General features: G+C 39.1%; 3 protein-coding genes and 1 pseudogene across 6 annotated transcripts; 3 read left to right on the top strand and 1 right to left on the bottom strand.

The window, feature by feature from the left end:
* Positions 1-24,608: 24,608 nt before the first annotated feature.
* stac3 (SH3 and cysteine rich domain 3) lies at positions 24,609-54,280 on the bottom strand. Of its 2 annotated transcripts, none has more exons than XM_017467388.3 (13): positions 54,048-54,280; positions 53,498-53,564; positions 51,884-51,974; positions 50,973-51,129; positions 49,601-49,698; positions 49,423-49,483; positions 32,552-32,649; positions 31,772-31,838; positions 30,442-30,488; positions 30,264-30,355; positions 28,602-28,653; positions 28,329-28,466; positions 24,609-25,770 (listed from the first exon to the last, which is right to left on the bottom strand). In XM_017467388.3, the coding sequence occupies exons 2-13, from the start codon at positions 53,512-53,514 to the stop codon at positions 25,672-25,674; spliced, it is 1,017 nt and encodes a 338-aa protein (XP_017322877.1). In that variant the 5' UTR covers positions 53,515-53,564; positions 54,048-54,280; the 3' UTR covers positions 24,609-25,671. The 2 variants fall into 2 exon arrangements, with proteins under 2 accessions (XP_017322877.1, XP_017322878.1); XM_017467389.3 differs by having other exon boundaries at positions 51,896-51,974; positions 54,048-54,278.
* On the top strand, positions 26,280-28,321 carry LOC108265247 (CD63 antigen-like; annotated as a pseudogene).
* Positions 54,281-58,732: 4,452 nt separating the features above from the next.
* On the top strand, positions 58,733-87,291 carry kif5aa (kinesin family member 5A, a). 2 transcript variants are annotated; one of them, XM_017467353.3, is made up of 29 exons: positions 58,733-59,183; positions 60,420-60,507; positions 61,610-61,683; positions 63,328-63,432; positions 63,893-63,941; positions 64,030-64,085; positions 64,170-64,257; positions 69,524-69,648; positions 72,978-73,082; positions 73,219-73,367; positions 73,632-73,780; positions 74,067-74,284; positions 74,439-74,507; positions 74,698-74,904; positions 76,015-76,161; positions 76,281-76,469; positions 76,585-76,702; positions 77,138-77,187; positions 79,194-79,300; positions 80,086-80,187; positions 80,617-80,677; positions 82,754-82,825; positions 82,976-83,080; positions 83,337-83,553; positions 84,033-84,174; positions 84,263-84,327; positions 84,436-84,463; positions 84,984-85,072; positions 85,803-87,291. In XM_017467353.3, the coding sequence occupies exons 1-28, from the start codon at positions 59,055-59,057 to the stop codon at positions 85,057-85,059; spliced, it is 3,090 nt and encodes a 1,029-aa protein (XP_017322842.1). In that variant the 5' UTR covers positions 58,733-59,054; the 3' UTR covers positions 85,060-85,072; positions 85,803-87,291. The 2 variants fall into 2 exon arrangements, with proteins under 2 accessions (XP_017322842.1, XP_017322843.1); XM_017467354.3 differs by having other exon boundaries at positions 79,197-79,300.
* A 16,915-nt stretch (positions 87,292-104,206) lies between these two features.
* Positions 104,207-125,765, top strand: pcbp2 (poly(rC) binding protein 2). Of its 2 annotated transcripts, XM_017466836.3 has the most exons (12): positions 104,207-104,366; positions 114,720-114,872; positions 115,817-115,849; positions 116,054-116,170; positions 117,167-117,298; positions 117,477-117,605; positions 119,012-119,086; positions 119,182-119,223; positions 119,349-119,421; positions 123,694-123,749; positions 123,834-124,003; positions 124,625-125,765. In XM_017466836.3, the coding sequence occupies exons 2-12, from the start codon at positions 114,780-114,782 to the stop codon at positions 124,659-124,661; spliced, it is 957 nt and encodes a 318-aa protein (XP_017322325.1). In that variant the 5' UTR covers positions 104,207-104,366; positions 114,720-114,779; the 3' UTR covers positions 124,662-125,765.
* Positions 125,766-129,596: the final 3,831 nt, after the last annotated feature.

Consider the following 129,596-nt stretch of genomic DNA (forward strand, 5'->3'; position numbering starts at 1 on the left):
GGGGGGGGGAGAGAACCAAAATTACATGCAATCTGGTTTATATAATATGACATAATATGAAACAGAGCATGATTCATTTGAAGATATGCATTAACAGATAACTAGATCAACTAGTTGAGTGTCAGTGGTTGTAGAAAAGATTCAGTATGGCTAGACAAACCATTTGTTTATTGCAAAACAACATTCACTTACTAAGATCTAAGATTTGGTGAGCATGGCTATCAAGTGTGCTTCATTTTGTATTTAACACTCCCCAAGGGGACGAGCTATATATATTACACAGTGTGCATGTCCACTAGTGATGTTGTAGGCATAGCTGCTCAACAGTGAGGTTAGGATAGCCAGGGTAAACCATAACAATTATCCAATATCCAATTAATATTCATACATTTACTAAAACATCTGATGAGAGGTAGTCCAAAATACTAAAATTAATATTCACTTTTTAAATAATCTAAATATTAAATTTTAGTCATGATATAGTAATATAATATATGTACTATATAAATGTACAGATAAGCTAATGTGTGGATGAGATATTCTCTCAGGGGAATGAAACTGTCTTGCAGTGGGAACACTGTGACATTTAGTGGCACTAAATTCCCACTCTGCAGACAGAGGGAGACATTAAATGTCTGGACCAAGATTTCTGTCACGTGACTTTGTGACAAAAGGCTGTTTTAAATAGCTCTGTCTGATTAAATCATATTGAATTACACTGAAACATAGGAAAAGAAACAATACATGCAGGTGTAATTGAATTCTTTTTTACACTGATTTAATTTGAGATTTATGTACAACAGTACTTGATTATTACTGTGTGTAATTTAAAGTCTAAACCATGATACATTAGCCTTTTACTGAACATACATAAGATGTAGCATTACTAAATATTCAAAACAGGGTTCTTGAGCTACTGCCACACTGGAAACCCTAAAATTCAAAGCTGTCGGGTCAGATTTATTGTGAGTTTTTCAGACTCAGACATCATCATACAATAACTATAGAAACAAAGATGGTCTGTCTCCTATCAAAGTGATGTGATAGTGTCAGTGCTACATTTAACCATCAAATTAATCCACACAGGGAGGTGGTGCAGCCATCCATGTGCACAGACAGACCCAATGACATTAATGAATATTTAATTTACTTAGAACTTGATGATATTGAACTTGTCATCCAGATGTAGATTAAGATCCCTAATGAGCAAAATGCCATTCCAAGATAATGCGTTTATGAAGCATTGCAGCATTCCAGCTAGATGTGCTGAAAAATGGTACATTTGTTGAGGCTTCAATTCCTGTGTAGCATGTAAAACTGCACTGCATGTGTAAAGGCCAATAAGAAATACACTGATATAGGGCCTAAGCAATAGAATTCCTTATAGTGCAATACTGTTTTACTGTAGTCTAGACAAAAGATTAAAGTTTTATATAACATATCATTAATGTGGGCAAAGATGTGCGACAGTTTCCAGCCTTTATCTCTGTATTTATATAGATAAATATAATATTTATATAATTATAGAGCTTATAATGCTATTAGTTGCACAAAATTCATGCTTTTATAGATCTTTAATATAATCATGTTTATAAAATTAAAATGTAGGGAAGAATAGATTGTGATTCAAATGGACAGAGACAGTGTTTTTTGTTTGTTTGTTTGTTTGTTTGTTTGTTTGTTTTAAATATGAGGTGGGATTAATATGGAAGAACTCAAGTGACCTGCACAGAGCCCTGACCTCAACAACATAACAACTTTGGGATGAAGTGGAAAGCTGCGCCCTTCTCACCCTGACAACCTTCTCACTCTCATGCCTGACAATCACTAATGCTCTTGTGGCTGAAAGGGCAAATCCCCACAGCCACATTCATAGACCTAATGTAAAGCTAAAATCTATAATGAGATTATAGCCTCTGGCTTGCTCATTAGGGATAAATTTATAACTTTAAAAATTATATCCTGAATTTACATATTTCTGTAAAGCTGTTTTGTGGCTATGTCCATTGTTAAAAGCGCTATACAAATAAAATTTTAATTGAATTGAATGTTCAACAACACAAATAAGTGTGACTGGTTAGGTGTCCACATACTTTTGGAAAAATAGTGTATCTTACTGGCACATATATTTTAAAATTTTTGTGCCCTAAAAGTGCCCTGCCCTTTAAAGTTCTGATACTCAGTGTAACTCCTGTTTAAAAATCAGCTGAGACCAGCCTAAGATGGTTTGCTGGTCTTTGCTGGTTCAGGTTGGTGTAGCTCATCTCCTAGCCTGGTCTAGCTGGTGTTAGGCTAGGCTTGATAAATACAGTGGGGGAAATAAGTATTGAACACGTCAACATTTTTTTCAGTAAATATATTTCCAATGGGGCTATTCACATGAAATTTTCACCAGACATCAGTACTAACTCGAAAAATCCGGAAATATAAAGAATTCAAACTTTAAAGTCCAAATATAAAGTTATATTTAATAAAGCAGAATGACACAGGAAAAAAGTAATACTTAATACTTAGAGTATAAGCCTTTGTTTGTAATGACAGCTTCAAGACGCTTCCTGTATGAAGAAATTAATCTGCTGCAGTATTCAGGTGTGATTTTTGCCCATTCCTCTAAACATATTGTCTTTAAATCTTGTTCAGTTGGATTCAAGTCAGGTGATTGACTGGGCCATTCTAACATCTTGATTTCTTTTCTCTAAAACCAATTGAGAGTTTCCTTTTCTGTATGCTTTGGATTGTTGTCCAAACATGTCTCATCATCATCCTGGTGTATAGTAGCAGATTCTTCTCAAGAATCTCCTGGTAAAGGGCTCCATTCATCGTTCCTTCAATTATATGAAGTCTGACAGTAATATGTAATGAAAAACAGTCCCACACTATGTGGGACATGCCTTCGACATGCCTTTTCTTTAGTAATGGAGTCTTGCAGAGTGAGCGTGAGCAGTACAGTGCATTGCCTATTGTTGTCTCTGTGACAATAGTACCTGCTGCCTCCAAGTGTTTCTGGAGCTCTTTCCGAGTGGTCCTTAGCTCTTGGGCTACTCTTCTGACTATTCTTGTGACTCGCTGGTCAGTAATTTTGTGAGGAGCTCCGGTGCATGGCCAATTGATGACGGAGTGATGTTGCTTCCACTTGTGAATAATGGCCCCAATAGTGCTTATTGAAAGATTCAGAAGTTTTGAAATACGTCTCTATCCGATTCCATTGCAAAGGTCTTGGGAGAACCCTTTGCGTTTACCCATCGTGAGATGTTTCTTGTGTGACACCTTGGTAACTAAAAGCCTTTTTATAGATCATTACTAACCTAGCTGATATTAATTTATATATATATATATATATATATATATATATATATATATATATATATATATATATATATATCCATCCATCCATCTTCTACCACTTACTCCTTTTCAGGGTCACGGGGAACCTGGAGCCTATCCCAGGAAGCATTGGGCACAAGGCAGGGTACACCCTGGACAGGGTTTATATATATATATATATATATATATATATATATATATATATATATATATATATATATATATATATATATAATGGAGAGACGTTATTTCTTTCCATAATTTAATTCAATACATTCTAGATTCATTATCAAATCCAGTATCTCAAAATATTAGATGATAATATATGATTATGATTATTATTATTATTACATACAACAATAATAATCATCATCATCAGCATTATATAATATCATTTTATTTATATAATAATTAGTTAATTTTGACTACTATGGCATTCATAAAAAAGGTTATTATGAGCACTATGTGGCAGTAAAAGGCAATGTGTTGTCAAATCAGTCACGTAGCCATAGGAAGAACAGGGAAAAAGCATGTGCATCTGAATCTGTTAGAAAAATTTGAGAAATTAACTGACTTATTTTATGCTGCATTCGACTTACCTCGGAAGTGGGAAGTCAGGCAACCCACTGTATCACAGCTTCCCCATGTCAGTCCCCTATGAGGCTTTATGACAGGTGTACATCTGTTTCCTTTGATGCCAGCTTTTTGGCCTCATAAAGACATGTTTTCTGCACTCTGTGCTTGCAGTGACCTGTTTCTGCAGCTTCCATAAGAAGGCCAGGTTGCTAGTGTTTTCCTCAGGGAGGTGCACGGCCATTACGGCTTTATTGTGGAGATCAGCAGGTCATGCAGTACTCTGTACACACACAAAGGCATCATTTCTGCTCTCATATTCTTTTCCAATCATCAACACCAAAATGAAAGTGCAATCATGAAGTGCATTGCCTACAGCATACAGCCAACCTACAAATACAGTACAGGACTAATTTTCAGTTTGGGTTTCAGCATGTCTCAAAATTTACAGTGACCAAACAAAAAAATGTGAAGCTCTCAGAAAAGAGAGTGAAGGAAACACAATGGAGTGACCCCAAAAAATCTGTGTTGTCTAATGCTTTCCCTCCTCCTAATGCCACACCATTTACCACATGCTTTGTTTATTAGTATTTGATCCACAATATTCCAGGTTAAGTTACACCCATGCACTACAAGGTGAAACTATCAGCTTTGTTCCCAATAGGAACCCAATACATGTGCAGCCTTCCCGCTCTGTGCACAAAACAACCTCACCTCTTTTAGTAAGATGCTTTAAGCAAATATGCTGAACAAAATGTCACAAGAAGACACAATTTTATGCTCCTTTAATGAGTCAAATTTGCTCTGCCTTTTAGACGTCACCTCAGTGTTCACTTTAAGATACATATCAGATAACTGATTATGCCAAAGGTAATCCATGAGAATTCAGGTAACTAATTACAGGATGATGGATTATGTATAACTATCTGAACATTATGTCACATGGTATAACAGCTGAATGTCACATATTGTGCATTTTAATCTTTAAAGGCTTTTGACCTCATTCTAAATATTTCATTGTTTAACAATATGGTGTAATCATGTTTACAATCAGAAATGTTTATTATATGTGTCTTGATAATAAGGAAATGCACCTGCATGTAAATGGATGATTAAAATGATCGTCTAGAGATTGTACTTTGCAGGAATTTAAGGAATAAAGGAAAGTAAAGGAAAGTAAGTGGGGAAAAGACCAAAGATTTCCCAAACAGAAATTCTGAGTTTAAGGGATGTTTTGCTTGGTTTTTCATAGTCATAGGTCAGAGTAATACAAGTTATGAGGTAATTACAGGTTACAACATTTATTCAATGCAGCTTATATCAGAAAACTTGGGCTAGGTGGATGTTGCCCAAGTTCCTGACTGGGAATCTCAAATTCACTGCAATTTTCCATGTCGGAGATCATGTTAGCCTATCCTCATTCCCCACAAACTCCTCTTAAACCATGCCCTCACCTGCTATTCTCACTTCATGTTTGAAAAAATGCAAATGTTTTCATCTTTCTAACACATTCTCACATCCAAAATGACGGTGTTTGTTTTGAAGTGCCACAAAATGTATGGTGATGTTGTTAAATTACACACTTGCACCATACTGATCTGGTAGCGTTATAAAGAATAATCAAAATGTTGTGCATGAGCATTGCAGATTGGGCGAGAGTCGCATATTGGGGAATCACAGGCATGCTTTACTATATACCTATATACCTTTACTATATACTGCTTACCTTCCTTGCATTTATTCTGAAATTAAAGGATATTTTGAATTTGTGTTTCAAAAGAACCTTTTTACATAGCTTACACAAGTATTCACCCAAAATGTGAGATAGCCCTATCAGAGGTAGAACAAAGTTTTCTTTAGTGTTTTTCATTAAGGCAACAATGTTTTTCTCTAAGCTCTCATATATTTGAAATGGATTCTTGTATAAAAATATGTTGCTGCAAAAGTGGTAAAACTGACAGATAATGTGACACCCCACAAATAAAAAAAGTGCTAAATAAAGCACCTACACCTGAACTCATGTAATTTTACAGTTTTTCTCATAACTGTATATTCCCCTTGAAGAATCTGCAAAATGTTAATAATAAAAAGAGGGATCATTAAAATTCTTAAAATTAAAATTTTAAGAATTTTAATGATCCCTCTAAGAATTGAAGAAAATTGCATAAAATTTAAATTCTGCACAACATTGGTCCCACTGCACTTCAGATGTTTTCTGTAGTTAGGAGCATTTGCATTTCCTGTATAACATGTGTAGGTCTCTTAACTTGAACCGTGCCTCTTTGTTTCCTTTCAATGTCTTTTATTGAAAGGGAATGAAAGGGAATTGAAAGAGTCACACACCAACATTGAAAGACCAACACACATTTGAAACCCTGCTTTCCTATTAAGGCTACAATCTTCCTCCAGACACTCTCACCTAGGTCACTGAATATCTGAAACCTGAGTCATGGAGACATTTTAGAAGAGCCATGCCATCAGTGATGTATTCAGATGGTTCTTCTGAATTTGGCAGTTGATGAATATCTTAAACTATAGGCTCAATTTTCTTTGCAAAGACAGTTTTTGCTGTTTTCCTCATGTTTCCATCATTACAATAAAAGAAGGGGGAAAGCAAGTTCATAAGACATCACATTTTCCATGGACACCTACCTTTGGAAATAGCAAGAAGCCTTCGGAAGAGCACAACTGAGTCCATGTGAACTTGTCGTGTAATGGTCCCAACTGACTTTTTTCATCTCGATCAGATGGTACAATGTTTTCTTTTTTCAGGCTCCCAAAAGCAGTCATAGGACTTTGTGTGTTTTTTAAGCCATGATTGCATCACTTTCAAGTAGAGCCTAAACAAAGCCTCAGATGCTTGTTTAATGCTCCTATCTCCTCATCTCCTCTTGCCAGTTGTTCCATTTCAAAGGGAACTCCACGTTGTGTTTAGCATAACACTATGGGAGCGCCCCTCGCGTGCGACCGACATCTGAATCTTGTCGCGTGATATATATTCAATTCAATTCAATTCAATTTTATTTGTATAGCGCTTTTTACAATAGACATTGTCTCAAAGCAGCTTTACAGAAATATCAACACGGTATACAGATATTAAAGGTGTGAATTTATCCCAACTGAGCAAGCCACTGAGTGGCGACGGTGGCAAGGAAAAACTCCCTAAGATGTTTTAAGAGGAAGAAACCTTGAGAGGAACCCGACTCAGAAGGGAACCCATCCTCATCTGGGTAACAACAGATATTGTGAAAAAGTTCATTATGGATTTATATGAAGTCTGTATGGTGTTAAGAGCAGCCGTAGTCCCAGCAGTCTGGAATTAAAGAAGATTTGAGCTCCATCCAGAGGCTGAAAGGATCAGGATCTCTAGTATCTCCATAAATTCGTGTGGGGCTCGGCGAAAGGAGAGAGGGAGAAAGTAGAACAGAATCTAGTCAGGGTAGGCTTGAGTAAGCAAATACGTTTTTAAGCTTAGACTTAAACACTGAGACTGTGTCTGAGTCCCGAACACTAATAGGAAGACTGTTCCATAACTGTGGGGCCCTATAAGAGAAAGCTCTTCCCCCTGCTGTAGCCTTCACTATTCGAGGTACCGTCAGATAGCCTGCATCTTTTGATCTAAGTAGGCGTGGCGGATCATATAAAACCAAAAGGTCGCTTAGATATTGTGGCGCGAGACCGTTTAGTGCTTTATAGGTTAATAAGAGTATTTTATAATTAATGCGAGATTTTACTGGGAGCCAATGCAGTGTGGATAATATCGGTGTGATATGGTCTTATCTTCTAGTTCTAGTTAGGACTCTAGCAGCTGCATTCTGGACTAATTGGAGCTTATTTATATTCCTACTGGAACATCCAGACAGTATGGCATTACAGTAATCTAATCTAGAGGTGACGAATGCATGAACTAGTATTTCCGCATCATGTAGTGACAATATGTTTCTTATTTTAGAAATATTTCTGAGATGAAAGAAGGCTATCCTAGTAATATTATCTACATGAGCATCAAATGATAGGCTGGAGTCAATAATCACTCCAAGGTCTTTAACTGCTGCACATGATGAAACAGAAAGACCATCCAGAGTAACCATGTGATCAGAAAGGATACTTCTAGCTACACGTGGGCCTAATAAAAGTATTTCTGTTTTATCAGAATTAAGCAGAAGGAAGTTAATTAACATCCAATGTCTAATGTCCTTTACACAATCCTCAACTTTACTAAGCTTATGTCTGTCCTCTGGCTTCGCTGAAACATACAACTGTGTATCATCAGCATAACAGTGGAAGCTAATTCCATGTTTACGAATAATTTGACCTAGGGGTAGCATATATAAAGTAAAGAGCAGTGGGCCTAAAACAGAACCCTGTGGAACTCCAAAAGTAACCTCAGTACGCATGGAGAATTCACCATTTACATCTACGAACTGATAACGATCGGTCAGATAAGACCTGAGCCAGGAGAGGACTGTTCCCTTAATACCAACAACATTTTCTAATCTATCAAGGAGAATAGTGTGATCTATAGTATCAAAAGCTGCAGTAAGGTCGAGTAACACAAGCAGCGAGACACAACCCTGATCGTAAGTCAGTAGAAGGTCATTTACTACTTGAACTAACGCTGTCTCTGTGCTATGATGAGGTCTAAATCCTGACTGATACATTTCATGAATGTTATTCCTATCTAAGTACGAGCATAACTGCTTTGCTACAACCTTTTCTAAAATCTTAGAGATGAAGGGGAGATTTGATATTGGTCTATAGCTGGACAATTGAGACAGGTCAAGATCAGGTTTTTTAATCAAGGGTTTAATAACTGCTAATTTAAGTGATTTAGGTACATAGCCACTGCTTAGGGAAGAATTGATTATATTTAGAAGTGGCTCAATTACTACTGGACCAATCTGTTTAAACAAACATGTAGGTACGGGATCTAGTATGCAAGTTGATGAATTTGCTGAAGAGATTAATGTAGCTAGTTCGGTCTCTCTAAGCGGAGCAAAACACTCTAAACATTGATCTGATATTGCTACACTGTCATGTAATGGGTTTGTTACAGTACTGTCCAGTTTTAATTTAATGGCCTGTATTTCACGTCTAATATTTTCAACCTTATCATTGAAAAATTTCATGAAATCTTCACTGCTATGTAATGATTGAGTGTTTCTCTCTGTAGTGGTTTTATTCCTAGTTAATTTTGCTACTGTGTTGAAAAGGAATCTAGAATTGTTTTTGTTGTCTCCTATTAAGGTGGAGAAATAGATTTTTCTAGCATCGCCAAGAGATTTCCTATATTTCAGTAGGCTCTCCTTCCATGCTATTTGAAATATCACCAGTTTGGTTTGACGCCATTTACGTTCTAATTGCCGAGTTGTCTGTTTTAAGGTTCGCGTTTGATCGTTATACCAGGGTGCTAATTTTTTTTCTCTAATTATTTTCCTTTTGAGTGGAGCCACTCTATCTAGCGTGTAGCGGAGTGTTGACTCCAAGCTTTCAGTCGCCTGATCGAGTTCTGTGTGATCTGACGGTGATCCAAATCTAATTGATGTTTCTGCGAGGTTATTTATGAAGCTTGGTGCAGTAGCTGAAGTGTAGGTACGTTTTACACGGTAGCGAGACGAGGTGGAAATATTATGATCAATACGTATTATGAACGAGATAAGATAATGGTCTGAGACAACTTCAGACTGCGGAAAAATGATAATATTTTCTATACTTAGTCCGTATGTTAGTATGAGGTCAAGAGTGTGACCACCATTATGAGTAGGCCCGATTACATTCTGATTAATCCCTACTGAATCTAAGATGGACACAACCGCTATTCTTAGAGGGTCTTCCAGGTTATCAAAATGAATATTAAAGTCTCCGACGATTAATGCTTTATCTACAGACACAACCAGGTTTGAGACAAAGTCTGCAAATTCACTAAGAAATTCAGTATATGGCCCTGGGGGTCTGTAAATAATAATTAGAGGAATTGACTTATTTTTTGTGGCTACATAACTTATACTGGTATAAAGAATTTCAAAAGAATTAAATTTATGCTTAGGTTTTTGTGTGACGACTAGATTTTGACTATGGATGAGTCCAACACCTCCTCCTCTACCAGCTGAACGAGGCTGATGTACATAACTGTATCCAGGAGGACTGGCTTCATTTAATGCTATGTACTCATTTGGTTTAATCCAAGTTTCCGTTAAACACATTAAATTACATTCCTGATCAGTAATGATGTCGTTAACAATAAGAGCCTTAGACGCAAGAGATCTAATGTTTAATAGTCCTAGCCTCAGATCAAAAGTGCTGGCTGTGCATTCAATATGATTTAATTTTATGTTAATTAGGTTACGAAGATCGACTTTCCGAGATTTTCTATATATTTGAATAGCTCGGGGAACAGACACAGTCTCTATAGTATGTATTACCTTTTCCGAATTTTTAGTTGAACATTGATTATACTGAATGTTATTATTGGAAGATGTACTTACGATAGGCAGTCACTTGGAGTGTAGCGCCTTGGAAATGTTGTCTGAAAGCAGTTCCGCTCCAAGGCTGCTGGGGTGCAGGCCATCAGGACGAAACAACCTAGGACGCTCCCAGAACAGATTCCAGTTATTGACAAACACCAGATTCTGCTCATTACACCAAGAGACTAACCAATCATTTAATGCTAGAAGTCTACTGAACTTTTCTGCTCCACGTCTGTATGTGGGAAGAGGTCCAGAGACGATGATCTTCGCGGTAGGTGATCTGCCTCGTACCGTCTCGATCAGGCTGGAGAAGTCCCTCTTCAGCACCTCCGTCTGCCGCAGCCTGGTGTCGTTCGTCCCCGCGTGCAGCACAACCGCTCCAATGCGCTCGTCTTTCTTCAGGATCCCGGATACCTGCGCAGCGACATCAAGGACACAAGCACCAGAAAAACAGTGTGTGCGCACCTTACCTTTAGATGAGGCTACACGGACGTGCCGCACAATGGAGTCCCCGACGATCACAGTGTTGGGTCTGGTCTGGTGGAGAGGGGCGAAGCGGTTCCTGGTTGGAATCTCGAACACTGGAGGTGGAGAAGGTCCAGCCCGCGCCTTTCGCCGCTGGTTTACCCAAGGCCCGAGGTGTGTTGGCGCTGGCGTTACGGAGACCACGGCTGGGAAAGTCCTAGGTGCACGGTCCCTGCACAGAGAAACACACGGCGTAGAGGGGCTGGGAGTGGAAATACCACGCTGTGTGCTTACCTTGGATATGTGAGCAGAGGCACAAGATGTTTCCAGCGCAGTTTGTCGCTCCAGCAGCTGGGCCTGCTTGTCGAGTAGGCCGCGGATCTGCTTCTCCACATCCTCCAGTTCCAGCCGCACCATGTGAAGCTCAAGCGAGTCCTCATCTGCACTCAAAACCGGAGAGACAGCAGACATATTTGTTTGTTTGTTTTTTTAAAAAACAGAACAGCGGTAAGTGATAAATGTGAAACGTAAACAAGGCTAGCGGTAGGTGATGCTAGCTGGCTACAGGCTACAAGCTAGTCGCGGATGTTTTGTAAAAAAAAACAAAAAACAAAATAGAATACAGATCAAATTTGCGACAGCGCAACGTTACGATTGTTTTATTTAACGTGGTGTCAGTTATATTTGTATAACGTAAGGTAAATAATTTTAAAGTATAGAGATTAGAAGAAATTAATGTAAATTAATGTAATAGCGTTAGCTCGAAGGGTGCTGCTTCCTCAGTGACACTTCAGGTTGCCAGATCCTTCCTCAACATTCCATATATGGCACCTGTTAACTACGCAGTCAGCCTTATTATCTTCAGTGAGACTGCATGTCAGTTGTTTGTGTAAAGTAACAAAAAGATGCTTCATTTCCTCTCTATCTTTTCTCAAAATCTCTGGACATTTCTATACCTTTAAAAAAAAAAGATAAAAAAAGAAGGAAGGAGTGAGAGAGAAAAATATGAGTGAGAGAATTCCGAAATTGTGTTACACCTTGCTCCCATTTCATCACAGGGAGTAGTGCACACTTTCTGTGTGAAGTGTCTAGGGCTGGAGCATGCGATGGCAGCCTCGAGAGGCTGCGCATTGTAACCCCTACATTAGGCAACTCCGCTCACGATTTGCTCTCTTCTTGGAAGCTGAAGCGAGTTGGGTTTCAGAGCCTCGAGGACCTGAGCCGGCCGCTGCCGAGGCAGCTAGCCATCTCAGGTCCAGGGGATCTCTTATGGATCCGGAAGAGGAGCCGGAGATGAGCGCTGCTCTATCCCTTGCTCTGTCTTCTGGCTTTTGGAGCATATGGGCCTATTGCACAGGAGACCATTCAATGGTGGCTGAGAAGTTGGGGGTTTTGTCCAAGGACGAAACCTCTGAGAGTAATCAGTGTCACGCGGCAATGCCTATGTGCTCTGAGAATTTCAGTGTCCCTGGTTTCTAGCCTTGGGTCACACTCTAGGGGTGTCTCCTTAGTGCAAGACGGTAATGACAGACACCTCCCTCACAGACTGGAGCGCGGTCTTGGACAGCTGTCCAGCTCACGGTCTCTGGAGCGGCCCTCAGCTGGAGCGGTATATAAATTGCCTAGAAATGTGGGCCATATATCTAGCACTGAAATTCCTTCTTCCTCAGTTGAGAGGTCATCATTTGTTTACAGACAACACAGCAGTGGTCCCCTATATTGACCACCAGGGAGGATTATGTCCACGCCTCCTGTTCAGGCAGGTGAAACTAATTCTTCTCTGGCCAGAGGGAAAGTTTTATCAGTGAGTGCAATGTACATTCTGGGCAACTGGAATGTGGGGGCAGACATCCTGTTGAGGCAGGGGCTGAGGCCCAGGGATTGGTGGCTCCATCCAGAGGTGGTGGAGTCCATATGGTGGAGGTTTGGCCAAGCGAGACTGCATGTGTTCGCCTCCAAGGAGACAACATACTGCCCGCTGTGGTTCGCCCTCACTCCTCCCGCACAATTTGGGCTGGACGCCATGGTACACAGGTGGCCAAGGTCACATCTGTATGCTTTTCACCAGATTGCTCTGCTCCCACAAGTTCTAGCAAGAGTTTGCCAAGACAGTCTAAGTCTGCTCCTAGTTGCACCTTATTATTCAGCTCGAATATGGTTCTCAGAGATAATATCCCTGCTAGATGGCACTCCTTGGGAGGTTCCCATCCTCAGGGGTCCACTGTAGTCCAAGTGAACTGCACAATAGCTACAGTCCTGGCATTCTTACAAGAACATTTCTCAGTGGGGTAGGCTCCTTCTACAATCAGGGTCTACATGGCCGCCATTTTGGCAACCCACGCCCCTGTTGATGGAGCCTCTGTGGGACAATATCTTCTAACTTCGAGGTTTATGCATGGTGTCAGGCGGCTGAGGCCCATCTGCAGGCCACGCATACCTTCCTGGTACCTTCTGTGGTCTTGGAAGGTCTGTCAGGGGCCCCATTTGAGCCCTTAGAGTCAGCCTCTGAGAAGCTTCTGACTCTAAAGGTAGCTCTTCTGCTGGCCCAGACATCTCTCAAGCGAGTAGTAGATCTACAAGCACTCTCAGTTGCCCCTTCCTGTCTTGTCTTTACCCCTGGATTAGCCAAGGCCTTCCTGTATCCAAGGCCGGATTATATTCCTAAAGTGCCTACATCTGTTGCCCAGCCTGTGGAGTTGCAGGCTTTCTGCCCTCCTCTGTTCCTCACACCGGGACAAGAGAGGATGCACCTGCTGTGTCCAGTAAGGGCTCTCTGTACTTATGTCCACCGCTCCGGCCAGTGGCGTAAGTCAGAGCAGCTGCTGGTCTGCTTGGCAGCGACAGTAGAGGTGATGTTGTGTCAAAGCAGCGCATCTCTAATTGGATAGTGGAAGCAATCTTTATCGCTTATGAGGCACGTGGTCTCGCTACGCCTCTGGGCATAAGGGCTCATTCCACTAGGGGGGTCGCCTCCTTGAAGGCTTTGTCCAACGGAGTATCCTTAGAGGATGTGTGTGCTTCTGCAGGGTGGTCTATGCCACACACAATCATTCGATATTACAGCCTGGATATTCATTCATGGATATTCATTCCACTCAAGGGCTTGAATGTCTTGCAGTGACCCTCGGGCTTGGGTCTTTTTGAACAGCCCATACCCTTGATATGACGGAGTGAGTATTCTCATTCCTATCGTGTTATGCTAAACGCAACGTGGAGTTCCCTTTGAAAGGGAACGTTTGGGTTACGCATGTAACACTGTTCCCTGAGAAGGGAACGAGACATTGCGTAGCTTTGTCATCCCGGGGTAGGCCTGTGAATCGTGTCTTCGCTTCAGATAATAGAGGCTGACGGCACGGTTCACAGGTGCCATATATGTATCACTTGACGTGCTTAATTGCCACGTCACCTGATCATGGCAGGCCTATAAATAGGCATGATTTTACACAAGATTCAGATGTTGGTCGTGCGTTAAGGGCGCTCCCATAGTGTTATGCTAAACGCAACGTGGAGTTCCCTTCTCAGGGAACAGGGTTATATGCGTAACCCAGACGTTTTCCATGAAGCACATGTCTTTCTGTTCCTTCAATATACACATCTGACTCAGTCAGTATGTTAAAGACCCCAGCATCACCATAGAGCCTGCTGATGCTTGCCAGGTAAGCCATCGTAATGTAAATACCTCCTAGTCTCATTGTGATCCTCCCTTGTAAAAAAAAAAAGAAAGAAAGAAAGAGAAAAAAGGAAAAAGGTTAATAAGATCTGTTGTGCTTTGCTATAAATAACAAGGTCTGCAGTTACAAGGATGTGGTCACAGTTCTTCAGCAAGCTCTACAAGCCATATCATAGCTGTACATATTGTGGACAGATTGGAAGGAGGTTCTCCTATGAAAGGCATGTAGAGAAATAGCACTGGCTATTGCACAGGTGTCTAAAGTGTCTAATGTGAAGACATTGAACACAGACCATGCTGGGACATTCTGTTGATTCTCAATTACATTCTGAGCTTCTTCTGTCTGTTCTGTTTGCTGCATTTGAGGCTGCAGTGTTTTAAGCCAGTAACTCTGCTTTCTAAAGTTCAGGTAGTTCTGGTCACTTTGGAGGTTTTATGAACCAAAATTGGAATACAAAATATGCTTTTCATATTCAGTACACATAAAACACTTTAAGTAACAGCTTAACATTCATTAACAAAAAAAAAATTGCTTACAATTACTCATTACTATTACATGTGATTGGGAAAAGATATCATTATTATAAAAAATTAAAAAAAAACACTCAATCAAATACAAACAAAAGTCATAGGTGTTTAAAGCAACTAGAAAACTCTGTGAAATCCTTCCTATTCTTTTCTCTGCTGTGGAGACATGGTTTTTTCGGTACACAACAGTTGCATAGCATGAATTGTGTGCTTTTTCATGTTGAGACACACCAGAGAGCCCACTGTGGATATAGACACTGCTTTCTGCCTTTGACATTTGGTCTGCTGTCACTGATGTGAGAAAGTGTCGAACCTCATAATAAGAGACACAGTGGCCCATTACTCTGAGCTTATTGATTAATGTCTTGCTTCCAAACTCAGAATCAGAATAGCAAGCCCCAGTATGATTGGTGTTTGAATGGGGCAGCACTGTGTAATGAGACTGGGGCAGATTGTGATTACACACAGATTTTATTTCAAAGATGGTTCCACAACACATATTTGGTGGTTTCTATGAGCTCTTGAATCAACACACGAATTGACAAAGTCATGCAAAAGGTCAGGTACATATTTGCTGCACTCAAGATGAGTGATTTTCAACATTCTCCTTACATCTTCTGTACCTGTTTTAAAGGGTGTCAGACATATTGGTTTGATGCTATCCTAGAGATGAAACAACCTCTGTGTACATTAAAGGATGATGAATCTTCCCTACTCAGTCTTCTGGATGAGATTGGTGCAGACCGGCCTTCATTTTGGGCAGATGTAACTTCCTGTTCACTCATTTTAGTTTTACTAGAGTAGCCTGCTGTGCATGATATGCAACTTTTAATTTGAAGGAAAGTACAATCCTCTCTATATGGAAACAATACTATGGTCATCATCTCCTCCCTATTCTGCAACATTAAGTATTATTTGAAGGCCTTCTACTGTGGGATTCTTGACTTAGTGATTTTGTTTCTTCCATTTTTCTAATGGTTTACAAAGATTTGGATCCAGTGCTTGTGGCTCACTCTCCAACATCCCAGCTACTGGTAAATAAGACAACTAGAAAGTTTCAGGAATTATATCTTCACATGTATTGTAGGAAAATACTATGTCATGAATATTGTCTAACCCTAACCCACCTTTCATTGTAAAGCAACAATTTGGTATTATACAATGAAATAAAATATCAATACCAAGAAATAATCATAGCTTTTGCTGACAAGCAACTCTAGCAGAAAACATTCTCTGAAACAGAGGGTGTCGTCAGGCTGACTTAACTGAAGTGTCTGCCATTAGCTGTTAATGAAATCAAATACACGGTGTCAGTTAGCAATATTTCTATTGTATTGGTGCCAATTAGCAAACAATTAACAACTAATAAGAAAATAAACGCTACAAAATGTTATTTTTCCCAACATCACATAATGTTTTCAAAGGCTTACCTTGGAAACTTTCAGAGAATATCTCTGAAGACTGTGGTAACAGGCATGAGTACAATTAGAATACAATTATTACAATTTTTCTTAGCTTCAAAAATGATCTTGAGCATCATATCAGTGGTACTTGGTTATCTTCTGCGAGGCAAGCTCAATCACATGACTGGTAAAGTGGTTCTCAAACTGGGGGCTGTGGCCCCCTGGGGGGCTGCCAGATGGCGCCAAGAGGGCCGAGTAGAAATTATAGAACATTAAAAAAAATAAATAAATAAATAAATCACCTACATGTAAGTCAGGATTGTCAAACTTTGAACTATGATGTACATGCAAATGAGAAATTTTAATTAGTTAAATCATTTATACAAAGTACACTAAGACACACACTAAACAGAGACATCCATTGATATACTGGTGTACTATTAGCCACACGCTGATAAAACCTAAAACTATTTAAAATGGATATATTTTTAGATAGAGGACAAAGTCTCTTAGCTTAGAAAGTTAATACAGAGCCTAGCATTAAAAAAAAATTAAATTGTGAAAATTTGACGACTCTAGGGGGCCACAAATGGATGCACCCTACACAAGGGGAGCCTCATGCTGAAAAAGTATGAGAACCACTGCACTAGTATGTTATACACCATAACAATACAGGCAGTGGTAGCCCACTGGTTAAAATGTTGGAGTGCTGATCGGAAGGTTGTGAGTTCAAATCCCAGGACTGCTGAGCTGTCGCTGTTGTGCCCTTGAGGAAGGGCCTTAACCCTCAACTGCTCAGTTGTAAATCGCCCTGGATAATTGTGTCTGGCAAATGCTGTAAATGCAAATATCTAGCCGATTTGAATAATATTAAATGTACATATGCTCACACACTTCAGTTTTTAAAAAATATTAATTATTCATGTTAATAGTATAAAAACTATGACATATGATATATTGACATTATTCAGCATCGTTTTTACATTTATAATTTACATTTATTCGTAGTCATTTTATTTCAGTTATCTATTTTGAGCAGAGGTTGGTAGAGTAGCCAAAAACTTACTCAAGAACAAGTAAATCTACTTATAAAAATAATTACTCAAGCAACAGTCAAAGTAATAATGTTAATAATTACTTGAGTAAGAGTAATTAAGTATCCAATGAGAAGACTACTCATGTAGCAAGTTACTAGTTACTTCAGATCTGATTAAAATGAAGGGAAAATCCTGAATCTCAGACTACATGGAGCACTGTAAATCACACCTCTTCTTGAAAGTCTGTCTGTTCTGTTTATATGATATAAAACCTGGTTTCAATTTAAAGCAGCATATTCCAGTCCTGTGATGGGTACAATAACACACAACCTGTCATTTTCAACACAAAATCTCTCTCTCTCGCTCTCTCTCTCGCTCTCTCTCTCACACACACACACACCAACATTGTCCCAACAGTTGTCTTTAGTTTCACAACATGTTAACATCTGTCCGCATCTGCATTTAAACACGACAAGAGAACAAAAGAACTATGGAACCGAACAGAAGACGAGGTGCGCGCGTGTGTGTGTGTGTGTGTGTGTCCTGCTCGCTTCTTCCCATTCTCCAAGACTGAGCCGCTAAAATAGTGAGCGGTTGTTATACCGCTCGGTTGTTATATAGACTATTGACCCATTATACGTGATATAAACTATTAAATCTACATGTAGTCATTAACATTTAACAGTAACAGTAATGGAGGAACACCACCGAATGTAGCGAAGTAAAAGTACATTTCTGTGATTAAAAATGAACTTGAGTATGAGTAAAATATGGCCAGTTAAACCTGCTCTTAAAAGTCTTTTTTTTTTCTTCTTCAAAAGGTGACTCAAGTAAATGTAACGAGGTAAATGTACCATGTTACTACCCACCTCTGCTTTTGAGTTGTATTTGCCAGTATTATTCCACCTCTAAAAAAGGTTACAGTGGTGCTTATATAGGCCTATCTGCATAAATATGACATAAAACATCATCAGATTTTCACACAAGTCCTAAAAGTAGACAAAGCAAACCCATTTAAACAAATGAGAAAAAATATCCAAAATTACATATCAGTGAGTGAATGTGAATCTCTAAGATTAGTAGATATTTTGAAGGTGAATTAGAGTCAGGTGTTTTCAATCAGTGGGATGAAACTCAGGTGTGAGTGAGTGCCTTGTTTAATTTAAAGAACAGGGATCTATCAAAGACTGATCTTCACAGCACATGTCTGTGGAAGTGTATCATGGCATGAACAAGGGAGATTTTTGAGGACCTCAGAAAAAGAGTTGTTGAAGCTCAACAGGCTGGAAAAGGTTACAAAACAATCTCTAAAGAGTTTGGACTCCACCAATCCACAATCAGACAGGCTGTGTACAAATGGAGGAAATTTAAGAACATTGTTACCCTCTTTGTTGTTCGACCAACAAAGATCACTCCAAGAGGAAGACGGGTAATAGTCTGTGAGGTCACAAAGAAGCCAGGGTAACTTCTAAACAACTAAAGGCCTCTTTCACATTGGCTAATGTTACTTTTCATGAGTCCAGAATCAGGACAACACTGAACAACAATGATTTGCATGGAAGGGTTGCAAAGAGAAAGCCACTGCTCTCCAAAAAGAACATTGCTGCCCCTCTGCAGTTCAAAGATCACATGGACAAGCCAGAAGGCTATTGGAAAAATGTTTTGTGGATGTATGAAAACAAAATAGAAAACACTGCATTCCAGCATAAGAACCTTATGCCAACTGTGAAACATGCTGGTGGTAGTATCATGGTTGGGGCTTGTTTTGCTGCATCTGGGCCAGGACGGCTTGCCATCGTTGATGGAACAATGAATTCTGAGCACCTAAGCATATGTCATTCTACCAAAGAAGAATAAAGTTAATGTTTTGGGATGGCCAAGTGAAAGTCCTGACGTTAATCCAATAGACATGTTGCTGAAGGACCTGAAGTAAGCAGTTCATGTGAGGAAACCCACCAACATCCCAGAGTTGAAGTTGTTCTGTAATGAAGAATGAGCTAAAATTCCTCCAAGCTGATGTGCAGAACTAATTAACAGTTACCAGAGACATTTAGTTGCAGTTATAACTGCACAAGGTAGCTCTGCCTGAGCCACAACCGCCCCACAGCCATTGTAGGGCTGTGTTTGTAGGTCTGTATTTCCTCAATGCATCAGGATACTCACATAAAAAAAATGTCACACATGTAGCGCAACCCCCTACTCACTAGCAAACTAATTTTTGGGTCAATTAGAGCTTGCATTATGAACATGAGTTCAGGTGTATCAACTCCCGTTCCACCTGGCTTTATTTATCACTTTTTCATTTGTTGGGTGTCACAATATCTATCAAGTTAACCACTTCTGCAGCAAAATATTTTTATACAAGAATCAATTTTATATATGGGAGATGTTCCTCCCTCTAGCCTAAAGTTCATGCTAATCTAATGGACAGTCTTGAGCCAGCAATCTTCTCTGACACTAAAATTAGGAGTAAGAAAACACATTTCAAATCATGAAAACAAATAATTACAAGTTTTAATTACGCTGCTTATTAGTTCTGGTATGTGAAAGTTTGGAATTTAGGCTTTCATTGAAATTTGCAGTCACCTGATACTACAGAATCAAGATCAATTGCCCAACAGCATCACCTAGGGGTCTAAAAACAGCAGGAAAAAAAATTAAGAGCTCTTCATATGTCTATACTGGGGGTTTTCTATTACTTTATTATTATTATTAATTAGTGCTATACATTAATACACAGGATCACAACCCTGATCCTGGAGTACCCCCTGTCCTGAATATTTGAATGTTTTCCCTGCTCTAACACAACCACTTCAACTCAGAGGGCTGTTAATTAGCTGGTCATTTGAATTAGGTGAATTATGAGGAAAACACTAATATATGTGGGACAGTGTATACTCCAGGCCAGGGTTGGGAACCTGGGGGCTAATGAATGAGTTTCTATGTTCATTTCTCTCACACTGTCCCCTTCCATGCTTCTAGCTTCCTGTTGGTCACAATGATTGCATTCGAATCTGTTGAAATAAAATTAAATCTCTTAACTTGATTTCAACAAGTTAAACAATAGTTATTCCTCTCATGTGTTGTGTCTACACTTGTTTAGAGACTCTGGCTATATTCCAGCATTTACCTGGAGGCTCACAATTTAACATATGGAAAAATAGTCTCTGACAGTCTATGGGCAAAAGTAAAGTCCAGTGGCAACAACCGCCACTATAATGAAGCATGAGATTTTGGTATATAATATTTAATACATGTCTATAGCATGTATACAATGGGAAAAAACAGCATGTGAAAGAATTTTATGTAGCCAAATTTAGTTACTTAACCTGAGGCCAGCTGCTGTGTTCACATTCCAAAGTTCTCAAATCAATTCATAGTCACAACACAGAATAAATCAAGACAATCATAAATGTTGAGCAAACTTATTCATAAACACACTATATGGCCAAAAGTATGTGGACACCTAACCATCACAAATAAATGTGCTTGTTGAAATCACATTTCCAGATTTAGTCACCCCTTTGCTGCTATAACAGTGTCCACTCTTCTGGGAAGGCTTTACACTATATTTTGGAGCGTAGCTGTGTGAATTTGTTCTCATTCAGCCACAGGAGCATTAGTGAAGTCAGGTACTGATGTCAGGTGAGGAGGTCTAGCACACAGTCAGCATTCTAGTTCATCTCAGAGGTGTTCAGTGGGGCTGAGGTCAGGGCTCTGTGCAGACCACTAGAGTTCATTTGGGCCCCTTTAGTTCCAGTGAAGAGAAACTGTAAATCACTCTTGAAATTGTAAATCATCTAAATCAACCTCGTTCAAACTATTTAGCGGTTTATGTACATCTGCAGCTAAAAAGGAATCATTATTTGAAGTGTCAGGAATGTAAGCGTGTGTCCTATGAAATTCCCAATGTGAAGGAAAAGTGCCTCTTTGGTGTTATTCTGTTTTAATATTGTGACTTTGGATAAACTCAGTTCTTGTGTCCTCTGCCCACATTTCTTAAAAAGTGATCTATTAGATTTCTCACTATGGAGATTCCGAGGAACTTTGCAGTAAATACCAGCAACGCATAACTTCATGGAAAATACCTTTTTTTTTTGGTACTATGCAGATTAAATGACTGTATATTATCCCAAAATATTGTTAAGCAATGCAATATGGCATTCTGCACTTAATAGATCTAGTTTTTACTTGCTAATATACTTTGAACATTGCCGTAATCCCAAAAGAGCAACAGTGGTGAGGAAAAACTCCATGTAAAATTTATTTAGATTAAATTGAGGAGAAACCTTAATAATTGAACCACTTCTAAATATAATCAATTCTTCCCTAAGCAGTGGCTATGTACCTAAATCACTTAAATTAGCAGTTATTAAACCCTTGATTAAAAAACCTGATCTTGACCCATCTCAATTGTCCAACTATAGACCAATATCAAATCTCCCCTTCATCTCTAAGATTTTAGAAAAGGTTGTAGCAAAGCAGTTATGTTCGTACTTAGATAGGAATAACATTCATGAAATGTATCAGTCAGGATTTAGACCTCATCATAGCACAGAGACAGCATTAGTTAAAGTAGTAAATGACCTTCTACTGACTTACAATCAGGGTTGTGTCTCGCTGCTTGTGTTACTTGACCTTAGTGCAGCTTTTGATACTATAGATCACACTATTCTACTTGATAGATTAGAAAATGTTGTTGGTATTAAGGGAATAGTCCACTCCTGGCTCGGGTCTTATCTGACCGATCGTTATCAGTTCGTAGATGTAAATGGTCATTTCTCCATGCGTACTGAGGTTACTTTTGGAGTTCCACAGGGTTCTGTTTTAGGCCCACTGCTCTTTACTTTATATATGCTACCCCTAGGTCAAATTATTCGTAAACATGGAATTAGCTTCCACTGTTATGCTGATGATACACAGTTGTATGTTTCAGCGAAGCCAGAGGACAGAAAGAAGCTTAGTAAAGTTGAGGATTGTGTAAAGGACATTAGACATTGGATGTTAATTAACTTCCTTCTACTTAATTCTGATAAAACAGAAATACTTTTATTAGGCCCACGTGTGGCTAGAAGTAATCTTTCTGATCACATGGTTACTCTGGATGGTCTTTCTGTTTCATCATGTACAGCAGTTAAAGACCTTGGAGTGATTATTGACTCCAGCCTATCATTTGATGCTCATGTAGATAATATTACTAGGATAGCCTTCTTTCATCTCAGAAATATTTCTAAAATAAGAAACATATTGTCACTACATGATGCGGAAATACTAGTTCATGCATTCGTCACCTCTAGATTAGATTACTGTAATGCCATACAGTCTGGATGTTCCAGTAGGAATATAAATAAGCTCCAGTTAGTCCAGAATGCAGCTGCTAGAGTCCTAACTAGAACTAGAAGATACGACCATATCACACCGATATTATCAATACTGCATTGGCTCCCAGTAAAATCTCGCATTAATTATAAAATACTTTTATTAACCTATAAAGCACTAAATGGTCTTGCGCCACAATATCTAAGCGACCTTTTGGTTTTATATGATCTGCCACGCCTACTTAGGTCAAAAGATGCAGGCTATTTGACGGTACCTCGAATAGTGAAGGCTACAGCAGGGGGAAGAGCTTTCTCTTATAGAGCCCCACAGTTATGGAACAGTCTTCCTATTAGTGTTCGGGACTCAGACACAGTCTCAGTGTTTAAGTCTAAGCTTAAAAACGTATTTGCTTACTCAAGCCTACCCTGACTAGATTCTGTTCTACTACTTCGCAGTCATAATTATCTTTTTTCTCCCTCTCTCCTTTCGCCGAGCCCCACACAAATTTATGGAGATACTAGAGATCCAGATCCTTTCTGCCTCTGGATGGAGCTCAAATCTTCTTTAATTCCAGACTGCTGGGACTACGGCTGCTCCTAACGCCATACAGACTTCATATAAATCCATAATGAACTTTTTCACACTAACTGTTGTTACCCAGATGAGGATGGGTTCCCTTCTGAGTCGGGTTCCTCTCAAGGTTTCTTCCTCTTAAAACATCTTAGGGAGTTTTTCCTTGCCACCGTCGCCACTCAGTGGCTTGCTCAGTTGGGATAAATTCGCACCTTTAATATCTGTATACCATGTTGATATTTCTGTAAAGCTGCTTTGAGACAATGTCTATTGTAAAAAGCGCTATACAAATAAAATTGAATTGAATTGAATTGAAACCTCAGAAGAGACCTGGTCTTTTGGGGGAGCTGTCCTCCTCAGCTGCCAGTGAGCACTATAGTTAAACAAGCACTGTAACTAGGCTTGTGTGATATAATGATACAGTATTAACATATTAATGTTGCCACGATATCCAGTGACTACTTCCAAGTTATGTCAAATGCAGCACAACAGCATAACACCACTTTCTGGAAGCCGCACCCCTTTCCTCCATTTCCTTCTCTGATCTCACCTTTAAGGAAAGAATCAGGTAAAAAAAAATCTATATCTTACAATCCTAGCTTTAATATAACTAATAATAAGACCAAATTTTTATATAAAATGGGTAAAACAGGAAAAGTATGTCACATTAACTGATCAGCATTTATGGCTATGTAAGTTTCCTGCTATCTAAGATTTGTAAGGATACCTCCAGCTCAGAGAACATGTTTGAACTTGAATGCAGCGAGACTGCAGAGTAGTTTGGACTTTTAGCTTTAAACTAGTGTAATGGACACCTAGGTTGTGGATTATCCCACTTATACCATGGTCACTTGCACTTATAATACATTTAAACTCAAACAATTTAGGTGTTTTAAGCAAGTTAGCCAGATCACTTCACCCCCTTTCTCTGGATAACTTCTTCTTGTTTAATTTGTTTATTTTAATTTAATTATTTATACTATTTTACATGTAGATATAATGGGATATATTTTTAAGACATTTTTAATATGATGCTTTGTCATTAAATGTATTGATTCTTAGGGATGAAATATATTTCTGAACACCATCCACCACCCAAGCGCGCACACACACACAGACACACACACACACACACACACACACACACACACAAACACACACACACACACACACACACACACACACACACACACACACACACACACATTCAAGTATACATCACTGCAAAGAGTTCCTCCAGAAGCAGAAATGTGATACAAAAATAGCTGCTTTATTTTGAAATTGAAAATGCATCTGAATAGTATATGAAACTAAGCAGATAAGCTGCCATGAATCATTGATTTTTGTGACTCCAAATCAGGGCTCCAATAACTCAGGACCTGAGTATGCTTAGTAGATATAACGATATAGATATAACAGAATGTCATTAGAGTGTTACAAATACTTAAAATCTAGTCAAAACTACCATTCACAACACAATATGACTATTAAGATGGATTTTTCCCCACAAATAGTGATTATGTCAATTAAGGCAATTAATTTATTTTAAATATTAAATAAATTATGCATTTAAGAATAAATTATAATTCTTCCTGGTTTCTCTGCACATACTTACTTTCTTCTCAATTTTGAATATTAAATATATTGTTTAAAGTGTAGTATCAAGATACATAAGTGTATATTTCTAAACAAACAACAGTAACATGAGCCAGTGCACAGTAATGTATATATAAATGTTTATCTTATAAGGTTGTTTATATCTTGAGCATTAATGTTCCAGTAGTGTAGGAAAAATTGTGTTCCAAACATTAATTTAAAAAATAAATGTTACAGAAAAACCTTGTAATGTGTAATGGACCATATTAAGTAACAGGACACTTTATGTTAAAATTGTAATCAAGGCAGATTTTCCCTACAGAGACAGAAGCAAGTTAGAGCCAAAGTATGTATAAGGAAGTTCTCAAAGACCCCTGGAACAACCTAATAGTGTACCTAAGAGAATTTATGCAGATTTATACAAGAGGCAAATTTTGGTTTGATTGTGTTTTTTATTAATTTATTTTAATTTAATGTGTGTGTTCCAAGGGACAAGGGTTGCTTGGATCATGTTCATGTCCACATCCATATTGTAGCAAACATGGTTTTGATTCAAAAACTTTGAGATACTCAGATTTATCATTTCATAACTTTTCATTTCTACTACATTTTTATATATTTGGGAAACGCAAACGTAATTTTGTTGGGTTGTTTATGTTATTTATGTTATTTGCTGATGTAGGCACACTGGCCTTCTTCCAGCGCCATGTTGTCTTTTAGATCTCCTGTAGCAGATCAGCAGGGAAGAAGCCGAGTTTACGGCCTGTACTGACTTTCAGATAGCCATTCACCTCCTCTCCTTTCTTCACCACTATCTGCAAGATACACACATGAGAAAACCCTTAAGACATTTGTGTCACTGTGAGCTCAGATTCGAGCTCAGGTCATGAATCTCAGTTTGAGAGCTGCAGGAAATTCACATTCACAAATCACTGATACATGCCATTCCTGCCAATTTATTTTATATTATTATTGTTGTATTTTTAAATAATATATTTGTTTTTGCTCAACAAGGCAGTAAGTTGTGGTAGCTAGTGGTGGATCAAATTTTCCCTCAATTTTATTTAATGCTAGATTACAATGCTTACAATAATACACCGTGGAACATAATCAGAAATACATTTTGGATTTTCCTGAACGTCCTACCTTCATGAAGTGCATGCTGGTGACTAAGCAAACCGTAAATGACGCCACGAACAGGATTTGGTAGGATGAGGGTGGAGTGAGTGACCATTGCCATTTTAAAGCAGTACAAGAAACTGGAAGGCTCATTAGATTTGTTTACTGCTTCTCAACCCATTTCTAAAACTTAAGAATCCAAACTTAAGAATCCAAGACTATGGAGGGTGGAATGAAGTGCGTGAAGTTCCTTTTTTTTTTTCTTCAACTTTATTTTCTGGTTGTGTGGCCTGGCTCTCATCATAGTGGGCGTTGTGGCGAAGACGGCAATCACCAAGATTCCTGCAATTCAGGAGCTGGCCAGCAGCGGATCCCCCATTGTGATTATCGTGGTAGGAGCCGTGATCTTCTTAATCACCTTCTTCGGCTGCTGTGGAGCGTGGAAAGATAACTACTGCATGGTCACTACGTTTGTCTCCCTGCTCTCAATCATCATCATCATTGAAATTGGAATAGCCATTGGTGCTTATGTCTTGAAAGGAAAGCTGGAGGATCTGCCGGAAAAGATCATGCAGGAAATGATGAAAAATTACACAACAAATCCAGGCGTTCGGAAGGACTGGACGAATTACAGGAAGAGCTGAAATGCTGTGGAGCAGTGAACTCTTCTGACTGGGTGTTCTTCAAGCCTGACAAGAACTCCGTTCCCGACTCCTGCTGCAAGAACATCTCAACCAACTGTGGAGCCGGAGCCCTGAAAGACGCCAACAAAATCTACATAGAGGGCTATGGGGCTGCTATGGAAACTGCTATCAAGAAAAACCTTCTCTGGTTTGGCGTGGCAGCTCTTGTCATTGCCTTCATAGAGGTCTTGGGTGTTGTGTTTGCCTGGATGCTGATGAGAGGGATCCGCAAAGGCTACGAGGTCATGTGATCCCATCGTTGAACTTCAGTAAAAATCACTTTCACACTCTAGTTGAACACTTCAGATTTGTAAATGCCTTCTTGCAGAGTCTAAAATTCTAGACAAAAAATGTGCCTATATGCAGGTAGAGAACACCTGAATCTTGCTTTTTAATCATAGATGCTGAAGAAAACGTGAATTACTGTGTATCACTGCCTCATTATGTCTCATAAATTTGTTCTTTAGTATTCTTTATGGACTTCTTTTAGGGAGAGATTGTACTTTTATACTCTCACATTTCATGTATTTTATTATCAACTTTTCAATGTTGAAATGCTTAACGATTTTGGAATGGCATAAACAATAAACTTTTACAGTCCCACCCCCAAAAAAAAAGAAAAGAAATACATTTTGTATTTTCATATTACCTATTATATACTGCATATTAATAACATTAAAAACATTTTATAATGTTGGTCTTAATGTGATTAAGAAAGAAATGCTGAACGGAGAGCTACGTGTGAACGCCAACTTGACATGAGGAAAACAAGTTCATTGTTATCAAATGGCCTTAAACTCTAGGACCTAGAACAGAGTTGTGCAGATCATCAGAAGAAGAGTGGAACAAACACATTAAGCCTGTCTAATAAATTTAGTTTTTACAAGACTATGTAGAGGACTGTCTAAGATGAGTAAAACTGAGATGAGGTGTGGCAAAATCAAGTATAAATTTTGCATATATTTAAAAAATATTTTATAAGTTTCCTATGGATCTTAACTAAGGGTTATTAAGCTTCCTATTATGTTATGGGTCAATTTGATCCATTTCAACTTTTGAGATGTCTGCAATACTGGTTAATCTCTCTTCTTTTGACTTTCCTCATTTAGAGCCGTATGTAACTTATGTGCAAATATTTGTTCTTATGGCTTGTCAAGGACAATAAAGGTTTACTGTTTTAAACTGCTGGTTTGTGTGTATTTAAACTGTGGAAATCATTTTGACTCATAACTTAATGGATGTAACTTTTTAAACTTTTTAACTTTTTTTAAAGGCCACAAAAGGGCATGTGTGTAATTCACAAAACATATAACATTTTAGATTTTACTTCATAATAGCAAACAGTGCAACAGGATTAAAATGTTTATTCTAAGCTTGTGAATAGATTTATGCCATTCTTCCAAAAACTATTCACAATAGTAGAGTTATATAATTAACAACACAGTAACAGGTACATATCAAGAGTAATTCACTGTAAAAGTGTTATACTGTTCAGGAGGGGTTGTAAAAATCACAACAAACAAACTTTTAAATCCTTACAGTTTACTGTTATTTGGAACACAGACAAATACCTGGTCTTTCTTTAATGTGATCTGACCCATCTCTCTGTTCCCCACAAAGGAGCGTGTCACCTTATACACTCTCTCTCCTGCACGCACCCTGATGATGTAAGTCATGGGAAGGTAACCTGTTTTCTCTCCAATCTTACCCTAAAACACGCACATGTGAACGCACACACACATTAACAGCCATACTTTACTTTCTTAAAGTACAAGAGGACATAGGAGAAAATAGGAGGTATAACAGAATGGTTAAAAAGTGATGGAGTATCTATGAAAACTCACCCTCCACCATTCTTCATTAGAATCATCAATCACTGTAATACGATCACCAGGACTAAAATGCACATAGCAACAGTAAACAGTTTTAACAACTGTTAAATTGTTAAATATGTGCAGTTTTGAGAAAGGAGCACCTTAATCAAGTACAATAATATAGCTGTGAGCAGTATACATTATGTAAGATATACAGTCATCTGAAAAAAATAAGTACACCCCATGGAAATTGTTCGCTTTTTTGATATATTTGGACAAGCAAACATTTGATCACCTTTGAAACAGTGCCTATTAATCAAGTTGATATGCTTGAACAGAACTACAAGGAAAATTAGCTTTTTCAATCATTTGTTCAACAGAAATATAAATAGATGTGATATTCTTTTGTAGTAAAAGAAAGTACACCCTTGGCCTCAGAAGCTATTGCCCCCTTTAGCAGAAATAACTTCTTGTAGGTGTTTTGCATAATTATCTACCAGGCTTGCTGGAATTTTTTGACCACTCTTCCATGCAATATTCTTTCAGCTACAAGATGTTTGAGGGTTTTCTTGCACATACTACCCATTTCAAATCCCCCACAACACTTCAATGGGATTCAAATCCAGGCTTTGACTATGCCATTCCATAACCCTCCATTTCTTCTCTTTGAGCTATTCTTTGCCGGATTTGCTTGTTGTTCTTAGGATCTTATCCTGTTGAAAGGTCCATTTCAGTTCAACATAAACTTTCAGACAGATGGCCTCACATTATCTTCAAACACTGTTTGATATGATGCAGAATTCATAGTTGAATCAATGAATGCAAGCTGTCCAATACTATACAATACTATACAATACTATACAATACTTATTATATTGTTCTCTGCTTGATATCGCTTTGCTTGTATCTTTCTCATTTGTAAGTCGCTTTGGATAAAAGCGTCTGCTAAGTGAATAAATGTAAATGTAAATGTCCAGTTCCTGAGGGAGCGAAGCAACCCCAAACCATAACATTTCCACCACCATGCTTCACAGTTGGTATGAGGTGCTTCTCCTGAAAAGTTGTCTTTGGTTAGCACAAAACATGTCTGCTGTTACTATGGCCAAACAATTCTAGCTTTGATTCGTCTGTCCAGAGCACATTATTCCAAAAGGCCTGGTCTTTGCCTCTATGCTCCTTGGCAAACTGTAGTCTTGCAAAGGCTTTTTCCTTTTTCAATCCCTTGCCAGACTCATTGGCATCCTTTTTTCTGAAGGTTTTACAGAACTCTTTAGAGCTTGACATGATGACACCACACACCTGAATAGCAAAGGGAACACCAGACACTAGATATGAGAGGAGTATAAATAAGACAGGTTCCACCTGCACTCCCTAAGCAGGTTCTAATCACTGACACCCAATCTTGAACACCTGATTGGGGGTGTACTTACTTTTTACATGTGACTGATCTGTGTTTTGTTAATTTAAATTGTTAAAATTACTGCAAAATGTAAATTTTATGTGTCATTTGATCGAGTGTATCAGCTTTATTAATAGGCACTGTTTCAAAGATCAAATGTTTGCTGTTCAAATATGTCAAAAAAGAATTTCCATGGGGTGTACTTATTTCTTCACATGACTGTACATGTATAACTCATACAAAGTCAGATACAATCAAGCTTTGAAACAAAAAGCAAAGAATTTTACACTTACTGGAAGTCCAGGTCATCCTTCTCAATCGCTTTAAAACGGTACAGTGCCAGGTAGTAATGAGTCTGACTAAAGGTCTGCTGCTGCTTTTTATTCTTTAACATTTAGCAGACAAACATACTGTTAGTAACTCTGACATTTTAACAACAAAACAAATTGATATAATTAACACATTTCTCACCTTGTCATCTGTAGCCGCCTTGTCTTTCTTGTCTGCATCCTGCTTTCCTTTAACAATAAAAGATAATAGCCAACAGTTTATAAGATACAATAACAGTTTATGTAGTAAAATAACAGTTTATAAGATACTGTTATATACAGTTTATACAATAAAGTAAGTTTATTAGATACAGAACTATTTTCAGCCAGTGCACAATAGTAATTCAGTTAAAATTCTGTTTTTTGATACATTAAGCAATATTCTTTTAAAATACTCAGTAACAAGAATATGTACAAAATATATTAATTATGTTTACAACAGCTTTCTTTTTCCTTTTTGACATACCAATAAATGAACTACATAATACTCAACTGGATATGTCTCAGTTTATAGAAGCATTGTAATGTTTAAACTGATATAACTCAGCACAGTGTAATAAATGTGTTAGACTACAGCACTGTTCAGAATTATTACTTCTGATTTGTTAAAAGGTGTTAAATAATTTCCTGTAACAGCAACTCAGACAGTGATTCTGGCTGTGAAACAGTTCACAGCTTTTTTTTTTATATATATTAATGCACACATTCTAATACTAATATCATTTGTATAATAAGAACTTTTATGGTGGACACTCCACATAAATTGATTAAAATATGTGTGTAATTATTGCTGTGAAAAGTTTCAGTGAGGAGACATTTATTTAGCATGTTTTTGGAAGGAGTTTCCAGTGTCAGTGCTTTGTGACAGTCAGAGTTACAAAGATTTCCAACCTGGGAAAGTCTTCAGATTTGGGGCTTTCTCAGTAACATGGCTAAATCCTTTTTTTGTGTGTGTTATTAATTTTAAAGAGAAAAAAGTGAAATAATGCTGTGCTATAAGTGCTATAATGTAAGAGATTATATATTGTATTATTTCTTACTTAACATATTATCTACTGATCATAAACTGAGGCCAATGATCATAAAAAAATATAGCTCAATATACAGTCAAATATTCAAATAAAAAAATAATAATAAAGTCTAAAGATGTCATAAAATATATGACAGATGTCACAGAAAACCAAGAGCCTTTTATCTTTAATACCTTATTTGAAATTAAACTAAATTGAGTGGTTGAGTGTGCCACCACAGCATAATTTTTCTTACATGTGCATTGCACCAAACACAAATTTTTATCAATTTGTTCTGGTTTCAAAACACAGCAATCTTCTTAACTACTCACTAGTAATAATGCCTAAATATCTTGCATATGTAACATGATAAAGCCTATTGCATGTATTATTACTTGATGAGATGCTAATGCTAAGTAATTTAACCAAAAATTTTGATTAAGGCAATGTTAGTGCTTTTACCTTCACCTCCCTCTTCACCCTCTTTGGGCTGCTGAGCCTCTTCTTCCTCCATCATCATCATCATAATCTTGAAAAAAAAAAAAAAAAAAAATATATATATATATATATATATATATATATATATATATATATATATATATATATATATATATATATATATATATATATAAATATATATATATATATAAAGCACTAAAAGCATATTTTAAATTTGAATTACAAACATTTTACCTTTTGAAATGGCCTACAGTCTAACTGACAAATGCCAGAAACAATACACAATGGCTATAGTAGTTAGATAATTTGTAATATATTAAAATCCATATATTCACATATATTCATATAAATTGGCATGGAATAGCCAGAATAACAAAGGCACATCGTAGGGAGATGGAAAAAATTAAAAATGTATTTAAGTGATTTAAGTTTTTTTTTTCTTGAAAATGATTGTAATTAGTGTTTATTCTTTGGATGTGAACACATCTTTATTAATGTCACTACACAGTGAGTGTCTTCTTCCTTACTACTTTGTATTGTCTAAAATCATGTTTGGAAAACATGAAAAACAAATAAAATAAATATCTGAAAACAGTTGCACATAGGAATCTGACTCAGGGATTGGTGTGGAATTATAATGTAGTCTTGTTTTCACTATTTTTGAGCATTCTGTAATACAACTGCATTGCTCTTTTCCTATTTCTGGATCAGTTTGAATGGCCAAATGATGATGGAATGACAAATACCTTTATAGCCTTAAAATGATTTCAGGAGTTCACTTACATTCTTTTTACCTTCTGAACTTTTCTTTCTTTCTTTATTTGCCATAATAACTCCAGTTCGCAGAGTGTCGAAGACTGGATCACTGCGATTTTGGTGGCCTACACACACATATACATAAACACAAAAACAAAACTGCCATTTTTGTATCTGGGGTTTAAGCTGCAGTATTTATGGAAATATTTTATTGTTATGACATGTTTTATGCCGAATCCTTCAATGCTAGGACCAATTCACTTGGTACAGTACATTGGGGGAAATAAGTATTAAACACGTCAACATTTCTTTCAGTAAATATATTTCCAATGAGGCTATTCACATGAAATTTTCACCAAACCTTGGTATTAACTCAAGAAATCCACACATGTAAAGAAATCCAAACATTAAAGTCCATAAATAAAGTTATGTGTAATAAAGTTGAATGACACAGGAAAAAAGTATTAAACACGCTAACTGAAATTTATTTCATACTTAGTGGAAAAGCCTTTGTTTGTAATGACAGCTTCAAGACGCTTCCTGTATGAAGGAATTAATCGGTCACAGTATTCAGGTGTGACTTTGGTCCATTCTTCTAAACATGTTGTCTTATGATTGACTGGGCCATTCTAACACCTTTATTTTTCTTTTCTGAAACCAATTGAGAGTTTCCTTTGTTGTATGCTTTGGATCATTGTCCTGCTGGAAGAACACCCACGTCTCATCTTCATTATCCTGGTGGATGGCAGCAGATTCTTCTCAAGAATCTCCAGGTAAAGCGGTCCATTCTTTGTTCCTTCAGTTATATGAAGTCTGCCAGTACCATGCAATGAAAAACAGCCCCACACCATGATGCTTCCACCTCCAAACTTCACTGTTGGTATAGTGATTTAAGGGTGTGCAGTGCCATTTCTTCTCCAAACTTGGTGTGTAGTATGTGTTGGCTCGAATTTAGCCTATTACCCAAAAACATTTAAAATTCTACTTAGAAGCCAATACTCACATCTACCTCTGAGACCAGTTGGAGATAGAAAAAATACACCAGCCGTGAGTGAGAAGAAGCAAGGGTCCAGCTTTATTGTTCCATTCCACCACACGAGATCCACACCGATGAGAATTCTCAAAAGTGATCCCCCTACCCTGAGCTTAAGCTCCAGTATTTATACTGTATTTACACACTAGATAACCCATAGGTTTCCAGAAAAGGCCTATTTCACTTACCCATAGAATTGAAACCAGGGGTTTTAATTTACACATAAAATCAGAACCCAGGCATTTCCAACAACCCAGGAAACAAAAACCCAGAGTTTCTAGTTACCTAGGTGGTCAGAAACCAGGATTCTCAGTTACCCAGGGGGTCAGAAACCAGGATTCTCATTTACCTAGGTGGACAGAAACCAGGATTCTCAATTCCCTAGGTAAAAAAAATGACGTAGACAAGACGACTAAACAACCGGGAGGGCCCTTGGTCTTATCGTTATATAATATTATATATTATATATATTATATATATTATATATAATATATAATATAAGATATTATTAAAGTTATTCATGTGTGTGTATGAGGAAGAGAGAGTGTGTGTGTATGTATGTTGTGTCTACTTGCCCGCTCTTGACTGTACGAGTGTGTGTGTGTGTGTGTGTGTGTGTGTTTTTAGCACTCCTCAGCTCGTACACTTCTTTTTGACTTTTTTTTGACTATTACTGCTCTTAAATTGCTCGTAATTCCAATCTGTCAATGTCCGCCTAATCCCGCTTCTATGTGTCTAGGTGCCCGTTTTTTTCCTTCTTCTCCCTTATGTTTATTTTATGACATTTTTTATCCACAACATTTCCCCCTCTGAGGCTATGAAGCCTCATACCTTAATTAAGCGGGTATCTGTGGAGGAACTGGTTCTGCCGCACCCCATGGCCGTCCCCCGCTAGCTGTCGGAGGATTACTCTAACAAGGCCATAATCCCTGCGCCCGTCGTCCCCGTAATCCAATGGGTCCCTTACATTAACCACTTCTACGCAACACTGATCCGAACAGGAGCTGAGGAGGTTTTGTAGACCTGGTGGGACACGTGCTAGTGTTGTGCGCCCCGGGGTCTCATAGTAGATTGGCAGCTGGAGAATGGGCCTTAGGACCCCCCTACATCCACTTTGCGCCGGACATGTGGAGATGTACCTAGCCATAACTCTTAACCCTTAACTTACTTCTCCTTTTAACTATGTATATATATATATCTCATTTCGAATCTAACTACCTTGATTATACGTTTGTTTGCCTACATCGATTATAAGTGTGATTAACTGAGTTCCCCTAATCATTTATTACTACTACTACTGCCGTACGTATGAGTACACTACAGTAACTAACTACTTGATCTACACGTCCCTATCTTTCTCAACTAGGCCTGTCAGCCCACAGTTTTGTATTTGTCGGGACCTGCAGATTCTTGCTTCCCCTCAAAAACCAAACCCCAGTCTTTCGCAGTCAGGGGTGGGCGAAAAAACCTCTTACGAGGAAAAATTCCCACCCTGCCAGCACTATGTGCTCAGCAGCACCATTATATTTTTCTGTGCCTGATTGCATCACACTTTTTTGCCCATCACATTACATGTCATGTCACATATCACAGCATTTTATAACACTCGGCAGAACAGTCTCTATCGGCAGTAACCCTCTGTATTCCAGTTGTCTTCGGCTCAAGCACTTTACGTACTGTAGAGAACCACCCTTTGGGGAGAGGTTAGGCTAGCACTTACACCCAGGGTATGGATCATCACATCTTCTTCTCACCCCTCAGGGTTCAGTAGATCTGCAACACAAATGAACATATAGAAAACCAATAGGTCCCGTTTGTCTCGGATAGGCCCATTACCTTGCCACTACCTTGTACAAACGGGTCCTTGCGCCCCCTTTCCCATCAGTCCTGGCTCATGTCCCGTCTCATGTTCTCGTAGACGCTGGTGTTGCTGCTGTCACTGCTCATTGACCCCTGTCTGTCGCTGCTGTCGCTGCTCATTGTCTCCCATCGCATGGTCTCAATCACCACCCCCCGTTAAGGCGGTAACGCCTCACCCTTACCAACATACTGGCCAGAAAAGGAGGCTGAGGACATCACCATCCGCCGTGCGCAGGGGATCACACAGCAGGCCACCAGAGCCATAAGGAGAAGGAGGACGAACAGGGACGCTCCCAAGCGGGTCAGGGCAGCAGTCCAATCTCCAGAAAGAAACCAGGAGAGCCACGGCGGGAGGCGGAGACTAGACCCAAAGCCGGAGTTAGCCGCTTGCTCCGTCTGGAGGGCTTGTAGTTGGCCCAGAACCTTGGAGAGGGCTCCCTCAGAACCAGTGTGCAAAGGGATTGCAGCACAGCACTCGGGACCAATCATTGTACAGACACCTTCCTCCGGGGCCCGCATCTGGTCCAGGACAAAACGGTTCTGAGCAGCCACGAGGGAAGTGGCATGGAGCTGATCACGGACCAGTCCGAGAGCACTCAGCGAGTAGTTAATGAAGCGTTGCTCGTTGTACCACATGTAATTAATCCATGCCACGTTGCGGTTGATCTGCACGGCCGGGAGCAAAATAGACGCTACACCACTGCCAACGGCCTCCATGGCTCTGTAGCGAGCAGGAACGCCAACGGGGGTACCCCCAAAGTCAAGATGGATGGTCTCATCAGCCGCCCAGTCAGAATAGTTCGCTGCATCAGCGTCACGGACATACTGAGTCCATAGGGCCACGTCGCGGCGTGAACGGGACCGGCCGGATGACGGTCGGTCAGCCACCAACAAAACACGGGTCTTGCCGTCCAACCTAACCGGGGCGCAGCATCCCTGCCACTCCGCAGGCAAGGTCTGGCGTAAACGTTGGCCCCCGCAAAACCAGAAAACATCCACAAGGGGAACAGTACCACCACTAAGATCAGGTAGGGGAATTACCACGTTGGGGGTGCATGGGGGTGAATCACAAACAGAGGGCGTTTCAATTTGCAAATCATTAGCGAACAGGGAGACATTACATCGGGCAGACACATTTCCCACAGGATATACGCCAACAGAGGAGCAGAGGCAGATGGGAAAGAACGAGGGCAGAGATGGTTGGACGCGGACAAAAGTCGACACTTGAGTGGTTACAGGGTGAAACAAGCATGAGGAGCTTGCATTGTGCATCCACGATGGGCCAAAATCAGCAGAAAGGGCCCCAAGGAGGCACACAGTAGGACACAAAAAATCAACAGAATAGGGGTTGGTGAGGCATTCTGTGAGGTTCCCCATAGGCAGCATAAAATGGGGGGTGAGGCAACGATCATGACATACGAGACACGAGCGATCCGTCACAGATCGAGCAGTGTGGACCATCCATGCCATATACATGTTACTCTGCTCCTCCGTGAGCGAGGTGTTAGCGGTAGAGATTGAATAATATTGTAATTTCATTAATTTATGTGCGATCGGAGTTGACATCGGGGCAATGAGGAGGGGGTGGAGAGCCCGGGATGCGAAGGGTGACCCTGTACTATCATGGTAAGAACATGCCGTAGCCGAGCAAAGGAACGGTAGCCACAGGGGGCCAATCGTGGGCAGCTCGAAGGAGCATCTACTCGTCCGTGCTCTACCAGTAATTCTAAGATGTCCTACATGAATCTCCACAGACCGAGCTGGGGAGAAAGTGAATGAGGCCAAATAGGGACTTCTCCCAATCAGGGACTCTTCATGGGCGAGTCTAAGGAGAGCTAACGCGCACATCGAGCTACGGGAACCTATAGTTGAGCCAGGGGCCGTCCAGGATCGAACACGCCTAATACGAGGATAGAGGGCTGTGCGGGAAGTAGCAGCCGCTAGTGGGCGTAATGTATGATAGGAATCCAGGGCATTCCTTTTAAACATTGGGTCATAGAAAAAGAAAAAGAGTGCTATTAGCCCTGCTGTAAAAATCAGTTTACCCACATACGTGCTACTATTCTGTGGAGCTTGTTCCACCGGTCCCCTCCGGAACCGGGGGTAGGGGAGTGCGCAAGGATTCATGCGGAGACTGACGTTCAGGAGTACGCTCAGGTAAGTTCAACTGTGCTGCTAGAGACTGTAGCGTATCTGAGTTGATTAGGCTCAGAGGCAAAGCGGGGTCATCAAGGTCCTGACAGAGAGTGGCAAACGTAGACAGAAAATCCTCCGTTGCTGGGGTTACAACTTCCTGTGGGCAGATAACTACACCCGTCACTTCTACTCGGGGCGTGAGAATGGTGAGGCTACTGGCATCAGACTGAGACAGTCTATCTAGTTTTTCCACAGCTCGCCGCTTATTCTGGGCTCGAGTGCCGTAGGCAGGGCTCAGGGATGCACCCGAATCACTGTCACTATCAGTGAACACCACTGCCCCAGTGGACTTCCTTGTACTGACTAGTCTTGAGGTCGATGGTTGTTCGTCGGTAGTGTCTTGCAGTAGCGGTCCCTTACCTGGTTCGGCGCTGCTACAGTGGTTCAAGTGATACCAGTAATTCCTCCCCTCTACTTTCACAGCCGTGGGGGTTGCAGCGACCACGGTGAATGGTCCTTCCCGACGTCCCGCAAGGGGGCTCTTTCTCTTGAAGACACGAATGTATACCTGGTCCCCCGGTGCCACTAGGCGCACGTCCTCCCGTACCTCGCTCTCTCCATGGACTGCCTCACGAACTTGTGAATACAAATGTCTATGGATTTTGGTGAGGGTTCGCACATAATCCTGCATTTCGTCCTCCAATTGTGCCAAAGACGGCCCTGTGTATGGACCTCGGGTGAATGCCATAGGCATTGGGCGCCCAGTAAGCATTTCATGAGGAGTCAAGTTTGTCATACGATTGGTCTGAGAACGCATCTTCATCAAGGCCTGTACTTCATCAAGTGGTAAGGCCTGTACCCAGTTCAGGCGAGAGCTCTCGCATATTTTTGCCAGTTTATTAACTAGGGTACCGTTCACTCGTTCTACCATGCCCTGGGATTGAGGATGATACACACAGCCTAGCTTATGATCTATCCCCAAGGCAGATGCCACATTGTCAGTGATGTTATTCACAAAGTGGGTACCGTTGTCCGAACTCAGAAAATCTGGAATACCGAACCGGGGAATGACTTCGCGACATAAAAATTTAGCCGCGGTCCTCGCATCTTCCTTGGAAGTTGCAGCTGCCTCCACCCACCTGCTGAAGCGGTCTACTATTACTAGAATGTAGCGCTTCCCTTCTTTCCGGTTGTCTGCTCCCATGTCTACATAATCCATCATTATATTCCGGAATGGCCCCGTCGGCGGGGGAATATGTCCTAAAGGAGCAGTGAAGTTCTTTCGCACATTGTTCTTGATACACACTTCACATCTATTCAACGCATAGTCCACCATACTGGCCAGAAATGGGGACCACCATTCCTGACGGATTTTTCGGATAGTTTCGGTTCTATGGGCATGATCCAAGCCATGGGCTTCTTTGATCAAGAGCGGGAGGTAACTGGCTGGGGCTATACACAATCCTTCTATGCTGCGCCACAATCCAGTACCCGCCTCTTTTCTCGCCCCCCGTTTTATCCACGCCGATACTTCAGCCACACCTGCGGTGTTCTGCAGCTCCACCAAGTGGGCAACATTGTCTACCTGCGGATGCCGCATCGGACTTTCCCCAGGCTGAGTTAGGGCCATCATCTGCCCGGGCCCTACGGCAGCTTTCTTAGCTGCCTCATCCGCCAGTGAGTTCCCTTTAGTGATAAAGGAGTCATCGGTCCTATGTGCCGTGCATTTCACTACAGCTAATTTTGCGGGCAATGTCATAGCATATAGTAAATCTGAAATCGCTTCCCCGTGGGTCACGGCGGTCCCATCTGCCCGCTGGAATCCCCTTTGAGCCCAGATTGGTCCAAACACATGGCAGACTCCATGAGCATAGGCTGAGTCCGTATATATATTGCAACTCTCATTACGGCCCAAATTACATGCAGCTGTCAACGCCCGTAGTTCAGCTAGCTGGGCCGAGCAGGGTTGGGGTAGCGGAACACTCATCACTACCTCAAACGTCGCCGGGTTTCGTCGTGCTTCTACTACTGCCAACCCAGCCTTATTGCCCGTATCAGTACGATAACAGGAACCGTCCACAAAATACGTATGCTTAGCATTATCAATAGGGCAGTTCTCCAAATCTGAACGCGCTTTCAAAAATATCTCTGATACCGCTACGCACTCATGGGGTACACCATCTATCGGGGTTACCAGTTTATCGGCCGGATTCACCGTGGTGCACCGTTCTATGGTGAGCTCCGGGGCTGACAGAATGGAGTCATATCCTGTTCGACGGGAGTTCGTTATCACAAAGGTCTGACTCGTTAGGAGCGCATGCAGTGCATGGGTCGTATATAATGTAACTGGGTGCCCCATGGTGATTGAGGACGCTTTCTGATATGCAAATGCGGCCGCTGCCAAAGACCGATAACAGGGGGGCATCCCTTTTTCCACGTTATCAAGAGCCGTGCTGTAATAGGAGATGGCCTGTTTTCCCATCCCTTGTTGCTGCTGAGTTAGGACGGCCGATGCGTACCCCTTTCTTTCGGATACATAGAGGTGAAACGGTTTGCTATAATCTGGGTTAGCCAATGCAGGAGCGGTCATTAAGGCCATTTTAATATCTGCGAGTGCAGCTAGAGCTTCAGGAGTCCAGACGAGGGGGGCATTTGGCTGTGATTGGTCTGCTGCCTTAATCATATCCCGTAATGGTTGGACCCTTAGCGCGAACTCACATATCCATGGGCGACTGAACCCCGCCATTCCTAGAAACGCCAACATCTGTCGCACGGTGGTTGGCTGTGGGGCCTTGCGTATGGCCTCTACATGCTTTGGCGCTATAGTACGGCTTTCTCCCTCTAACACACGACCTAGGTATTCCACCTTTTGTCTACAAAATTGCAACTTTTCTTTACTTACTTTGTGGCCATTTTCGGCCAACATTCTTAGTACCTTTAGAGAGTCGTGCTGGCATTGCTCTTTGGACGCACTACAAATCAAAAGGTCGTCGACATATTGCAAGATGGTGCTACGGCACTCCAGGGCTGAGAGGTCTTGAGCCAGTACCTGATTAAATATGGATGGGCTTTCACAGTATCCCTGCGGAAGTCTAGTGTATGTGTACTGCTGCCCTTCGTATGTGAAAGCAAACAAATGCTGTGAGTCTGGGTGCAGTGGCACGCTAAAAAATGCTGAGCATAAATCTATGACAGTATACCATTTGGTCCCTTCTGGAATGTTCGACAATAGGGTGTGTGGGTCTGGCACTACTGGTGTTTCCGGTATCACAATTTGGTTAATAGCACGCAAATCATGTACTAGCCTCCACTTCTCTGAGTCAGGTTTTCTAACTGGAAAAATGGGGGTATTGCACTGACTTCGCGTGGAGATTAGTACTCCGGCCTCTACCAATCCGCGTATTGTGGGCCGTATGCCTTCTCTAGCTTGCACTGACAACGGATACTGTTTCTGGTAGGGCAACCTTGCATTCTCTTTTACCTTAATCTGAGCTAGGTCGGCGGATTTAACCAACCCTACGTCGGTCGGATGTTTTGTCCATAGCTGTTCTGGAATAGTTTTCAGTATTTCCTCATTGTCCTGATCTTTTGCTGCCTTAACTGCCATTTGTAAACCACTCCGGTCCGTGTTCGTGCATATGCAGACACTAGTGGCCACGGCGGTATCAACTGCTGTTACTGAGATTCGCACAAACTTTCCATCAGGCGACTTGTGCAAGGATGGATTGGTAGTTGGCTTCCACTCTTTTACTTCTTTTGCCTGCCCTATCATTGGCTCTACCTCTTCCCGTTCCAGGCCTTTGGTGACCATGAGTGTGACATGGGGCGCTGTCCCTTCCAGCTGATACCAGTTAGCGATTCTATCTGGGAGCTTTATAATAGCCGCCACTCCCTGTGGGCCGCTTATTATTTCCATGGTTTTAATGTCCATTACTTGTCCCTGTTCCATGTCCTCCCAAATCTGAGCATATTCCTGGTCTCGTCCACCGTCATCATTTTTAATAGTGCAATATAAAGGGGCCTCCACTTCTGTGCAATCGGGCCGCATGTACTGTAACCATGGTTTCCATTCTGCGTATCTGTGCCAGAGTTCCGAGTTAGCTGGATCGGACATCTCTAGCCAGTATACCATCCTCACATTACGGGCGGTGCTAGGTGGCTTGTGCAACAGTAGGAATTGTGTGGATATTGATTTGGGGAACGTCACCCAAATCCCAGTCGCTTCGCACTGTATCTGAGCTCCCAACTTACACAGGGCATCACGTCCCAGTAGGTTAACAGGCGCTCCTGGCGAATATAACAGGGGTGCTTGTATTGTCACACCATCCAGAGATAGTTCTTGAGGCTCGGTGAATCGTAAGGTCTGTATTTTTCCTGAGAAGCCCATAGTTTGAATAGCCTTACAGGTGAGGGGGAGCTGTGAACCTTCTTTCCCTATACTTGAATATGTAGCTCCAGTGTCGATCATAAAAGGCGCTTGCAAGGTGTTTCCGATCGTCACTGTAACAGTTGGCTCTTGTTCTGGATGCAGTGTGGTGACGGACTGCATGAGCTCCCCCCCGGGCTTCTCTCGGCCTCCTCAACTCTGGCTGGGTCCCGGCTCCCCATAGGGGCCATACATGGGGCCACCTTGGGGTACTGGGGGTAGCGGTTGACACCGAGGTGGCATTCCATAGCTCTCCGGCGCTCTCGGTCCAAGCACCTGACCTCTTCTTTCAGCCCTATCCACGCGGTCTCCCCAAGTTGGTCGTGGGACACGTGGACAATTTCTCCTGAAGTGGCTAGGATCACCGCATCCCCAACACCCTTCAGTTGCCATATCTGGTCTTGGCAAAACTCGACCCCGTCCGTATCCTCGTCCCCTCCCCCAGGCAGGTGGCATTCCCGGGTGCATGGGGGCCCTCATATGATATATGTAATCCATCTGGGCGGGGTGCAGCATAGTAGTTATGTGTGGGACTTGCTGTTGTGGGTGGGCCTGGTATCCATTGGCCAACAGCATAGGGTCAGCCTGTACTGGGGCTGACGCTTGTGGATGGGGCACCATCACTGCTGCTTGTTTAATGTGCTCCCTCCTCCGTTCCTTCTCTTCCTGTTTAGTCCTGGTCAGTTCGCCAAGCTGTGCTTTATAGAGTTGGCTAATTAGGGTTTCAGTGGCATCTTTAGCTTCTTTTTCCAGCTTCCTGTGTTGCTCCACGTGATGGGTCACATGTGCCAGAAATGAAGCCCATTCCATTGCGTTGAGCCCCACCACTTCCTCTAACTTCTTCTGTACCTCCCCAGGGAGAGCCTTCTTCAATAGCAGTTTGAACAGTCCCACACTTGCCACTGAATCGTCCCATTTGGCACCCGTTTCATCCTTCCATTTATCTTGAAACTTTTGTATGAAGGTTATCACGTTTTCTTCGTCTTTCAGTTTTATATTTTCAAGCTTCCCAGGGTCCATCTTAGCCGGAAACATACTCCTCACAGCATCCCATATTTCTTGTCGGTATAGGCCAAACGGGATGGCATCAGCCTTGGGGTCGTCTATCAAATCCCTGTGTTCTGCCCCATCGAAAATTTCTTCAGCCCGTCCCTTGCCCACTGTTTGGCAGAGAATGGCTTTGATATCACCTATCGCCAGGTGCTGTCCTGATGTTTTTTCCTCAAACTGTGTAATCCATTTCTGCCCCCCTTCACACATGTTGGGTAATCGTTGGATCAGGCCCGTTAGGTCCATGAAACTCCAGGGTGCATAATGTAGGGCTTTTCCTTTAACCATGAGGGGCATCATCTGAGTAAGGCTGGGCTCCGACTGGGAGCGGGCATGCGCCAAGCACGCTGTGACACCAGGTTCGAATCTCACTGGGGGCCTCAGGCTTTCCCTGTTCCGTAGTGTTCTAGCTCCTCTAAGCTTCAAATCCTCCAAGTCCTCATCCTCACTGACGTCTTGTTCAACTTTTCCTTCGTTGTCTGTTTCAGTCCCCTCGCTCTCAGTCCCCACTTGTTCGTCCAGTTCCATGTCTGAACTTACTTGCTTCTTCTTCTGCTGGTGATATATTAGGACTTTTGAGGCCTTACTCAGGCTTTTCACATGTTTTCCTGCTGACTGGTTCAGTGCTCTTCTCGACCTCTGTGATTTTGACTCTCCCAAACGCGGCTTGTGCGCATACTTATTCTTCATAGCAGTCGCCATTTGGAACGCTTGACCTGCGAGATTTTTCAATTCATCCATTTTACCCACGCCGTATGATATCCCGTCCTCTAGCCGTCGAATCCTGCCCTCCAATTCCTTATCCTCCTCGACAGCATATGGGGAGAGCACCACATCCCCCTCTATACGGACCACCCGCCCCACATTGTCTCTCGGCTCACTTTTTCCTCCTCCTTTGGTATGTGGAGCCCCTCGTGCTCCATTTCCACCCTCGTGCCCTCTCTCGCTCCGACGACCTTCTTGATTGCCCCTGGTCCCATGCCCCTCCTGCTCCTGTATTTCCTCCAGTTCCTTGTCTTTTTGCTTGTGCACCATCGGCCGTGACCCTGGCCTCGGGGTGCTAGTGCTGGGGGGAATCTCCCTGTGCTCCGGCCACCCCGGAGTGCGGGTCCAGTTTTTCATATACTCCTGTAGTTCCCTGTCCCTCTCCTTGTTGCCTACCTGTGGGAGGTCCAGCCGTGGGCTTTCGCTCTCAACCGGGGTTCTATCCTCGTATTCGGCAGCTCCTTCTTCCATTTTGATAGGTTCTCCATCCTCCCGCATGCGATGCCTCATTGTTTGGTATCCGGTGAATGTTCCCTGTATGTCCACCTCAGTTTCCTTCCATTCATCTTCTCTGTCTTCCAGGTCTTGCATCATGTAGAGCCCGGCGGGTGGGGCACTTCCGACAGGTCTCACTGGAGGGCGGTACTGAGGATTATATGAGGGCGGGGCCTCGGCCAATTCCTCCTGAATGGCTTCTTTTATCTTTTTTCCTAGGCTTGCTTCCCTTTCTTCTTTCTTCCGTATCACCGCCTCTGCTCGTTCTCTCTGCCGCCTATCCTTCTCCTTCTCTTCTTTCCCTGCCTCCACAAACCAGTCCACTATCTTCTCTGTCTTCACACATTTCTCCCTCACTCTCAAGCCTTTTTTCTGTTCATTCCATACAGCTAATCTCTCTTTCATTATCTGGCATAGCTGTTCATCAAAAGTACCTTCCTCGGGCCATTTCCACTCACCACTAGTCTTCTCACTCCATTTTTTACAATAATGCCTAATGTCCTTCTCATCTGTACAGTGTTTGCTTATCACCCTCTCTATCGGGCTCATCTTTTTCTTACATTCAGCCATAACTCTGGTCGTGTCTCACACCTCTCAGCCCTTAGAGTCGGTCGTACACACCCCCTAAATCCACTAAGTTATGCCTCACAGCCAAATGTTTTCCTCCTACCTTGTCCTGTTGTTCCCGCCTGCTTAGCCTATCTCGTACCGATTTATGCCCGCTTTTCCCTTCCGTCGGTACTTGGCCCAGCCAGCCTCCCTAGGGACTCACATACACTCAGAGTACATACATTCAATTTACTTATGATGATTAATTAATTAAGTTAAATGATTCAATTACTCTTATAAGTTTTAAGTTTAACTTTAGGTAATTCACACAGCCCCACACAACAGACAATTCTTACATGTTTACAATATTCTTAGACATAATATTTACCTATTCAACATTACCCAATTTTGGGTAATTAAACAAAAATTAAATTGTATTATTATTTGTCATTTAACTGAACAACACCTTCATAATTTATGGAATATAAATGAAAAGGTCCCAATGGACTGACTCCCTGATTTCTCAACAATTTTGTTATATATTACTGGTCTGGAAGTTCTTATTCACCCAATGGGCAGTCTGACAGATGCCTAAAATATTTTTTAAAAAATGTTTTTTTTGTTTTTTTTTTGTTTACAATTCTTGCATGCTCCTCCAATTTTTAAAACAGCAGTTATTGATACCAATAAAGTTATAATACACACAGTCACACCCGACTCACAGAAAGTCCATATCAGATTCAAAACATTAAAACAAATTTAAAAACAAAAATCTCACACTGTTCTATATTAGTCAGCTCAATCTGAAGTGTGCACACACACACATTTTTCTTCTTTTCCTTTTTTCCTTTCCACACAGAAGACAGGCCTGCTTGCCCAGATAAAAACAGATAGGGACACACACATACACCCCTTTCTATCAACAACATCGGCGCGCTCACATACACATTGTGTCACACACTCTCTTACACATATTTAGTTATTACATACACACCATTGTGGTCTCAGAATATAAAGCGCCTTCACACCAGCTCCGTATGTATGAAGCTTACAGTCACATAAATTAAATACAACTTTTTCAAAAAAATTATTATTATTCTCCTTTTTTTTTTCCCCTTTTTCTTTTTCCCTAAATCTTATCCAACTTATCCAACACACATACCTCTTTATGTATGGAGCTCTTGTTCAGAGCACTAATAAATACTTTTTCCCTGTCTCCAAAACTTACACGCTCTCACACCACACTCATATTATAAGCACATATATTTTAAGCACACACATTTGTTAGTACATGTTCCATTCATACACCGGGCATGCTGTATTGCACGACCCGGACCTGGGCCCAGGATTTATTCCCCTCTCTATCCAGCCCTGGAATCTAATCTATCTATCTTTTATCTAATCCTTTTCCAGCGGTATTAGGGGTCCCCACCAATGCAGCCGCCACTAGACTGCTAGTCTAGTCTAGTAGCCGGTATCTGGGGTCTGAGGCATCATTTTCCACCTGCTTTCTATCCCAGCCCTGGAGTATTTCTCTATTTCTCTACTCTTTTTTCTACCTTTTTTCCCTTCCTCCAGCGGTATTGCAGGACTTTCACTCACACAACACATATACCATATCCTTACACAGTCTTATGAACCTTATACAATTACAATAAGTACAATCTTCTACAATCTACACTTCTCTTACCTCTTCTCACTCACTCAAGGTTCTTTTGGAGACCCACTTAGTCTTTCTTCCCACCCCGGGGCTTCTCAGTCGTAGCAACAGACCACTAAAACAGAGCTTTGAAATAACAGGCATCTGCAATGCCTTTTCCTATATGGCCTGTCTGTTGCTTAGAGAGCGAAGTCCCACGGGAGAGATTCCAGACATATAGATCTTAGCCCAGTCCCATCTGGGGTGCCAAATGTTGGCTCGAATTTAGCCTATTACCCAAAAACATTTAAAATTCTACTTAGAAGCCAATACTCACATCTACCTCTGAGACCAGTTGGAGATAGAAAAAATACACCAGCCGTGAGTGAGAAGAAGCAAGGGTCCAGCTTTATTGTTCCATTCCACCACACGAGATCCACACCGATGAGAATTCTCAAAAGTGATCCCCCTACCCTGAGCTTAAGCTCCAGTATTTATACTGTATTTACACACTAGATAACCCATAGGTTTCCAGAAAAGGCCTATTTCACTTACCCATAGAATTGAAACCAGGGGTTTTAATTTACACATAAAATCAGAACCCAGGCATTTCCAACAACCCAGGAAACAAAAACCCAGAGTTTCTAGTTACCTAGGTGGTCAGAAACCAGGATTCTCATTTACCCAGGGGGTCAGAAACCAGGATTCTCATTTACCTAGGTGGTCAGAAACCAGGAATCTCAATTCCCTAGGTAAAAAAAATGACGTAGACAAGACGACTAAACAACCGGGAAGGACCTTGGTCTTATCGTTATCTCGAGGGGGGGGGGGGGGGGGGGCAGTTTGACCCAGCCACCCTTATAACTGGCTCTCTTCATGGTTCTCTAAAAATTATGACTTTCCTTGCGAGACGACAATCTTCACCACCTGAACCATGAGTAAGTTATATTTTCCTTTTTTTCCTGTATTTCTCGTTTATAATTAATTTTCATATTTGCACTATATTTCTTAGTTTATATATATTTATACTACTTGAAAAGCGGTTTACTGTACTTCCAACTTCTTAATATCATTACAGTTCTACTGTCCTGCATATCCTACTATTCTGTTTTTTTATAGAGTTTCTCTATTACTATAAGATATTATTAAAGTTATTCATGTGTGTGTATGAGGAAGAGAGAGTGTGTGTGTGTATGTATGTTGTGTCTACTTGCCCGCCCTTGACTGTACAAGTGTGTGTGTGTGTGTGTGTGTGTGTGTGTGTGTGTGTGTGTGTGTGTGTGTGTGTGTGTGTTTAGCACTCCTCAGCTCGTACACTTCTTTTTGACTTTTTTTTGACTATTACTGCTCTTAAATTGCTCGTAATTCCAATCTGTCAATGTCCGCCTAATCCCGCTTCTATGTGTCTAGGTGCCCGTTTTTTCCTTCTTCTCCCTTATGTTTATTTTATGACATTTTTTATCCACAACATATGACAGCCAAAAAGTTTAATTTTGCTCTTGTCTGACCAGACTACACTCTCCCAGTATTTCACAGGCTTGTCCAAATTAGCTGTAGCAAATTTTAACCAAGCTTTGACATGCCTTTTCTTTAGTAAAGGAGTCTTTAGTAAAGGATGAGCGTGCATAGAGGACATGCTAAAGTGCATTGCCTATTGTTTTCTCTGTGACAATGGTACCTGATGCCTCCAAGTGTTTCTGGAGCTCTTCCCAAGTGGTCCTTGGCTTTTGGGCTACTCTTCTGACCATGCTCCTGTCCATGGCTGGTTGATGACGGAGTGATGTTGCCTACACTTACGGATAATGGCCCCAATATTGCTTACTGGAAGATTCAGAAGTTTTGAAATACATCTGTATCTGATTTTATCAATATGTTTTGCAACAATAAGGTTCTGAAGGTCTTGGGAGAGCTCTTTGCTTTTACCCATCATGAGATGTTTCTTGTCTGACACTTTGGTAACAAAAAGCCTTTTTATAGACCATCAATTTACTAACCCAGCTGATATTAATTTGCACAGATAGAAGGTATAATTACTTTCTAACTACTTACAGTTTTCAGCTGGTTCCTTGTCTTACCTTGCCCTGGAGAACTGCTTTTTCTTAGCGTGTTCAATACTTATTTTCTGTGTCATTCCCCTTTATTGCACATAGCTTTATTTATGGACTTTAATGTTGTGAATTCTTTATATTTGCAGATTTCTTCTTTATATTTGCAGATTTTCACCAGATGTCTGTCTGGTGAAAATCTCATGTGAATAACCTGACTGGAAATATATTTACTGAAAAAAATGTTGACGAGCTCTATACTTATTTCCCCCACTGTATATGGCAAAAAGTATGTGGATGTCTGAGTACTAAATATCCCATTCCAAAACCATGGACAGTAATATGGAGTTGTTCCCTCTTTGCTGCTATAATAGCCTCCTCTCTTTTGAAAAGGCTTTCCAGTAGATTTTGGAGTGTGGCTGTGGAGATTTGTGCTCCACAAGTTCAGCCACAAGAGCACAGGAAGTTGGGCACTGATGTTCAGCAAGTAGGCCTTGTGCAAGGTTGGTGTTCCCATTAATCCCAAAGGTTTTCCCAAAATCAGGGCTCTGTGCAGACCACTCTAGTTCTTCCACTCCAACCTTGATAAGCCATGTCTTCATTGACCTCACATCGTGTACGGGGGTATTGTCATACAGGAACAGGTTTGGGCCTCTTATAGTGAAGGTAAATCTTAAAGCTACAGCATACAACGAGATCATATACAATTATGTGCTTTTAAGTTTGTGTAAAAAGTTTGAGGAAGACCCTTATTTAGGTGTTATGGTTAGGTGTCCACATACATTTGGCAATATAAGTGAGGTAAAGCCTGAATGCGTTAATGAATTGAACCTGTTTAGACATCATTGCCCTAATACATTTAAACGACACCATAGATAGTTTTAATAATGTGATACTCACCAGGGTTATTTATCTCCTGATCATACAACGGGGAGCTGTATGCTCGCCTGAAACCTGGGGGCTAAAATAAATAAAGCATTCAAATGTCCAACTTTCAATGTTGTGTAATGGCCATCATGCTACAGTATCGGGCACAGAGATCTGAATGAATTTGTCATATTGATGAATGATATCTCACTATTTTGCCAAAGCATCTCTGGAACTCCACATAGGATTGACATGCATGATGAATATTGGTCTTGCAGTTCTTGCAGCGCAGGGCGAATTTGTTATTGACTGAGAAGAAAAGAGATAGAGGGATTAGAGTGGTTAAAAAAAAGCTAACCATATCCAACCATGTCCGAAGACAAATTTACAGTGTACTGTATTAAGACACTTGAAAATCCTTAATGATGGCTTCTTGGCAGACATATTTGTGGGTTTGTTTGCAGATGAATGTGAAAGCTCAGTCAAACACATGCTGAGCTACATATTGCAGAATGCTGTGAACAACTAATTTTACATTGGAAATAATGATCTTTTTAACCCTCAGAAGCAAAAAAAAAAAAAAAAAAAAAAAAAAAAGGAGACATGAGCTTACCTTTAAAATGTACATTGTAGTGAAGCAGAAATGAGGTGCTGAATCATTAGTGAACTGAATTACAGTATGTGCTAAAAGGTTAATAAGTTATTCCAATGCTACTGACCATTTGTATTACATTCCTAATCACATTTTATAAAATGTGTTGCACAGTATCATCTTTTTAGAAATTATCTCACATTATATGTGAAATTATATCACATTTCAGCCTCTGCCACTAATCATACACATACTTCGCAGTAATATAAGCTTTATACCAGAAGTGGACAACTCTGAGTCTCTGTACTCCAGATACTGATGTCATGAGATGATTTTTGTTTTTTTATTTTTTATTTATTTATTTATTTATTTATTTATTTATTTTTACAGTTATTCAGCTATTGTATGTGTGCCAGGTCTGGATGCTGATTCCTTCACTATATCAAGTTGCTTTAATCTGTTTGTTCTGAGTGCAAAATTAATAGGGTAAATTCCTGTTTTTAGTAATAAATAAAAAAAAAATAATTTAAAAAAAATTTGGGGACTTACTGTCCCTGAATTTAAGCACTGTACACCAATGACTACTCACATAAATGAAAGTAGATAATGGTTTTCAAATGTTTCATAAATAAACTAAACCCAATATTTTTTTTCTATCCATCAACTGTATTTTTTGTTGCCTTGTTGGAACACAATTTTTTGACAGTAAAAAATATTTGGTTTGTGATGTCCCAAATACTTGGCCACATTACATCAAGAGTTCTGCCAGGCTGTGAACAAGTCCAGAGAGGACATATCTGTTCAGAGTGCTCCACCCCAAAAAGACAGACAAAGCTCAAATTTCATATCTGCAAAGATAATTTATTACTTTGGAAGATGACGTGGATTTGTTGATATTGCCACTATTCTACACCACTAGGGGGCCTGAACAAAACAGGCCACTGTACCTCCTTGTATCACTACACAGGAACAATGTGTGCCAAAGACTCACGGACAATCATTCGAGCACAGACATCGCAGAACTTGGGTTTCTTGCAGTAGTGATCCTTAAACTTATGTGGCCTGTCATTCACTTGGACCACAGGCTCAGGAGTCGGGGGAGGGGGAGCCTCTTCTTCCTCTACCTCTTCATCATACACAAAATATACCTGAGAGAGTGAGAAAAGGGGGGGGGGGGGTTTTAATGGTTTAATTATAGATTCTGAGACAACACAGATGTTGGACAGCCTAAAGTTCACCATGAGATTACTCTGGATGGTGCCACATAGAAATCATAAAGATGGCTGTGGATGTTCTCCCTTGGATAAACTTAGGACTAGAATTGCTAAGAACAGTTTGCTTTACAGTCTCCATCATTGAACAGTTAATTACTTCAGTTTGATACTATAGACTTAAAGTTAAAACTATAATAAATTCAGAAATGACTCTGATGCTCATACTCAAGTTCCTGTTAACACAATTAGCACTTTTTATCTCTATAGTATACAGTTATAGAAGAAAACTGATTAAAATCGCATTGTCCAGTGTCATCCAAATGATGATGGGTTACTTTTTGAGTCTGGTTCCTCTCAAGGTTTCTTCCTCATGTTGTCTCAGGGAGTTTTTCGTTTCCACAGTCACCTCTGGTTTGATCATTAGGGATAAATGTATATATTTTAAATTTACAGCTGGATTTCTAGCTGCTTTGTGACAATGTCCATTGTTAAAAGTGCTATATATATATATATATATATATATATACATATATATATATATATATATATATATATATATATATATATATATATATATATATATATATATATATATATATATATATATATATATATATATATATATACATACACGTGTGTGTCTGTGTGTGTGTGTGTGTGTGTGTGTGTGTGTTTAAACAATACATACAATAATACATACAGTGTTGTCATCCTCTTTGACCACATTATCAGGTACTGGTGGGTTATCATGGATATCCAGAGAGTCCTTATCCTCAAGTCTGAAATAAACATAAAGACTATTACTATCGTTATTTTCTGTTAACACGTGCAATGCTATGTTCGATGTAAACCAATCCCCAGTATTGTCACAGTGAAGTCTCAAATAAACTCATTAATATCAGCATAAACAAATGACATTTGCCAAACTTTCTGGTTTGGTTATATGTTGTCTGGGAAATAATGCACTGTGACATCACTCTTGATGGCTCAGACAAATTATATTTCTTTTCACTTTTATGTAATTTCTTTCTACATGTGGCGCCAACATTCTTCCTATTTTTACATAATTTAAATTTAATGACACAAATGACCAGTTAAATACATTTTTATGATTGTGACCATGTTTCATCAAGTTTCCCAAACAAAATATATTTTATAATTGTATACTTGCTATATACACTCACCGCCCACTTTAATAGGAATACGTGTACACATGTTCATTTATGCAGTTATCTAATCAGCGAATCATGTGGCAGCAGCCCAGTTCATAAAATCATGCAGATACAGGTCAAGAGCTTCAGTTAATGTTCACATCAAACATCAGAATGGGGGAAAAGTATCATCTCTGTGACTTTAACTGTAGCATGGATGTTGGTGCCAGATTGGCTGGGTTGATTATTTCAGAAACTACTGATCTACTGGGAATTTAACACAAAACAGTCTCTATAGTTTCCACAGAATGGTGTGAAAAACAAAAAACAATGAGTGAGCGGAAGTCCTGTGGGTGGAAATGCCTTGTTGATGATAAGAGAATTCAGAGGATAATGGCCAGCTTGGTTCAAGCTGCCTGGAAGGATATAGTAACTCATATAATCACCCTTTACAAATTTGGTGAGCAGAAAAGCATCTCAGCATGCACAAAACATCGAACTTTGTAGTGGATGGGGTACAAAAGCAGAAGACCACATCAGGTTCCACTCTTGTCAGCCAAGAACAAGAATTGGAGACTATCATGAGCATAGACTCACAGAAACTGCACAGTTGAAAATCACCTGGTCTTTTTCCAGTCTTCAACTGTCCAGTTACGGTGAGTCTGTACCCATGATATTTGAATTCTTATAGACTCCCTGTCAGCTCAGACCAGTCTGGTCATTGCTATACACTGAAGCCTTCATGGTGGTTTATCATTTTTTCAATAAATTCCGTGTTCCTGGGTGACACAAAACAAGAGTAGACATTCAGAGCTATTCATTGCTTAAACAATGAACAAGGCACACCTGGGCAACAAGAAACACTTGTCACTTGAAAAATGGGTGGGTTCAAACAAAAGGTGCCATGTTCTAAGTTCAACACACCTAGATGTAAATATTAGGAAATGAAAGCTGAAATTCTGATCTATCATCTCATGTTCATCTTTTTATCTCAAACCCAAATGACTTCTGTGTGTAGCAAAAATAATAGACTTGGCCTTGCTGTTCCAATACTTTCAGAGAAGACTGTATGTACAGAAGTTGTTTGTTCAAACAGTGTTTTGGTATGTTTGGTTTATAAAAAAGTAAGAAAGAAAAAAAAGAGTACTTACTGATCATACTGAGCCATGGTGTAGTATTTAATCTTGTATGGACTTTGGTAGTAAGCAGACTCTGTGGCTGTTGTATAATTTGATAACACACACACACACACACACACACACACACACACACACACAATAAAATAATGACAAGAAAGAAATATGCTGCTGTTTTATGTCATATTATCTGTTGATTTTCTTTCTTATGACATCTAACATTCATGCAAATCAACACACACACACACACACACACACACACACACACACACACACACACACACACACACACACACACATACAGACACACACAGACAAAACTCTGCCTCAGCACGGCTAAATTTGAATCTTCTGCCATACAGAGTTGAAGCAGTCAATATAAATTACAATTTGTATTTCAAGCATACATATTCTCTACATAAATAAAAACAAACCTTTCACTAAATGCTTGTCATGGAGTATTTTCAGTGAAGGTTCTGCTATGGCTGTTATAAACAGCCTGATAAAAAAGGCACAAAAAAGGCACACACATACATAGAAACACATAGAAACACACATCACATACCTTCTGGGGAAATAACCAGCTGTCAGATTAAGGTGTTGCTTTTTGAGGGTTTTTTGTTTTTTTAAGTACCACAGCAAGATAATTAAGTCCCTAAAGTCCAGTCCAGTGGTGGTTGTAATACTAAATATCTCCTCTGACTGTATGTGAACTATAAACCAGTTGTTCTAATCGTTAAAATAGACATACAGTATGTTTGTGTGGCTGTATGTCATGTTGAGTGGTTCAGACAGGTGAATGCCTCAGATGGTGGATGACGAAGGGTAATAAGATACTAAGATACTTTCTAACTCTCTCTCTCTCTCTCTCTCTCTCTCTCTCTCACACACACACACACACACACAGAGTGAGAGAGAGAGAGAGAGAGAGAGAGAGAGAGAGAGAGAGAGAGAGAGAGAAAGCGATATTACCTAAACCAAGCTAAATCTGTCAATTCATACAGAGTTTTATAACCCCTTCTAAAATACTTACGAGATAAATTTGACATCTATTTGGCAAACACAAATCTAATCCATGCAGTCCGTACTAGTGTATTTACCCGTAGGCATAGATTTAGGTTGGGATGGTGTAAACCCTACCAGCTTTCATGAAATGTCTCTACCAACATTTTGACTTTTAGTGGAGGTTAAATCAGACAATAGGTTTGTCTCAGTGTAGGCAGTTAGCTAGCTGTCTTAATTAGAATGTGGCTCTTAGCCAGCAACCTCTCAAACTGTTGGAAGGAAGCATTTTGGTGCATTCCCTCATAGAAAATATTCATGTTTGAAGAATATTGTGTTAAAATAACAATTGAGTTTATTAATTCAAAGTTTAGCAACGTTCATACTATATTGAATGAAGTGCCAATGAAGGGTTTTAGTAAGCTTTGGTTGCATTTTAGACTTTCTAAAGCACAGTTTCCTTTTGTTTTCACTATGCTTAACCATTTACATTTTAGAAATACAGAACAGCTTTCTTGACAGCACCAATAGATAATTCAAAATCAAAATCCAAAATGGCAGAGCAGGTATGGTTTAAATTACAATCAGCATCAAACAGACAAATAAGAGGCAAACAGGACTGAACAAGACTCAGCATTTAGAATTGGCAATAGTGTTAATGAAAATTACAGTATGACGAAAAATGTTCATCGACGACCTTTTTTTCCATGACAAAGATTAGATGATGACGAGATGATACCGATGTCATTAATCACTAACTGTGACTATATGAACATGCAATATTGTTGAATAAAAAAGAGTCGATTAAAATGTAGTTTAGAAAAATAATATCTTAACCAAAATCTCTCTTTATTTTCGTCACCAAAAAACAAGGAGATAAATTTTTTTTTTTTTCTAAAGCGAGTTCCACATATATATTCTGTGTGTGGTTGTGCAATGTAGCGCTTTCCTGATTGCCCATAATACCTACAGGTTGCAGTTAATGGGAACGCTCCTCTTTCAGCATGTCCTCACAGGACCAATCAGACCACCTCAGGTAAGTTAACAGAGCCAAAATACAGAAACAGTTACTTTAACAGATGCGAAAATAGAAATTTGTATATGGATAAAGCTAGTGCACATACCTGAAATGATCCAGGTTTCATCTATTTTTAACATCCTTATTCATCTTAATTTATTTTCACTTTCATAGGCTGCTAAGTATTATATCCACAGTTATGTTAACCTGTATGTTTATTACAAATACTAAACCTTGGTCAATATTTACATAGAGAGATATGTAATGTTTGTAAAGTGTTTAGTTGTCATCAATCCACTATGGGCTTTAACCGTACCATTATCATCTTTTTTTGTATTGCACTCACACAGGTTGTCACTCATTTTTGTTGATAGTCAAAAAAGGCAAGAAAGAGAGAGAAGAGTTTGAAGGGGAGAGTGACAGTCAGTTGTGCAGGATGGAAAAAAAAAACTGTATTAAATGACTTTGGACCACCTGGTAAAAAAGCTAAGGTTTACTAATTATGATTTAAAAATATATATATATATATCAAGTACAATTTATACAGGACTAAGACTAAGACTAAATTTAAAAATTGCTGTCAAAATCAACACTAATTGGCAAGACTTTGCAGTGGGTCAGAGGTTGAGCTAGAACACGAGAGCACGACCTCTGATGGCAGGGAGGAATAATGTCCTGAGCTGGGTGTTATGTATGTCCGGTGTGTTTCATTTAAAATCTTGTTATTTTTTTAATGTACAAACATGTCCAAGCAAATGGAAAAAAAAAAAACACCTATAAATGTAGTTTTATCCTGTCTGCTTTTCTGAAGGTTTTTAATGAGGGTTTTTTAATGTGTCCATCATTTATTCACTCACTCAGTTTTTTTTCTGTTGTAAAAATATAAAGCAATTATTGGTTACACATTATGACAGTTATGCTCAGAGAAGTGTAAAAAAAAATTACATCTATAAAAAATGTTGGGTTAAGCAGTGGGATTTGGTATATTTTGTATTTTTAATTGTTATTATTATTAGTAATAGTAGTATAGTAGTAATAGTAGTAATAGCAATAGCAGTAGTAGTAGTAGTAGTAGTAGTAGTAGCAATAGTAGTAGTAGTAGTAGTAGTAGTAGTAGTAGTAGTAGTAGTAATAGCAATAGTAGTAGTAGTAGTAGTAGTAGTAGTAGTAGTAGAAGTATTGTCAACCCAACTTTTGGGTTGTTAGCACAGCATAACATCCCAATGTCTGGGTTGCCATTAGATGCTGTTCATAATTTATATATTCTGTCATTGTTGTTGGTTTATCTATTTTTGTTGTGTATAGGTGATAATTATACATTTATTTATATGCAAGTGTAGTGATAAGTATTTAACTATTTAAAAACTGTATTTTACCCTGCAGGGTTTAGCTGTTTTGTTTGATATATAAGTAAAATTATCTAGTCTTTAACTGCTTATTGAATTCAAAATAAATTACATTTCTTGAATACATTTTAAAGAAATGTCAATGAAAAATGTCAGTAAAATATAAACCCTGTAAACCTTTGGTACAAAGTTTGAAAGATGGCAAATGACGTTCACTGGACTGTAGTCTCATTAAGAGCTTCTGGTGCATATTGGACAGTGCATGCACGTTCATGAGACTAGACTGTCATTTCTAACTGTTCATCAGTCCACCCAAAACTGTCCATCTGCTTCTCAACCATTTGATTATCATCAAATGACTGCTATAAATAAAACATTTATCATGGAAAGATATTTGTGGAAATATCAAGGTCAACTAAACTTGCAAAATGACATTTTTATTTCTGAAAATAATTTGTGGAGATGCAACTTAAAATGGAGGTTTGGCTTGTTATCCTTTGACTTGCATGGGAATGGACGGGGTTAAAGATTGTACTGCAGCCAGCCACTAGATGTCCTCAGAAACATATTGCCTTCAGTAATATACGCAGTCTTTCATACTGACTCAGTCCTTGGGCTGTATACAACAGAACACATGCTGGGTTGATTTAAACACATGCTGCTGGGTTATGTGTAGAACCCCAACTCCTAGGTTGCTTTTAAAACCCAAAGACTGGTTAATTATCACCGGGTAATGCGTTCTTGTTATCCTTTTTCATGAAATGACCCCAAATGGGTTACATTTAACCCAGGATTTGCGATTGTGCGTGATAAGGGTTATTGCTATTATTATTATTATTATTCGAAGAGTGTTCATGGGAGTGTTTATTTCTTTGTTCTCACAGTGCTGTATATAAATTAGTATATTGAAAATGCATGGATTGTTTCGAGAAATTAAGAACAGCAACACTTTCCTAACATGTGTGAGCACTATTGCTTTCTTTGGTGAGGGAATGAGGTTAATAAGGTGTTCTTAGCCCCATATGCTCAGATCAATATGCTCTTAAACGTCCTCCTTGCACAGTGTTGGGTTCCGAGAAAGCATGATTCAGAAGGGTTTCATCTTTCAAAGAATCACACAATCTGATACAAATCAATGCATCACGACGCAGAGGTGAGACCCACAGGGCCATCACCCCACCCTTCTCTTCCAGGCCCTGCACCCCATAACAACCTTCACCTTAGACTGATCTCAATGCTTCCATATAGCCTAGACTAAATGAAGTATTAACGCAGTCCTTTGCGTCTGGTAGGACATATGTGGGCACTGTGGGTGATCATTCAAAACAGGGTATTTTCTTACTATGAGTTACCCAATATTTCGCTTCGCTGAACTCTTTGCTTTGTCATTGTACTGGAGCTGCACGATCACTGCCTGTGTATCAGGTTGCCAGATTGCGCTTATACGTTCACTTGTTATATTTAAAATCGCACTGGAACGGAATTAATAAATTGCTTTGTCTTGAAAGATAAAATCTCAACATTTTGATGAGCTAGTCTACAGCTCGGGTGGTTTATAAACAGGTTTCTTATCTTTACTTGCCTGCATTCTTTAGTTTCAGTCCTCGAGTATATACAATTCAAAAGATCTCAAACAAATCTAAAACAGACAATCGTTCTAAACCAAGAGCTCTTTATAACACTGAATATTAAAATAGAGGCCAACTGGAATTGAGTAAGCATGATTGGTCCTGCGGGAACGATCTTTGTTTAAAGTTCAGCATAAGACCATGGAAGATAAATAACGTTGTTTGTGATGATCTGGCAACCCTGAGTGGCGCCGTACGCGCAGCAGACCGCACCCTGGCCTCCGCATCCGCTATAAACTGAGCGCAGCATCCTTCGCAGCATCATCTGCTAATAGACCGCCATCTCGCGCAGCCTGCAGACACAAAACAACAGCAACAGCGAATATATATATATATAGATATATATATATATATCTATATATATAGATATATATATTCTGGGGGGAAATTATTTTTCATCAGTTTTTTTCGCAAGTGAAAGTCAGCAGAGAAATTTGCCAGCTTTTCCCAGCAGCAAGTGTTTGCGGCATTCGAGGACCTTCCATATAGCCCTTCGATATAGCCCTTCCACTTGTCTTCTTTGAATCGCAAAATTCCCTGTTTGTTCTCGCAGATCTGTTCCAGCGCAGTTTTCCAGGATGACCGAGCCGATCTCAGAGTGCAACATCAAGGTGCTGTGTCGTTTTCGCCCTCTGAATCAGGCCGAGATTCTGCGAGGAGACAAATTTCTCCCAACGTTTCAAGGAGACGACACCGTCATCATCGGGGTATGATTTCTTTCCCTCCAAACCCATAATTTCACAAATTATTGAGCCTGTTGAATTAGATCCTTTATTATTATTATTATTATTATTATTATTATTATTATTATTATTATTATTATTATTGAGACGCCGTATTCTAGTGCTGGAACTCAGTCAAAAACATCAGTCAAGATGACGTCCTGGATGACGTAATCATCGCTTTTTTATTCACCATTTCTATAATAATATTTTAGTTTGTGTGTGTATGTTTGTTTTGTAATATGCAGTATAACATGGGCATGTTTTTTCACCTTTGCAGTGAGGCTTTTATCACTGCACTGGACTCGGCCTTGTCCTTGCTTGTGTTAGAGGTTTTTTTTTTTGTTTAACATTAGTCTATGTGTCACTGTCTTTGCTCATCCCAGCCGGTCAGTTAAAATATCACATCGTTTAATACTAATCCTATCCACTTACTCATGTATACAGGATATATCACATTGTTTAGATGTCAAAATGCAGCGCACTTAAATAAGCTTTAGAATATAACAGGCAGTGGTGCAGCATGGATGTTTAAAGAAGGGTGACCTCAAATGTTTAGTTTAATTAAATAATGCAACTGAAATGAAAAGGAAAAAAAACAGGAAAGTGCATCCAGTTGTAGCTCAGGTTTGTTGACTCCTATTTCAATTAATTTAACGCTAACGTATTAGGATGCATGGTGGCTTAGTGGTTAGCATGTTCGCCTCACACCTCCAGGGTTGGGGTTTTGATTCCTGTGGGGGTTTCCTCTGGGTACTCTGGTTTTCTCCCCCTAGTCCAAAGATGTGCATGATAGGCTGATTGGTATGTCCAAAGTGTCCAGAGTGTGTGAATGTATGTGACTGCTCCCTGGGATAGGCTTCAGGTTCCCCACGATCCTGAAGGATAAACGGTATAGAAAATGGATGGATGGATGGTACTATATTTATGAATTAGACTGAGGAAGGGTGGGTAGAGGGATTGGGAGGGCAGCAATGAGACAGTACTGTGCAGATGCTCTGTGTTGTAGATTCTGTTTTGTTTGGGAGTAAATTATTGCATTGAATTAGTCAAAGTTTATTGGCTTCAGATGAGGCCTGCTCCCTGCATGGACAGACACTGGAATTGATTATGCAATCTAAATGCAGAAAATAGAGAGGATAATGTGGTTCTCTTGGATCAGTGACAGGTCTTAAGGCATGTGCATGATTTTTGGACTGACTGCGGCTCTTGCATTTTTAGGGAAAGTCCTATGCATTTGATCGTGTGTTTCCCACCAACACCACCCAAGAGCAGGTGTACAACACCTGTGCCAAGCAAATCGTTAAAGGTAAGTGCAAAATTGTTCATATGTTAGCATATGCTTTTATAATAAAAATTCATTCAAAAGTATTGTTACAAAGACATTAGTTCTTGCTTGCATAGTGTGAAATAAAGGTGAAAATGCTACCATGAAAAAACTTTAAAATTGAAAAAGTTCTACTTTTGTTTTATTTATTTATTTATTTATTTTTGTCAGTTTTGAGTAAGTAAGCTTAAGTGATGTGCAGTATTTTGAACCCTTAGGGGTTATTTGGTTGCTCTCTGGGTCTGCCCTCTTTAACACTAAAGATTCTCTGTAGAACCCATTAAGAGAGTGTCTCTATCAGAAAGAGTTCCCAGTACAACCCTTTTTAGGAGGCGAAAAGCTTTTAACCTTTCAAAGAACCTTTGAAGAACCCTTACAACACACTCAGTAGTTCGCCAAGGGTTCTTTGAATAGTTCTGTCTTTTTCGTTCCTAAAGAGATTTGACTAGTAGCTCTCTTTGATAGGGAAACACTCTGCTGTAGTTTGTTACAGGGTTCTATATAAAAGCTTTAGGGATGTCCTTTAAAGGCCAAACCAAGAACCATTTAGGGTCCTATATTTAATCTTTTTTTCTAAAGGTCTATATGGATTTAAGTGGAATTTTCTAATATGCTTGAATAACTTTATACATTTTACAGTATGTATGTATATAAGTATAACAGGTCAATATCTCAGTAGCATTGGATTTTTAAATGTGTGTAGTGATTATCATAACTGCAGTTCCTCTGTATGTGTATGAGGAGAGACAAGTTGTTAATATAGGTACATTAAGAACATGAATTACATGTCCACACACAGCAGATCTAGACCTCTGAGATCTATGACTCATCAGTCAATCCGATTTTAGGATGGTCTCATCACTTAGGTAATGATGACTTAACCAAGCAGGGGAGGTATATGGAGAAATTAATGACCACATGTCAGTGCAATTACATCACTGCATTGTGCTGAACTGTCAAATTAAACTCGCAGAAACGCTAACTGGAATGGGACAAAAAGGAAGTAAAATTTTTTGCATTTTGTGTGTGTGTGTGTGTGTGTGTGTGTGTGTGTGTGTGTGTGTGTGTGCACACAATTATGCAGATGTACTGGGCGGCTACAATGGCACTATCTTTGCTTATGGACAAACGTCTTCTGGAAAGACCCACACCATGGAGGTAAGAGACTATTTAGGCTGCTTCTTAAGCAAGCCCAGTGCCATTACCACCCCAGAGCTGATTATTTTCTTATAAGTGCACATCTCCAAATGGTTTATTCCTCTTATACCACAGCATTTTGCCAACAATACTTTTTTTATTTATTAACAAGGAATCATACTTTTGATCTGTATATAATGACATTTAATGTAATTATACTTGCCACATAACTGAGTAACAGCTTTACCTCAAGGTGCTGCTACTGACTGTGTCCTCTTAAATACATCTTCTTACTGAGGTCTTCACCAGGACAATGTTTATGTGTTTTACCTTGTTAAATAACAACACTGTTTATTACTTCTGTTTATTGGTATGCTTAAATTATATGGCTGTCCTCCATATACGTCCCTGTGAATGAGCTGCTACTATAGAAAAATATTAGAACATTTAATATGCGATTTAATACACCCCTGGCAAAAATTATGGGAATCACCACACTTAGAAGATGTTCACCCGGCCTTTTTACTTGGTAGCAAATTAACAAATCATGGAATTGCCTTGTAATGTGCTTTTCTAAAACAAATACAAGCACAAGTCTAAAAATGCAAATTAGTCTGCAGTTAAAAGAGAGTGCTTACAGACCTTAAAATGGGAAGGTTATAAAAGATAAACATACGGGTAGACCAAGGAAGACAGCAAAGCGTCAGAATAGAAAACTCAAAGCAATATGCCTTGAAAACAGAAAAGCACAACAAAACAAATGAAAAACAAATGAGTGGGAACAGGAGTCAATGTTTGTGACAGAACTGTAAGAAATCTGCTGAATGAAATGGGATTTACACATAAAAAAGCCAAATGGAAACCAGCAGTAACACCTAAACAGAAGAATACAAGGTTAGAGTGGGCTAAAGAGAAGCAATCAAGGAGTGTGGATTATTGGCTGAAAGTGATTGGCTAAGGAGATGATGCTGGAACTTTTTGTCTGGTGCCGTTTTAATGAAACATATAAAGATGACTGCCTGAAGAAAACAATCAAATTTACCCACTCATTTATGATATGGGGTTGCATGTCAGGTAAAGGACCAGGGGAGACCTCAACAATCAATGCACAGGTGTACACTGAAATTTTGGACACTTTTCTCATTCCATCAGAGCAACAAAGTCCTAACTGTAATTTTTTTGTTGATGTTTTTTCCTCAACATTGAGTGATTCCAAAAAATATGTTCACAAAGCCAGAATGTTGAGCTATGAAACAAAAATAGTTTTGTGCCATAGCTGTCATTTGTTTATTTGCTACGAAGTAATAAAGCCAGGTGTACATCCACTATGTGTGGTGATTCCATAATTTTTGCCACGGGTGGTATAAAACTGGGATTTGTCTTGCTACTGACATTAGGTCATAGCCTTTGCGGTTATAGAAAATTAATTAGCACCTTCTGACCAATCATAACCAAGAAATTTACAGCATTGTGATATAATTAGACTTAATGCATTGCATTGTTATAATGTATGCTTCAAGAAAATAATGCAGATTTGCATTTTGTATTTTTGTGAACACAAATGACAGAATCTAATGCCAAGGTCATATGCGAATATAAATATAATCAATATTCAATATATTATCCGATTTGCTCTAAATAACACATTCTGTCTCTGCTCTCCAGGGCAGCCTGCATGACCCTCAGCAGATGGGAATCATACCCCGCATCGCTGAGGATATTTTCAACCATATTTTTTCCATGGACGAAAACCTGGAGTTCCACATCAAGGTAAACACACACACACACACACACACTTGTCTTGCCATCCATCTAAAGATGCCTTCCATTGACATAATTATTGAATCTAATGAATTATATGCTACATCTTAACCTAACCCTAACCTTACAGTAATATAAGTCACCAGAAGGAAACTATATTTTTAAAAGACAAAGCTGCACAATGTCTGGTACCAACCAACGTCCCCACAAGGTCAAAACACTTAGTTCCTACCAAGATATAAATAAAACCCCACACTATTATATATTCTGGCATATGAGTAGAGTGTAAATTTCATATAAATTGACCAGTAGCAACCATTAATATTTATCTCATTATTGTAGTACAAAAATGATTACTCTGACTCATATCAGGATACCATTACAATTTCTTTTTATAAATACCACTCTGCTCTACAAACCTCAAAAGTCTGTTGTATCTGTGAGTCATAAATATTTATGTCTTTATTAGGTGTCCTACTTTGAGATCTACATGGAAAAGATCCGGGATCTTCTGGATGGTTTGTTGTCTTCATGTTATATTACGTTATTTATATTCTGCTTAAACCATACACTATAGTTTTTGACATTTTCACTTTCTGTGTGTAGTCACCAAAACTAACCTGTCTGTCCATGAGGACAAGAACCGTGTCCCCTATGTTAAGGTAAACAGTCTCATCCGTTACATCTTATGATTTTGTTTCTGTGACGAAGTTCTTATCTGACCCTTGCATGTTAATCCGTTTCAGGGCTGCACTGAGCGTTTTGTCTCGAGCCCAGAGGAAGTCATGGATGTGATTGATGAAGGAAAGTCTAACCGCCATGTTGCTGTCACCAGTGAGTCTTTTAACACACTAATTGCTAATTTGTCACAGTGTGTGGATTGAACTGGCATTGATAGAGTAAGATATTTGTAACATAATTTCTTGTTTATTATATTTGTATAAATGGAGGTAATAGATTTGTCAACAGTGTACTTGAACCATCTGACATGACATGTGAGAGATTGCATAATATTTATACATTTCTGCCAATTAATCAAAATTCATGGTTTCTATTGGTTTCATCATGATGTTCATCATCAGGTTCTATACTAAAATATTTTTTATGGTACTTTAATGAGTCCATTAACCTTCACAAGAGTTTCTGGAATACCAACCACAAAACAGCCTCAAAGCATCAATAATCCATCACTGTATTTTACAGTGGATACCAGGTGCTCTTCTGTCTAGGCATTTGACTTTTTTAGCTTAACATGTTTTGCACAGTCAATAATTATGTTGTTCATAGATTTTACTGGGTGCACAAATGTACAAATGTGTAGGTGAGACATGGGGCATGGAACAGTCAACATTTCTACAGTATCCATGACTGTTATAAATATATGATCAAATAAACCATTTCAGCAGATTACATATGAAAGGAAACCACTGATTGAGTGGTTTTACCTTGAAATGCGATGTGCTGTAGGGTTGCACGATGCATCAAACCTTCAGTGCTTTTTCAATTTTAAAACATGAAAACAGTTTGATTCCAGAACATTCAATATTTCTGGTTCTTTCTTTCAACACGGTGATGTTGTTTTTCCTGAACTAATCATATTACATATGCTGATCATCAAGAGTGTGTAGTGACGCAAACTGTACACCGAGTATAACATGATAAAAGCATGGCTGAGGTGAATCAACCTGATTTCCATTCACGGCCGCAGCTTGTCATAAAGACAGGGTCAAGGAGTGAGATGTCATTCTTATTGCTATCACCAAAATTGTTAGTTAACGTCATCCTGATATTGTTTTCATCACTTTTTAACATATTACAAATGCAAATATTATTGGTTGCAGGTAAATGTCTTTAATTTTCTACATAAATATTTAAATATTTTTCTGAAAGACATCCTTAGGCTATAGAGAATCATAGGAGAACATGTTATACTCTGTAATTATGTAATCTAGTATGGACGACATGTTTAATTAATCATTACATAATTAAACTAACTAAATTAATAGTAATTAAATTAATAATTTATGTAAAGTTGTATTTTTACCAGAAGTGTTAAGTTGTATTTTTTTTTATCAGTGCAGTAAACAGATAATGAATTAATAACTAGTAAAACATAATTTTTTGCCACAGTCTTGTATTAGTATCGAATATCATGATACTAAAGTTAATGTTGGTATCAAAGTTCTGTATTGTGAAAAACATAATGTGCTGTTCTTGGTTTAGTCTGATAAATTAACTGAATTTCTACTAATATGCAGCTCTAGAGCAGCTTTGTGTTTCCTCCATGTAACAAATAACTCATTTTTTCACAAATCACCGAGTGGTTAATTGAATCGAGCTGCATGACCCATGCGTCCAGTGTCCACTGGAAGCTAAAGACAAGGACTCACTATGTGCTCACTGTTTCAGTACTGACCAGCTTCAGGACACAGTGCCTGGCTTGGACATCCCCAGTGCTGACTGCACAGAGATCCTGATGCAGACACAAAGCTGATGATGCTGAAATGCTCGGCTGGCAGATTTAGGCCTTAATGCAGGGTCACATTTGTGCCAAATACCTGAAGCCTAAACAGCTCACTATTCACATACCCAACAACCGATAAGTATAATAACGAACTCCGGAAAGTTACTTTATAGGTGAATTACCAACCTAATGACAGACATGGCATAGCTGAAATCAGTGATTCAGAAACTGAGTCTGTGCAAAGGCCAGGTCACATGAGCCTCTGAGTGGGATTGGATAGTTCTAAACAGTTCATAACCATGAATGCGCTCTTTCTCACAGTGCTGGTCATTACAGAATTCACTATACCACAATGTAAGTATTTTATTAGAAGCTTTAAAGGAAGATTTAGACAGAAAGCTGAGTCACACCCAAGCGCTGTGGCACATGTTTCAGCTAATATTACAGCTCATAAGCAGGTCGGGCTGGGCCACAGATCTGCCATTGATGCCTCTATTGCAGCGCTGGTGGTCCCATCAGACAAAGCACAACATTCGTATTCATACTTCCCAAGTACTGAATGCAGACACTCTGATTACATTCTAGTTCGAATTTATGATATTGCCTTATGTGTGGGGAAAATATTTTACTGCTAGCATTGGTGCAATTGGTCCCTCTGTGAACCTACCCTACGCAAGGGTGTGGGTCAGTTCTCAACCTTCCTTACACATGGCTCCCAAGTGTTAGCACAATCCACACTTCTCGATGTATGCAAACCAATCCTGCAAAATCTGTGGAATTCTTTGGGTCTGCCACCAAATAAGTCCTGGATCAGCGAGAAGACCATACATGTGGCACTTTTTATGTCAATGTAACCTAGTTTGAATTGCCACAACCATCTAGGCAGACCCTAAACAGCGCCCTAGGGACCCTAAACAGCTTTATGTCCAATTTTACATTTGAGGTGGTCGAACTGGTCCCTAAAGACCCTGAATTTCTGTATGCTTAGGTTATCGTATGTAATCTATGCTATGCAACTATGCTGTGGTTTGCATCAGTGGAACTGATGATGCCTATTTTCATGTCCCCATTGAGAATGTTAGCTACTTTGTCCCCCCAGTGTGTAGCAGACATTATTATGCTTGCCTCTTAGATTCAGCTAGGTTGCTATGTGTTTTACTGGCTCTTGTTGAGGATGCTAGGTTTAATAATGGCAGCTGTAGAGACATTCCAAATAGGCTCGCGAGTGCAGCCCCATTTCCAAAAAAGTTGGGACAGTATGGAAAATGCTAATAAAAACAAAGAGGAGTGATTTGTAAATGTACTTTGACTTGTATTTAAACAAAAAACATAAAAACAAGGTATTTGATGTTTTACCTACAGCATACCAACTGCATAGTTTTTTGAAGGTAAAAGTTTATTTTGAAATCAATGCATGCAACATATTCCAAATAAGTTGGGATGGGGCAATTTAGGACTAATAGCGATGTGGCAAGTTGAAATAAGAAGGTGATCTGAAACAGCTGAGGCACTCATCTAATCATAGCATATAATAAGCCTCCAAAAAAGGCCTAGTCCTTCAAGAGTAAGGATGGGTCAACGCTCGCCAATATGCCAAATGATGCCTCAGTGAATAATCCAACACTTTGAGAACAACATTCCCCAAAGACAAATAGGTAGGATTTTGCAATTCACCTTCTACAGTGCACAATATAATTAAAAGATTCAAGGAATCCAGTCAAATCTCGGTGCATAAAGGGCAAGGCTGAAAACCACTTCTAAATGTGCATGATCTCCGATCCCTCAGACATCACTGTCTTAAAAACCGTCATGAGTCTGTAATGGATATCCTGACATGGGCTCAGGAATCCTTTGGTAAACCTTTTTCAGTCAACACCATTCGCTGCTGCATCCACAGATGCAAGATAAGGCTTTACTGTGCAAAGCAGAAGCCATACATCAACACTGTCCAGAAGCTCCGCCAACTCCTCTGTGCTTGGTCTCACCTGAGATGGACAGTAGCACAGTGAAATCGTGTTTTGTGGTCCGATGAGTCAACATTTCACATAGTTTTTGGACAAAACAGCTATTGTGTTCTCCCGGCCAAAGAGGAAAAGCACCATCCCAGCTGTTATCAGCGTCATGCTTCCAAAAGCCAGCATCTGTCATGGTATAGGGGTGTGGCAGCGCCCATGGCATTGGTAACTTGCACATCTCTGAGGGCACCATTAATGCAGAAACATATATCCATATTTTCGAGCAACATATGCTGTCATCCAGAGCAGGACAATGCCAAACCACATTCTGCCCGAATTAAAAGCGCATGGTTGCGTAAGCAGAGAGTGGGGGTGCTAGCATGGCCTGAAATCACATCAAATAATGTGTTAATAATGTGTTTTCATTATAGTACAGGGTGAACTGAATCTTCAGATGACACTTTTTGTTGTTTTTTTGCATTTTCCCTACTGTCCCAACTTTTTCGGAATTGGGGTTGCACTACAACTGTTTCAGCAGTGGGATATCAGCCTTTAGCCAGGCCCCAAACACTTCAAACAGAGGCTCATCCTTATCTCATCGAGAGAGACACAGACTGTAGCTTGCAGGAGGTGCAGAGTTTTTGTCATGACTTTAGAGCAGTGCCCCATCAGAGAGTGTTAGTCATCACAGACGCTTACCTAACAAACTGGGGAGCAGTGTGGTGCCACAGTGATGCAGGACGTGTATGGCCTCTGGTCTGTGTAAGATCAGAACACATGAACCACCTAGAATTGAGGGTGGACCATCTGGCCTGCAAGTTCTTTTTACTGGTTCTGAGACATTGCTGTGTGTTGGTTTGTTCAGACAGTGCTGTGATGGTAAGCTACACCAACCAGCAGGCCAACATAAGGATATGCAGTTCTCTCTACTTTTGTTTTTTTTTTGTTAAATTCACTCCCCTATTATTGTTATTCATTATTGTTATTGTTCATAACCCACACAAACAGTAAAAACAGTATTAAATATGCAATATTTTATTTTCAGTATTGAACTTGGCCAAGTATATATAAATAATACATAGCTGTTTGAATGAAAATTCAGTTAATTTAGCTAACTTTCTCATCAGTATTGTTTGCCAATAAATAATTAACAATGCTGAATGGCCATTGGAGTTAAAAACAAAAAGGGTTGTCGCCTTGTGGTTGAACCTGGGATTTTTGCCTATGGTTATTTAACCATCTATCATCATCAATAATCAATTCAAACCCCAAATCTCCAGACAACTTTCTAGTTAGTCAGTTCCTCATGACATTGTGGCATATTTGATTATCATGTGATGGATAGGTGGGGTGAAATTATTGCATTTGCTTTTTGTAATGTTTAAAGGAACATATTGTAAAATGTGTGGTGGAAAAAGGCTACAAATCTTTAGTGTGTATTCTGGTGAAGATAATGTTATCCTTATATGAATAGAGTGATAGAGTTGATATTCAAATGAGTGTTTACACAATCCACTATAAGATGTTAAGGGGCTCTTGTAGTGGAGAAGTGCACTACTCTTTATATTGGCTACTGAATATATAAAACCAATATGCTTCCTTCTTCCTCATTTCTTTCTAACAGATTTTGTCTAATGTGTCTGTTTTTCTCCACTTCCTCTCTCTTCTTTTTTTTTTTTAGACATGAATGAACATAGTTCTCGCAGCCACAGCATATTCCTGATCAACATCAAGCAGGAGCATGTTGAAACAGAGCAGAAACTTTGTGGAAAACTCTATCTTGTGGACCTGGCTGGCAGTGAGAAGGTGTGTTTGTGTTGTGTGAATGCACATACAGTATTGAATGTATGTGTCAAACCTTTAGTAACTCAGGTATTCTTTTTGTAAGGTAACTCATAAAAACATATAATCCTGTGACGGGTGGAGTTTCCCAACAGGGAGCGTTTTCAGGGTTTAGCTAGCACACAGCTTGCAGAACAAATATCACAGGACAGGCAGAAATGAAAGGAGGAAACAAAATGGTTAACATCCTTGGCTATACTGTCCCATCAATAAATATTTGCTAAGAGTTGGTAGGTCCTGGTGTCTCCTAGCTGGTTAAAAGTAAAGAGTGGGCCCAAGTAATGAGTTTGACCATTTGACATGGTGGCACATAGGTTTTATTTAGTGGGGCAGTTCTCAGCTATAGGTCAGTTCTGAGACGTTCATAATGCAGGATAGGGGAAGTATAGGTTTCAGTTTTGAGGAGTTCTTAGTGGAACTAGGTAGAATATAAAAAGGAAAATGTCTTCTAGATTTATATGTGATGGTATAATCACATACTGAGAGTTTAGTTTTTAGCATTTGCTGAATATTCTCCATGTCATTGGAATAATGTAGCACATACTTATCTTAGCACATCTACTTCTATGATAAAGAGAAGTTTTGGATCTAGGTATTTTAAGAATATGGTGGTGAAGGCCCTTTTGAGAGTGCAATAATCCATTCCACCTTAGGACATGAGCACCTCCTTTCCATGAGGAAGGTAATGGAGCTGTAATGCTACTAAATCATCTAATGAGGCACCTATATAAATTTTCCAACCCCAGCACACAAATTACACCTTAATACTAGTGTGAGTAGGATGATTTTAAACAGTTTTGAATTTACTGTAATCCATAGTGACCGCTTCCATACTGATGATAAGAATAAAACTAAATACTTTGTTTGTGAAATTCACTCTTCCCAGGCTTAAGAAATAGTGTTTTCTAAAAATGTTTTATGCACTGTCCTGATGAGTGTTAAAAGTTTGGATTAGGACTACAAAATGTTCCAACATGTTTCTCAAATGACAGTACGGTTGCACAGCAGAGAGTTTTGAAGCCTCATAGCTCCAGGGTCCCCAGTTCAATTCTCAGCTCAAGTTACTGTCTGTGTGGGGTTTCTACGCATGTTCTCCGTGTGTCCACCTGGGTTTTCCGCAGGATAGAATGGACATTTACCAAGCCATAACACATCAACAAATATTCATAAATATTCATATCTACACAAATACTGGACAGGCAGGTGAGATTAATCAGTATGATGGTGAGCTAAAGCGATCACAGTGTGGAACTATAGTATAGTATGGAAAAGTGGTCATGGTCGTATACTAGGGATTCTGGGAGCAGAAAGTGGGGCAATTGTAACAGTGTATTGTAAAAAGTGTAAATACCTTTAAATTCATGAAGAATCTGATTTATCATAGTTAGAGGCTGCTACTTTATTTCCCTTTAATGTAATTATACTTAGGGTTGGATGATTTTTAAAAAAATATATCACAATTGTATTCATGCCGGTGTTTAAGACCATTTTGAAAGTTGCTGAAAAGATCAGCCAAAGTAATTTGCCTATTGATTAAAATATATAGCTGTACAAGGAAACATAACCTTAAAGAAAAAGAATAGCAGAGACCATGTAGGCCGAAGTAAATTTTCAAACAAAGGACACTTCCCAACAAAATGTAAACAATTATTTCTAAAATGAAAGAAATAAATCATAGATAGCACATTTAAAAATGTTCAGTAAAAATGTACATCACAACTACCAATGTCTTCAATATTTAAAAGTGCAATAAATGGAAAGGTGATTGACAGGCAAGTGAGCATTTAAATATGTTTAAATGCTGGATGCATTAGCTGATCTTTTAAAATAAGCAAAACAATGTTTCACTGTTGTTTTTTTATTGCACTTTGCTCGGCATTCTGTGCACAGCTAATTAATAACATTGTTAGAAAAATATTTGCGTCTTGATAAGTCGTAATGAGCATCAACTATATCAAGTCACTTAAAACCCTCATTTTTTTTATGGTTTTGATGCGTGTTATATCCTTGGACAGGTAAAATGTCATGAAAGCGATGTCATTCCAGCTCACACTTTTTTCTCATATGGAGCGCCTTTTTGAAGTATGTTTGTTTATATAAGAAACTGCCTACTCTTGACTTGTTTGTGAAGGATAAGCTGGACTAGCAAATAAAGTACAGTCTGGTTCATAAATCAATTTGGGATGCCATGTTTGTGTGTTTGTGTGAGAGGCGCTGCTTTGACACAGTATCACCTCTACTGTCGCCGCCAAAGCAGACCAGCAGCTGCTCCGACTTACGCCACTGGCCGGAGCAGTGGACGTAAGTACAGAGAGCCCTTACTGGACACAGCAGGTGCATCCTCTCTTGTTCCGGTGTAAGGAACGGAGCAGGGCAGAAAGCCTGCAACACCACAGATTGGGCAGCCGATGTAGGCCCTTCGGAATATAATCCGACCTAGGATACAGGAAGGCCTTGGCTAATCCAGGGGAAAGTCAAGGCAGGAAGGGGTAACAGAGAGAGCTTTTAGATCTCCCACTCGCTTGAGAGATGTCAGGGCCAGCAGAAGAGCTACCTTTAGAGTCAGAAGCTTCTCAGAGGCTGACTCTAAGCTCTCAAATGGGGCCCCTGACAGACCTTCCAAGACCACAGAAAGGTCCCAGGAAGGTATGCGTGTCCTGCAGATGGGCCTCAGCCGCCTGACACCGCACATGAACGTCGAAGTTAGAGGATGTTGCTCCACAGAGGCTCCATCTACAGGGGCGTGGCTGGCCGAAACGGTGGCCACATAAACCCTGACTGTAGAAGAAGCCAACCCTGCTGAGAAACATTCTTGTAAGAACTCCAGGACTGTAGCTATTGCGCAGTTCACTGGATCTAGCTGACGTTCCTCACACCACAAAACAAAAAGATTTTCCCACTTGAGCTCATACAATTTCATTGTGGATGGTGCTCTAGCGTTTAACATGGTCTCTACAACCTCAGTTGTGAGAACAGAATCTATGAGCTGGTGCTCCTCAGGGGCCAGACCTACAGTTTCCATAGTTCTGGCTGAGGATGATGAACAGCCCTCCGGCTTGAGAAAGTAGACTGTTTGCAGCGAGTTGAGTGGTGTCTGGTTTTAGTGCCTCTCTACTTCTCATTTGATTGTTTAAATAAAATCAAGTTGTTTAATAGACTGTTGACTCATGACTGTTTTACTTTATTAAAACAAGTTATGTGTGATTAATAGATTGCCCAGGTTTTCATGGCATGTATCAACTAAAAGCGGTAAAGCGTATGACTAGTTGACCTTTTTTATTCTTGCTTATTAGGTCAGTAAGACTGGTGCAGCCGGAGCTGTTTTAGATGAGGCTAAAAACATCAACAAGTCTCTGTCTGCGCTAGGCAATGTCATATCTGCTCTTGCTGAGGGAACGGTGAGTTCACACACATACACACACACATACAAATACTATACATCCGAATGCAAACATAAACACATACAAATACAAATTTACCCATTTATTTAACTTGTGTGTGTGTGTATGTGTGTGTGTGTGTGGGTCTGAGCAGAAGACCCATGTGCCATACCGTGACAGTAAGATGACGCGGATCCTGCAGGATTCTCTTGGGGGTAACTGCAGAACCACCATGTTTATCTGCTGCTCTCCCTCGGGTTTTAATGAAGCGGAGACCAAATCAACTCTCATGTTTGGACAACGGTATCACAGTTAAACAAAAACTCAGATTTTTTTAAAATACGTGAGAAATGATGTAATGTAAAATAATGAAATGTCTCTGATAAGTCTAAGTTAAGTCTCTGATTTATAACGTAATAATGTTTTAGTAGTATCAGATCTTATTAAGAATCTTGAATAGACTATGTTTTTTCCACCACTGCCTCAAAACTTCCTTTTATATTGCTGACGGGCACCAGTGAATTAAATGTTCTGTTTTTATCACATTTTTTCCATTCATCCTGTCAGTGCTAAGACAATCAAGAACACAGCCTCCATAAATCTGGAGCTGACAGCAGAACAATGGAAGAGGAAGTATGAGAAGGAAAAGGAGAAGAATAAGACTCTGAAAGATACTATTCAGAGGCTGGAAGCTGAGCTGAAACGCTGGCGCAATGGTAAGACAAATGTGCGCACGCACACACACACGCACAAACACACAGCATGTACGTATATAGAACATCTGGAGATGAAAAAACTAAACACTTTATGTTAAAGGTGGTTCATCTAAAACTCTTACTTGTAGGCTTGCTGTAATTTTATCCTCATATATAGTCTGTGTTCTACGGAATAGTGTAGCTATCACTGAGTTACATGAGTAACACTATTAATTTTGATATAACCACATGATAACACTTTGCATGACTCTGTGTCACTGCTTTCTCGCTGTTTATTCATTATTAGGAGAGGAAGTGCCGGAGGTGGAACAAGCTTCTGCTGACATGACAAAATTGGAGAACAATGATGAGTCTCTGGATAATGAGAAAGAGGTGGAGAGACAAAAGGAGAAAGAAAGAGAGAGGAACTTGGATACCTCCTCCATTGTGGTGCGTATCTCGGAGGAGGAGCGGCAGAAGTATGAGGAGGAGATCCGGAAGCTTTACCGCCAGCTGGATGACAAGGTTTTCTCTCTAACATACAAACACATCAATATCAAAGTGTATCACTGATTTTTCATTCAATCTGAAGTTTGTTTCACACCTATCAAACCGGGTTCTGTCTCTCTCTCTCTCTCTCTCTCTCTCTCTCTTTCTCTTTCTCTGTATGTGTTTATAGGATGATGAGATCAATCTGCAGTGTCAGTTGGTTGAGAAGCTTAAACAACAAATGCTGTCTCAAGATGAGGTGTTTATATTCATTAATTAAAGACACAGTACTTAAACAGTTTACATTTACATTTGACATTTTTTTGTACTTTCAATATTGTCTATCTGTGGGTATCTGTCTGTGTTCATTATGTTAACATGTTAACATACATGTTTATTTAGATATGTGCATGTTTGGTAAGATGTTTTGGGGTTTTTTTGTATTATAGCTGCTGGCATCAACACGTGGGGACAGTGATAAGGTGCAGAATGAGCTTGGCCGGCTGCAGTCAGAGAGTGACAGTGCGAAGGCCGAAGTGAGGGAGGTGCTGCAAGCGCTTGAGGAGCTTGCTGTCAACTATGACCAGAAGAGCCAGGAGGTAGAGGAAAAGAGCCTGCACAACAAGCAACTGGCTGAGCAGCTCGGCCAAAAAATGGTACAAAAGCACAGACACACACATATGCACACATGTATGCATGAACATTCAGGAAAAATTACACACACTGATAAGGAATTTAGAGAAGGAATTGCATATAAGTCACAAAGCCAAAAAGTGAACTGCTGATGGGAGGTAAGAAATCTGCATGCCAAGGCAATACACAACATCTTGTACAATTCACTGGCGTTGAAATTACTTATAATTCATAACAAAACAAAAATGGGTGAAAAAAGATGAGATATGATATCAACCTGGTTTTTAAAATAAAATTCCTGGTAGTATGCAAGTGGTAGCTCAGTGGTTGGACTACTGATCAGAAGGTCATGAATTCAAACCCCAGCATCACTAAGCTGAGGCCTTGAGCACGGCCCTTAACCCTCAACTGCTTAGATGTACAAATGAGATGAAGTTGCTCTGGATAAGGGCGTCTGCCAAATGCCATAAATGTAAATATACTTTCAGGTATGTCAGGTGACTGTATTAAAATTTTAGCCAATAAACTCTAGTCAGATTTTACAAAACATTTTTGACAAATTTCACATAGTGAAAAATTGCATTCTTCTATTTGGTGTACTATCCAAGGGTGGGTTTTTTAAAATATAAAAACAGACACAATACAAAACAAACAGAAGAAAAACTAGATACATTTTGCCAAAAGTAATCCAAAACTGCATCGAAATCTCCACCACTCATTAAAATACACACAACAAACAGATCAACACAACAAAACAGAGCAAAAACTTGTTAAAAGACATCTGTTTAATGATGATCAAGACAATCCCTCAGTGAGTACTAATCATTTATCAACAACCAGAACTATAAGACATCTGAATCCACTAAATTGTACTTCCCTTGGATTAATGTTATTATACAATATAATTATTATTTCATACACATTTTAGATTTATGATTTACAAGTGAATTTCATTATATATCACAAATAATTTCTCACACATTAGAGCTTAATAGCCAAACTTTTTCTACAAACTGAACAAGAATAAAAATGGATCATGATATGTCTGCCCTTGTTCACTTAGAAATCTTAATGTTCCTTAGTTTACTCTGTAGTGCTCAGCTTATCATCATCTCCCTCACTACTGCTCTTAGGCCAGTCTAATGGAACTGGAAGCTGAACTTGCTCAGATGCAGGAGGTGAGCTCGCAGCAGAGGAAACGGATTGCTGATGTGTTGAATGGCTTAATGCGGGACCTGAGTGAGTTCAGCACCATTGTGGGCAATGGAGAAATCAAACTGGTAAATATGTATATACAGTAGTTATTCATAGGAAATGCTACTTGAAGATGATCAATCACAAGGTGATTGTTTAATTTCTAAAACACTTTTTTCCTCAAACATTCTGTATGTCTCTTCAGCCAGTAGAAATCAGTGGGGCAATAGAGGAGGAGTTCACTGTGGCCAGGCTTTACATCAGCAAGATTAAATCGGAGGTTAAATCGATGGTGAAACGGTGCAGACAGCTGGAGTGCATGCAACTGGAGTGCCACCGCAAAATGGAGGAGACTGGCCGTGAACTCTCCTCCTGCCATCTCCTCATCTCACAGGTCTAGATTCTGAGAGAGATGATTAGCTTATTAGACTTCTTGTCTTTATGTTAAGGCCATATCGTGACTTGGTTGCAGATTAATTTTAATAACCTTCTTGTGTATATCTGTGTAGCATGAGGCAAAGATCCGATCTCTCACTGAGTACATGCAGAATGTGGAGCAGAAGAAGAGACAGCTGGAGGACAGCTATGATGCTCTGAGTGAAGAACTGTCCCAATTACAGAATTCAGGTAAGGCAACCAATTAACCAGCAAGCATATTATAGATCTGTAACATGCAGTATGTTACGGCAAATCCACAAATCATAATCATTGTTCATTATACTTAAAGTAACACATGTACAATAAGACTTTGCAATACAATGTTTGGAAACATCATTATTCAGCATACAGTATACAGTATGTTCTATTAAAATATGCAGCTTTCCCCAAAGTGTATACTGTATAATGAGTGTTCTAAGCCAATTGGCCACTTTTCATTCAGAAATAGCTGTACGTTTGAGGTTATAGTGGTTAGTCAGGTGTAATTTGATGGTGAACACTGCAATAAAAAAAGTTTTAGTTTTTAAAAAAAAAAAAAAAAACAGAAAAAAGAGACAAAAATATCTTGTTCAAGAAAAGTCATGCATACTCATGAGTTGGTCATGCTTTAAACTGGAATTGCAGAACAGCAGGATGGAGCAGAAAAGCCAGAGACAGGGGAATCTGATGGAAAGGTAAGTGATTATTATATTTGTATCTATGTATTTGTACTGTAAATGCATCAACATTTAACAACCAGGCAATTCAGTGGAAAAGATACAGTCAGAAAAAATCTGTATAGTTGTCCATTTTTTATTAAAATCACACCATTGACATAACCCAAGTAAGCGTACAACCAGTTAGTGATAATCAAGGTGAAATGAATGTTGCAATATCCAAACACATTTCTCAGGCACACCAGTACAAAGAGTAATCCAAAAGCAGAACACAGGTAAAGCAAAACCCCATATAAAACAAGGGACTGTCATCTTAAACTCACTAAGTAATTAGCAAGATCTTGTAGCAGGCCCTGAGCAAAGAAGTGTTTTTATAGGAACTGCATGAATAAACCACAGATGACAGTTATTAGTAATCCTGTTGGACTGCTTGGAAACACAGATGGCATGCAGAATGTGTTGTTAAGACCAGCTAACCTCCCTGACAGAACTACTGCAAGTTCAGATCTCATAATGCATAATCTCACAATACCTAATGCTTTTGTCAATAAATGTCTGTCTTTCAAAAAAAAAAAAAAAAATCAATTTGAGCTTCTTTTCAGGAGATTGTTGACATAGGGCTCTTCTATGTTAATCTTATTACATTGCATTATTTAACATGCATTCCACATAAATAATGTATAACCCCCTCCAAAAATTACTGAAATAGCAAGGCCAATTTTTTATTTTAATTTTTTACATTTTTGCTATACACCAAAGTCATTTGGGGTTGAGATCAAAAGATGAATATGAGACGATAGATCAGAATTTCAGCTTTCCTTTCCTTTCCTTATATTTACATCTAGACATGTTAAACACCTTAGAACATGGCACCTTTTGTTTGAACCCACCCATTTTTTGAGTGATCAAAAATATTTGAACATGTGACTGACAGGTGTTCCTTGTTGCCCAAGTGTGCCCTGTTATATTGATTGTTTAAACAATGAATAGCTCTGAATTTTGACTCTTGATTTGAGCCCTGGGATTTGCCTGCGAAGACTGCATTTGTTGTTAAAAATGATAAACCAACATGAACAGCAGAGAAAAGCAAGCCATATTGAAGCTGAGAAAAGAGGGAAAATTGATCAGCGCCATTGCACAGGCTTTGGGCATAGGCAGTACAACAATTTGAAATGTCCTGAAAAAGAAAGAATCACTGGTGTACTAACAACCAGACATCAAACAGATCAGCGAGTTGGGAATCCAACTGCCAACAGAAGTTGATTGCAAACATTGTGAAAGCTGTGAAGAAAAAAACTCAATCAACTTCATCAAGAACCTCCACGGGGCAGGGGCAAATCCACTTTTAGAGCAGAAATATAGAGGCTGTACCACAAGCTACAAACTACTAATCAGCAGTAAGAATCAGAAAGCTAGATTCATTGAAATACATAGATGAGCCACAAATGTTCTGGAACCAAGATTAACCTCTACCAAAGTGATTAAGAGACCAAAATGTGGAGAAAGAAAGGATCTGCTCAACATTCAAAACAAACAAGCTCATCAGTCAAGCATGGTGGAGGTAGTGTTATGGATTGGGCTTGCATGGCTGCTTCTTGAACAAGCTCACTAATCTTTATAGATGATGTAACTCCTGATGGTAGCAGCAGAATGAATTCAGAAGTCTACAGAAACATTATGTCTGCCAATTTACATAGAAATGCATCCAATCTAACTGGGAGGAACTTCATCATGCAGATAGACAATGACCCAAAACACACTGCCAACACAACAAAGGACTTCATCAGGGGGAAAAGTGGAAGGTCAATCAACAGATTTTAACATAATTGAGCATGCTGAAGAGGAGATTGAAGGGAAAGCCTGAAAAAGCATCAAAAAAGAAGAATTCAACCGTTTGAATCCTAGTCCAAATATCTTCAGTGTATAGCAAAATTAATTTACCTTGCTGTTCCAATACTTTTGAGGGGACTGTATATATTTGTATATATGAATAGCTTTATCTCCCCCAATTTGTGTCATTCCAGAAGGCCATTCACAGAGCTACAGGCCATCGCGAACCTCGCAACACTCAACTCAGTCAACTGCGGGATGAGATCAACGAGAAACAACGCCTTATTGATGAACTCACTGAGTCAGTGACCAATCATTATCACATACTCAATCTATTTAACTAGTGAGCTACTAAACACTAGATCTGGTCTTCAGTATTAGTCTAAATGAGTTTAGTACTAACATATTTGGTAGCAACGTAAGTATAGGGGATCTAATTAGACATATTAGACATAACTAATAAGTGTGCATATGGTAAGTAGTAAATACAGCCATTATTTGGCAAAATTACTGACTGATTAGTGCTTTATTTCAACTAATGACTGATTGTGGCACCTGTTTCTCTTTAATAAATATTGTTTCTGGAAATACAACACAAGACAAGTAATGAAATGATACCTCTTAAAAGATGGCTCTTAAAAGTATTTGCTCAGTACAAAGCTATATTTTATAATGCAGACTAGTTTGTTATGTCAGGTAAAAACTAAAGATGGTAGGTACTAAGATGGTCAAACTCAGTTACACTTGACAAATATCTAACAGGTATTGGACATTAAATGAGACCAAAAATGAATTACAATTTCACGTGAGTATTTCTCACTTCTCATGAAATATTGATAGTACTTCACATTAAGGGTCACATACATTTCCAGTAACAGCCATAATTAAGTAGAAGCAGGTAACACCTAAAATATAAAGGAAGAATATGAGAATGCTTAATAAAGCACAGAAAGACGTACTAATTTTGCCACTTATTAGCTGTGAAATATTTATTAGCAGTTAGAATGTGCCCCTAAACCAAAGTGTTACCTTACAGTTTTATACATTAGATAACTAATATAACTTTCCCATAACTTTTCACTATAGTAAGAACCAGGCTCTGGAGTTAGAGCTGGCCCATGTGCAATCTGACTTCAGCAACTTGAAGATTCAGGAGGACACAAAGAATGCACGTTTGGAACAGCTATCGTAAGTTTCAGTAGAAATCAGAAGCAGTGACCTAACTGGAGATCCCTTTAGTTTGGCATAAAAAATGTAAATGCATTCCATCAAAATGCACTTTGCATTTTTATTACCAATATGTATGTGTAGATTTAATATCTGGTTGTGGTATCAGAGTCAGTACTGTATTTAGTTAAGCTAACTAAAAACCGCTAAAATGTTTAGTTTAGAAAAATAGTAATTCTTTGTAACAGTGTGATTTTGCGAAGCTTGATTCATTTGATGTTTGGAAATCTGGTATTGCAGTAAGAATATATGAGAGATTGCAGTATGCGATTCAGAGCATGTGTAGTTTGAATGTGCGATGTCTTTGATTTCATGTATATATTGTCATATGTTTTGACATATACATTTACCCCATAATGTATGTAAAAGTAAAGTCACTTTCTCCCTCAGATTTCAGCAGGAGAGGCACGAGCAGTCTAAACAAGATCTCAAGGGCCTGGAGGAGACTGTCGTAAGTCACTCTGTTTATTTTTTAGTTCATACATTCATTCTTGTTGCTCATTCTTATGGCAGGTTTATTGTTATTTTACATGTCTTTATTGAAAGTAAAGCACAATCCATACATTGCATATTGAAAGTATGTCTGTTGGTTTGTTTTTTGAATCCAAAAGCAGATAGATCCCTCATAGCAGATGATCTCTGATGATCTCCAGATCCATTTGTTTCAGAGATTACAGTGGCAGTGTAGACCCAATTGTAGAAAACAAAAGAGCATCAGAGTATTGTAAAATAAGTGATACTAGTTACTTATGTATCTGCGGTTCTACCAAAGTCCTTCTAGTAAGGTCTCCCCACTTAGCAGCCATTTTAGCAATGCTTCTGAGCAGCAATTTTCAGTCATACAAGACCAGACTCCTATCTATACTAATGGGGAAAGAATGATACAATGGGTTCAAAATCTATTCAGACCCCTTTCACATTTTTTTGTGTTTTAGATTTTATTTAATTGGAAAAATAATATTTTTTGCTATGAATCTTCAGACAACAATGATAATGCAAAAAAAGTTGTTTTTTTGTTTGTTTGTTTTTTTGAAAATGTATTATTGTTAATTTAGATTTAATTTAAGAAGAATTTAGAGAAGCATTTTCTAGAAACACCTTTGGATTTCTAGAAAATCCAAAGACCTGGATTTGGGTAGGTTCTCCCATTCTTCCTGGTAGATCCCCTGAAGTTCATACAGATTGGATGGGGAGAGTCCATTAAGTTTCTGCTTTTTACCCAGGAGTGTTCATTTCCGTATAGTCACTCTACCATAAAGGCCTGATTGATGGAGTATTTCTGAGATGGTTCTCCTTCTGACAGGTTCTCCCATCTCTGTGGTGAATATTTAAACCTCTGTTAGAGTGGCCATTGGGTGCTTGGTAACTTCCCTGTCTAAGGCCCTTCTAGTCCGATCACTGAGTTTGGCTGGATGGCCAGCTCTGGAGTCCTGGAATGATTGAGCCCACTGTGCTCCTGGAAACATTTAAAGCTTTACAAATGCTTTTATGTCCTTGACCTGATCTAAGTATTAACATAATTTGATTGTGAAGGAGTATAAAGAGTGCCTTGGACTTCATGGCTTGGTTTTTGGTCTGACATTCACCGTGAAAAGTGAAACCTTATACACACAGGTGTGAGCCTTTCAAAATCATGACAATTAATTGAATGTGCCACAGGTGGACTCAAGTTCAAGTCACGTTCTAGAGACATCACAAGACAATCAATGCAAACAGGATGCACCTGACTTAGACAAGGGTCTGAATACTTATCCAAATGAAACATTTTAGTTTTTGATTTATAAATTTGCTAAATTTTCTAAAAACATGTTTTCACTTTGTTATTGTGGATTATTGTGTCAATAAATGGCAAACTCTATAAAATGTTATCTATAACATAATAAAATGTGCAAAAATGGAATGGGCCTGAATGTTTTCTGAACCCACTGCAAACAAAGGACTTACAAAATGATGTTTCACAGATATGAAACAGATATGACAGATATAAACAGATATAAAATTTGACAAAAATGGCATTTGCTTCCTATAACATAGAAAAACTGTAGGTTGTGTATATAACCATGGTTCTATGAATATGTGAAGGAATATCAGGGTGGTTTCTTTTCCAGAAATAGTCACTTAAGTATGATACTGCTCCTTATTGAAATCCAGTCAAGTGAGATACTGTTCTTATTTGAGAATAAGAATCACTTGAGAGCTCCTGCTGTTTCTCTTGAGGATACGAGTCACTCAAATACTGATATTTCTCTTTATTCATGAGAATCACTCAAACTATTAATAATATGCTATGTTTATGATGAGAATCATTCAGTCTATTAATACTGTACCCTACTGAGCATGAAAATCAGTCTACTGTCTTGTACTCACAGTGAGAATCACTCGAATGCATACACTGACCTGCTCTGCTTTATAGTTATGGTGTTTGTCCTGTGTATATATTTTATGGTATCTCCAGGGTGAGTAATAAATAATTTTCTTCATCACCCCAACCCACTACATTTGGTCTGTATGTCGTTCTATCTGATAGGCCCGTGAGCTCCAGACCCTCCATAACCTGCGCAAACTGTTCGTTCAAGACCTCACGACTCGGGTTAAAAAAGTGAGCACCAGATCAGACTGTAACAAGTGCATGCTAATGGATTGTCACAGCTGAATGATACTTTATAGACACATATTATACTATGTAATAATAATACTAGATAAAGTATTTTGCTCCTCTCTTTATTATCTCTATCCAATTTTTGGCCAGAGTTCAGAAATTGGACCTGATGATAGTGGGGGGTCTAACACCCAGAAGCAGAAGATTTCCTTTCTTGAAAACAACCTGGACCAGCTTACAAAGGTTCACAAACAGGTAACAGAAGCATGTACCAATGAACTCATGTTTTGATTTCATACATACAGTACAATGAATGTTTAAATTAAACATTGAATAATTGAATCTTTTTTTTTTGGATTTGAGGATAATCATAGGTGTCTAATAATATGTTTGTGTGTAATGTACAACAACTCATAAGTATAAATGTATACCATGGATGTTGGATACTCTTCTCTTCTACTGCTAATCGCCTTTTCTGAAATTCCTCTTCACATCTCCCTGTACTCTCCAGCTGGTACGTGATAATGCAGATCTGCGCTGTGAGCTTCCGAAACTGGAGAAGCGTCTTCGCTCTACGGCTGAGCGCGTTAGGGCACTTGAGACGGCACTAAAGGATGCCAAACAGGGTGCCATGAATGATCGGCGCCGATACCAGCAGGAGGTGGAGCGTATTCGGGATGCCATGCGCCTGCGCAACGCACTGCGCCGCCCACACACTGCTCAGATTGGTACTGCAGCCTGAGTGTGCCTCAGCTAATCAGTTTAAGGGAAATGGCAGATAGGCTCTTGTAGTTTCTCACATTTCCAGTTTCAAATTGATACAGGAATAAAAGATGGGGTTACTAGGTTTCTTTAAGCTTCTACATTCATTAATGTACATTATAAACCATAGAAGTCCCAAGATTCATAGTATAATGTTTATAATTATAATTGAGGTTGGGCTTTATTAGCTCTAAAAGAATACATACATGAGAGGCTTTTATTCAATGCCAGTAAAATAAATTGTACACAGATACATTTGAGGTTTCTATGAAGTATTTTTTTTGTAGCTAGGCAAAGGTTATAATACATCGTAGACGGTTATTTAATTTATTTATAGAAGATTAAAAATTTGTGTGTAGATATGCAGGTTGAAAATCATTGGGATATCAGATTTTCAACTGTTTGCTAAACTTTAATGAGTGATGTTTGCTTTGTTTTCACTTAGCAAAGCCAGTAAGGCCTGGGAACTATGGCACCGCCACATCTCCCACCACCTCTCTCTCAATGCGAGCCAGTGAGCCTGTGACATCATTCAGTAATGTCCTGTTCCAGAGAGAGGAGAAGCCTGTTCCACAGAAAACCAACGTGTGAGTCCTTTTATCTTGCTTCTTTTTCTCTTGTCTTCTTTTAGCTTCTCTTCCTTTCTCTTCATGTATATGTTGTTGTGTTTTGCAGAGTTGGCTACAGCACTGTGAGATCTATAGACATACTAAGCTCCTACCCACTGGATGTGGAAAATGGTTAGTGTATCTACTAAAAACATGGTGTTGTGAATGTGCATCATCAATATGTATACCTTTACTTGGGTGTACATCCATGACTGTTAACATCTTTTCTTATTATTTCAGGAAACAGCCCAGACATTAATGACAACAGGTTGGTTATTATAGTATATTATATAAATTACTCATTTGTGGTTGTTGAGTCATGTTCTGTATTGCTAAATTGCTTGGTGGAAAAAGGCAATATTTTTGTTATGTTGTGTTTATTTTTGTGGTCAAATGCGAATGTGCCTGTGTTGACATGGGTGGTGCAGTGCAACAGGGTGTATAACATTTTCTTAGCAGTAATGAAATGCTTAAACTTGTATTTTTCTAATTTGATTGATTTCTTTTTTACTAACACAAAGCATAAAGGGCTCATACACTGTATATGTCTCACCACTTAAACATAAACACGTTACATATCTCAAATGCTAACTAAATACTGATTGAATGATCTGATATGTAATAAACAAGAACAGCTCAATGGTGAAATGTGACTCACAGACACACTGCTATGCACTGATTATCATTTTTAAAAAATGGGGGAGGGAATTGTGCTAGCACTGTGATCATGAAAATAGTGGCATATATGTGTTATGCTTAGTAATCACAGTAAACGCGATATGTTGTAGGAGTGACGCACACTGTGGCAGTATGGTGGAACCATCCAGACATTATATCATGCAGCCAGAGGCTGCAGCCAGTTAATAACCTTATACAGGTAAGCACATATACAATACACACTTACACCCACATACACATCCATGTGCGCAAATTACACATGCATGTCATACTGTATGTACTGAACAGTCATTAAATAATGACAAAAGAAACTCAAAACTACACCTTAAGGACAACTATTTATCATATATTTTGCAAGCAATGTTATAATGCTTAAGGGCCAATCACATAGTCAAATAGCCTTGTGATCAGTTGTACAACACACACACACACACACACACACACACACACACACACACACACACACACACACACACACAATACATATAATTTACAGTGTAATTTTAGAGAAACAGAAGTTTTGTTTTTTTATTTGTGTTCACATACAAAAGGGTAAGCAGGTATCAGTAACTATAATTTTGACATCAGCATACTGTTTTTAAAATTATTTTTTGAATCTGTATTCACTTAGAACGTAGCTCCTGAATTCTGAATGTTTAACCCTGCTTCAATATTAGATGTTTCTTTTTGGGCCTTATTTATTCTGAAAGTGTAAGAAAAATAATGGTTCCAAACATCAAAAAACTGATCGATTGGACATTGAGGCAACATTGCAGATAAATTGCACATACATGCAATGATGCTTTCGGTATAATTAAACTCTATTTTATTCCCAGGCTAATATTATTATTATTCTTTATTTATTATATTACTTCCAACTATTCCCTGATGGGGTTTTTTCTTCCTCTTTGTCTTTTCTTGTCTTTCAGACTCCAGTTTCCTGCATGCTGTCAGCTTTCTTCATCTACTCAGAACTTGCTGTATTCCAATTCCCAGACTTTCTTGTTCTGTCCTGTCTTATACTGTATATCACTGCGTAGTTCCTCACTATGTCACAGTCATTATTTCCATTCTGCTCTCATATAGTCCTACCTTGTATATTTCATAGCAATGCTGCATGTTTGTCCTATATAGTTTAAAATCAGAGCATAATTTATATCTTGAGCCACATGAAGAATTTCCTGAAGCATTACTACATCCAAAAGAATATAAGAAAATGTGACTGTTGTAAATTTCTAAAGCCTTTTTTAGAGTAAGTATACGAAAGCCTTTGGTAAATCTGGACCATAGTCACATATATACATTGCAGCCTCTGGAGAATCTACTAGTCTTTTGCTGAGCCTTAAATTAGACAGCTTTCCACACCTCCCACTTTTCATGCCAGTCTGTATGTGTGCTCAGAGTACAAGTGTATATTATTGATAGAAAGCTGCAGGTGTGATTGTGTTGGTGTGTACATTTGAATGCACATGCTATATCCATGTACTGACTACCTCCAGATATTTTAACATCATGTAAATGCTGTCATCCAGTTGAGTTTTAGTCGTATCAGGATAATGGGAAAATCTACAAAACATTCTATCGAACATAGAGTCAGCCGCAAGCTTTATTAACTTTTCTAAATGGATCGGGCTGGGATTGGCCACAGAATAACAGGCCACTGGATTCTCCAGTGTTGTTGGAAGTGAACAGTCACTTTTCTGAATGATAATAATGAGGGGTTCTCTTTCTCTTTGGACAACCTGATCAGACAGTCAGGATAGGAGAAAGCATGAACTATGTTGAGCTAGTTTTTGGCCATCATATATAAGGGCTTAATGATGTGTGTTTATAAAGCGTGTGCTAACCTGGTGTGTGTGTGTGTGTGTGTGTGTGTGTGTGTGTGTGTGTGTGTGTGTGTCTGCGCTATCTAATCCACTGTTGCTTCAGTCTGCCTTGAGGTTCTGATTCATACACATATGTCTTTTATCCCTGTCGTCTTCCAGCCCATCACTCTCTCCCTCTTTTCCTTCTCTTGTGCACCATTTCACCTTTTTCCACTATATAAATTAGATCTGCGTGTACTTCAGAATCCATCTCACTAATATCTATATTTTATCAGAAGAATATTTGTAAATGAGGAGTGTTAATCTTATGGTTCTTACATGATGGAAACAGAATGTTACACTATAAATAAGATTAGTATTAGTAATATGAATCACAATCTTTTCCTAAGTGCTAATCGAGGAATTGTTCTTACCCAAATTCTTACTGGAACCATACACTACAGTTCTACTCCTTATTAGTGAAGGACTGAAACTTGAGATAGGCTATACATTACTCATGTCTTATGTTCAGCTCAAAGAGTGTACATTGATGTAGTTTATGTAGTTTGTTGGTTACCAGTTGCAAGAAATAAATGTTCATTAAAGACAATTACACATACTGTGTGTGTGTGTGTGTGTGTGTGTGTGTGTGTGTGTGTGTGTGTGTGTGTGTGTGTGTGTGTGTGTTTGTTTGTTTGTTTAACTGGGGTAAATGATGTATTACATATTATTCATACACATCTACAAATAATTTATGTATTGATCAACAAAGAATGTAAACTAGTGTAGTTTCATTTAGATTGATTATAACATTGTCACCTCCAGAATTATTGCCACTGTTCATAAAAATTATTATATAAAATTCTTATATAAAATAACACATGGAGCTTATGAGGACACTGCACTGTAAAACATTTCAGGTGGTTGATCTTAGAAATGAAAGGTCACCTGCTGCCTTAAAAATGTGAGTAAACTCATCTGGAAAATAACCTTTGTTTCAACTCAAAAAGTTATATTTTGCAAGTCGAGACGAGTTACATTTTTTAAAACTTGAGTTCAATATACAAAACTTGTCATGACAACTGGAGTGGAAGAGAAGAAATAAGTTCACATAACTTAATGGGGCTATCAGGTTTTACAGTGTGAGTACTTTACATTTTTTAAGCATAAAACTTTTGTTAAGTAGTGCAATTATTTGTACAAAAACACTGTTTTGATAATTATTGGCATCCCCACAATGAATATTTGGGGGGAATATCTTCCTTCGTCTTACTATGTCTTAATAAGTAAGTAAGAGAAGTAATGTTTAAGAAGTTTGGAGACCTCAGGTTTGTGCATATGGACTTGTTGTTTTTTGTTTATTCAAGCCACAGTTTTTCAATAGGATTCAAATCCAGAATTCAAATCCATTTTGTGTTGATTTGGATGTCGCTCTGGTTAAGGGCATCTTCCAAGTGCCAAAAATATAAATGTCATTATCTTATTCAAAGATTTATGGCCAATCCATAAACTCTTAAGATCCTGGCAAAGTCATGCAAGGGCTAAAATATGCTGGTGCTTAAAAGAATTCATGATACTATCAATTCCATTTGAGAGGTCCTGGATCACTGGCTACAGGACAGTTCCAAAGCATCAATGATCCACTATCATAATTTATTGGGCATATGGTTTGTTTTTTGTGAAAGTAGTCCAATTTTCCCCCAAACATGCTGATTGTATTCTGGGCTCATCTGGTCACACAGCTGTAGTTCTAGTGATGCTTGGTATAGTTCAGGCAGTGCATTTTGCAGGTTGCTCTCAGGAAGGGCTTCTTCTGTGAAACCCTTCCAAACAGCTTGTTATTATGCTGGTAGCATATTTTAATGTTTGAAACATGACAATCTCAATTATATACTGTATATGATGGCGTTCTGAAGCTGTGATCTTTGGTCTCTTCTTTTTTTCTCCTTCACCATCCTACTCACTTTGCTATGGGGCAGTATACGCATGCATCCAATTCCTCGCAATTTTTTTTTAACTGTTCCAGACATTTGAAACATTTTTATATACAGTCTCTTTAAACCATAAAAGAAAACAGTGAGACACTGAACAAAGGCAAATTTGTGTATATACTGGTTCCCCATGTTGGAGTAATAAGTATCCTATCACTGCCATACACACTTTGCTCTGCCATTAAAAGGCATACAATTCTAAAATGTGTATGGTCAAATCTGATCACAAAATGAGCATCAGTTATCAATCAATTTAATCTTTGCTTTATTTGTCTGAAATGTCTTTTTGGAGTGTACATTATTTATTTATTTATTTTACATTATTTTATTTTTTAATCCCAATTTTCTCCCTAATTTATCCTTGGTCAATTCCCACCTACCAGATAGGTCGCACCTATCATAAAGCAGCTACCAAAATGAGGGTGAAGGCTATCACCTGTGAGACTCATGAACCCAGCCAGTCACATACAATATTATTAACAATTATAGCAAGTATACAATTATAGTAAGTATAGCCATACATTTGACCTTGTTGTGAACTTGACCCTGCTTGTATCAATTTCAGAATCTAATCTGTTCATCAGCTGGTTACAATTATAATTCCATATAAATCCTACAAACATTCAGCCACATGTTCTTGAGATATCACACTAAAAATAATCTCGAAACCCCAGACAGATGCACTGGATGCATGGATGGATATACTGAGAGATGGATAACCAAAACTTGTATATATATATATTTTTTAAAAAATGGGCCTTGAGTAACATCTCTGTATGACAAACAGGAAGGAAGCTACTGAGCAGAACTTATTGCAGACATTTAACCTTGCTGTGACCTTGACCATCTTTCAGTCAATCTTCAAGAAAGGGTTTAGCCATTAGGTCATTGTTTATAGTTTTTCTTTATAGTTTAATACCTAATTATGTAATATAGTCAGTGTTTAGAGGTAGAGTCTGGTCTGCAGTGTCTGATAACTTTTTGTTGATTGGGAGGATAGTGGATTTGGTCCAGTTTATATTTTTCGATGATCTTTATAGTCTCTTGTATTGAAGATGTAGCATTTTGTAAGAATGCTAAAATATCATCTGCAGAGAGGCTGATATTATTTTGCATGTCTGATGTCTGGATACTGTTGATACTTACAGTACATCTTGTTGTATAGCTGTAACAAATTTTTCAATGATGGAAAAGAGGGACAGGGAGAGCAGATCTCTGTCTGGTACCTCGGTGTAGTGTGAAACTTGTGATATTAGTCTGTTAGTAATAACTGTGGTAATAAGTAAAGTGTAGAGAAACTTAATCAATTTAATAAATGATTCTCCAAAGCTTAAATTTATCTAATGTGGGAAATAAGAACTTCCAGTTAATTATTTCAAAGGCCTTCTCTGCATCGAGTTTTAAAATGTAAATATATCAGGTTTTCACGTTCTGTCGCAACGGAGAGTCAGAAATGGATGCAAATACAGTTTAAGCAGTTTTAATATATAAACCACATCAAACAAATCCAATACATTAGGCAAGTTCAGTCCAGGCAGGTAAAAGAGTCAGGCGATCAGCAAACAGCATATCATGGAGAAACCAAAAAAAAAAAAAAAACAGGGAACAAAAAGCCCCCCAAAAAAGAGTAGCAATACAGGTGGGGGGGGGGGGGGGGGGAGGCGTGGTGATGACAGAACACAAAGGAAACTGAGCAATTACTTCACAAAGAGTAAGTGAATGTAAAGTCCTTAAATACTGTGGCTGTGAATTGTGGTCCATGTCGGCAATATTTGTAGGCTGCAGTGCAGGATGGGAAATGTAGTCTATAGTTGTTTTCTTTCTGGTATTTCCCTGACAGAACCGCCCCCTTTACGCATGGCTTGCAAAGCACATAAGTTTAGGAGGGGGTTCTGGACACCCAGACCAGATGTTCCTAAGGATTTCTAAGTTCATATGAGTGTCATCGCTCGCAGGGCCAGAAATTAGATGCTTGACGTGTTCTCTGGGGTACAGATGCAGGGCTGTCTTTCCCATACTACAGAGAGATGACACAATATCCCCAGTCTGGCTTGGGTGTTGAACAACAAGCCAGCAGGGGGAAAAGAAGCTCAAGGCAGAGCCCAAGGGGAGAGTGATGTTAACCACAGGCCTAGAGGGGGAAGCGACGCTCTCTGCGAGGTCAGACCTTATGCATGGCTTGGGATGCTGTCTCGTTGGCCTCAGGCTGGAGCTCTGTAGTTGAGGTCGCCATGTTGACCTCCGGCTAGAGCTCGGCAGGGGAGACCACCTCATGGGTCTCTGGCTGGAGCTCTGGAGATGGGACCTCGTGGGTCTCAGGTTAGAGCCCAGCCTTTGCTTTCTTGTGGATCAGTTTGTGGGTACCCCAGCTGCCTTTGAAACATTCCTGAGAGTAGAAATAGGATCCTTGTATCTGAAGTTTAATACAGGTGGGACACTGCACTTTGGCTTCTTTAGTGCAGCCCTCAACTTTCCTGAGTCATCCCCACCACTCCCCTGTCAGCCTGGGACTGAGCAGTGGAGGCCGCCCTGTTGGCATCTGGCTCCCTCTCGTAGTATGTGGTGAATGTTGAGACAGGTTTGTTTGACAGGCTGGCCCTCCCCCCAAAAATTTTAACTTCTCCCAAACACTTATTAATAATCCCACTTACTGTGACACTACCTATTCCACTGGATCCCGAGGCGATAAGAGGCGATAAGAGGCGATAAGAGGCGATAAGAGGCGATAAGAGGCGATAAGAGGCGCCGCCATCGGTAAGGCTTGGTAATGACAGAACACAAAGGATACTGAGCAATTACTTCACTAAGAGTGAGTGAATGGAAAGTCCTTAAATACTGTGGCTGTGATTGGGCTGTAGATTGGATGCAGGTGTACTTGATTAGAATAAAGGTGAGAGTGTTCTGGGAATTGCGGTCTATGGCGACCATGTTTGTAGGCCGCAGTGCAGGATGGGAAATGTAGTCCCTAGTCCTCTTCTCTCCAGTATTTCCCCGACAAGGTTAAAGCTGCAGTACTGAACTTTTGCCTCTCTATCGCTGTCTCTGTTTGAAACATAAACCTGCAAGTTACTTGGAGAGTTCTTTTTTTATATGGGTTGTGCTTCTGCACTGCTCCTCTGTGCGAATGAATCTGATGGTTTGAGGTATACATTTGAGTTGTATATTAGCTCCAATACTGACAACGGAGGTGGTGGTAGATACAGTTTTCTTGGAGTAGAGGTGAGTTGCTCTCTTATAGCTAGCAGAAAATAAGTGCAATTTAGCACATTGACCATAGCAACAACAAAAAAAGAAACACATACGTAACTCAATACCAGTGCCCTCCACTAATATTGGCACCCTTGCTAAACATGAACAAAGAAGGCTGTGAAAAATTAATTAACATTTTGATCTTTTGTTTAAAAAAAATCACAAAAATACTCTGCTTTCATGGATATCAAACAATTACACAGAAACAAACACAGGTTTATCAAAAAATATCTTTGTTAAATATATGTGTGCCACAATTATTGGCACCCCTATGTATTCACATGAGAAAAATATATTTGAAGTATATTCCCATTAATATTTTACCTTTTTTTAGTACTAGTCACTGAGTGACTAGAAACAGGAAATTGTTCAACCATGACTTCCTGTGTCACAGGGGTATAATTATAAGATAACAGATAGCCCAAATTCCCTTAGTCATTCATAACAATGGGTAAGACCAAGGAATATAGCTGTGATGTGCGGCAAAAGGTTGTTGAACTTCACAAAATGGGAAGTGGCTATAAGAAAATAGCACAAGCATCGAAAATGGCCATTTTCACCACCAGGGCAATAATTAAGAAGTTCCAGTCAACTGGAAATGTTTTGAATCAACTTGGAAGAGGATGTGCGTCTGTATTGTCTCAACGCACTGTGAAGAGGATGGTTCAAGTGGCTGAAAAATCTTCACGGATCAAAGGTGGAGAATTTCAGAAGTTAGTTGTGTCTTGGGGTCAGAAAGTCTCCAAAACTACAATCCGAAATCACCTACATCCACACAGGTTGTTTGGAAGGGTTTCAAGAAGAAAGCCTCTACTCTAATCCAAAAGCTCAAGCCTCTTCGGTTTGCCAGAAACTACTGGAACTTCAAATGGGATCAGGTTGGATCATTGTGAGATGAAACCGAAATAGAGCTTTTTTGGCAATAAACATCAGAGGTGGTTTTGGTGCACATAGAGAGAGCCATATGGAGAAGAACCTCATGCCCCACATTAAATATGGTGGTGGCTTCTTAATGTTTTGGGGCTGTTTTTCTGCCACAGGTCCTGATCATTTTGTTAGGATACATGGCATCATGGACTCCTCCATGGAAACCTGACTGCCTCTGCCAGAAAGCTTAAAATGGGCCGTGGTTGGATCTTCCAGCAGGACAACAAAACACATCAAAATCAACACAAAACTGGTTTACAGACACAAAATCAAAGTCCTGCCATGGCTATCCCAGTCCCCTGACTTGAACCTCATAGAAAACCTGTGGGGTGAACTGCAGAGGAGAGTCCACCAGCGTTGACCTCAGATTTTGAAGGATCTGGAGAGATTCTGTATGGCTGAATAGCCTCAGATCCCTTGCCATGTATTCTCCAATCTCATCAGGCATTATAAGAGAAGACTCAGAGCTGTTATCTTGGCAAAGGGAGGTAGCACAAAGTATTGACGAAAATGGTGCCAATTGTTTTGGCACACACATATTTAACAAAGATATATTTGTTTTGATAAACCTTGTTTTCAATTGTTTGATATCTATGAGAGCAGAGTATTTTTGTGAATTATTTTAACAAAAGATCAAAAGGTTAAACAATAAAGACAATTTTTCACAGCCTTCTTTGCTCATATTTACCAAGGGTGCCAATATTAGTGGAGGGAACTATAAATTGTGAATTGAGTTATTTTTTATTCTTATTTAAAACCAACTAGGACTGATTTAAAGCTTTCATGTCCTTGCAGAGTAGACAGAGTCAATCACTACTTAAAACCTGGCCAGTTGACCACAAATGATCTCAAACTGATGCCAAATTTAAATTAAACAATACGTCAGCACCATGTTCATTGTCTTTAGTTTATTTGGATAATCCCCCGCTACTTGTGAGACATGATCTGGCAACCCCAATAAAACATTTTTTTTTTTTTTTGTCAAACATTGGTAAAAATAAATAAATAATGCAAATAGATGTACCTACAACAAGATCTGTGGAATTTTTTATAGAGAAAAAAGCAGGTATCATAACCAGCACTACACAATGAAAGATGTCCAGAGAAATTTAATATAATTTTTCCTATTGTATTTCATGCACTTGATTTTTCAAATCAAGCAAAGCAAGGGCAAGCTATGCCATAAGCCACTCTCATACAATTTGGTTTTTAAAGTGGTTGCCATACTATGTGATTTTACTATGTGAAGTTTTATTTTTAAGTTAGCTGCATGTAGCTAACTCAAATACTGGGGCTGGAGTCAGGTTTTCCCGGACCATGGTATGCTCATCGGGCTGTGAGGGGACAGCACCGGGTTAGGCTGGACCCATTTCTTTAGCAGGTTGACATGGTATAATTGAGTGTCTGTGTGCTTACCGGGCTGCTGCAGGCAGTAATTCACTGGACCTACCCTCTAGAAAACGGTGTAGGACCCCTGCCAGCGGGCCAGGAATTTGCAGCAGGCATTCGGGAACAGGACAAGCACCTGGTCACTGGGTTTGAATTCCTGGGGCTGGGCTGGTCGATTGTAGGCCCTCCATTGCTCTCTTTGGGCAGCCTCCATGTGCTCCAGGATGATGGGGGTGACCTGATCAAGCCGCTTCTGCATTTCCTGTATGTAGTCAACCAGGGACCGGAACGGAGAGGGCTGCTCCTCCCATGCTTCGTGGGTGACATCCAGTGGTTCTCGTGGTCGCTGCCTGAAGATACGTTCAAAAGGGATGAACCCTGTAGAGGCTTGGGCCGTCACCCGGATGGCGATGCAGATGTAGGGGAGGAGGAGGTTCCAGTTTTGCCTGTCTTCATCTACCACCCATCTGAGAATTTGCTTGAGTGTTTGGTTGAACAGTTCCACTAGGCTGTCAGTCTGTGGGTGGTAGACGAAGGTCCGTAGGTGTTTCAATTGCAACAGCCGACACAGACCACCCCATTAACTTAGACATAAAAGGTGTACCTTGGTCCATTAAGATGTCTTTGGGGATCCCCACAAGGCTGAACAGGAGCACCAGCTCTCTGGCGATGTTCCAGGAGGTGGCCTTTCGAAGGGGGACTGCCTCTGTGTACCTGCTGGCGTAGTCGGGGATCACGAGGATGTATTTGTGCCCCCGGGCAAACTTTGGGAGCGGCCCTACCAGATCCATACCCACCCTGTGAGGGGGCATGGGCGAGTGGGGCGTGGGCGGTGGGCATCAGGGCACTCTTTGTTGACACTGAGAGAACTGTTGGCAGAAGGCCCGAACATCGGCATCCATGCTGGGCCAGAGGAACCGATCCCGCAGGCTTGGCCAGGGTGTTGTGGGCCCCGAGGTGGCCGCTGAGCAGGTGGCTGTGGGCCACCTGGGGTACCACCAGGAGGTCGCAAGCCTGGCCCCGGCATGCCGTCCAATGGTACAGGAGGCCATTGGACACCAGAAAGTAGTTGGCGGGGAGGCGCTGCTCTGGCTCCTGGTCCACGCCATTGATCAGATCAGACAGGGTCTGGTCAGTGGCCGTCTTTGGGCAGTTGTGCCAGGAGCACATTTTGTGTTGTGTGTGCGGGCTGCAAGCCTGCCATCACACATGTTAAAAGGCTAATTCATCATTAGAAAACCCTCATGAAATAATGATAGCAACCACAAAATATATCAGTGACTGGCCAATAAAAGGTTAAAATGGGCAAAAGTACACAGGCATTGGATAGAGGATCATCGGGGGGGAAAGTGTTATGGACAGACTTTTGAGGGCCTCGGATCACAGAGATGAACATTTGTAAGGTGGAGAAGAAATTAAAAGATGCTGGTGGGGGGGGGGGGTGCATAATGCCATCTGTCAAGCATGTGATGTCAAAATGTCGTGGTCTGGGGTACTGTGGTGGTGGTAAAGTAGGAAAGTTGTACAGGGTAAAAGGAATATTGGACATGGCAGGTTATCCATTCAAGAACCCAGAACATGCAACTTAGTTACTTATGTCCTTTTATGTCCAATTACTGGTCATCCAGGAAATTATTCTAGCTGAGTAATCACATGCCAGTTGTAGATACCTTTGACATAGTCATTTTACTGCTAGCATTAGAACAATCACTACTGTTAATCTACAGAAGTTGTTCCCTCTGTGGGGGAGCTGGTTGACACCTAGCACTTAGTGCTGTTCCAATACTCATAAGGTTCTGCCTGCCTCACACAACCTTTAGGTAGATGGCGATACAACCTCAGGTCACTAGCAGGGGTCTGAGTGCTTTGTCCATCTTGTGGGCCAGGTTCTAAACAGCACCCCACCACTAAAATGTCCCATGGAGGAGACCCCAAAGAATTTGTTGCAGGGATCAAACAAGGGTTTTACTAACAAATGTATGTATTCAGAAGAAGTTCAGCTGTTTTCATCAAATTCTAGAATTGAGGGGACTGAACAGGTTCCTAAAGACCTTCCCTCTAAACATGCAAAGGGTATCAGGTCAAATCTATGCCATACAACCACAGAACTGGTTCATACTGGTGGACCTTAATGATGGCTATTTTCAAGTCTCCATCACCCCAAAACACAGACGGATTTTAAACTTTCATGGTTGATGGTTATCTAGGGCTCAAATTACCAGAATTACATATGCAACTAGCAGTTTGTGGCCTGTTGTATTGATTGGTTCATTTATCAATGGATCCATAAAGCTAAATCACATGGGAACATACATTTTGGCATGACATATTGTGGTTACATCAGACTGTTAGATGGCAGCACTGGAATTACATGTAACTGAGACATCCCTCTGATTTCAGTAAACTCTGCCTCACATACACAAATTCTGCTCAGTTGTAGTGTTTAAGTCTGTACACACACATACCTCCACTGTTGGTTAATAATCACACCTTGGTCTTCCACTGCAGCACATAACTATACGGCCACTCAGACTTACCACATAATCGGAATGCGTACATATAGCTACCTATGGCCATAGCAGAAGAATGTCTGTCTTGTCAGAATTAAGTAGGGAGAAGGTATCCAGTGTCTAATGTCCTTTACACATTCCTCAAAATTATTAGGCTGTGGTCTATCACCTGGCTTTGCTAAAATATACAGCTGTGTGTCATCAGCACAGCAGTGGGAACTAGTACCATGTTTAGAGATAATTGTACAGAGATGTAGCATATGGGGGAACAAAATATTCTAGTCTGTTTAAAAAAATATTGCCATCTATGGTATCAAAAGCTGGAGCAACACAAACAAGGAGACACAACTCTTATCCAACTGTTTCAGTACTGTGATAAGGCCTAAACCCTTACTGAAAGATGTGTGTGATATCAATGCAAGTATAAGCTTAGCTGCTGATCTAGAACCGTTTCTAGGATCTTGGTGATGAATAGGAGGTTTGATATTGGTGTATAGTTTGACAGCTGATGCAGGTCAGACTGGTTTAAAAGATTTAGGTTCATAACCAATGGTAAAGGAGGAATTTATTATTTTTAACAGTGGAGAGAAAGGTGTCAAAGAACCCACTAGTCAAATAATTGTATATAAACACAGAAGCCAAAACTATACAGCACCAGGAAGAAATCCCCAAAAAATGTCCACAATTGAGAGACCTAGAGAAGTAGCACTCATAAAGTCTTTGTAGACCATGGTTTCAGCAGTCAAATGAAACTGTTGACAGAGGCAGGACACACACTCTCTCCTCTGTTCTGGTTCATAGTCTGTTCTTTTGTTCTCTCTTGTCTTGTTTAAATGCAGATGCTGACAAGTTTGCAGGGCTCTACAGTGCGACCATTTCACTCGCATTTGTGACTGAAAGTACTTTGTGCGACTGTGAAAAAATATATAGTCACACATGTGCGAGTGACCTGTTCAGAGTTGTATAATACACTCGGAATAAAAACTACAACTCCAAAATGCATCTACACCATGCAACTCAAGTTACTAATAAACTGCTTTTCATCACCTCAGTCAAATGAACAGGTGTGTAAATATGAAGCCTTTATGATGACAAGAGTAACACTGTACATCATCTGCTTCTCTCAACTTGCCAATCTCATAAGTCTTTTATTGATCACGCAGAATGACCTGAACCTGCAACTGTGACATGCTTGTGTAGACACAGTGGCGTCGGGTGCCAGTAAATTAATAATAATGATAACGCTACAAGGTGGGTTTTAATTCAAACTTCTTTATTAAATAATTCCTCACCAATCATAATCAAGAGTAGCAACTGTTCAGTCTGCAAACATACAGTATGTTGCCGCTCTCCCTTCACCAACTCTAATAGACAGCGCATTCACGTCATTTAAGCTCACGGTTGCCAGATATCATTAGGAAAGTCAACTCCAGTTTCCATATTTTGATTTAAACCTCCCCAAAACACAACATTATCAGCAGACATGGCAACACTGTACTGGGGGAACCCATCTAAAAGGAACAACTGATAAACAAACAAAAAAAAGCTTATAAAATGTTAAGACAGAAAGTGTGCTTTATCATTTTATATATATATAAAAGTAGATATTATAATAACTTTGTTTACAAGGTCGAACAGGTTAATGGTTGTTGTTTTTTTGCATACAGTCTGTAAAATTAACTGAAAATATTACATTTAGTTTATCAGAAGGTAAATTAATTTGTCATAGCTCACACTATGTTCCCAAATTCAGTCATAATTGACAAGCTCAAGTTTTCTCACACCTACTTGTGTGTTATATTGCGGCACATTAATGTTACCATCTCTAAAAATAAATAAATATCCCTGGGATAGGCTCCAGGTCCCCGTGACCCTGAAAAGGATAAGCGGTATAGAGGATAGATGGATGGATAAATAAATAAATAAATAAACTTCAATTGTGCTCCTAAATTTTTGTAATTAGAAAGAAATTGTTACTGTAGAGCCCTGGTTTGTGTTGTTAACCTGTTGTGAAAATAAAGACAGTCAACTGTTGGAAAAATGTTTGATTTTTGCAGGATGTGTGCGTATGCGTGTAATTTTGTGTTGAAAGTAACAGGTTCTTTGTTATTGTACCCATCACAGGACTGGGATTTGCTGCTTTATCTTGAACCCAGGTTTTATATCATATAAACAGAACAGACAGACTTTCAAGGAAAGGTGTGATTTACAGTTCTCTCTGTAGTCTGAGATTCAGGATTTTCCATTATTTTAATCAGAACTGAAGTAACAAGTAACTTGCTACTTGAGTAGTCTTCTTATTGGCTATTTTATTACTCTTACTGAAGTAATTATTATCATTAGTACTTTTACTGTTACTTGAGTAATTATTTTTATAAGCAGTTTTATAAGCAGCTACTCTACCCACCTCTGGACAGCTGTATGATAATTACTTTTGAATTTTTTTTGTATTGTTGTATATTTCCTGTTCTTTCTTTAATTTTTTTAAAGCAACTGTATCTTATTGGTAGTTATTTCCAGCATGTACTGTGTAATAGGTACAAGAGTAGGCATGACAGGCTGCCATCTGGCCAGCAGCCGATCACTGATACCTAGATTGCATTTTCACAAAGTTGGCACTTCTTTCACCACCTTCCTATGAGAGTGATCGGGCATCAAGGATTTTGAAAAAAAAGAACTCTCCAAGTAACTTGTACTTCGGTTTGATCTTAAATCAGCCTGTCCAGACATGCCAAGGCTCTTAGGCTACTTCCACATATGTAGTATTTGTGTGGCAATCTGAGAAAACCCATTGGAAATCTCTATGATTTAATTCTAATAATAATAATAATAAGGGAAATTAGCCAAAATAATAATAATAAGAAGAAGAAGAAGAAGCAGAAGAATTGAGGTTTGAATAAAATGTAATTGCCTTGGCTTTCTGGCTATAAAGATCATATTGGGTAAAATGGACATGAGCATAATCGATTCAGTTTATCTGTGATGCCCCTGGGATGCCACATAATCATCAAAACAGAGAAGAATGTTTACACACTCTGGAACATATTCAGAGTAAGAAGAAAACAGTACTTAAAAGATAGCCTACTGAATTTCCTCAGCAAATCAGTTCTGAAATGGCAGACAAACCCCAAATATGACAGGCTTACGCTAATGTGAATAATCAGATTTTTACTGTGACTACTGAACTGAAATCAGATTAGATTAACAACAATAGCACTACAATTGCATTATTTTAAGCATTGTCACTCATATAATTGAACATGAAAATCATTCTGGCCAATTTGGTGCTCTATTCTTGTTCTAGTGCTGCTTGTCTAGTCTGAATACTTGAATACACACTGAATACATGTTTATCCAGCTTATCTTACAGGAATCTAGTATGTATTTGCAGTGACCATCTGGCTTGCTGTAATGCTCTGAAGACCATGTATTTGCACAGTATTGAGGGTTCAAATGAAGGAAGATTTTAAAACCAATTTCATAATAAAAATCTAGATTAGTAAAGAAGAAGAAAAAGGGGGAAAAGATGATGAAGAAGAAAAATTGTATCTCTTATCTTAACTCATAAAATGGCCCATATTCTCTGAGTTTGTAAGAAGCAGAATTTCTATAGGTATTTTCTCTTTGCTAGCGTTTATCTCTTGTTTGTGAGTGGAGGCCACTCCTTGTCACTCCCCTCTTGAATTTTTGGCTTTTAATTGACTTCTGGCATATGTCTTCCTCTTCTTCCATAGTGTCAGAAGAACTGATTGAAGTATAATTCAGCTAATCTTGCAGTGAGTCTATCTGTTCTGTCTGCATTTGTGAGGGATTCTCCTTGAGGGTCTTAGGGGATAGATGCATCTTATGCTTGCTAAAGTTATTTATGTTAATGACTTGTTCCAAGTCATGTCACTCTCATTGGACACTTGTGAGGTGCTACTTTTCTTCTTCATTTCAAAAATGTCAATGAAGCAACAGACCAATGAACACCTTGTTATCAGATGAGTTTCTAGGAGTAGATGATGACACTGGATTATATGTCCCATAATCAAGGCTCCATTGGCTTGATCTGAAGCTGTGAGATGGCTGCATTTTCAAAGTAGTTCTGCATTATTTGTGAAGCTTTGATGACCTTATTGGTCATATGAGATGGAGGAAGGAATTGGATGATTTTGGGATGGGGAAGGGGGGGGGGGGGGGCTATTCTGAGAAACAGAATAGTGGACAGCCTCTTTACTAAGTAGAGGTGCTAGGACAAGTTGCTGCTTCCTTGTTGCATTGCATTTGTTGGATCTTCAGCAAACAAGCAACATTTTTCTTCTTTAGCTAATAATTCTCTGCTTCTGACTTGCCAACCTTACTTTTGCAGCCTTGAGGCTCACATTTGTAATTCTCAGCTTTTGATTGCTCACACAGTTTATGTAGTTTCCGAACCAGGCATGACTGCTTCTAAAATGCATAGTTTTGGTTGTGCAACCCAGACTGGGCAAATTTAAAGGCCGTGACTTTGGCTTTGCTACAAGACAACAATTTAGTCAGTCTGCTAGCATGAAGGAGTGTCAGACAGGATACAGGGAGCTGAAGGGGGTTGGCACTTCTGGGTCCTTAGGATGGTGTGTACATTAATCTTTGATTCTCTCCAACATCATGCACCACACACCACCGTGATTTATCTCTGAAAAATTATCAACCTTATAAAATTGAATCCTGCACTACAATGGCATCATAAAAAGCAAAATGACATATATTTACATCAACACACTTTGTAGGCTCCCGGCTACCTTAGTTCTCTTTCTTGGTCTTCTTGGACATAAAATGTGGATTTCAACCTCCAGCTCCCTCAATCTATTCCTCTGTAATGCTACATACAGTAAGGACGCTTTATTATTCTGCACCTCCTTTAGCTCTTGGGTTGAGGAAAGGGGAAATGGTGGTGGGATAGTGGTGGTAACAGACAGTTACACAGACAAATATAAGTCACAATGTGCTTATAATTTTCTAGGTAGTTCGAAGTAACTGCCACTGCTTTAACATTAAGAAAATCAAATCCAATTTCAAATTAGACAAATTCATGTTTGGACTTTTCTCTCTAAGGGTTCAGTTACTGTTCATGCTCTCAATCATGTTGTTCATGAAATCAAAGTTACTCACTGATGCCCCTTAGCCACTCCAATATGATACCAAGGTCATTTTCCTTGGAAGGCTTGACTGGAATATTGTGCTGAGCATTTCACTGTGTTTCTTCCCCTCCACTCTGTCATATGAAAACGTTGCTTCATCTTCATTGATCTTTTTCTCTGTCTCAGTGGCAGGATTTGAGTGAAGGACAGACTAATTTACACTGTAATTGACAGACTGAATCACTAGCTCCTTACAGAAAGGTATTATAGAGGAAATGTTTTTCATTTAAAAGGGTTCTGAGGTTTCGATATCACAAATAGAATAATCAAAGACTAAGTCCATCCATCCATTTGTTGTACCACTTATACTACCCAGGGTCACAGGGAGCCTGAAGCCTATCCCAAGGGACTCCCTGGATGAGGTGCCAACCCATCGCAGGGCACAATCGTTCGCACACATCCACACACCCATTCACACCCTATAGACAATTTGGAAATACCAATCGTCTACAATGTATGGGGGAGAACTTGGAGTACTGAGAGTAAACCCCTGACGCATGTGCTACAAGCAAGCTATATCCACACAGGGTGGAGGCGGGAATCCAACCCCTAACCCCGGAGGTGCGAGGCAAACATGCTAACCACTAAGCCACTGTGCCCCCCAAAGACTAAATCAGCTTGTTATATTTATTTTTTGTGGGAAAAGGGTATTAGAGTTGTCTAAATCAAATTAATTCAGGTTCTTATGTCAGCACTTGTTTTAGATTAAATAGTAAATATCACCATTACCCTTTTTCTACGATTCAGTAGTGTAGAGTGGGCCATTTCTTTTTTTGAGTACTATATGATATCCACAACTCCAATTCCGAAGTTGGGACAGTATGGAAAATGCTAACAAAAACAAAGAGGAATGATTTGTAAATGTTCTTTAACTTGTATTTAAACAAAAAATGTATAAAGACAAGGTATTTGATGTTTTACCTAATCAACTGCATAGATTTTTTGAAGATAAACTAATAGAACTAATTATGAAGTGCAAAATAAGGCGACGAAGGCAGCTGAAGAAATGCATAATGGATGAATGTGGGCAAATTCCACTTAACCTATTGGTGTTTTCAGTGCCCAAACGCTTAATAAGTGTTAAAAGAAAAGGTGATGTTACACAGTGGTAAACAGTCAACTGTCTCAAATATTTTGGAGTGTGTTGGAGTCATCAGATTTGAAATAAGTGTATATTTTCAAAAATAAACTAAATTCACAAAGTAAAACATCAAATAATGTGTTTTCAGTATAGTATACTGTGACCTGAATTTTCAAATGACTTTTTGTTTATTTGTTTTTTTCCATTTTGGAAATTGGGAATTGGGGTTGTATCTTATAGCAATATCATAATGATAGTAATATCATTACTATTAATATAAATTAATAGTAATATCTATGAATGAATGTTTTTCAGGTTAAATAGGGTTTTTTTTTGTTGTTGTAAAAACCATCTCAAATGAAAACAACCAGGTATCTCTGACTACTGGTACTGAGAAACCAGAATCTTAAGGTTAATTATGTTCTGACATTGACCAACACAGAAAATTAATTTTTAGGCTATTTAACCAGTTTTATCCCAAATTTAATCAGAACAGAAGGCCATATCATGTTGTACAGAGCAGTAGTACAAATATTCATTTATTTATTTATTTATTTTTAATCCTGATTGGTCCATTGCAGGGCAGAAGCACAAATCATAAAATAAATTTTTTTAAAAAAAATTAAAGGAAACGGCTTTTTAAACATTTATTTTTAAAATTATTATTATTATTTTACTTCTAGCTCTTTAAATGCGTCCCTCTGCAATGGAATAGGTTTATGATTGGCTGGATACTGAAGATGAATGAAATGAATAAGCACTCTTTGTACTGTTGTTTTTATGGTTAAAACCATTCCTTGAATTGAATGTCTAAAAAAAAAAAAAAAAAAACCATTTAATTGGAATGTTGGTTAAAAATTATTCAGAATGAAAGTATGAAGTAATAAACAAGAGACTAAATGACATAGAGATGCAAGATGATTATGTTACAAATTAGTTTCATAGCTCAGAATTACATTCGCTGTAAAATCTGATTTATAGTTAAATAGAGAAATACTTCAGTGCTGTGTTTAACTTTTACGCTTTTCATAAACTTCCTAAGTCGTTTTAATTGTAACCCTGAAACGAGAGAGGTCATGTGTTTGCTGGTGTCCTGCTGGCGGCGACATGCTCAGCTGCTCTGCTCTCCAGCGCCGTAGCACAACACGAGAAAGGACAAAGAAGAGAAAGGGGCGGGACGCGTGACGAAATACGTGGTCAGGGGTGAAAGTTGATTGGAGCGCGTTTCGTTGTCTTTGTACCAGGAGAGTGGAGTCTGATCACGCAATTGTGTGTCTTCCCTCTTCCCCGAATCCTCTCTAAATTCCCTCCCGAACCTTTCCCCTTTTTACCCTATAAACCCTACCCCTCCCCTGAACTCATCGCCAGGGTTGGAACAGGTATGACAACATCCATTTGTGTTTCATTTGTTTATTATAAATCGTTGTGTGTGTGTGTTTTTTTTTTTATAGAACTACGGAAAGACCAATGAAGATCATCGGGCAGAGTGCGTATGCTCACTAGGCCTCTGCGGATGCGAGCTAACCTTGCTAGCAGGCTAAAACTCGTGGTGTTCAAATATACATCCCACCCGAGGTTTTCGTAGGTTTTTTTTCGAGATTTATAATGTATTTTGGTTTTAACTTGTGTTTTACTTGACTTTTTGTAATGTGGTTAGTCTAGTTTGAGACAACTAGTTGTGTGTGTTAGCTAGCGGTGTGGTTGCTAAGCTAAAGATGCGCTTATGACAGCTAAAGGTTCGCTAGCTGAGCGCACTGCTCAAATTGCTATCGCGATATAGAGAAGTCGGATTTAACCAAATTCGTGTGTGTGTGAATTACTTCAGTAACGTTTCGATTTCCGCACATTCCCAACAGATGGTTAGCGGACAGCTAGCAGTGTTTGAGTCGGGGTATTATTGCTGCTCGTGTACGTCTTTACGTTATGACGTATTGTTGCCATTTTGAGCCATGCGAGATGGCCGCGCTAATGAGGGACTCCACACGTTTCTTTCGGCCTTTTCCTTTCGCTTCATATTCTACATGGATACCTAGCTATCTGTTTTCAGCTTATTCGTTTTGTTGGGGTTCCCCCCTCCATACAGGTAACTAGACACCCGAGAATCTGTGAGCCTAGTTTATCACAAGTAAGTGCGTTTGTGAGGACGCAACGTCCATCTCGCCTCAGCTAGCTAGCCACATGCGCGTGGTTGTTTATATAACATTAAGCACAAACAAAAAGGTCTGCGTCTCATGCCTTTTTTACTCCAAGTTAAAGGAAATTCTCACCTCAGTTAACGCATTAGTGCACCCTTCGTTTCAATAATCATTTACCATACCCTTGCCGACTTCCCCTCACAACTCAGACGGTAGTAACTCATACGACACAAGTGGCTACTAAAGCCTCTTTTCCACGGCACGGTTCAGCTGGCTTTACTTTTGAGCTTGCTTTTCCACGGCAGTTTAGTGCCGCCTTCATGCAGTAATGTATTATCGAAGCCCTGTACAAATAAACGGTCAGGCCGTTTTCCAAACGCCTTATTCACTGAACAAGGACCCTATTAAGGGTGTAAAATAACGGCGTTCTAGACCCTACATAGTGCTCCATATGACTGTTAGATTCAGCCGCGACAGGAGTGACTTTGATAAACGCCTGTTTGGAAATCGGAAACAAGCGAGATGTAAAAATTAAGACGGAAGCCATTGTTGTAATTTGATCTGTAAGAAATAATACATAATTTTCAATTAATTAGAGATTACCATATGCAAAGTATGTATTAAATGACACATTTATTCAAGCTCAATACAGAACCACTCGGTAAGAATTCCCTACTCCGTCTGTGCTTGGCTAACATTTAGTCTCGGCTCGCTCAGAACCTCGACTGAGGTGGTATTAATAAAGGACCAGGTACTGTCCACAGTGGAAAGACCCCCAAAAGCAAGTCGAGCCGTACCGTGCAGTGGAAATGTGCCATTACTGAACAAGGGAATGGGGATAATAAAAAAATTTTTTTAAGAGGTGGCAGTGCAGTAAGGAGAGCAGATTTTATGATTGGAACTCACTTGCCCTATGTAGTAAACGTAGACATAGACAAAGTGATTTGTGCAGTAAATTGACTTGAAGCAGTATAGAATTGATCACCAGGCTGTGAGAATCCCGGTAGCAAGTCCTTGAGCAAGATCTTTAAAGATGCGAATGTACTTCACTACGTGGATGTGTGTTGGTGCGTTGTTGACATTCGCTTGTGTGTTTTAGGTACATCTGGAGGATTCAAAGCAGCGTCCTCTAGGTGGCGGTTCAGAGCCAAAATCAGTCCATCTGGTTTCTAAGTCAAACTGTAATGTTTTTCAATTTCATGTGTATCAGCGTTAAGCAGACTGACAAGCTCCGTTTCTCTTGAAAACTTTCAGCCGTCTGCGTGATTGTCGTCATGAACTGCACCTTGAATCTAAAACCCTCACTATAGCTTGAACACTAATCTAGAAAATCCGTCAAATCCTGACAGAAAGATCTTATTTGAGTCGAATGCCACCACTAAAGCCTCTTAGTTTTTTTTTATGTGTATACTAGTGTATGTGCACAGTCGTACGCATAGTCTTTCAAAGTGTACTCCATTTGACATGTACGTGTTCACAGGCGGTCGACGCTTGCGTGTTATGACCATTTCCACTACCCCTCCTGGCCTACAAGAGTCAGTACAGAGCAGTAAAGCAGGTCTTTTGGTGTGAAAGACAACAATGAAGAATCACACCACCACAACATAATGCTTGGGCAATTCTTGCCACGATTAGCACCCATATACAAATCCTTATACACTTTAAGGCTAGAATTATACAAACCCGGGTACTTTTTAACCTGCACTGATTTCTGTTTATTCATTTTTTTTTTCTTCAACTACTTTGCCAATCAGCGGTGCTTGGTCACTGTTGCCGTCTTGTGGAACAACTAAATAGTGCAAAAGAATTAAATGCACGATTATAATAGTGTGGCGTGCGTTCTCTGCTGATGATAAAATTTGCATCATGCGTACTGTACGCTGTTCCTAGCATGTGCATAAAAAGTGAAGCATGCTTCCTACTTAAGCTGTAATTACGAGTGGGGAAACTCTGGGGTTTTCTTTGAGTTCCGAGTTGGTGCCATGTCAAAAACATGGTGAACTCAATGGGTACAGCATCTGTAGTTGATGATAAATTTGTTGAAACATAATTGCCTGCACAAAATCATAGCAGTGCACAATTACGATATGATATATGTAATGATGGTTTACGGTAGCTTTATAAGTTGATTAAAAATATTTATTAAAAAAAGCAAATCACACCTGACGTGCATTCTTTGTGCTTAATTTTCTAGAAGTAGTGTTAAAAAAAACAAAAACAAACTTGATGCATTTTTTGTAGTTAATTAAGAGAAGGTAAACCGCCATCTTGCTCTGACCAGAGTGACTCAAATGCACCTGACGTCGTAATTACGACTTCCCAACTCGTGAATGCAAACTCCCCAGATGGACTTGAACTCTCAGTAATACTCAGACTTTTTGGTAAGTTTGAGGTTTTTCATATTCAAACTTTTACTTGTAATATGAAAACTGTTATTGTTAGTATTCAATAACGGTCTAGAGTAGTACACAAGTATGCCATTTGAGACGTAGCATTAGTTTGTTTATGCAGTTGGGGACACAAGTGTTTGCATTGGTGTTGCACTATATGGAAGCATCACGTTAATTTCTGAGGACCTGCATAAGTGTAGTGCCAAATGACCACAGGATACTTGGGGCAGCCATCTTGTGTATGTGAAGTTAACAGTAAATATATCAGCCTCAACCCTCCACCGGTGGGCTCAACTTTAAGTCGCTTCGGAAGGAAATGTCTACCAAATTAATGAACATACTTCAGCATCATGTAAGATTAGTTTTCTTGTTAAACTGAAAAAAACTAGGCTTGTTTGACTGACCTAATCATCTACGTAAACATACCTTCTAATGCCCTGCGTTGTTAAAGAATGAGCATAATGTACATTCAGGTTTTATTACATTTTTTAACAAAACTGTTTTATATTCATAAACAATTTTGTCCACTCTTGTTTCACTTTTGGTTTGTTTTCAGGTTTCAGGGCGGCACGGTGGTGCAGCAGATAGCATTGTTACTTCATAGCTCCGGGGTCTGGGGTTTGATCCCGAGCTCAGTTTACTGTCTGTGGAGAGTTTAACGTGTTCTTCCTGTCTTCACATAGGTTTCTTCTGGTCCTCCAATTTCTTCCCACTTTCCAAAAACAAGCATATAGGCAGATTGCCTATTCTAAATTGCCCCTAGGTGTGAATGTGGTGCTCTGCAATAGACTGGAATCCCATCAGGGGTGAATGCACCCACCTCGCACCCAGTGATCCTGGGGTTAGCTCCAGACTCACATGACCCCGAACAAGATAAAGTGGTTACTGGAAATGAATGAATGATTAATGGCCAGTCTGTGTTTCTAAGTTTCATGATCTGCATTCAGTCTATGTTTCTGTTGACTAATTCTCTCATCTAGCAAAATTCATGTTACTTTATAAAGTAATGGATTGGCCCTTATGGCGTGTCAGTGATTCCCTCAAGGGAAAATGACTCAAGCAAGTCAACAAGTAGCCTACAATGCAGCTGCATAAACAAATCTAGCACTTATGAGGCACTTGGGCTGTAGCAGTCATTTAAATTTAATCTGCCTTTGGGTGGGCTGTTTTTTCTCCCTTTTTTTTTTTTTAATCAAGACCTCCAGATTAATTTAAAAAAGATTTCCAAATTGTCCGTCATTCTGTTAGTTTCAGGTGCCGGTTAAGATCTTTTTTTCATGGGATGTACTTGATGCAGCGAATAAACACTTTAGATACTCCTTTGGTCAATACATCATGCAGGTATGGTTTTTTTATTATTTGTTTGGTTTTTTGGGACCTGTCAGACTTTGTCCCTAACTTTACGACCAAGGAAACCAGCAATACTAATGGCTGCTTAATTCATTAATTGTGGCAATGTTAATATTCTTAGCAACTCTAAGGCACTTGTTTTGAGTGTGTTGGTGCTTGCAGAAATGACTCACTGCACTCATTCATTTAATACATTTAATTATTGTTTAGTAATTTGGAGTTTATCATTCAGTACATCACATTAAACATTTGATTGACTTACTTTTTTTCCCTCAGAAGTCGACATTTGAATTTTATAACTTGTTTCTCCACTCTTTTCTTCTGTAGACTTAAACTGTACTGGTCTTAACCCCTTGAGAAACCTTTTCTATTATTTAGTCAACACTGGAATAAATTTTTAACGAAGTCAAACCTAATGCAATTTTAGAGTTTTTAAGAAAAATAGATTTTAAGGTTATAGAGTCCCTTAAACATGGCGTTAAAACACAAGCAAACGATCTTCTGTAGACTCACTGTGCAGATGCTGCAGAGGCAACACAACTGTTCATGAGTCAAATTGCATTTAGAAGCAAATAGATATTGCAATTTTAATAAAATTTTTGTGCAGCCCTGCTTTCATCCAGAGGCTTGCTGTTTTTCCTCTATCTGGATGTTCGTGTATATGCAGCAAATGTTGAATAACCGTTTAGATGTGCTGAACAACGATAAGATACAGAGAGATCTTTAAATCCAGTCTTTTTAAGATATTTGTAAAATTTAAGATTAATTAAAGATACGGGAGAAGCTGTTTAAATGAACATATGAATAGCAGTAACTGCTGATGTCATATTAAGATTAGATTTTATTAGTGTGAACCTACTTGTTGATGAGTCTTTGAGAAAAGGCTGTTAGCGGCCTCAGCTGTTCCATGGGTACAGGGGCTGTCCCTGTGTACCGCACGGTTTATATCAAAATCGTGCTTTGTGACATGAATTAGTTCTTTATTTGGGGATAAAATGTTGTTCAGGCCAATGAAGTGTTTTGTTTTTTTGTTTGTTTGTTTTGTTTATTTCTCTTCTTCTTTTCTCTCTGAACTGACTGAATAAACTTTGTAGCTGCAGTTTTTATTTATCAGCTGTTTTAGTGTCCTCCAGGAAGGGGCGAGTTCGTGATGTTTGTGTCTCTGCTTGTAATTTATATCATTGAAGACTGTTAACACATGCCAGAGGTAAAGTCATTAATGAACAAGGACATGCAGTGTAATCGATGTAGAGTGCCACTCACCCCTGGTGCTTCTTTTGGCTTGTGATCATCGTCACAAACTAGATAAGGTAGAGGAGGCCGAATGAAAAAATTCTAGATTGCAACCTTTTCCCATTCAGGTGGGAAAGTTGTGCTTAAAATGAAATGTCTGTAACTGGCCCCTTTTTGCAGGTGGTTTATGACAAGAACAATTAATTGCGTTTCAATTATGCACATGCGACCCACACCCATGGTCTGGATTTTGTGAAACATCCTTCAGATTCTGGTCCATGTTGACATGATTGCATCATGCACTTGCTGCAGATTCTTCATCTGTGAATCACCAATTCTACCTCATCCCAAAAGTACCTTAATGGTTCCAAGCTTGTGACTGGGGAGGCCATTGAAGTATACTGAACTCAAGTTCAATATGACTGTTGTGTTTTGTGACCTGGCTGGAAGTAGCTGTTATAAAATTTGTGAAATATAGGGATGCACATGGTCAGCAGTGACACAAAGATAGACTGTGGCATTCAGATGATGCACTTCTGGTATTAATGAGCCCATTGTGTGCCGAGAAAACATTCCCCGCACTAAAGCCACTTTTCCACAGTACGGCTCGACTCGGCTTGTGTTACTCTTGAGCTTGCTTTTCCACTGCAGTTTTGTGCCGCCTCAATGTGGGTGCCATCTTCCACTCGCCTTCACGCAGGAATAATGTATTATCGAAGCCCTGTACAAATACACGGTCAGGCCGTATTCCAAAGCCTGTCCTGTTCACTGAACATGCACCCTATTAAGTGTGTAAAATACCGGCGTTTTAGACCCTACATAGTGCTCCATATGACTAAGTTAGATTCAGTCGTGACAGGAGTGACTTCGATAAACGCCTGTTTGGAAATCGGTAATAAGCAAGATGTAAAAATCGAAGACAAACCTTTGTTGTAATTTTATCTGTAATGAGAGAATTGATGCCTAATTTTCAATTAATAGGATATTACCATTCACAAAGTATGTATTAAATGACACTTTTATTCAGGCTCAATACAGAACCACTCGGTAAGAATTCCCTACTCCCTCAGTGCTTGGTTCACGTTTAGTATCGGCTCAGCTCGCACAGAGCCTCGGCTGAGGTGGCACTAAAAAAGTACCAGGTACTATCCACAGAGGAAAGCCCCCCAAAAGCGAGCAGAGTCAAGCCATACTGTGCAGTGGAAAAGCGCCATAATACACTAGCAACAGCCTGAACTGTAGACTCAAGGCAGGTTGGCTCCATGGATTCATGCTGTCGATGCCAGAGTCTGACCCCACCATCTGCATGTCGTGTGACATTTTTCCAATCTTCAGCTGTCCAGTTTCGGGGAATCTGTGCCCACTGTAGTCTCAGATTGCTGTTTTTGCCTGGCAGGAGATGATTTTGATGTTGCTTTAGCACATCTGCCTCAAGGTTCAGTGTGTTGTACAGTCTGAGATTTTTTTTTTTTTTTTTCCCTCCCTTCACTTGGTAGACTTGATAGATGACAGTATCAGAAATTGTCAATAGATTCCTGATACTATTGTGATGGCTATCAAGTTAGATGATTTAAATATCTGCTACAAAACAATATCTACAGCTTTAAGATCAACAAACACAGAATTCAGCTGTATCTTGTAATGTTTTTTGTTGTTTTGCCTATGCTGTAGTGCTTTACTAACCTTAATAGCCTATTTTGTCCAATTTCAGAGCAGAGCAACAAAATATTTTTTCTATAATCTCTTATCTGCTGTTAATACCTTCTCACAAACATGAATGTGGTTTAAATTATGAAAGTGAAACAGCTACTCCACCATACAGGAATCCAATAAGCATCTCTGCTACTGTTCAACATGGATCACGTACTTAGTTTATATAATTTATAATTCCATTTTATAACAAGCTTAGTTACAGATAACTAGTCAGGTTTATTTTCAGCTCTGACTTCAGTTTTGCAACATTCCAGACCTTGTTAATGAGTAAGTCGAAACAAACTCCCAGTATATTTATTTTGTTGTAATGACATACAGTGAGGGAAAAATGTATTTGATCCCCTGCTGATTTTGTACGTTTGCCCACTGACAAAGAAATGATCAGTCTATAATTTTAATGGTAGATTTATTTGAACAGTGAGAGACAGAATAACAACAAAAAAATCCAGAAAAACGCACGTCAAAAATGTTATAAATTGATTTGCATTTTAATGAGGGAAATAAGTATTTGACCCCTCTGCAAAACATGACTTAGTACTTGGTTTAAAAACCCTTGTTGGCAATCACAGAGGTCAGACGTTTCTTGTAGTTGGCCACCAGGTTTGCACACATCTCAGGAGGGGTTTTGTCCCACTCCTCTTTGCAGATCTTCTCCAAATCATTAAGGTTTCGCGGCTGACGTTTGGCAACTCGAACCTTCGGCTCTCTCCACAGATTTTCTATGTGATTTAGGTCTGGAGACTGCCTAGGTCACTCCAGGACCTTAATGTGCTTCTTCTTGAGCCACTCCTTTGTTGCCTTGGCCGTGTGTTTTGGGTCATTGTCATGCTGGAATATCCATCCACGACCCATTTTCAATGCCCTGTCTGAGGGAAGGAGGTTTTCACCCAAGATTTGACGGTACATGGCCCCGTCCATCGTCCCTCTGATGCGGTGAAGTTGTCCTGTCCCCTTAGCAGAAAAAACCCCCCAAAGCATAATGTTTCCACCTCCATGTTTGATGGTGAGGATGGTGTTCCAGGGGTCATAGGCAGCATTCCTCCTCCTCCAAACACGGCGAGTTGAGTTGATGCCAAAGAGCTCCATTTTGGTCTCATCTGACCTCAACACTTTCACCCAGTTGTCCTCTGAATCATTCAGATGTTCATTGGCAAACTTCAGACGGGCATGTATATGTGCTTTCTTGAGCAGCAGACCTTGCGCGCGCTGCAGGATTTCGGTCCTTCACGGCGTAGTGTGTTACTAATTGTTTTCTTGGTGACTATGGTCCCAGCTGCCTTGAGATCATTGACAAGATCCTCCCGTGTAGTTCTGGGCTGATTCCTCACTATTCTCATGATCAATGCAACTCCACGAGGTGAGATCTTGCATGGAGCCCCAGGCCGAGGGAGATTGACAGTTCTTTTGTGCTTCTTCCATTTGCGAATAATCGCACCAACTGTTGTCCCCTTCTCACCAAGCTGCTTGGCAATGGTCTTGTAGCCCATTCCAGACTTGTGTAGGTCTACAGTCTTGTCCCTGACATCCTTGGAGAGCTCTTTGGTCTTGGCCATGGTGGAGAGTTTGGAATATGACTGATTGATTGCTTCTGTGGACAGGTGTCTTTTATACAGGTAGCAAACTGATATTAGGAGCACTCCCTTTAAGAGTGTGCTCCTAATCTCAGCTCGTTACCTGTATAAAAGACACCTGGGAGCCAGAAATCTTTCTGATTGAGAGGGGGACAAATACTTATTTCCCTCATTAAAATGCAAATTAATTTATAAATTTTTTGACATGTGTTTTTGTTGTTATTCTGTCTCTCACTGTTCAGATACAACTACCATTAAAATTATAGACTGATCATTTCTTTGTCAGTGGGCAAGCGTACAAAATCAGCAGGGGATCAAATACTTTTTTTCCCTCACTGTAACATGTACATGACACTGCTAGGATTTTCTTGTTAGCAGTGTTGACACCTCTATTTAGATTTTCACAATGATGTCTGCATATTTTGTTGGATCCTGTTTACAATAGGAATGTGTGTTATCTGGCTGTCCATAACCGTTCAAGCTACAGAATGTATGTTTTGGAATTTTGCCCATTCTGGTAGAAAAATGCTATCGAAACTTGCTTGTTGAACAGCACTTTATAATGTGGGGGGGGGTCGTCCCCTTTTTCATCTTCTAAAGTCGCCCAATAGTAGCTAGCCAGACAACTAATGCTAGTGTGTTGCTAACACACAAGACCTTGTTGGTGGAGAAAGCCTTCTTTGTTATGATCAGTCAGCATAAATTTGAAGGGAAAATGCTTCTCTGTTATGGTTGCTGCGTCTTTGTGTTAAGCTGTACTGGAAAGTTGCAGCCATGTCTTTAGCTGTACTTTCTTACACGGACATATCTGAGCTGGCATATGATGCGTGCGCGTTCAAATTTCCTGCCAAGTCGAACCTAACCGCTCTGACTGAGAAATTACTATTGCAAGATTTTCAAGACTCTGTTAAACTGCTTGGAGATGGGGACAAGCCTGTTTTAATATGGAGTCATCAAATATTATTACCCACTGCAGCTAATTGGTGCTCCCGTGCTAGTACCATGCACACGTTTTGTTTGACACATGCAATTCAGAGAAATGTACAGAAATAAAGATGCACAGCAAAAGCTTTTCTTGAATAAACAGTTGACATTTCAGCCAGTTGTGCTATTTCACTGAGTCCCAGTATGTTTAATATAGGCTATATTTATACGGATGTATCAGATATGATGTGATGTACAAGACCACTCCTTGGTCCCACTGAACTTCTCTTTGAAATGTGAAGTATCGATTAATAATACTTGTGCAGCGCTGTGCTTATTCTTTTGCCTTTAAATAGAAATCTCTTTTTCAGCTTGCACAAGTTCCCAGTCCTGAAGGTTGTGTGTATGTCTGACAGGTTCAACAGTGGTGACCAAAGAGCATACAGTAGAACCAGGTATATCTCCAAAGCACAGGGATGGACTCCAGCGTGATTGAAGGTGGACTCAATGTCACTCTCACCATCAGGCTGCTTATGCATGGTAAAGAGGTTGGCAGCATTATTGGAAAGGTTAGTTCTCCCGCACTTTGAAGAAAAGAAACCAGTGAAAAACCTTTTTGTTTGGTGTAATTTGGTGTACAGATTGAATGCTCAAGACAACAGGAATGAAAAAGCTATGTGGCTAGTAAAATTACCTTGTAACAGGCTTTTGTGATGGGTTTTTTTTTATTTATTTTTTTTTATTATAATGTATCTCTGCTCATGATTTTCCTTTTTAAAAAATCCATGACAAATGGTTTCATTGTCCAGAACCAGCAACCTTAAGCGAAACGGAAAAGCAAACATTTCCACCATTTCAGATTTAAAGAGTAGGCGAGGGTGTAATAATGTCAGCTGTGCAGTCAGAATGTTTGGCAGCAGCAATTGTGAAAACTCCACTGAATAGAGGATATTTATGTAACAGAAAAAACATGGCACTATGTTTTCTATATAATCCTTTTATAAGTCTTTTGTCTAATATCCATGATTGACATTTTCACTGTTCTGCTGCTCAAAGTATTTCAAGGCATCTGCAATAACTAACGTTGGAGTGTGGCAGTGAAAAACTTATATATATATATATATATATATATATATATAAAAATTTAAATTTATATTTTTTATATATATAAAAATACATTACACACTTATCTAATGGAAACTAATGGTGGGGGGAGACTGCTCTTTTGACATGTTTTTGAGCGGTCATGTGTACTGGCATACTTTGATGTTAAATTGCAGAGCAGCAGAGAGTAAATGTTGGCAGGTCTGGTAATATTATATTACTCCAATTATATATCCCTACATAACATGGCAGTCTAATATACCGTAAGGGTGATAAAACCATTATTGCACAAGCCTACCGTGTAGTGTTATTTGAGTCATTAATGCACCTCTACCTTGCATATACTCATTATATAAAGTCTGGCCTTTTTTCTTCTTTTTTTTTCTTTTCCTTCTTTCTTCTCCAATAGAAAGGTGAATCAGTGAAGAAGATGCGAGAAGAGGTGAGCATTATGATTAATGCAAGGCATTCAGTTTACTTGCTTGGATTTCTGTTATGTTTAAAGCACTGGTATATAAATTCTAGTTTCTGTATTAGTGGAAGTAGTTTGCATGGTAATTATTGCACATTATTTCCATTGAATTGCTGGCTTAAATACATGCTGGTGGTAATTCGCTCACTCGCACCTCACTTGCCTCCTTTTCAGAGTGGCGCTCGCATCAACATCTCAGAAGGGAACTGCCCAGAGCGCATCATCACCCTGGCAGGGCCCACCACTGCCATTTTTAAAGCCTTCTCCATGATCATTGATAAACTCGAAGAGGTACACTTTAATAACCTCAAGTTCTAGACATATCTATATATGTTTGCTTTTGGCACTTTGTTTATCAGGTGACGTTTGTTTTATACATTAAAAGCAATATTTGTCACTCCATGTGGATCTTTACACTGACATAGCACATGCTGATAGGCTCCTGTGCAGCAGTACTTCTCAGCCTTATTGACCTCACCTCTCTAAAATGTCATATTTGCATGTGCATATTCCCATACCCTTACGTTTTTCAGAAGTAGACAATGAAATGATGATTAGAGCAACACAAAGCGGTACACGTGGTTTGTCTGCTTCAAAAAAAAAAACCCCAAAGCTGCAGAAAAATATACAACAACGGTAGATTGGAAGCTAACAACTTAACAGGCAATAAATAAGCTACATTTAAGTCATTTTAATTGTCTAAGTACAATAATTGCAATGGCAGCTTTCTGATTAATTTGCTCAGTTCAAAATTATTTCTTGCTAGACCACCATTAATTCTATGATGGCCACTGATAAGAACTAGTCATGCTTTTGGGCATTGAACAAATATTCTTGGATATTTGCACGCTAAAACTGTAGTTAACTACACTTACATGGCAAAAGTAGCTTTCTTAGAATGAAAGCTACTTTTGATATCATCACCTCTCAATTGCAAATAATCCTTAAACAAGTCGCTAGTGGATCACCAAACACTCAATTAACAAAAATGTGCTTTGTCTCTTACTCTTAAGAAACCAGCACCACTGCATTGCCTTGAAGATAATTACTTTCAACGAACAGAAAATAAATGCGTAACTTAATGGAGTAAAAAATGTATACGTTTAAGAAAATATGATGGATGTGTTTAGCAGTGCTGTTCTGCTACTTGGTTGTTAAAATGCACATAAAATTATATATAAAGGATTGCTGATATTGCCTCACTACTGGGAAATGTATGTATTAAAACTAAGTTTTGTTACTGCTAAAAGTAACTCGGACTTACACCCCCCCTCGGTCATTTTCCAGGATATTAGCAGTTCCATGTCCAATAGTACAGCCACCTCAAAGCCTCCTGTCACACTGCGCATTGTTGTGCCGGCCAGCCAGTGTGGTTCTCTTATCGGTAAAGGTGGCTGCAAGATCAAAGAGATCAGAGAGGTAAGTGTAAACTTGTTCAGCTGCTTCTGCTTTTCCACTAAGCCTTCAGTAGTTTTTATATTGCATAGCATTTTTGTAAGCTTCAACTAAAATGCTTTTAATAATCTGATGTTGGTTAGTTGGATAGATGATAATGTCAGTTTTTTTTTTTTTTTTTTCTCTCCTTCTGTTTGACAAGTCAACGGGAGCTCAGGTACAAGTGGCAGGGGACATGCTGCCTAACTCCACTGAAAGAGCCATTACCATTGCTGGGACACCGCTCTCCATAATCGAGTGTGTCAAACAAATCTGTGTTGTCATGCTGGAGGTAAACACTCGTACCTTTTCAGGGTGTGGCGGGAGGATTCATTCACAGAAAATTCGTCATGGTGTTTGTAGACACATTTTCTTCAATACCTTACAAACAGGTTGACAATGGATCTTTTTAAAGATCTCAGGTCTCGTTTATCAAGTGGTGCGTAGAACAAGTTCTAGTGCTGTATGTAAGAATTGCCCGTATGTGCTAGGAAAATTTCACACCTGTTCACACAGCTGTACCCACTGGATGTGCACAAAGCCTAAACCTTTCTAAATTGACCTGCTTGTGCATGGCCATACACATTTTAAATAAAGCAACACAACCAGATCTGCTTATGGTTGTATGGTTCAAAAGGTCTCTTAGGCAGTTGGGAAATGCCAGAATTGTCAAACCCAAGAGTAGAAAGAACTTGGGTGTACATGGGGATGCTATTGGTGCGTTTTGTTGGCTTCACCAAAAGTGGGGAGAGTTGCTGGCAGAGATCAACTAAAATTGCACTATTGAGCTGCTCCTCACTCTCAGCAAAGAGGTTCCTGCAGTTTTTGAAAACATTCTGTCTACGCCAAATTCAATTCATCCCAATCACACTTTAGCTGTACCATACTGTACTATTATACGATTTTACTTTACATTTCCATGTCACCTGTCTGCATCATGTTGAGCATCATAGTTAGCAATTACTGTAAAATATGCTGACATGATTGACAATAAGTGGGATGGGAGTGACTCATAATCAGTTTACCCACAATTACACTTAGACTTTTCTATGACTAGGGGTTTCTGAATTCACACTGTGAAGAGTAGCTCTAAATATACACACTTCCTCACCCACAAGAACATCTTGATAAATCACCTTAATAAGACAATAACACTGTTATTTAATCTGGCTCAGTGGTGCTGTCGCAAATGGAGAAGTATTAATATACAATAAATAAGGAAAATATAGGATAAGTATATAAAAATGGAAACAAAAAAAAGTGTAGTATACATGTAAATAGAATATGGACCAGCATGTACATAATGTGCATGTGTTAGTGACACACTGACCGTGTGGTCCAAATAGTATAATATAGTAGTAGGAGTAGGTTGGCTTGTGCCCGAGGTGATATGAGGAATAAAACATAATCGAGTAGTGCTAATAGTGATTTATCATTGTTAATGACTGTGTAGTTCATTTATAGTTATTACTACTTGCATGCAAGGAACTTATGCATGCCTAAAAAGCACAAAAATGAAGCACAGTGGAAAGCCAGTGACTACATACTAATCCCTAAAATGGGAGAGTACAGCACAAAATTGTGATTTGTTTAGGTTTTCACACCCATAATTACTGCATTGTAATGGCATCCGATTCATTGTTTTAACAATTATAGAAATGCTGTTGTTAATGTTGGGTTTTCTCTCTCTCGTTTTAGTCTCCTCCCAAAGGTGTCACCATCCCGTATCGACCCAAACCCTCAGGTTCGCCTGTTATCTTTGCTGGAGGACAGGTTAGTGTTTCTGTTAAGGAATTTGCTACCGATTATTTATTTATCACTATAGCAAATTAATTTGTCTTCAAAGTCATATTTAATTATTCTTTTAGGCATATGCGGTGCAGGGACAGCATGCCATTCCCCAACCTGATGTAAGACAAATCCTTAATATATTTTGGAGATTAGAAATTACTTGTTTTCTTGGTATGAATTTTTAATCAGTAGAAAGGTTTTTGTTTGTTCTGTAAGCCAGGAAGTTTTTCTTTTTTCTTTACAGCTCACTAAACTTCACCAATTGGCAATGCAGCAAAGTCCGTTTCCTCTGGCCCCAAGTAGCCAGGGATTCACTGGTGAGTATTTGCAGAGACAAGAAACATGTGGTTACAAAGTGGCGTACATGTGTTCAAGCGCATATACACAGAGGCCATGTTCAAAGCCATTCGTTGGCTGTTTTGTAAGTGTATCAAATGTGCCGTTGGTCCCAGGGTTATTAAACCTCAATGTCGCTGATGTGTTTCGAGCAATCCATCAATCAGACCTAAAAATACGATAGCGGTCATAAACTGATGCCTGATATGCACATACAGTGTTGTAGAAAAAATATTTGACCTATTCTGATTTCTTCTGTTTTTGTGTAGATCTCGTACTAAATTGTTTCAGAAATTAAAACAAAATCTAAGATAAAGGCAACCTGAGTACACACAAAATACAGTTTTTAAATTATAATGTTATTTATTGAGGCAAAAAAGTTATCCAGTACCAACTGGGCCCATGTAAAAATGTACCTGCCCCAGTAGTTACTAATTACCAAATCTATGAAACTGCATTCATAATGAGGTTCAGCTGGACTAGACGCAACCAGGCCTGATTACTGCAAATCCTGTTCAATCAAATCTAGACTTGGAGCTTTTTCAGTAGCATGCAGTTGGTTAAAAGGTCTTACTCAGTAACACACTACCAAAATTGAAAGAAATTCCAGAAATGATTATGATGATTGAAATACATCAGTCTGGGAAGGGTTACAAAGCTATTTCAAAGGCCTTTGTACTCCAAAGGACCACAGTGAGAGATATTTTCACATTTAAATAAACAGACCTCTGTTTTCACCTCCATGTTGTGCTACATTCCTGCTAATGTACAAATCTTTGCATCAAATTAGACTCGTCCTTGAAGTGCATCATCTTGTAGAAGCAAAATATAAATAAAATTGTAGCCAAAATACAGGATAAGTAAAAATAAAAATGGCATCAACCAAATGAAAATAAGCAATCAAATATAACAATATGCAACCAAATGAAAACAATTCAGGCCTATGCAGAAAAGGCAATGAGAGTGTTTACAGGAGGAGAGACACAGCCAAATCACCCAATAGAGTGGCGCAGGGATGATGTCATTTTGTACTGGAACCCGGAAGTTAGCATCACACCGGTTCCCTTGACAAAAACCCAATAGGATTTTCCCATAGGCTTTTGGATTATTACAAAAAATAAATTGATTACAGAAGTTTACAATACTAACACGTTGTGACCATCAAGACAAATTTCACAAATACACATATTTTATGAAGTTTGAAGCCTAAATACAATTGTCAGAAATAAAAAGCTTACCATGTGCTATAAATGAACGGTCACTTGACTTCAATCAGTACGTTTATATGGACAACAATAATCCAATATTAACCTGATTAAGACGATACTCTTAAGAAACTACGATGTAAACAGCAATTTTTTTTATTACCTTAATCCGATTAAGGTCCTACTCGAATTGAATTAAGACGTGGAGTATTCCTGTTTTAGTCGCTTTATCGACGTGTATTAGACATGTACACACCTTAATCACACTAATAACGTCGTGTGGGAGGACACAGCAAAAACTTTTTTTTCGAGTTGTGACAGGACACGTACACACATGGGAGTGCACAACCGTTCGATGGCAAACAGGAGAGTACAGCTGCGTCTGAAACTATGTACTTACCTACTGTATAGTAGGAAAAATGCACGTGTGTATATTTTAGGCGAAATGCATGTGTTTCGGTTATATAGTAGGTAAGTATGCGGTATGGGAAGCAGCCCAAGACTTCAAGCAGTTGTCTATTTGCACGTAATAGTAAATTATTAACTGCATTTGAAGCTTTCGTAATATTTAAAAAAAAAAAACACTCAACCTGTATACGGTACCATAACGAAGACAAACTATGTTGATAAGTGAAATTCTGGAGGGGACGGCGTGGTGTGGGGACATAATGACGTGTGTCGTTAATCGAACTATGTTCTGTAACATGTAAAACGGGAACATGAAAGGAATATTCTAAAAGCAACTCATGTAAACACCTTAATCACAATATTGTCTCATTCAGAATAAGGTCAATAATTAGATTACTCCTGTCCATATAAACGTAGTCACTGTCACCATCACCAAGCTTCTGACAACTTTTCCAAACTTGATTTAAAAGCATTTTCCATAATACAGATTTACTCTGTGGGCCATCCATGTCTTTTTGGGGGAATTGTGCACAGCACACCTGATCCAGTTTATTTACAAAGATTGTTCCAGTTCAGTGTGATGATGTTTAATGTCCCCAGTAATGTCTGTAGTCCCATTTAGCATCATGTTAACGATCGCCTTTTTCAATACATGTAAAAGTTTGTTTTTAAAACTCGCATGTAGGGTGTTACTGGTGTATTTATTTATTTATTTAATGTCGTAGAATAAAATGTGAAAATATTTTGAGCTTGTGTTCACCACAGACCTTATTTCAGGGTTTTAACCAAAATCCTATTTTTAAAAAACCCATTGACTTTGGGACGATGGAACCGGAATGCTAAAATGCTAACTCTTTTCCGGGTTATGACATACAAATTGGCATCATCCCTGAGCCGCTCTATGGTGACTTGCTGTAAGTTTAGGAAGCGCTTGATTTGATATGCAGCGGACTTTCCATGAGTGGAAGACGAACTTTAAATGTCAATATCGCAGTCAATCATGTTCATGTAATCGTGGGCAGTCAAAATCCTAATCAAGAACAATATTCAATTAATTGAATGGTGATGGAAGTGTGATGGTGTGGGGATGCTTTGCTGCTTCAGGGCCTGGGCAACTTGCAATATTTGAGGGATACATGAATTTTGCACTCTAACAGAAAATCCTAAAGGAGAATCTCCTGTCTTCAATCCATAAGTTGAAGCTCAAGCGCAACTGGATTATGCAGCAAAACAATGATCCAAAGCATAGGAGTAAGTGAAAGACTTCCAGATATTGGAAGCATTTGGTTGCAGTTATTGCTGCTAAAGGTGGCACAACCAGATTTTAAGTTTAAGGGGGCAATTAGTTTTTCACATTGGTGAAAGATGTTGCATAATTTTTTTTAATTTTTTTTTTTGGCTTCAGTAAAAAAAAAAAACTGCATTGTTTTTTTACTCAGGTTGCTTTTGTTTTGTGTTGTATTTCGTTTGAAGATTTAAAACTATTTAGTAATAGGTATACACAATTGCAACACTGCTACATCACTGCACGTGTGACATGTCTCAACCACTCCAACACTTTTCATTTTGCAACAGCCTCTGCTCTTGCATGTAGGTTTAGTGAATATAATATTGAAATACCAGTAGTGATTTTAAGATTATTATAAACATGCCTTTGTGTTGTAATCATAGCATAAATTAAACCAGTGCCCTGCCCACAAATATCAGTGATCGTATCCATTAAATATTTGTAGCAGTTATGATTTCAGCTGATGCTGCACCACAAACTGAAGCACTAGTAGCACTAGTGACTGAAATATCCAGCTGATCTTTTGCTTTCTGATTTTCACAGTTTCTCTATATTGTCAAACCCAAATGTGCATTACAGCCAGCAGGAGGAACTGTTTATTTGCCGTGGATGACATTAAACTTTAAACCCACTCCTACCCTAAAATAATTCTGACCAATTCCATTTAAACCTGCATTTTTTTTTATTATTATTATTATTTGCACCTGCTTATGCATATAAAAAACTTGTTTGGTTCTATTCCTAAAAACAGACACATTAGTAATGTAAACCACCTTGACTCACAAGAGTAAAGCAGTTCAAGAAGATGAAAGAATGACCACTTTAAATGTTTTTCACACTGCTCTATACAAGCAAAACCATGTTAAGATATATCTTGCAACATAAGACATTATAAGGGGAGGATGAATAATGCGGCTAAACTGTTCTCTTGTTCTCCCTATTGATTTACTTAACTAGCTAAATGCATTGTTGTATTTTGGGGTACATTATTACCTTGTCAACTAATCATTTGGGTTTCTGGGTACTTGCTGTTGAAGCCTTTGTGAAAACAGGATATGAAAATTGCAAGATGGCACAATTAGCACTTCACTTCTACATACACATACAGGAAAACATGTTTCTGGTCTTTTGTTTAACAAACCCTTGTGAACCGCTAACAAAAATGTTGCCACTTGTAAACATGGCCGCCACACACCAGTTAGTCCGATTCGGACACAGCATGGTTTACACAAAAGCTGTAACTCGGGACTGATTGAATGGATTTGCATGAAACTTGAAAGGCATGTTTAGTACAATTGCAAATGCCATTTTATTTCTATTGTTATTAATATTGTATATTTGTCCCTTTACAGCTGGCATGGATGCCACCACACAGACCGGCTCTCATGAACTAACCATTCCAAATGACGTGAGTAAATGTGTACGTGTGTGAATATTGACTAGTATTTCATTAAAAGTCCTGATCGATGCAGTCAAATGTGTTTCTCTGCAGTTGATTGGCTGCATCATTGGCCGTCAAGGTGCCAAGATAAATGAGATTCGCCAGATGTCAGGAGCTCAGATCAAGATCGCCAATCCTGTTGAAGGCTCCAACGACCGCCAAGTCACCATCACTGGCTCCCCAGCCAGCATCAGCTTGGCTGAATACCTCATCAATGCTAGGTAACATGCATGCACACAGCATCTGTTGACTTCATTTCTTACATTAGAATATAGACATACTGGCAGACACAGTAACATTTTCTTATAATATTTACCTGAATAAATAGTAAACATGCAGAACAGGCTAAATTGAGGGTGGCTCCGAAATGGCGCAACAGCAATGCGCTTGTCCTGTCATCCAGAGATTGCAAATTTGAATCCTGGCCATGCCATAGCCTTCTGTGGCTGGGAACCAAGAGAGCAAAATTGGCAGTGCTGTCAGGTTGAAATATTCTTCCTCCAGTGCTACTCACAGCTCCTGTAGCTCATGCATGCAAAATGGGGCACATAGCGCTTTCCTCTCAATGTGTTACGCTGCCCCGTGACATTGCATGAGTAGGAGTTTAAAAAGATGCAGAGGTTGGTGAGCCTCTCATCCATAACATGCTTTTTAATCATCTAGTGATGTATTGTATCTGTGAAACATTTAGGCCATTTAAAGCTTTTAATTGAATAGCTAGGATAGGAACAAGGATTGTGTATATTTACATACCACTCAGCATCACGTGTGTGTGTGTGTGTGTTCAGTTTACACTTTCATTGGTGTAACACAGCTAAATGTTTCACTGATTTGTCTTACAGACTTTCTTCTGAGGCAACAGGACTGGCTACAAACTGAGCTTCACGTACGCCGCCATATCTCCATTAGCCAGTTACCCCCACCCCCGCTACCTATATACACACGCACACACACACACAAACAAACACAAGTGTGCACAAGTGTGCACTCAATTTCTGCAAAAAAAAAAAAAAAAAAAAAGCAACCAAGTATTCTCAACCCAGCTTTTGTCCTCACCCATGCAGGCTGTGCTTCATAAATATATTTTCTGGAAGTTAATATGCATAGGTATTTTATTTATTTATTTCATGGACATGTTTTTAAAATCCCTTTTGCGTATAGTTTTTAACACTTTGGTTTTCAACATATCCTGTTGTACACAATATGATTTAAAAGTTCTGGGAAAATCTGATAAGATTTTTTTTTTTTTTTTTTTTTTTTTTTTCCAAGATAAGATTTTTGAGATTTTTCTTACCAAACATATGGGGGAACTAATAACATAAACTAATAAGTTCACAGCTTTTTCAGTGTACCATACAAAATTGTCTATTTATTTTAATTTATATCCAGGAAACTGTCAATTTCGGGGGTTTGGATGTTTTTGTGCAGACAAGCTCCATCACGTATTTCCTGGTTCTTTTGTCCTTTGTTTCCCCCTTTGTTACTTCCCTTGTGTCACCCAATTTGTGAAGTATTTCAGTGGATTGAAGGCTGCAGTGTATTTGTTGATTGCTGGTCAAATATCTTGTCATTCCTGTTTATTATTTTTCCCCAGAAGCCGAAGGCCATTTTGATAGAGGGATGGGCAAGAGTGTGTCAGACATTTCTGATAAATTGATAAATATTACTGATGTGATAAGTTGATTTAATATTTCTTTTAAACAGAGAGAATATTTTTTTTAACCTATTGGGGTGGGGAGCCTGCAAAGGATTCCAAACTGACTCATTGTTTATATGGTGTGACTGATTAATCAACTAGAAGGATCATTCTAGAAGTAACACTAGTTTCCTCTTTTCTCAGTTTGCTTGGTTAAATCTTTTTTTATTTTGTAAATGAGAACCTAAAACTTTTTTTGTGCACGTTTTCAGAATATTCTAGATTTGAAGTGCAACAGGAATGAAAAAAATATAAAATGCAAATTAAAATGATGTGAAATGCTAAAACTATTAAATGAATGTGGCTTTTTTCCCCCCCCCCTCTTTGTTGTACTCTTACCACAGAATCCCAATTTATCCATAGATCAATACAGTGAGTACAATGTGATGTCTTTACATGTCCTTCAGCACCCCTAAGTGTTACGGTAGAAAGAGTCTCACTTCTCTTGCATAGATTAAACACCGCAAGCTGGTCCAACTAAGTTCAGACTTTTAAAATTGAGTTCCTTTTGGCAGCAGCCTTATTGCATCCTTGGACACTTTAATCAAATTACAAATGCCAAGAAAGTAATACCTTTCATGTTTCTTAAATGTTGAAAACAAAGCCACAATATTTTCCCCCTATATGTGCTCTACTGTTAGCAATAAAAGGAAAAAGTCACATGGCAGAGGTAGAAATGACCTTTTTATTTCACGATGTGTCTGGGCATTTCAATTCTACCGAATTTTAACACATTAAGGCTTTCATTTCAGCTGAGTGAAAGTGTTGATACAAATGAAATTAAAGCAGTGGACAAGGATGGTGAATTTGATGTAAAGCACCACTCCTTTTTTTATTTTATATTCATTTGTAGGCTTGGGCTGAATATCTGGTGCTGTAATTGTGTGCTGATGCTTGTGGAAGCCACTCTCCAGCCTTAGAATAAAACTAAAACAAACCAATTAAAGGCACGTCATCAATGGCCTGCAGATTTGGGCCAAGACATGTCATGTGATGCCCTCACAACATGCATTCAACCAAAGCCCTTTTTGATTCACATGTGTTGAATGAGTACAGCTAAAAAGTCAAATTTACTAATAAAAGTCAGTGCAAAACAGTTTCATAAATTTAAGTAGTTTTCCATCAAAAAAAATTGTGAAATCACAAAAAAAGCCAAAGCACAATCAAGCATTTATGGCTGCAAAAATCACACCAACACTACGGAATCCTGTATGGACTGGTTTCTATGCCACTTTTATCAATAGACATCAGGGGTAGCAGGATAGTAGGGTTAAAAAAAACATTAAAATATACATTATATTGCAATAATAGGCTCCAGGCTCCCCTGTGACCCTGACAAGGAGTAAGCAGTTGAAGATGGATGGATGGATTATATTGTAATATTGGATGCTTTCAAGGGGATAACTGTTGTGCCTGCTACCCTATTGTGTGAATGCCAAGTAAGATGTCTCCAGCCAGATGTGTAAAAGAATTCTGTGGGGTTTTTTTTAAAAGGGTTACATAAAATAAATCTAGATATAAAATAAAGTTCTAGATATAAATGCTGCAAAAAATGTTCTCTTGCAAATTGCAGGTGGGATCTTTATAAAAGATGTGAAGATTTGACTCAAGTAGTACCAATCTTGGTGAAGGCGCGTCCTAAACTTCTCAGGGACAATGTTAGTAAACAGTCCTTGAAGGGAAAAATCTACAGAGCCATAGTGAAGATCTCAAACATCCCAATTAGTAAAAAAAATAATTAGAATGTCCATTGAAATTTCATGGAACCATAACTAATCTTCCCCATGCAAGATTTCACAACATGCTCTCAAACTAATGATAAGGAAAGGTAAGAAAGAAACCAGCAGGCACTTGAATCGAGTTGCAAGACAACCTGAAAGCAGCTGAAACAAAAGTTACACAAAAAATAAGCAATGAACTGCACCCAGGCCCAGATGGCTATGGGGAGGTTTTGGACAAATCTTGGTGGCCTGGCCTGTTTTGTTTTGACCTGCTCTTTTTGCTGCCTGCAATGCTAGAAATAATGTTTGGACTGTGATTGTTTGATAAATCATGAACTCATGGGTCTTTCAACACTATTGGTCATCATTCACTTCTTCTCTGTGCAGCTTCTGTAAATAAAAGCAATGTGGAACAGATGCACAGAAGAATGGACAAGAAGCATTGAGTTGGAGCAGAGGGGGTGGGGGGAAGGCATGAAAAAGAAAAGCCCTCCAAAAAGTTGCTTCAAAATACAGTAAAATAAACATTTCCAAAGTAACTTCTGCAGGTCAGTCTGATCTGCAAACACATAGTCAACTTGATCTAATTAGGGTGTATTAATCAAAATATTTAGCAAACTTGTAAAATTGCAACTGGCTGCATAATTGACACTGGGCCTCATTTTTTCTTAACGCTGATTTTCTGAGTACTCTCATGCTTACGCTGATCACCCGTACAGTGCAAAGCACATTCCTGATACAGCTCATTTGCATTTCCTGATACCCACAAAGCTGCCTAAAATTTTAATTTCACATATGGAAGCATGACATAAACAGGCTAAAGGCTGAAAAGGCCAAAATGGGAGCTATTTTGACTTTAAGTGAACAATTAGGGTAAAGGCTGAAAGGTGGCAAAAGTGGAAGTTATTTTGACTCACTTCTGTGGCAGTAAAATTATTTAATAATATATAATATTAATAATAGAAAGTGAGTGCAACATCTTCCATCATCTGAGGCATTAGTTTACAGCTATGCGCAGGAAGACCGGCATGTCCGTATATACAGTGCATTTTCTTGTTAGAATTCAGTAATTGAATAAATGAATTTTATTTCTCTTCATTTATAGGGTTGTGTTTGCTTGCTTTCTTTATTTTTCATATTCTCTAATTAATGCCAATAATATAAAACAATTGTGTTAACAAAATAGTCTCTATGTATAAGGGCCTCTGCTAAATGCTGTAAATGTAGTTAAAATAAGCAGTGTAAACTTGACAGTATATTCCATATATAAATGTGTTGTAATGCATGCAAATGGAATGATTTAAAGCCCATCAAATCAAGGTTTATATTACATACTCGGGAGAATGAGTAGAATACGAACATATTTCAGAATTTCTTGTGTATATGCTGTATGATCTGTTGTCCAGCGTGATAAGAGGCCCAATGTCAATTATGCAGACAGTTGTAGTTTTACTTGCCAGATACTGATATTAGAGTGAGTAGAATAAGATTAATTTAAAGGTTTGCAATAGTAGTACCTATTAGACATGCATATCACAGCATTTGTTTTATTATTGTTAAAGTAATGTATTTATTTTTGGTTAAAATGGTGTGTTCAGAGATGCTTTTCTGCTCACAATTGTTGTAAAGAGTGATTATTTGGGGTATCGTAGCCTTCCTGTCAGCTTGATCCGTTTGTATATTCTCCTTTGACCACTTTTTTTGTTTGTTTATTTGTTTGTTTTACACCATTCTGTGTAAACTCTAGAGACTGTTGTGTGTAAAAATCCCAGTACCCAGTACTCAATCCCAATACTCAAACCACCATGACTGGCACCAACCAGACACTGAGATCACTTTTTTCCCTATTCTGATGTTTCAGCTTAACATTAACTGAAGCTCTTGATCTGTGCTTATATGATTTTTTGCATTGCGCTGCTGTGACATGATTGGCTGATTACATATTTGCATGAATGAGCAGAAGTACAGGGGTTCTCGATAAATTAGTCAGTGAGTGTACGTTGTGGCCAGTGTTCTCAAACGTTTGTTGTGGTTGTATATAAATTTTCGTCCCAGTCAGGTGCTGTCTGCATTGCAGTCATCTCCATTACTACACCCCATGCAAAAATCCTCAGCATAAAAATGAGCACGGAGATGCATGTCTAGAAAAATGTAGACAAATCAGCTCTACTGGAACCCTATACTTTTTTGTCAGTATTTCGGCTCAACACGATTAGAGAAAGAAGCATTGTGCATATTATCCCCAGAACATTTTGCCAAGAAGAATGTTCCAATATGCTGCAAAAAAAAAAAAAAAAAGAATTGCTTTTTACTGTAGACGTCTTGAAGCTGTAACTGCCAACAACAGCTTTGCGACAAAGTACTAATGCTGGTGGTTTTTGTTTGGTTGGTAATTTA

This window comes from Ictalurus punctatus, chromosome 5 (genome assembly GCF_001660625.3).
Source record: "Ictalurus punctatus breed USDA103 chromosome 5, Coco_2.0, whole genome shotgun sequence".
In the NCBI taxonomy this organism is placed as follows: Eukaryota; Metazoa; Chordata; class Actinopteri; order Siluriformes; family Ictaluridae; genus Ictalurus; species Ictalurus punctatus.

Coding starts and splice junctions, on each gene's coding strand:
- kif5aa (XM_017467353.3), top strand. CDS start 59,055: ATGACCGAGCCGATCTCAGAGTGCAACATCAAGGTGCTGTGTCGTTTT. Junction 80,188..80,616: donor GCACGTTTGGAACAGCTATC/GTAAGTTTCAGT, acceptor TTTCTCCCTCAG/ATTTCAGCAGGAGAGGCACG. Junction 83,554..84,032: donor CCCACACACTGCTCAGATTG/GTACTGCAGCCT, acceptor GTTTTCACTTAG/CAAAGCCAGTAAGGCCTGGG.
- stac3 (XM_017467388.3), bottom strand. Junction 32,650..49,422: donor TCAGGAGATAAATAACCCTG/GTGAGTATCACA, acceptor ATGTGTGTGTAG/GCCACCAAAATCGCAGTGAT. Junction 30,489..31,771: donor GGGTGAAGAGGGAGGTGAAG/GTAAAAGCACTA, acceptor TTATTGTTAAAG/GAAAGCAGGATGCAGACAAG.
- pcbp2 (XM_017466836.3), top strand. CDS start 114,780: ATGGACTCCAGCGTGATTGAAGGTGGACTCAATGTCACTCTCACCATC. Junction 117,299..117,476: donor AGATCAAAGAGATCAGAGAG/GTAAGTGTAAAC, acceptor CTGTTTGACAAG/TCAACGGGAGCTCAGGTACA. Junction 117,606..119,011: donor TCTGTGTTGTCATGCTGGAG/GTAAACACTCGT, acceptor CTCTCGTTTTAG/TCTCCTCCCAAAGGTGTCAC.